We start from the raw sequence: 144,179 nt of genomic DNA on the forward strand, positions 1-144,179 counted from the left end.
TGATTATTCATCCTCTTGCAAGATAACTTGCATAAGGACCTGCCAACCTCATTGCGAGAATTTGGCCATTCTCTTGTGATCCAATCACAAGATCATATGACTCTGCACTTGCTGCGCAAGTGTCGCATCGAACTATGAGACTTATTCTACTCATTGAATGGAGTCATGAAACAATCAGTCCCTGATTACATTAGTCTGATGTCATTAGACCTAGGGTTTCCAAGTTCCATCTTGCAAGAATCTTAGGGACAACCATAGCTCACTTTCCAAATATGTTTCACTGTCCCTACATTTTGGTGAAAGTGGGCAAGTATTTAGGTATAGGAGTTTCAATACGTAACAATTAGGTTACGTATTAATTCCTAGTGAATTTCTTGGAATTTAACTCATTCTAAACGAGTATTCCGCAGTTTAGGTGTTTTAGGTTTATGCCAATTTGTTTAACTCTATAAGATCATTACGTGATCATTTTCACATGACTCGTTGTCTATGCATAAATTGATTTTTCAACCCTAACTTGTCGATTTAAGGTCAGGCATAGGTTAGGTTAATTCCAACTAATCTTCCTATAACTGCGAACAAAATTCATGCTAAACAAGCAACCTTTTTCTTGATAATTTATGCACTTGACAAACGATAATTTCCTAGAGTTATGCATTGTAAGAATCATTTCATGCCTTGCACTTTCCATGATGATTCATTGCGAAGAGGATATGGGTTAATAGTGCGAGATGTAGTTTATACTTCTAGGCTTAAACAAAGTATACTATTTTAATGGGCATTAATCTAATTTTTAATTCATTTCAATGCATAAAGCTATTTGCTAGAAATGCATTTATGCTTCCTTTATTTTTGCTTGTTTTATTGAAAGTATTAATGACTAAGTTCCTCCGTTGTGAGCATTTAGGACAAAAATATATCCTATTTCCAACAATTAACCTTGCATGATTGAATTGCAACAATACCAAATAAAAACTAGGAAGGAAAACCTGGGCTTGGGGTGAGATGTCCACGTGGATGCTAGGAGACGACCCTCCCGCGACTGTGCCTTGGACTTTCTTAGGAGGCATCGCAATTGTAGTCTTTCCGTCATGGAAGCAGCTTTACAACTCATTTTTGAAATTCCACCGTGGCTTCCTTTTGCAATATCTTGCACCGTCCGTCGAAAGCAGTTTAAGAAGGCTTCCTCCTTGAAGTAGGGAATTCGGAAGGGGGTGATTCAAAATCTTTCACGACTAAGACCCATTGAAGCCATGGGGAAGGCTTAATGGCCTTTGTAAAGACTCACACGAACCGAAAATAGAAAGGTGTGGAATCCCTTACGAGGGCTTTTGAGTGGGAAAGGAAGGTGTCAAACGACCCTCAACATTCTCCTTTCTTTTACGTGTGGGGAAAGAAAAACAAAGTATGGGAGAGCTAGATGGGTTATTTTTGCATGGCCTAAGGGGGATTTTTAAAAAACACGGGAGGGGGGGGGGAGGGGGGGAGAAAGGCCGTTTTGGGGTAACCTTTTATGGGGGAAAAAGGCCCTAAGGGAGCCTTAGAGAGGAATTTTGAAGGGAATAAACAAGAGGGTATAGGTGTTGAGATATCGAGCTCCACTCATGATATGCCAGGGTGACCGTTGTGCATTTATGTCACCGACTTGTCAATTTGCAGATGCGGTTGGTACACTGCCCATGAATAATAGCTAGATGACAGCTATCCTTATCTACTCTAGTTCGTGGCTCAGTTAGTATGCCACCTTAGTTATTTGAGTTTGGTTTGAGACCCATATATAGGGTTCTTCTAGTTCTTTGTATGAGAGTTCTTTTTGGCTTACACAACTAAGAAGAGGAAAACTGTTTTCAGCCTCCACCCTTATGTGTATTCCCCCATTGTGTAAGCAAGAAAGCTACAAGTGAGACTCCTTCCTTCTCTCCCACAAACTTGACATGGTATCAGAGCCTTGTTTGTGGTAAGGAGCTCAAGAAAGCAAGCCAAGCTCGCGGTGTTTTGGTAAGAGGAGCAGTGTTGCTTTCATTTTCTGTTTTGGGAGCAGATCTCTGCAGGTAGCACAGCCGGAAATTGCAAGAGTGCATTGTCTCAGGTTGAGACGCCCTTCGCGGTGAAGCAAGAGGGCAGTATATGCTGCGCGAGAGGCCTTTAGCCCTTGGCGATCCTATTTTTTTGATTTGAGGCCATTTCGCGGCCTGTTTTGGAGGCGGAAGTTTTCTGCACGCACTCAGGAAAAAGCCCTGTTTTATGCTGTGCGACCACTATTCTACAAGTCAGTGAAAAGTTACCACAGAAATTGCATCGTATGCTTGTGTGCAGAGACATTGGGAGTTACAGAATCATCCTTGGTTCTTGTTTATGCAAAATCATCACTAGGAAGTGACTGTGTGGTCAAATACCACTTTCGCCAGTTTTGCAGATTTGCCCTTGTGAGGGTGAAGCTGAGTTTTTTACAGTGACAGAATTTTTTGCAGTGTTCTGTAATGGCGTCTGATTCTCTTTCACAGATTGTAACTGAAAAGCTTGACAAGAACAACTTCCAAGCATGGAAGTTTAGAATGACGAATTTCCTTATGGGAAAAGGATATTGGGAATTTGTTGCAGGAAATGAAGAAGAACTAGTTCTTCATGATGTTCCCAATCAACAGCAAATGCAGGCATTTAAAGCATGGCATGAGAGAGCCATGAAAGTTATGTACTGGCTGTCTATCAGTATTTCAGACTCTATGATTGTGCATATTCAGGATGCAAGTACGCCAAAGGAGGCATGGGATACTTTGTCAAAAATGTATAGCACAAATACTCAAGCTAGGAAAATGCAGCTCAAGCAAGAGTTGCATAATGTGCAAAGAGAAAATATGAGCATCAATGACTATCACATGAAGGTGAAGAAGATTGCAGATGCACTTGCTTCCATTGGGTCGCCAGTGAAAGATGATGATTTAGTTTCTGTGACCTTGAATGGTCTAGGAAAGGATTATGCACAGTTTCGAACATCCATTTCCATCCGTGAAAGATTTTCTGATTTTGAGGAGTTGATTGCTCTTCTAATTTCTGAGAAGCAGAGAAATGGTGGTGCATCTTCTTCAGGAGAAACTTCAAAAGAAGCTGTCTTCTACTCAAATGCTGGAAGAGGTAGAGGCAGAGGTAGAGGAGGCCGATCTGGAGGCCGTGGTAGAAATCAGAATATGCAGCAAACGCAAGAAAACCAGTCCTATGGACGAGGACGTGGTAACTCTAGAGGCAGGGGGAGCCAAAGAGGTCGTGGTGGATGGCAAAGAGGGAAAAATGCAAACATCAATGTTGAATGCTACTACTGTGGTAAAATGGGTCATATGGCTAAAGTCTACAATAAAAAGCAGAATGACATCATGAATGGAAAACTGCAACAAGGAAATTATGCATCTTCTAGTAGACAGGGTGATGACAGAAATGAGCATTTGTTTATGGTGCAGCACATGAACAATTCTGTGACAAGTGTAGAAGAAAGAAACGATGTATGGTATGTTGACTCAGGTGCATCAAACCACATGACAGGTCATGCAGAATGGATGGAGGATGCAAGGAAAATGGAAAAACGAGGATTTGTGGAGACTGGTGATGATACTGCACATCCTATTGTGCAGATTGGAAAAATTCCCTTGTCTATGCAGGATGGGAAAAAGAAATACCTGTCCGATGTATTTCATGTCCCGAATATCACCAAGAATCTGGTTTTTGTTGGTCAAATGGTTGAGCAGGTCTTGCAGGTCAGATTTAATCCTCATGGATGCTTTGTTGAGGATATGAAAAATAAAGGTCGCTTGATAGCAAAAGGAAAGAAGAAGGGCAGAATGTTTACATTGAATGCAGACATGTCTGAATTGAGTGCAGCAATGTTTGCACATGGGACCGGTGTAGTTGCAGATATTGATATCTGGCATAAACGCATTGGTCATGTTAATGTACAGCGACTTAAATCAATGCAGGCCCAAAATATTGTTGCAGGATTGCCTAGATTCAAGGTTGCAGAAATGCATAAGGTATGTGAAGCCTGTCAGTTTGGAAAACAGGCAAGGAAACCATTTCCTAGACATGTTCAAGAGAGTAACAAGCCATTGGAATTAATCCACTCTGATGTGTGGACTGCTAAAGCTACATCTCTTGGAGGCTGTCATTATTTTGTCACTTTTATTGATGACTATAGCAGAAAAATTTGGGTGTATTTTATGAAAAAGAAAAGTGAAGTTTTTGGGCATTTCAAAACTCTTAAAGCTATGGTTGAAAAAGAAACAGGCCTGCAAATAAAATGCCTAAGGTCAGATGGAGGGGGAGAGTACCTCTCAAATGAGTTTGCAAGGTTCTTGCAGGAGCATGGCATAAAGCAGCAATATTCATGTAGTCATACCCCACAACAAAATGGAATTGCAGAAAGGAAAAACAGGCATATTGGAGAGGTATCTCGTGCCATGCTCAATGAAAAAGACCTGCCAGATTTTTATTGGGCTGAGGCAGTTGCTACAGCAGTCTACATAATGAACAGGACTCCCACTGCAGCAATACATGGGATGACTCCAGAGGAGAGGTATACTGGTAGGAAACCAGATATTTCTCATTTAAAAATTTTTGGTTGCATTGCCTATGTACATGTGCCAGATGAGTTGAGATCCAAGTTGGATCCAAAAGCTGAGAAGTGCATCTTTATTGGTTACTCTCTGCAGCAAAAAGGGTATAGATGCTATAACCCTTGTACTCGTAAGTTTACAGTGAGCAGAGATGTTGCTTTTGATGAGATGAGTAGCTAGTATAAACCAGTAAATGTGATTGATGATGTAGATGCACAAAATGGTAATGCTGCACAGAATTCACAGCAGCAGTCACAAAATATTAGTGGACCTGGAGCGTCCTCTAGCAGTGGTTCACATTCTTCGCCATGGACAGGCAGATTGAGATTAGGAGAATCTTCTCAAAGCAATGCAGATAGTGGTATGCAGGTATCACGAAAAGGAAAAGAGAAGGTTGATCAGCCCATGTTTGATATGAATGCAGGTCACTCTTATGTGGATGGTGAATCCAACGGCTCAGAACAGAGCATTGATGATGAGTTGGGTATTCCTTCTATTGTTACACCTGGAGTAAGGAAGACCAGGGATGTTTTGAGAGCACCTGGGAGTGAATCTATTTTGCGCAGGTCTACGAGAGCTAGGTATCCTGTGGATAGGCTGAAATATGATGGATTTACAGCCATTCACTATGCATATATGGTCAAAGTGATACAGGAACCAGAACCCACTTCTTTTGAGCAAGCCATGGGAAAAGAAAAATGGGAGAAAGCCATGGATGAAGAAATGGATGCCTTGGAAGCAAATGCTACATGGGAATTGGTACCTTTGCCTAAAGGTAAGAATGCAATTGGCTCTAAGTGGGTTTATAAGGTGAAGCACAATGCAGATGGTTCTGTGAACAGATACAAGACAAGATTAGTAGTCAAGGGGTATGCACAAACATATGGCATTGACTATGAAGAAACATTCAGTCCGGTTGCAAGGATGGCAACCGTAAGAGCAGTCATTGCTATGGCTGCATCAAAGGGATGGTCTTTACATCAGATGGATGTAAAGAATGCCTTCTTGCATGGTGATTTGCAAGAAGAGATCTATATGGAGCAGCCACTAGGTTATGTGCATGCTGTTCATCCTGAGTTTGTTTGCAGGTTGAAGAAAGCTTTGTATGGCTTGAAGCAAGCACCTAGAGCATGGTCTGACAAGATAGGAAAATATCTTGTCACTATTGGCTTTCAGATTTCCAAGGCAGATTTCTCACTTTATGTGAGAAAAACAGAGAAAGGTATTATGCTACTTGTCATTTATGTTGATGATTTGATTATGACAGGTGACAGTGATGAAGATATCCTTCATGTGAAAATGCTATTGAAGCAGAAGTTTGAGATGAAGGATTTGGGAGAGCTGCGTTATTTCTTGGGCATTGAGGTGATTAGATCACCAAGTGGGATACAGCTCTTGCAGAGGCAGTATGGATTGGACATGCTGTCCAAATATGGGATGACAGGCTGTAAGCCTATTTCAGTTCCTTTGGAGCAGAATGTGAAGCTGAGCGCAGATGCAGGTGAGCTTCTGGAAGACCCTACTATGTACAGACGCATAGTAGGAAGCTTGATTTATATGACTATTACCAAGCCAGATTTGAGCTATGCTGTTGGACTGGTAAGTCAGTTTATGCAGGCTCCAAGGAAACCGCATTCGGATGCGGCTAGACGCATACTCAGGTATGTGAAGTCCACATTGCAGTATGGACTATTTTATGAGACTGGGGTTCAGATACAGTTGCATGGATACACTGATGCTGATTGGGCTGGTAGTATTTCTGATAGACGATCTACCAGTGGATATGTGTTTTCTTTTGGGAGTGCTGCAGTCACTTGGAGCAGCAAGAAACAGCCTACAGTTGCCTTGTCGAGCACAGAAGCTGAGTACAGGGGCGCAGTAATGGCTGCATGTGAGGTAGCCTGGTTGCATAAGCTACTTTATGATATGCATCAGCCTACAGATGGGCCAGTTGTCATTTATTGTGACAACATGAGTAGTATACACTTGGCAAATAACCTAGTCTATCATGCTAGAACAAAGCATATTGAGGTGCATTATCACTATGTGCGGGAGAGGGTTTTACTAGGTCTTATTGATCTAGTTTATGTCAGCACAGAGGATCAGGTAGCTGACATATTTACGAAGGCATTGGGCGCAGAGAAGCTGCGCAAGTTCAGAGACCTGCTTGGTGTGCAGGAATTGGGATTGAGCTCGAGGGGGAGTGTTGAGATATCGAGCTCCACTCGTGATATGCCAGGGTGACCGTTGTGCATTTATGTCACCGACTTGTCAGTTGCAGATGCGGTTGGTACACCGCCCATGAATAATAGCTAGATGACAACTATACTTATCTACTCTAGTTCATGGCTCAGTTAGTATGCCACCTTAGTTATTTGAGTTTGGTTTGAGACCCATATATAGGGTTCTTCTATTTCTTTGTATGAGAGTTCTTTTTGGCTTACACAACTAAGAAGAGGAAAATTGTTTTCAGCCTCCACCCTTGTGTGTATTCCCCTATTGTGCAAGCAAGAAAGCTACAAGTGAGACTCCTTCCTTCTCTCCCACAATCTTAACAATAGGTAGGGCCTAAAAAAACCCTAAGGGGGAAACTCCAAGGGGGGAAAAAAGTAGCCTTAAAGGCTATAAAAACGGGGCCTAAGGCCCTTAGGGAAGAAATTGGGGGGGAAAAGTAATCCCAAGCCCACAGGAAGGGGCTTAAGAGAGGTTTTTTTAAGACACGGGGGAAAGTAAGTAAGACCTTTAATGTCAACTTTTATTGGGGGGGAAAGGGGGATTATGAAGCCTAAGGGGGGGATTTTAGGGGGTACTTTTGAGGCCACGGGAAGGGGGCTTAAGAGCCACCCTTGGAATCTTCCAAGGCTTCAAAGGCCTCACGACGGCCACGTGGGAGGGGGGGAAAGGGATGACTTCCCAGGCGTGAGATGGCCGCCAAGCAGCTTCGCCTGGGGCTTCAGCCACGACACATCGAGATGACTGGCAGCGAACCCTTACGGTTCTCCCGGCGGCAACTAGCTTGACCTCTCTCCCTCTCTGCAGTGTGATGGCGCACAGCGTCTCTACCCAACCTCTCACCCTCCCTTTCAGCTTGCGGCCCCTCAATTATATAGGGGAGGGGATAAGATTCTCCCTCCCCCATGCATCGAGCTGCATGTTCAAAGCATGAGCAAGCTCTAGCAAGGAGCTTGCTCTACATTCTATTCCCCTCTTCCTCCAGCTCGACTGTTGGCTAGAGGAGAGGGGAATTTTTTTTATCTTTATTTAATTAAAAAAATTATCCCAATTTCATATTAGAAGTAGTTCACATTAGAACGTTACATTTCTCCCCCCTTGGAGGAATCGAGATGTCCTTATCTTGAGATAAACTAGGGATATTGATGGTTGAGAGTGCCTTCATCTATCCAAGTGGCATCCTTTTCGGGATAATCTTTCCACTGGATGAGGCATTCTCTCAAGGATCTGGATCTCAATTGTCTCTTCCTAACATCTAAGATCCTATCAGGCCTTAGTTCAAGGACTCCTTGACTAGGCATTACAACTTGTTGGTCATCAAGTACATGGTTAGGATTAGGTACATACTTCTTCAATAGGCTGATATGGAATACATTATGAACCTTTAGGTTCTCAGGGAGTTGCAGTTTATAAGCATTAGGTCCTAGGCATTTGAGGATTTTGTATGATCTACAATATCTTGGACTTAGCTTCTTGCAATCTCCTAAGGATAGGGAACTCTTCTTAGGGCGTACGCGAATGAAGATCATGTCTCCTTCTTCGAAGATTCTATCTTGACGCTTCAAATCCGCGTATGCCTTCTGTCTATCCTTGGCCGCTTGGATGTCCTGTCTTATTGACTTTATTTGGTCATCCATCTCTTCCAACATCTGCCTTGAAGCTTCAACTCTTAAGGTTGGATCTGAGAAGTTTAGGGGACTTCTGCAGGCAGTCATGACCATACAATGCTTGGAAAGGGGTCATTTGAATGCTTTGTTGTTAAGAAGCATTGTAGGAAAATTCAACCAAATGCAAGTATTGAATCCACCTCTTTGGCTCCCGACAGCAGTATGCTCTTAGTATATCCTTCATGACTTGATTTACTCGCTCTGTTTGGCCATCCATTTGGGGATGGTAAGCGGTGCTAAAACAGAGTTGAGTCCCAATAGCTTCAAAGATAGCTCTCCAGAAGTGTGACATGAAGAGAGAATCACGATCACTAATGATTCTTCTGGGTAAACCATGTAGCTTGAATATCTCCTTGATAAATAATATTACAATGTCTGAGGCTTTATAGTTTGTCTTTACTGGAATAAGGTGTGCAACCTTAGTAAGCATGTCAACCACAACCATGATGGAGTTGTATCCTCCCTGAACTTGGGGTAGGCCTAAAATAAAATCCATACTGATGAATTCCCATTTCATTTGGGGAATTTCAAGCGGTTGCAGCTTCCCTGGTATCTTGACATGTTCGGCTTTGATATGTTCACAAGACAAACACTCGGTGACATATTTGAGAACATCACCTTTAAGCCTCTCCCAATGGTAGCTCTTCCTAACTGTATTGAGAGTCTTGGCATAGCCAGGATGTCCTGAGAAAGGGGAATCATGAGCTTCCCACAATATCTTCTGCTTAAGTGACTGGCTTGCTAGTATACACAGCCTTGTTCTATAGTAGACAAGTCCACTATTAATAGAAAATTCATGATACTTAGTCTAAAACTTTTGGTTCTGATCCTTGATAGAGATCTCCCTTAGCATTGTTTGGTAGGCCGGGTCATGGCATGCATCCTCTCTAGCTAACTCAAGTATTGGATTGTTTGGCATAGATACTTTTGTAGCTAGAGATCTAGCTGTTGATGGATTCTACAGGATTAGAGAATTAAGGAATGCCTTGCGACTGAGTGCATCGGCAACTAGATTCTCTTTTCCTGGTTGGTACTTAATTTCAAAGTCATACTCCTCCGGTACTTCTATCCACCGACGTTGTCTCATGTTGAGCTCGTTCTGGGTAAAGATCCATTTGAGACTCTTATGGTCAGTTACTAGCGTAAACTTGTTACCCAATAGGTAGTGTCTCCAAAGCTTTAGAGCATGGATGACACCTAGCAATTCCAGATCATGGGTAGCATAATTCTTCTCATGACTCTTCAATTTCCTTGAAGAGTATGCTACAGGATGACCTTCTTTGCATGAGCACACATCCCAAGGCAAGTGTACTAGCATCAGTTACTACCTCGAACTCTTTATTGAGGTTTGGAAGTTTTAGAATAGGTGCTGATACCAAACTTTACTTCAATCTGTCGAAGCTATTTTGTTCGGAAGTTGACCATGCAATGGAAGTTTGCTTCTTCAGTAAGTCCGTCAGAGGTGCTGCAATCAAAGCATAGTTTTTGATGAAGACCCTATACCATCCTGTCAATCCAAGAAAGTTGCATATGTCTTTGATAGATGTTGGTATGGGCCATTCTAGCACATCTTTGACCTTGGATGGGTCCACTGAGATTCCATCCATTGATACTATGAATCCCAGATATTCAATCTAACGCTGGAAAAATGCACACTTCTTCATCTTAGCATATAGCTTATGCGCCCTCATTGTCTTAAGGACAATTCGAAGTTGGGGTTCATGATCTTCTTCCTGTTTAGAATAGACTAAAGTGTCGTCGAAGAAGACAAGTACGAAATCATCAAGATATCACCTAAACATATCCTGCATTGACCTGTTGAAGGTGGCAGGTGCATTCGTAAGTCCGAATGACATAACTAGGAACTCAAAGTGCCCATATCTTGTATTGAAGGCCGTCTTAGGGATATCTTCTTCCTTGATCCTTATCTGATAGTAACCTGACCTGAGATCAATCTTGGAGAAGATCTTTGCACTTGAAGGCGATCAAGAAGCTCATCTATTCTAGGAATAGGATACTTATTCTTGATCGTTGATTGATTCAATCCTTAGTAATCAATACATAGCCGAAGCGTTCCATCTTTCTTTTTCTGGAATAGTACTGAAGCTCCCTATGGTGAACTGCTAGGCCAAATGTAGCCCTGATCTAGAAATTGCTTGAGTTGTTTCTTCAGCTCAATTGCTTATGGTATGGACATTCTATAAGGTCTCTTTGCAATTTGTTGAGATGACAAGCTCAACACATGCAGACATTGATGGACCGCCTGGTTAGATGGGTTCACACGTCTACACTTAGCATGTCGGTGGTCATTATGACTCTCACATGGCCACTGACTCATTACTAATTATATTCAGGTTGTTACACCTTTTTACAGCTGGCATAGTTATAGTGCCAGTCGACTAGTGTAGTCGGTTATGCATTGTTTGACTTAGTAGGCCACTTTCCTTTATGTTGTATCTTATCTATACTTTGTGTACATTGTAAAGAGTGTGGAAGAAGAAGAAGAAACTAGCAAGAAAACGTTTTGGCCTCCATCTCTCTTCTTGTCTCTTGAGTGAGCTTCTCCTTGTGCATTTTGTGTGTGTTCGGCGCAGTATCTTAAGCAAGTCCCCCCACCACACGATTCTTGACACAATTGGTGCAGCTCTCCTGGTACTAATTTAATCTCATGATCCACTTCCCTTTGAGGCGGGAGCTCTGTCAACTCTTCAGGGAATATGTCCACGTATTCCTTTAGCCAAGAAGGTCCTTCACTAGACTCTTGCTTCAGATCTAACTTGTTGAGATTAATTAAGTAGACAGGTAATCCTTTTCTGACTCTTTTTATGATCCGAGATACTTTAGCCAATTGGATTCTCGGCACTCCATCCTCACCTTGAGTTGTGACTAATTCCCTTTCAGAGTTTCGAAAGGAAACTTGGCCCTTTCCACAATGAATGTGGGCGTCATTAGGCTTAAGCCAATCCATTCCGAGTAGACACTTATGGATACCTAAATTCATGACTCTGAATTTGACTGAAGTCTTCTTTCCTCCCAGAAAGAATTCCACCTTAGCAGTTTGCATGGTACAAGTAACCTCACGACCATTTGCCAATTCCACAAGCAAGGTAGGTGCTTCTACTGTGGCTATTCCTAATCTTTTTGCACATGCTGGTGAGATAAAGGAATGTGTATTGCCACAATCAATCAAGGTCTTGAAACTTTTATCTTGATAGTCCAATGGTGTCTGAATCACCGAGAACTCGCGATTCGGCCCTTTCTTGTGTAGAGCGGCATGGGCTGTCGCCCTTTCAAATTCTGCTTCCATGGTCGGATCTTCTTCTTCTTCTTCTTCGCACATTTTCCTATTGGCAATGCAGGCGGTTCTTCCTCTGCCTTGGGTAGTGGCTCCTTGACCACGGCCCGTTTCTTGGAAAGGTGCTTGGCGATGTCCTCCACCAAGCTTGGGACATTGCCTCTTGAAGTGACCGGTTTCGTTGTAGTGGAAACAACGGAGGTTTCGGCCATTGCTTTGAGTAGGAACGAAGTTGTTGACGTTATTAGTCCTGGCTTTCTTTCTTTGTCCCTAATTATGACCTTGAACTCTCTTCATCTGAGGTCTGAATGCTCCTTTGTTCGGGTCATTATAAGAGCAAGTTTTGTTACCCCTTGGTCTAGCCTGCACCTCCTGAATTATAGGCGCAGCTTGAATGAGTGCATCCTAAAGATCTGATGGACGCATAGATTCGAGATGGGTATTTACTGGTGGATTTAAACTAGCACAAAATTTGGACACCTGCTGTGTCATGTCCATTTGTGGCGCATACTTAAGAAGTGAGACAATTTTGGAATAGTATGCGTCAAGAGTGAGTCCCAGCTATTTTGTTCAAAGAGTAGAGAGAGAGAAAGGGAAAGACTCCATATCCATGAGCCTTCAGGCTCTCAAGCTCATTCCTTCATTTCCACACACTATACTGAAAAGCACACACACTACAAGATAAAGTGACCTAGTGTAAACGTAGACTAGACTGACTAACTCTAGTCAGGTCACTGACTGACTACTAACCCGACTTATTTAATGTAGTCACATGTAGACAGCTATACACACTAGCTGTCATAGATGTCGGTCATAGATGAAGACACACTGACGGTGAGCTTGATTTCTAACATGTTTTAGCTCATAGAACTCATTCATTTTCTTTGTGTGATATGCAGGTGGTAAGTATCTTCCCTACATAGCTTTCTTTAGCTTCTCCCAGGTAACGGATCCCTCTGCGATCCCTTGATCCTTGCACCATTGCTTCCACCAAAGCCTGGCTTTGCTCGTGAGCTTTACCTTGGCGAGCATAGCCTGATTGGCGGGTGCAACACTTGCTGCTTCGAAGTAATCCTCCATGGATTCAATCCAAATTTCAGCATCTGCTTGGACGAACCTGCCTCTCCTGTCAAACTTGGCGGCTTAATCTGCTTGAGAAGAAACTTCTTCTCCTGGATTATAGCAGTACTTGATGTAGGAGGCGAACTAGGAGCCTGTACCTGGGGTTGTGCCTAGATAAAGGTTTCTTAACGTCATTATACGATAAACGTTATTGATTTATATTACATCTTCAATTCTGCTATCACCCAAGCAATCTAACCACTTAACTTTTTATCATTTCTAATGCACAATCAGACATTGATAAAAAGAAGTCTTATTTGTATTTATATGGGCATAGCCCTTTCGGAATACAGCATTTCTTTCGATGATAAGCCAACTGTTACATTTAGTTTGGGGAGAACAACATTGTATTACATTTATCTACATGAACTGTATAATAGTATGGTTTTGGGTCATGGATCTTCAGGAATCGGTAAGTCATTGGAAGTTCAGGGTATCCTTTCCTTTGGAATCCATTCTTCTCATGGCGCCCCAACACTTTAATCCTGATTACACAGGTTACTTCCTCATACACATATGAGTTCATCTCAACCCTCTGACCTCGAATATGTAAAGTTGAGTTTACGTGAGCTTCCACAAAAATGAACAGCTTCACGACTTTCAGGTCTTCCAACCACTTGATCCTCTTTAGGTTGGTTTGTAGATAAGCAAACTGGTGGGCGGCTATATATTAGATTCCTGAAGCACCCGTCCATATTCATTCCATGTACAAAGGTGATGGATTATAGATTTGCTCTAGGATGTTCATCATCTCAACCCTTTGTTGATAATGCGATGAATGCATTGCAGTCATAAACATGATTCAAAATACTAAGAACTTGTTCCACGCTTCGTAATTCTGCAAGACAGTATTGAAGGTAAGGAAATGTTTGAAACATCAACATTTGCTTTACTTCTTCTTATTAAGATTTCATAAAAACAATTCTGTTGTTGGTTTGCTCTGATATACCAACTAAAACGTGTCCACTTGTATCTTCAGGACACGTATTAGCAGTCCATCGGAAAGGATGTCTAGAAAGCTCCGCCCGACACTCCCATGGAATGTTACGGGGTTTGCGATCTAGGGCTTTTCGCATCTACCACGTAGCGGAAGTATTCTGGCCATTCCCACTTAGGATCGACCTGAATTAGGGTTTTCCTTATTGGTCATTTCCTAACGGCAACTAGCGTTTGACCCAAGCGAACTACTTTACGCAGAAACACTAGGTCCGAAGCGGATTCACGCTGCACTTGGTTCGAGGAGAATGGGAAACGAGAGGGATGTAAAGCTCAATCTCTCTACCATAAGGCATAGTCCCATTCCGTTCCCCTAAAACAGCGTAAATCAGGATCAATCATAACTCTAGGTCAATGCTTTTGTTGTTCGTGTTCTTTGACGATCTTCCTGCTATCCATCGTGATTTGAGAAAAGTTCCTGGCCAACCTGGACCACCCATCCGTAGGACGAATCTATGGCCACATCCACCGTACTTTCCTCGGGTTGTTTTAGTTATTTAATTACCTGGCACATTTAGTTGGACATGTAACAATCAGCTTCTTTAATTAGCCCGTTAGGCTCTGGTTCTTTCATGTAATCATATCACTTGACATAGAAAAACAATGTCAAACAAGTTCCTTATTAACATGTTATCATATTTATCTTTGAAATACAAAAAGTCCACCCGTAGTCCGCCCAAAGGCTATCCAGCAATCCACAAGGATCACTAATCCAAGTTTCTGCCTGTAGACTAGTATGCGGGCCTCGAGATCTAATCCCGAGTCACGTTAGCCTCTTGTGCAATGCCTGGAAGGTGAGGAATTTACGGCCAGAGCCCCCCCTAGCACCCAAGCATCCTCCTGCTCCAAGTAGCGCTACAGAGAGACCTCTCGCGGCGGGTTCGGTCCACTTTCCCGGTGCGGTTAACAACCCCCTTGGTTAGGGTCAGGCAGGCAATTGGGGGTAGCTGAAGCTGCCTCTCCCTTCAGGTCTTCAACCTGAAATATAGATATCCATTTATCTTTTAATTCATTGGTTAAAATAAAATCAAACAGTGCTCTAAAATCTGTAGCAAGCACAAACATTTTCATTGGTCATTTTTGTTTGCAAACTGCTAAGGAATGAATCCTTCCTTTCGAATGCATCCCGCGCTCGATCCGGGATGACTTGCAACTTGGTAAGATCCTCTATATCCTGGGTTAGGGTGTACCCTATTAACCCGACTTGGTCAAACCTTAAGTTCATTGGTTATTTCAATTTATCGGTTGGTCTATTGCATCCAAGCAGTCTTCTTTACTCCAGAAAGATACTTAATTAGGATGATTATTCATCCTCTTGCAAGATAACTTGCGTAAGGACCCACCAACCTCATTGCAAGAATTTGGCCATTCTCTTGTGATCCAATCACAAGATCATATGACTCCACACTTGCTGCGCAAGTGTCGCATCGAACTATGAGACTTATTCTACTCATTGAACGGAGTCACGAAACAATCAGTCCCTGATTACATTAGTCTGACATCGTTAGACCTAGGGTTTCCAAGTTCCATCTTGTAAGAATCTGAGGGACAACCCTAGCTCACTTTCCAAATATGTTTCACTGTCCCTATATTTTGTTGAAAGTGGGCAAGTATTTAGGTATAGGAGTTTAAATACATAACAATTAGGTTACGTATTAATTCCTGGTGAATTTCTTGGAATTTAACTCATTCTAAATGAGTACTCCACAGTTTAGGTGTTTTAGGTTTATGCCAATTTGTTTAACTCTAGAAGATCATTATGCGATCATTTTCACATGACTCGTTGTCTATGCATAAATTGATTTTTCAACCCTAACTTGTCGATTTAAGGTCAGGCATAGGTTAGGTTAATTCCAACTAATCTTCCTATAATTGCGAACAAAATTCATGCTAAATAAGAAATCTTTTTCTTGATAATTTATGCAGTTGACAAATGATAATTTCCTAGAGTTATGCATTGTAAGAATCATTTCATGCCTTGCACTTTCCATGATGATTCATTGCGAAGAGGATATGGGTTAATAGTGCGAGATGCAGTTTATACTTCTAGGCTTAAACGAAGTATACCATTGTAATGGGCATTAATCTAATTTTTAATTCATTTCAATGCAAAAACTATTTGCTAGAAATGCATTTATGCTTCCTTTATTTTTGCTTGTTTTATTGAAAGTATTAATGACTAAGTTCCTCCGTTGTGAGCATTTAGGACAAAAATATATCCTATTTCCAACAATTAACCTTGCATGATTGAATTGCAACAATACCAAATAAAAACTAGGAAGGAAAACCTGGGCTTGGGGTGAGATGTCCACGTGGATGCTAGGAGACGACCCTCCCGCGACTGTGCCTTGGACTTTCTTAGGAGGCATCGCAATTGTAGTCTTTCCGTCATGGAAGCAGCTTTACAACTCATTTTTGAAATTCCACCGTGGCTTCCTTTTGCAATATCTTGCACTGTCCGTCGAAAGCAGTTTAAGAAGGCTTCCTCCTTGAAGTAGGGAATTCGGAAGGGGGTGATTCAAAATCTTTCACGACTAAGACCCATTGAAGCCATGGGGAAGGCTTAATGGCCTTTGTAAAGACTCACACGAACCGAAAATAGAAAGGTGTGGAATCCCTTACGAGGGCTTTTGAGTGGGAAAGGAAGGTGTCAAACGACCCTCAACATTCTCCTTTCTTTTACGTGTGGGGAAAGAAAAACAAAGTATGGGAGAGCTAGATGGGTTATTTTTGCATGGCCTAAGGGGGATTTTTAAAAAACACGGGAGGGGGGGGGGGGGGGGGGGGAGAAAGGCCGTTTTGGGGTAACCTTTTATGTGGGAAAAAGGCCCTAAGGGAGCCTTAGAGAGGAATTTTGAAGGGGGTAAACAAGAGGGTATAGGTAGGGCCTAAAGAAAACCCCAAGGGGGAAACTCCAAGGGGGGGAAAAAGTAGCCTTAAAGGCAGGGGGAAAAGTAATCCCAAGCCCACAAGAAGGGGCTTAGGAGAGGTTTTTTTAAGACACGGGGGAATGTAAGTAAAACCTTTAAGGTCAACTTTTATTGGGGGAGGAAAGGGGGCTCATGAAGCCTAAGGGGGGAATTTTAGGGGGTACTTTCGAGGCCACGGGAAGGGGGCTTAAGAGCCACCCTTGGAATCTTCCAAGGCTTCAGAGGCCTCCCGACGGCCACGTGGGGGGGGGAGGAAGGGGATGACTTCCCCAGGTGTGAGATGACCGCCAGGCAGCTTAGCCTGGGGCTTCAGCCGACACACCGAGACGACTGGCAGCGAACCCTTACGGTTCTCCCAGCAGCGACCAGCTTGACCTCTCTCCCTCTCTGTAGTGTGACGGCACACAACGTCTCTACCCGACCTCTCGCCCTCCCTTTCAGCCTACGGCCCCTCAATTATATAGGGGAGGGGATAAGATTCTCCCTCCTCCACGCGTCGAGCTGCATGTTCAAAGCGTGAGCAAGCTCCAGCAAGGAGCTTGCTCTACATTCTATTCCCCTCTTCCTCCAGCTCGACTGTCGGCTGGAGGAGAGGGGAAATTTTTTTATATTTATTTAATTAAAAAAAATTATCCCAATTTCATATTAGAAGTAGTTCACATTAGAACATTACACATGGGTTGAAGTCATCCTCCTAAAACCTAACTTGGTTGAATTCAAGAGTCTCATCAGATGCAGTTTCCCCGTCTCCCTCTTCAAAAAACTATTTCTTAGCACATTAAATAAGTTAATAAGTTGAAATTGCATCCTCACGTATTTCTATTCTACTAGTGCATGTTACTATTGCTTAGATTGTGTCCTTAGTGTGTGAATTCTCCTAGGTATCTCACCTATTGATTTGATGACACAATGTCTTCAAAGGCATCAAGACTCTACTTGTAGGATGATCAGTGTGTAAAATGAGTAAAAGATTTACTCACAAGATGATCAATCTATAGAATAACAACAAGTATAAGAAGAAATCAGCAAATGCGATTGCATGAAAAACACATGTTGGGATAAGGGCCAAATAATATGATATCAATTGAGATAGTAAACCCTTTTCCTAATATGTTATTAGTTGATGCATAAACTACAATGTATGCCACTCTTGGTCTTCAAGCATTCAATGATGGTGAGCATCATTGTAATGTTCCTAGTGGCATTTAGCTTTTCTTCTTCTTCTTGTGTTTGTGCTAAGTTGTATGAAGCAACAAGCAAGTCTACCAACATACTAGAATGTGCATGAGGAAGGGGAGCGAAAGTGGCCTACACATTATCTCCATTTATAGAATTTTGTGAATCAATTTTCCTACCAAATTCCTCAAGCATCACATTTTAACCAAACGACAGAAATATCATTTTGGGGTTGTACCAAAGCTAAAGAAAACAACTAGTAATATGAGATTAACTTAGCCTAAGATCTTAGGTAGCTAAAGTAACATACTCACAAGGACAACTAGATAGGCATCTACAAGGATAGTAACATATGCAAAAGCTAGGTTAGAGTGTTAAGCTGACATGACAAATCTAGGGGCCTTGCTAGGCTTTTCCTACTTGTGATGTAGATTTAGCCAATCTTAATCTACAATAAACAAAAGAGTTCAAGAAGTGCATATGTGACAAAAATTTGAAAACAAGAGTCTACACTTTAGTGGTATTCCCCCTCTCTAGCTCATGCTTTACTTTATCCTTCCTTTATAAACCAACCAAATAGAATTCAAAGTAATAATTTCCCATTGTAAAAAAATCAGCTTTACATATGGCGACATGATTTTTTGATATCAACAAATTGACACTTCGTGTAGGTATCAAAATCTTTGGGAAAATCACATTTTTGGATCACAAAACAGTTTGAGATACCTTGCCACTTAGCCATGCTCCATGATACATTTAGAATTTGCAGTTTTTCTTCTCTATCTGCCTAGTAAGCTATGTAGATACATATTGTTCATCCTGATAAATAGTGTTCTTATTCAATGTTTCCAAGCGTAGAAAAGTGTTCATCACCAGAAAGGCGCTTTGGCATTTGATTACTCCAACCTATGGACTATGTAGCCCCTCTTGCTCATTGCGATGCAATGTAGGGCTTTCCATATTTATAGCCAAAAGTAATATACCTGCACTGATAGCACAATTATCTATAGTTTGACATTGGATCTCTTCCTTGTAGGCATGTACTAAGAATGTGCAAAGTTTAGCTTCACTTCTAGCCTCTTTTAGATCTAGAAGTTATCTCACTTTAAGTATGCCCTTTAACATGTACTTTCATTGACCAAATGTATTGCAACCATGATAGGCAATTGACTACATAGCTCCACCTCACATGCTATTTTCTTCCCCATGACACTTCAATTGGATTACTCTTTTTACCAAATTTTTACCAAATCCACAAGGGCCAAGATTAGCATTCCACTATGTTCAAGTCCAAATCTCGTGTTGTTTGATCATATTGCTCCAACTAACAATACTAGTGTACAATGTATATTTTTTTCTTGTCCACTCATCTAGCATTTTCAATCAATGCCTTATGTTATTTCTTTCTAGCATAGGACAATAAGCATAAAGCCAACATATGCACAAGATCTTCAACCTCTTTGATGTTGATATTAGCATGGGGTCACTGTTGATACAAAAAACTACTATGCTAGTAATAAGCTTGCCTTCATTCACTAGAGTTGGGTTCAATGGCTACAACTATAGTAGTATCTAGTGTTACTCATACTAGTAGTACTTAGTTGATATAAGGTGCATGCTATCTATTACATTTTTCAATGCATATAGTATAATATGTTGACTTGTTATCCAAATTGGGGATTTAAAGATATGGTACACAACTAATTTAGGCCACCTCTTGGATGATGTATATTGGTGTTAAGTATGCACAAACGTGTTGGGCTTATAAACTTGAATGTTTCATCCATACAATGGCCACCATTGACAAAATATATTGCTTTGGCATTGCACTCTCCTTTGCTACCTTGCACTACTCCTTTTTAGTGACATCATATCAGTTGATGCATGAATTGCTGTGTGACTATGATTATAATCACCTTTCATTCAAGATGGTTGGCTTCAATTAGAGTAACTGTAGCAAGGTATGTGCTACACCTCATATTAATATTACTCTACATTGATTATGACTTGTTTTTTGGGTGGTAATACAATATTTCTACTAGTTGTAATAATACACTATTAGAAAAAAATTATGAGTAAGTAACCATGCCTTCACAAACTATTGATACATAAACTGTTGGTTATGAACTTGCTAGTAATAAGCTTGTGTACATTCACTATAGCTATATACAATTACTACTAGGACAAACATGTTCATACCCTACAAGCGGCTAATAATAGGACCCTAATACAAAATCACTTCCAGAAAACTTGCTTTTCCCTCTATATGATGGTCTTCATCTATGTATTTTGTGAAAATTCAAAATTCAATTAATAACCAAGGAGAGACCAATTAACTAGACATTTTGCAAAGATATTGGGAGTTATTGCTTCAATATGTGAAACAACTAAGAACTTGTCAGAACCATGATCCCAATCTCAAAACTTAATCATGGCAAGATCAAAGAAACTTGGTACTAAATGAAATTTTTTGTTGATTAACCATAGTACAATGGTGGATGGTTACATGGTCCATAAGAGCTTCATGCATCCATAAAGTCTCAAATGTGGAGAAAAATACAAATCAACATCCTTAGTAGCTCCACAAAAGGGTTTTCACCAAGTGGATCATTGAGATAATACGTCCTCTCTGCTTTTCCTCCTCCTCATCATGTTTTAACAACATGTTATGGAGAATGCAAAAAGTGTGAATTAACTTTGGCTGAAAATTATTATTAATTTATCTAAATTTTTTAACCTAGGTGCAACCAATTCCTTTTCAATCTACCATAAGCTCTCTTGCCACTCTGTGTGTGGATGATAATTTGAAATTATAATAATTTCCTTCTAGAAATGTAAGCTCATTTCTTTGAAATGAAATCGTAACCCATGGTAACAAAGCGAACCTCCATCTCGGATCATGTACTCTCTTATTTGAAGTTCAAAAAACTGAAAAGGAGGACTTGTCAATCTAGCAATCGAGGTTGTATGCACCACATGATTGGCTCTACTAGTGAATAGTTATAGAGTAGCTTCCAATTATGTGTTATGTGAGCTACAACCCACACAAATAGCTTGAAGGACATGAGAAGTTATGTCTCATCTTCCTCTTCCTCTATGCTTTGCATGAGAGTGAAACTACATAATTCTTGGATTTTTCTTACAATTTTGAGCAAGGCAAACAAATATTGTAGCTACGGGAAAAGAATAGAATCTTCATGAGTGAAGTGTATGGAAGAAGTATACTCATTTTCCATGCATACATTGGTTTGGTAGATTGGAATGGTGTTTTTAATGCTTTGGCAACTATTGTGAGATATTTAAAGACATAAAGGGAAGGCACTATGCAAGTAGAATGAAGTTGAAAGGTTGTGAAAATAGTATCGTATTGTTTCAATGAGAAAGATTCCTTAGAGGTTTTCTTTTCCCAAGAAGCAAACTGAGCGAACAAGGGAAGGAACTAAGAAGAAAAACAAAATTTGCTTCCAAAAGTAGACACCAAATTGTGAGCAAAGAAAACCATTTTTTTCTCTACAGTTTTTTTTGGGGTTTTTTGATGCAATAAAAATAGATGGGTGAATGTGCACATCCTTGTGATGCAAGCACATGAGCTTGTTTACCGATTGTATTTGGCACCATTACGAAGTCATATATCGAGTGCATTGTCCCCCGAAAAAAGTGCTACTAGCCAAATTAGTAGCATAGATCATGACTTTAATGAGCTACTCTCACCTTCAACCACCACCTCACTTCAATTACGCTTGTGTAAATGTACAATACACTATTAGGACCAATGAAGTCACCATTATTGTCGAGTCCTCTCCTTCCACTATAAGCTCGTTCTCATATTGAGTTTTGGACATGGCTACATAAGCTAAGGCCAACATAGACAACCTCATTTAATCATATAAGCATGATGTGTGAGATATACATAGTGTTATTGAAGATTACTTTATGAAAATAAATGCAATAGCCTATCTTGTAGTTCAAAATCTGATTAATCCACTATGTGTGTTCTATAAAGGAGTTGTAGAAATAGAGAATTATCTTTTCTAGGAATGCCCCCACAATATACAATATGGAGAGAGATTGGGTCATGTCTAAAGGTAGCCAGTCTTAGATATGACTTTGGCATGATTGTGGCTTTTTTTTGTGATCAAGCCTCGTTGGATGATAGCAGATAGTAGCTAGTTTCTATAGTTAGTGCAACAACTCCTAGATCCATTTGGATTACAAGAGTTGATTTTGCCTTTGGTAAAGCTATTGACAAACTTCCTATAGAATGTACTAGGCTTCTACAAACTTATCTTCTTGCTATGTTTAAGTTTTTGAGGAAAATGCATTCGATCTTTAAGTATTTTTCCAAAAAGCTATCCAATGGGCTCTAATTGAGAGATCTACATCAATTGATGTTGTAATTAACTTTACTTCACTTATTCAATACAAGTCCAAATTATTTAAAAAATGCTTCGTTGTCTATTTTTTTTGTGCTCCACCTAAACTCTCTAGGTTTTTAATTTGAATCTAGCCTTTGAAGGATTTTCCATATTCACATCTATTTTGGAGTATGTACATTCAAAAATTAGATTAGATGTGCTACCTTTTGGATGTCATATCATTCCTAAGTTGAATATTCACTAGTGACATCGTCTCAAGCTAGGATTAATCTTTCCACACATTTTTGAGAAGTAACTATATCAATGAATGATAACCGAATGAATGGTCTTTGGCACTATAACACCTATTATCACAAGGAGCTTTAAACATTTTCCCATATAATTAAAAAAGAGATATTTTCTAGATCATTATCAAACTATCTAGAAAAAAATTCAACTAGTAAAAGTGGAACACTTTACAAGTTAGTGATATAGTAAAATATTTCTATATAGGAAAATTTTAAAATTCTAGTTGATGATCTCGTAAAATATTCGTAGATGAGAAAACTAGTTGGAACCATAGATATAGTAAAATTTTCCTATACAAGAAAACTAGTTAGAACCATTAATAGGACAAAATACCCTTATATAGCACTAATAGTTTCAACAAAACTATAATACAAGTAAATAAGTAACATAAATATGATAATTTTTACTAATGCATGGACTATTTTACCAATGGGACAATTGGATAAGATCCTTTTGATGTTCCATTGTGTACTTATACGAAAAAATGCGGGCCAAAACCCGAGCGTGTTATTTTGCATGAACAAACCAAAGAGAGAGCGAAAGGGAGAGCGAACTTCATCTTGCATTTGAGAGGGAGAGGGAGAGAAAGAGAGAAAGAGGGAGAAGGAAAGCTTCGTGACTGCCGCCGTTGCCGTTTGCGAAGAAGAGGAGGAGTGTACACAGAGCGAAGAGGAGCTCTCGTCGCGAAGAGGAGCCGTTGAATCCATCCTCGGGCCGTTGTAGTAGTGTATTGTTCCCTCTTGCTTTGTTTTTGTTTTTTCTCGTTTTTTTAAACTTGTTTTTATTAAAAATTATGTGTATTGAGAGAGAAAGAGAGGAAATGAGAGAGGGAGAGGAAATGAGAGAGAGAGAGAGAGGAAGAGAGACAAGGAAATAAGAAACGAGAGAGAGAGGGAGAAAACATTAAACATAATAGGGAAAGAGAGAAAGAGAGGGAGAGGGAGGAAGGGAGGGAGAGAGAGAGGAAGGGAGAGGTTTTTGTTATTTTTGTTGTTTTATTTCTTCTTTTCTTTTTTTCTTGTTTGTTGTTGTTGTGATAGTCGTAGTCATAGTCGTAGTAGTAGCGGTAGCGGTAGCGGTAGGAGTAGTAGTAGCGATAGTGGTAGTGGTAGCGGTAGCGGTAGTTTTTGTTGTTTAAGTTCTTATTTTCTTATTTGTTGTTGTTGTGGTAGTCATAGTAGTAGTAGTTGTAGTGGTAGTGATAATAGTAGTAGTTTTTGTTTAATTTCTTCTTTTCTTGTTTGGTGTTGTTGTGGTAGCTGTAGTCGTGGTCGTAGTCGTGTTCGTAGTAGTAGTACTAGTGGTAGTAATAGTAGTTTTCTTGTTTGTTGTGGTAGTAGTAGTAGTTTTTTTTTCTTGTTTATTATTGTTTAGTCTTCTTGTTTATTGTTATTGTTGTTGTTGTTGTTGTTATTGTAGTAGTAGTTTTTTCTTCTTTTCTTGTTTGTAGTAGTAGTAGTTGTTGTTGTTGTTTTTCCTTCTTTTCTTGTTTATTGTAGTGGTAGTGGTAGTGGTTTGTTGTTGTGCTAGTCGTAGTTGTAGTCATCGTAGTCGTGGTTGTAGTGGTGGTAGTGGTAGTGGTAGTGGTAGTGGTAGTGGTAGTGGTAGTGGTAGTGGTAGTGGTAGTGGTAGTGGTAGTGGTAGTGGTAGTGATAGTGGTAGTGGTAGTGGTTGTGGTAGTGGTTGTGGTTGTTGTTGTTGTTGTTGTTGTTGTTATTGTTGTTGTTGTTTTTTTTTTTCTTCTTCTTCTTCTTTTCTTGTTTATCGTTATTTAGTTTTCTTGTTTATTGTTGTTGTTGTAGTAGTGGTAGTAGTAGTATTTTTTCTTATTTTCTTGTTTATTATAGTAGTAGTAGTTGTAGTAGTTGTAGTAGTAGTTGTTGTTGTTGTTGTTTCTTCTTTTCTTATTTATTGTAGTAGTAGTGGTAGTGGCAGTGGTAGTAGTAGAGAGAGAGAGATGTTTTGTTAAAGGAAATGAGAGAGGGAGAGGAAGAGAAAAAGGAAGAAGGAACAAGAGAGAGGGAATAAACATACAACATAATAAAGAAAGAGAAAAAGAGAGAGAGATGGAAAGAGAGAAGAGAATCAATAGATAAAAAATAAAGAGAGAGTAGTAGCGAGGTCCAGTGAGGCCCGGTGCAATACCACGAGACAGAAAACACTCTGACATACGTTGATTTGTGTGTGGGTGGAGACTTTACATACGTTAATTTTGTTAAGTTACAAGAGAAGAAATCCCTTCTCAAACAATTTAAGAAAGAAAAAAAGAATGATAACAAAAACAAATTGTTTGTCGTAACGGAGACCAAATGGAAAACGATGAAGGTCGTGATGTTCAAGATCGCGAGGCGTATCTTAATCAGCATGTCCCATGTCCTTGCTCTCAATGTAAGCTGGCAATTAGACAAAAACGTCACTTGTCTATAGAACACGTACGACGCTTTGTTAAGTTTCAATCTGAGATCATTGATGTTGAGAGTGGAAAAAGACTGAATTTTTGACTAATTTTTGTTGTTTTTGAGGACTGAATGCTTGATTTTTTATGGATTTAGAGTGATGTATGGTTGATAATGGAAGTGTTTGAGAGTGTTTTGGATGATATTCATTATGTTTTGGAAGTTCATGATTATTTTTAGTAGATATATGAAGCTATGTAATGATCTGATAGGTTTTTTTGAGGTTCTAATTGGTTATGTATACCTTCTGTATAGCTTCTATTTTGTTCTGATTATCTTCTGTATGAAGCATGAATTGATGATTGATGAAGATTGAGGTCTTTTGAAAGCTTACTAAATAGTTTTTGATAGTTTGGAATGGTTTGAGTATGAGTTATGAGGTTTTGATGACCTTCTATAACCCTCTGTAAACCTTCTATAGAGCCTCTGTCTCTGCTCTGTAACTGTTATGTATCTGCTCTGGTACTGTACTCTACTATTCTATAGACCTTCTGTAAGTGTTCTGTAGAATGTATGTGTGACTTTGGGAAATTTTTCTAACTTTTGAAAAGGATGAATCTAAGTTCAAAAGAGCTAAAACAAATGGAAGAAGCAACTACTGAAGACTGAAGAAAAGACTGAGTGACAGTGACAGTAGTGAGCTGTGAAGAGACACTGTAGTGGCTCTGGTGACTCTTCATATCAGACATACCTCTTGGGAGGTGCATCCACAACCTAAGAAGGATTATTAAGAGTTATTATGAGAGTAATGTAGTGAGGAGATGATGTACTATTGATAGAGAGAGAGAGAGAGAGAGAGAGAGAGCTAGAGATAACCAATTTTATCAAAATAGTGTAACTGTATATGAGAGATTGAGAGAGAGAACTATGAAGACATTGAAGATGAATACTATGTGATTGATTTCCATTCAAAGATGGTGTATTACTTTATGTTCTTTGTTCTATTGATGGATTCTATGAATATGTTGAAGATTATGGTTGATTCTATCAAATCCATGGGAGATATCTACTATGATGCTGCGTGAAGATTTGTTGTTTTCTTTGTTTTGATGATCAAAAGAATGAAATAAAATCTTGTTGATGTTACAAGATAGATTTTCTTGCAGTAGAATCCCCTTTTCCTTGGTGTTTCTCTTGGGGCTCCATGTTTTTGGTGAACAGCCGGGGAAACTTGCCATCAACAAGCATCAGAAGAGGCTGAAAATGAAGGAAATGGCATTGCCAAGAAGAGGAGAATTCAATGGATGTTTGCAAAGTTCTTTCTTCCACTGAAGAGTTAAAGATTCTCATTATCAAAGCCACTTTCCACAATAATTTCATTCCACAATGGCGAAAGCATATCACCATCATGATGCATGCTCCATGTGGTGGACTGTTTCCTCTTCATGTTGAAGCAGCAGAAACTTGCATCTTGGTGGCAAACTGTTTGGGAACAAACTGAAGAGTAGAAACAGAGAGAATGACCATCCATGGAAGATTTGGCATTCATTGAGAAGTTTCCAGACATCATCAAGTGGGAGATTGTGAAGAAGCTTCAGGAGTCGTGGTCTGTGGAGGTTCATGAAAACAAGGAAAAGAGTTGGAATTTGTTCGTGGATACTTAATAACAGGATAAGTGGGATGCTTGGTGCACTACAATCTTCTGTTTGTCCAATTAGCAACCCAGTGGAAGTTGGTAGACAGAGTGTTTTTCACAACATATACTGTTGAAACCCTCAGAAGTTGACATTATTATAATGACACAACAACGATCCTAAGAAGAATGAGTTTTGATACTTTCAGAATGGAATATTTTCCCCTCTATAGTGGTTTGAAAGCTGAATTCAGAGATGTTGAAAAGAAGGAAGTAGAAGAGATGTTGGCCAGAGAATCCCTCAGAGACTGAAGCCCTCTCTTATACTATCCTGTTGATTACAAACTAACTGGTTGGAGCCAACCCCCTGATGAATGACATAATAAAGAGGCAAGCATTAGAATGAGTCCAGAGGTACGTAAGAAGAGAGAAGGCAAAAATCAAAGCTGAGAACGAGCTCACAGCAGAAGCCTCCTTTGACGCCCTAAAAGCACTCTTTACAGAAGTCCCCATGGCAACCCAAGGTCCCCTTCCTAGTCAAATTCGTCCTGGAAATATTGATGACAAGCCAGCAAATATAGTCCCATTGCCAGTTTTTAAGGGAGAGTACAATGAAGGACCCATGTAGCAAAATTTATGGTAGCATGTGTGGCTAACAATGCCAAAACCCGTGAGCATTGGTTAGCAATATTTCCTGCCACTTTCAAGGGCGCATCATTTCAGTGGTATGAGAGACAACCAGTAGGAACTTTTGGGTATCAATGACTCCAGGAAGAGGAGTCTTACCTCCTCCTATGCCAGGAATGGTATACCCACCAAATGCAGTCCCAGGGAGACAGTTCCCTACTATCCCCAGATGAAAACAGTGCCACAGTATAATGCAGTTAACCCATTGTGGTCACCGCAGACGACAATGCCTCAAATGATGGTTCAACCACAACAACAGTGGCCTCAAACAGTTCCTCCAATGGCGACTCAACAACAGTGGAATCCTACCAACTGGAATCAACAACCCCAAGTCTCAGCAGGGGCTCTGACTTAGAGCCAAAACACAGGACCTTCTGGATCGACCCAACCAGTGTATGCAGTAATTACAGAAGCTTTCCAAAATCCTACTACAAGCACTTCAGGAAGATAAAAATTTGAAGGACTACTTATCCAACTCAGTTGTTGCAAGTATCAAGAAAGAGCTTCTAGATGTGATTATAGAGCAGCTATAGATGCTGAAGGTGAATACCACCAATATAACCACTCCTATGGGAGCTGGAAGAGATGTGATGCGCTCTAATACATGGTGCGGAAAGTCTCATCAAGAGAGACATTTAGCCACTGAATGTACCCAAAAACTAACCATTCCTGGGGCTTTCTGTTCCTACTGTTTGCGAAAGAGCCATACACAGGATATTTGCTCTCTAAAAGAGATGCATGAACGAAGACAGAAGGATGAAAATGTAAGATTCAACTTGCTGGAATCCAAAATGACAACACAGGATATTGGACCAAAGCCTAGAGAATTTGGTCCTAATTTTGGGCCAAGGAGGTGTCTCTCTCAAAGTTACGGAGCACGATAGTCTGGTGATGGTCAGAGATCAGAGGTGAAATATTATAGGTGTGGAGAAAAGGGTCATATTTTTCCAAATTTTCCAAACCCTAGACGAGATGTGGATTATAAACCTTTATGCAGCCGACGCAAAGGAGAAGGCCACACTACAAAGGACTGTCCAAGCCCAGCCCCTGTAAAGGCCAATGGCACTGATAGCCAACAGAAGGTACAAGATCTTGCCTCCAATTTGTTAGAGTTGGAAGTTGCTACCGTTACGTGCACCAAAAAAAAGAAATTAGTTGTTCAAAACGAAAATAACTCTCCTGCCAAGACTGTGAAGTTTAACCTGCCAACAGAGGGACAGAGCAGTACAGAACAAAACAGTGCAGTACATAGCACTGTAGTGCCACAAAGAGTTACAGAGACAGTCCCATAGATAGGACCAGAGGTCCAGGAGATAGATGATATAGAAGCACCTCCAGAAACAGAAGAAGTGCCGATGCTGCAATTACTAGAAGAAAAAGGAAAGATGAAAATGGGTGTAGCCCCATTCCCTAGCTGGTTGGAGAAGCCTGTGGATCCTATCAAAGATTATGACTTGGTCAAAGACCTAGACACTTTTAAACCAAGTCTAACATTCTTACAGTTACTGATGTTGTCTCCCAGCTGCCGAAAGAAATTCAAAAGCATCTTGACAAGAAGACGTGGACTCAGAATCGCTCCTTCAACAGCGACCAAGACCAATAAGGCCTCGGAGCTTGTAAAAGAAGTAGATGTGGCTAATGCCTTCCTAGATCCTAGAACCCGAGAGATTAGTGTATGGATAGAAGGATACTTCATCTCACATGCGTTGATTGATGGAGGCTCATCAGTAAACATAATTACGGATGTGACAATGAAGGACTTAGGGCTGCAAGGAATTCAACCTACATGGTGGCTTATCAGATTGGCAGACCAAAGCAAAATTAAATCGTTGGGCATCCTCCCATATGTAAAAACAACCCTTGCAGGAAGAGACTATTGTCTGACATATCTAGTGGTCAAACCAAATTCTTATAGGACCTCATACCCCCTGCTGTTGGGAAGACCTTATCTTTTTGAAGCAAGAGCCAGGACGGACTGGTTCAAAGGAACCCTAACCCTAGGCAAAGGACCCAAAAAAGTGGTATTAAATCTGTATGGATCGCAAAAAGGAAATGGAATCACATCCATTGAAGTCATAACTGACTCCTCCAACGAGATATCAGATGGTACTTCAGGAGACGAAGAGGTGTTAAATAGATCTTTCCTAAGAAAACAGAGGCACAATCCCTAACAGTGGACATTGTAAGCCAACTGCCAAGGGAAGCAAAATCCTTGTCCATGGGACAATACCTCCTACCTCAACTAGAAATAACTTCTAAAATCACCTCTGACAGTGAAATAGAAGTATGAATGTATTGTTCTCCCTGTTACATGACAGTCCTAGAGACAGAGCAGAGACAGAGCAAATACAGAGTAATAGCAGATACTGAGACAGAGCAGAGGCAGAACAGAGACAGAGCGGATACATAGATAGTCACAGAGACAGTAACAAACACAGAGCCAGAGCCAGAAGTAGAGTTAGAAGCTATGACAAAAGCAGAAGCAGATGCAGATGTAGAAGATCTGTTCTTCTCCTACAGAGCCTCTACAGAAGTAGAGACAGAGCTTTTAGAGGAAGAGGATGAAAATGATGAGGAAGAAAATGAAGTAGGTTATGAAAGTGTAGATGAAGAATTTTCTCTGATAGCAGATGATCTTGTTCATGTCCCTACAGAGGCCTCAGAGGCCGAAGATCTCACGGTGTTGGATGGAATGACCATGGTTCCATTTGAGTTGGCCAATGGACCACAAAGTATGCTGAATCTATATAAGCAATGGATTAAAAACATAAAAATTAAGTTCACTAGTGGCTCCTGTCGCCCTGACCGTTTAGCCCAGAGAAAAGATGATGATGATTCCCCTTGCCAACAGAAGCCAGAGCTATCAAAGCCTCGGTCTCTAGAAGGTCCGTGCTATGTGACATTCCTGGACACATCCTCTGAAGATGAATATCTAAGTCGAAGGAATCACCACTCACACAAAAGCAAACAAAGCTCTGATACCCTTTCAGCAACCTCAATAGACAAATGATTCATCTGTTCAAAAGGAGGACACTGGTTCTAGCGGAACATCACACGAGGATACTACTCTCTTGAAAGAATCAAACCTCTATCCAGAAGCAATCCATGGGACATTCATCCGCGAAATGGAAGGTGAAAGACAAGTGAAGTTCTTGGATACTGATGGTACTGAACGTCACCTAAAAGTGGGTCTCAATCTTCCAGAAGAAGAACTAGTGGTCCTGTGAGACTTATTAAAGGAGAACTTAGATGTGTTTGCTTGGTCATATAAAGACCTAAAGGGGATTGATCCCACAGTATGTCAACATTACATTGACCTAGAGCCTGATACCAAACCTGTAAGGCAAAGACAAAGGCATATGAATCTTAATTACTCTACTCTGGTTAAGGCTGAATTATTGAAACTTCTTGAAGCAGAGTTCATTTATTCCATGGCTAACAATGAATGGGTTTCGCCCATTGTGGTTGTACCCAAGAAGAACGGGAAACTTTGAATATGTGTGGACTTTCGAAAGCTCAATTCGAAGACGAAGAAGAATCATTTCCCTATCCCTTTTACAAACCAACTGTTGGGTACAGTGGCGGGCCATGAGCTCTATTCCCTCTTGATGGATTCAGCGGATATAACCAAGTCCAAATCGCAGAAGAGGACCAATCCAAAACAACCTTTACCACAGAATGGGGGACCTATGCCTATAGAGTGATGCCATTTGGGCTTTGTAATGCTCCTGCCACCTTCCAACGAGTAATGATGGCTGCCTTCCAGAATCATTTGCATGATTTCATTGAGGTGTATCTTGATGACTTTTGTATCTATAGTTTGATCCAAGAGCACTCGGGACATCTAGAGCAATGTTTTGACAAATGCCGAGAGTGTGGGATTTCTCTTAACCCCGACAAATGTTTCTTTGGTGTCTCAAGAGGAGTTCTTTTGGGCCATATTGTCTCGGCACAAGGGATTGCAACAGACCCAACAAAGATTGAAAAGATTGAGGTCTTAATAGTGCCAACAAACCTCAAGCAATTGAGAGGATTTCTTGGCCATGTGGGCTACTACAGAAGATTTATTGCACATTTTGCAACCAAGGCATCCCCTCTACATAAGATCCTAAGGAAAGAAGCTGATTTCCTTTGGACTGATAGTGCCTTATCCAAGCACCTATTTTACAACCTCTTGACTGAACGAAGGAGTTCCATGTGCACACAGATGCATCGGTTCAAGGGCTAGGTGCTGTCCTACGTCAAAAGGGCACTTCTAAATTAGATCAACCAATTTATTATGCAATCTGAAAGGTCACTGATAGAGAATGGAACTACACAGTGATAGAACTTGAGTGCTTGGCAATGGTGTTTGCACTAGAGAAGTTTCGATACTATCTGTTGTCAATGCATTTCAAGTTCTATGTGGATCATGAAGCCCTGTCTTTCCTGATGAGCAAAGCAGATGTTAAAGGATGACTGATGACATGGTTGCTCCTATTCCAAGAGTTCGATTTTGAAGTGGTCACTAAGCCTGGCCGTTCCCATGTCCTAGCCGATCATCTATCACGGATCCCTCAAACAGAACCAGAGGAACAGGATGATCCAGACCTTCCTGATGCTTCTTTGTTTCTAGTTGAAATTGTTACTCCCTGGTATGCAAACATATCCAACCTCCTGGCAACTCAACAATATCCTCCTGGTACCTCAAGCCGTGAGAAGAAGAAGCTTGTGTTAGAATCAGCCCCCTATACTTTGCTAGGTGGTGCACTGTACAAGAGAGGCAAAGATGAAGTATTGCGAAGATGTGTTGCAGGGGATGAAATCGACATCGTACTGAAAGCATGCCATGATGAACCCTGTGGTCTACACTTCGAAGGAGAAGCGATAGCCAGAAAGGCTTTGTTAGCAGGATACTGGTGGCCGATCCTCCACAAGGATGCATACGACTAATGCAAGAGATGCGATGCTTGTCAGCGAATGGGGAAACCCACCAAAACAAGTGCCATGCCATTGCAACCCATTCTTCCCCTGAACCCGTTCGAGAAGTGGGGGATTGATTTTGTGGGTCCCATTGATCCACCCACCAGTTGGAAGCAAAACAGGTACATCCTAGTATGTATGGATTATGTCACAAAGTGGGGTGAAGCTAAAGCTCTGAAGCGAGACGATGGTAACAGCGTAGCCATGTTCATGTATGAGAATATTATCACCCGTTTTGGCAATCCCCTTGAGCTTGTAAGTGACAGAGGTACTCATTTCCTTAACAAAATAATGGAGGAGCTGACAAAGCTGTATAAGATCCGCCATTGCAAGTCCACTCCCTACTACCCCAGAGCCAATGGCCAAGTTGAAGTCACCAATCGTATCCTTTGCTCAATCCTAATAAGAACGATTACCGCACATCGTCATGACTAGGATGATTGACTTACAGAGGCCCTCTGGGCATACAGAACTTCTCATAAGGCAGCTACAGGACAGACCCCTTTCCAGCTAGTGTATGGTACAGAAGCCATCTTCCCTGTTGAACTAGAATTGCCCTCTTTGCAAGTGGCAATTAAAGAACGCTTGGGAGATAATGAGTCACTTCAACGCCGTCTCCTGCACTTGGAATGCTTAGATGAGATACAACAGATGGCCCTACAGTGCATGGAAACCACTCAGGTGCGACGTAAGGCCTATCATGACAGTTTCATCAAGCACAAGGAGTTCAAAGAAGGTGATCTTGTCATGACATATGATTCGAGGTTTGGCAAGTTTCCTGCAAGCTTCAACAACAGTGGATGGGCCCATACAATGTACTTGCTGTTAATCCTAACGGTTCTGTCCAGGTGCAGACCGTTGACACCTCTGATGATCCTTTCCTGATCAATGGCTATCGCCTGAAGATGTGCTTCCCTCCCTGGGGATCTTGACAATCACAGTCGACCTACCCTTCCTCTTTTGGGTGTCACACTGTCCTTCTCATCGTGCTTTTGATAGCCCTTATGATTTTCCTCATGAGATGGTCTCGTTTTGCTAGCCCCTCGCAGATACATCTCAACCTGACCTTGTTCTCTTCTCGTTTGATCCAACGACGGTGGCGAGGTTAGTCCTCACACATGGTATTTCTACACATGCCAACACAGGGTGGGATGCATAGTTGCACCATAAAAGCGCACAAGGCATACAACCTCTGCACAAGTGACGGTAAGAATTACATCAATGGGTTTCAGGAATGGGTTGCCCTCTATATCTTTCAACAGAGCGCGAGACAGAGGGTGGGTTGAGTGTGACTGGAGTTTCTTCAATCAATTATTGAGAGGTGGGGATTGAGGGACGTTACGACAATTGGAGTCAGGTACGTTTCTGTTTCCCTATGCACCCATGGGCTAGGTCTCTGCCATCAACATAGGACACGTCACTCTGTTTTGTACACTGCACTGCAAGGCTCCCTGGCCTTCCTCCTTGCACCTATGCCAGATGTGCGGGACACACTAATGCACCATCAATTGTGCACCCTGGCATACTCTTTCTACACCACCCCCTTGTCGATTCCTAAACCGAGTGTGAGCTTTGGGTTTCATTATTATTTCCTCGAGTGATGTTAGTCATGGGGCGAGTGACTGTTCTGTCATTCCATTTAAGTTATCCTGAGTTGAGTGAAATATCCCTTGTCATCGACGAATTTCCTACGATTCCTTCAACCAGCTACCTCCCTGAGAGCTGTCGCGTGGTCCCTACCACGAAGGACGTGTACTGTGAAGAAATCTTGTTACCTCCTGCAGAGCTGACAACGATACAAGACGCAATCTCGATAGTCGACATTCCTCCTCGACAATATGGGCCAAGTTTTTTTAACCCTACACCTTCTGTTTCTTAGTGACAGTCATGTCTTAAGTGTGGGGATGTTCATAGTTGGTCTGAGGTGTGGTACTAGGTCCTTGTTGTTCAGTTTACCCTTCATGCTAAGGTTTTAAGTGTGGGGACGCGTCCCTGCGCGTCTATGATGCATACACCCTGCTATGATCATATTTCTATGCCATGACTTCATTTTATCCTGATGGGGTCCCTTCCCACTCTTCTGTTCTCTTTCACCCTATCCTTGAGGTTGTTTCTTGAGTGTTTGTCTTTATCCTTTGTTTTGTGATTTTTCCATGCAAACGCATCCTATGTTCACTGAGAATCCCAATCCAACCTTCCAGCCCTTTTTGTCCCTTTGAACTGCCTATTTTTCCTTTTTGCCAACCCCTGTTCCGATAGATGGTTTTCAAGTTATTAATTTTTGAAGTAATTCTCGTAAATTGGATTATTTTTCCATGTGAACGTGACCTTATTGCTTCGGAACCCTAATCTGATGTACCAGTCCTGTCCTACCCCTTCCCCCTGACATTTTTCCTTTGTACTCCGTGTCATTTCGATGTACGGTTTATTCGTTATTAATTTTTGCGGGTTTTCAGGGCCCTTTCGTGTCTATTTTTCACATTTTTCCATGTGAACCTGCCCTCTTTTCATCAAAACTCCTGTTTGATTTGACAGCAATGTCTTGCAAGCCTTTCCCCCACTTTTTTTTTTTCTCCCCCTCTTTCGACTGTCGAATTTTTAGTTATTAAATTTTTTGAGTATTTTTGGGTGCGTTTTTGTGTTTTTTCCATGAGAACCCCTCCTAGTTTCCTCCACACTAAATTTTGATGAGCCACCCCTGTGAATCCCTTTCTTTTGGACATTTTTCCTTTTTATTGTCCTCTATTCCGGTGCACGGTTCTTCCCATATTAATTTCCAAATCCATTTTCGGATCCGTTTTTTGGATTTTTCCCAGGTGAACATGTCCTATCTTGCTCGGAACTGTGTTTTGCCGTGATAGACTTGTTGGACACATTGTTATGCATAATTTTCCTTCTTTCCGCACTTCATTCCAACGCGCGGATTTTCCAATATTAATACACGTATGTGTTTTCGGGCTTGTTTTTTGTGTTTTTCCCATGTGAACACCCTGATTTTGCTCGGAAGCCCATGTTGCATGTTTCCATCATTTTTCCCTCATCTTTGGGCATATTTTCCTTTTTACGGATTTTCGATCCGAAGAACGGTTTGGATTTTATTAATTTTTATTCTTTTTTGCCGTGTGACCGAGTTTCTTGTGTCGCCCGTGAACGCACCTGTTTTTGGTTTTACGCCTCGGGACGCCCTCGTGACGTCTGTGATTCGCACATTCTCGTCCCTTCCTCGTTGATCCTGTCATTGAAAAATTTTTTACCCCCGCCCGTGAATGCACGCGAGAGGGGGGGTGCGTTCTTTTGCACACCCACATTTAATTTCTTTTTATTTAAAAAAACAACAACAACAACAAAACCAAAAAAAATAAAAAAATAAAAGAATCAAACACACAACAAACCACATACACAAAATCGATAATATTTATTTAAAAAAACAAAACAAAAACACACAAAAAAACTAACCAACAAAACCACAAAAGAAAGAAAAAAAAACAAAGCACAAAAAAAAAACAAACAAACAAACAGAATTACATTTCACCATTTCAAAAAACAATAAATTAAGAAGCACACAAAAAACAAAAATCACACACACATAATTTTTAACAACAAAAAAAAACCAAGTCAATAATTAATTTTTTTTAAAAAAAAATAGCGAAACGACAGAACAAAAAAAAAACAAACAATTACCTAATTTGCCGTTATCGTCCCCACATCCCGCCCGCCTTCATCTTCTCCCCTCTCCGACCTCCCTCCCCTGTCGCCGCTATTGACACCCTCCCTCCCCCTGTCGGCACCGTGGACGCCCTCCCTCCCCCGCCGCCGCCGTGGATGCCCCCGCCACCGTCCTCTAACATTCCTCCCCTGCCGCCGCCATCCTCTGACGCTCCTCCCCTGCCGCTTCCTCCCATCCTCCTCACTCCATTCTCTGCCAACCCACCGGTCCTCCTCCTCCTCCTCCGTGTGTGGCCCACCGCCCCTCTCTCCACCCTAACTACCTTGGTTAGTTACACTAACCATGGGTCATTCAACTAACCCTAGTTAATTAAACTACACCCTAGTTAATTAACTAACCCCTAGTTAATTCACTAACTCCACCTTGGTTAAACTAACTCACCCTTGGTTAAAGTACCTAACCCCTGTTAGACTAACCTATCCTAGTTAGATCTAACTAACCCTAGTTAGCCTTAACTAAGCTTACTTACATAGACTAACCACAGCTTAACCAGACTAACATTACTTAACAGACTACCCTCACTAACATTACTTAAACAGATTAAAAAGACTTAACAGACTACCCTCACTAACATTACTTAACAAACTAACCTCACCTAACTAACTTACTTGATTTAACACACTCAACAAACTTACTTGATTTTCTCAGACTAAGCTAACCTAATTAACTTAATCTACTCAGTCAGCCCCCATTCCTACCCTTCCTCCTCCGTTGTCTTCTCGCTGTGTACGGGTGTGCTAGCAAGCATTCACGCGCAAGGACACGCTTTCGATTCGTTTGTGCGGTGGAGTATTGCAGTCAGCTGTTCACACGCAGTCATCCTTCGCTATTCACACGCAGCTCAGATACCGCCTTTTATTTTCCAACCCACAAAATACATAAAAATACACATAAAACACATCAAAACTCCAAAAATTCATTAAAATTCATTTAAACTTCAAAAAATTTACAAGAAAATTTCTAAAAAATTTCCAATATTGCTGAAATCATTTGGAATATTAGATAAAGTGGAAATTTAAGAAAATAAATTGCAAAAAATTTAAAACTTCAAAATTACTTCAAAAATACATGTAAAATGTGTAAAACTCATTAAAAATTAGTAAAAATTTAGAAATAAATAAAAATCCAAAAAATTCCACAAATCCCCTTGCCCCTTTTGCCACTGATTTCTCAATTGAAAATGCTTCCATAAAAGGCCAATATATTATTTGAAGCCAAAAACTCTAAATTTAATACTTTTCCTCATGAACATTCATTTTAAATTCCAAAAATCAGTTGAAAAATCATGGATAAATTACAACACATTTTTGACACTTGCTGGATTGCTAAAATTCCATCCTTACAGTTTACAACATATTCATGTGTCCTATATCCCGTTTTAATCATTATTTTTTTAAAAAAAATATCACAAAGAAAAAAGAAATCAACATACTATACACCATACAAACACACCTAAAATTCAAAGATGAAAAAAAACCATAAACAAACAATAAAATAAAAATAAAAATCCAACAAAAACACTAAGGTGCTTTATTTTTTCCAATCAGTGGTGTTTGATTGTTTTTAACTGGATTCCTTGCATTTGGAGACTACTCAGTACGCGTTCCATCTATTGCATACACACCCCTACCAGGTATTTATTTTGTGAGCTTTATTCATTTTTAATATCCCTTAACCACAATTAATTGCTAAAATGAACTACATTCACACACTTTTCCATGCACATTCGCGCTAAACACACCGTTTCTAATAATTAAAAAATAAACCAGCCGTTCACTTTGCACGCGCTACGTGCGCTTAAGAGGCACATTAATTTTTAATAAAAATGAACCAACCGTCACAAAAAAGCACATGCTGGCAAAAAAGCGCTCCACATCACCATTAATTTTTAATTAATGAATTTTCATTTAGAGACCCCAGTTTGGGAATCGTAGTCCGGGTTTCGATAAAGCACCATTTCACCCTAATAAATTGTAATTAAAATTTTAAGAAGAAACTATCGTTTTTTTATTAAGGTTTATCACTTAATAAAATGTCACCCATTATTAATAATTTCTTAAAATGAACCCTTTATTAAAATAATTTTCCCTCACTACACTTTTTTTCCCCTTTTAATAAACACGCTTCGTGGGATGGGCGTGTAAAGTCCTCTAAGTTGAAATTGTTGGTCACAGTTATGGTCAGGTCCTGATTTAGATTTTTATGGTATTATGGTATTTTTATGTGTTACGATTACGGGTACGGTTTGTAGATTCTTTTTCCCTTTCTTGCCTGATATGGGGATTTGGGTGCTTGCTTGTTGTATCGCATGAAGTTTTCGGTCGCATATGTGTAGAGGTCATGTCAAAATTTTTCTAGGATGTGGGTTGTTTGGGGTGGTAAATTGGTTAGTTACGTCTGTGGTGTGTGTCCTTTTTTATTGATTTCTTTTTTATAGCTATTTTGGTTGTTTTGCAGGCATTCTTTGTGATTGTCTGTGTTTGTGGTGTGTGTGTTTTCCATCTGAATGGCGCCTCACGCTCCTCCTCCTATCCAGTATGTCTCGTTGATCAGTAGGGATTATTCTTCCCTACTAGCTTTTGAGCCTATAGCGAAAGTAGGACTTGCGACTTTCGTGGCTGCTTCATTCCCATTGATTCCAAATGATCCATCCCTATGTGATGAGTTCCTTGCATCATACAGCAAGAAGTCGGGTCTGGTTCATGGTGCTTCCATGGTATTGACACCCCAAGGGTTAGGAAAGGCTTTGTCACTTCCCTACAAAGAAGAGCCCTTTGTTACAGCTAGACAATTGTTCTTCAATGATGAGATTCTCAAGCTGTACATAAGCAACCAAAGAGATTCTGGATGTCAAGAAAGTGATAAACACTTCAGGAATATCTTTTTCCATGATCACTGATCCTCTTTGGAAGTTAGTTTGCCAATTTCTCCAAGACAGGTTTATGCCTGCCAAAACACCATCCTATTATTTGTCCAAAGAACTCTTCACAACTTCCAGGATGGTGTTAAAAGGGGTGGCTATTGATTGGAGTACTTACCTTCTTACAAAGATAGACCAACATTTTGTCAAAGTAACCTGAGGAAATGTCACGAATGTCACTTATGGTTCCTACCTATATGCTTTCTTAATGTACTCAAGCCTAAAGAAGGGTGTGCTACCACCTCCTCCATCTGATCCAGTTCCTCCCCCTCCACCTTCAGAAGAGTCAAAACGTATTGACATAGAGGATCTTGATTTCCCTCCTCCACTGGTCATTCAACGAAAGCGCTTGAAGCGTATGGCAGATAAAACTCCTTCAGTTATTCCTTCAGTCACAATTCCTACTACTTCTGGCGTGACCTCCCTGCTTACCTCACATGTAACAATTTGTTCAGGGCACATAAAGAAGGTTCTTTGGAGATATAAGTCCCTTCATTGAACAGTTTAGTATTAGGAGATGCTATTCCATTCCTTTGTAATGACATCCAGAGTTCGATTGAACTTTTCGTGACAGCTTGTGTTCAACAGCTGTATGCTTCTTTCTATGAAGAACTTATGCAGTCCAAAGACCAATTGCATAAGGCAACCTCAGAGTTAGCCTCTAGTAAAGACATACTTGCAGATCTATTTAAGCAGATGGAGCAGCAAACCCAAATGATTGAGACCCAGAGAGAAGAAATATCTTCTTTGAAGGTTCAATTAGTAGAAGCTCAGTCAGAGGTCACTAAAATCTCAAAGGAGAAAGAGAGAATGTCTAAAGAACCTCAAGAGTTTCAGACTCTTTTAGATGCAAAATTGTCAACCTTATAGATTGCTCATAATACAGTGGAATCACAAGCTTTTCAAATTAAGCAGTTTCAGGACCAACTGGCACAATCACGGTCCATTCCTCAAAGCCCCAATGTTCCTGTTATTCCTTCTATCTCTAAGCAGGACTTGGCAGTTCTCCAGAGACAGGCCACCTTGTGTCCACTTTTTCAAGATAAAGTGGAAAGATTGCAATCCGGGATGAATTTGTTATGGTCTACATTTGAGCACTTTCAGGAGTATGTTCCTCCGGACCATTCTTTATTTGTCCACTATCAGTTGTAGAAGTTGGCCTTCTATATGAAGCTTTCAACGATGGATCTTCCTCTTCTAGAGGATGGTTGGAGTGGGGCTTGGTCTCTTGAGTTGCTGACAGAAGTGGTCCGTATGGTGTTTGAAGATTCTGTGATGACGGATACCATGTTGTTGTCTTACATGTATCTACGAGGTGATCTGTTGATTTCAGATGAAGTAGATCTGGCCTGGTATGTGGGATATGTGGTTTTGCAAGCTATTTTGTATGTCAACTATTTGGAGTTGCAGATAGATGACATGTTCCAGTGTTATTCCTCAAAAGTGGCTACTTGCCCTGACAATTCATGGCACTCAATGGTTGATTTTGTGGTCCTGAATCAACGTCAGAATACGGCTTCTACCTATGTGCAGAGTACTAACCAACTGAGGGTGGATCTCCTAGCTCATCTTTCCAAAAGCCATCCATTTGATTCAACCTTTTTTTATGCCTATCAGAGACTATTTGTCTTAGGTCCCTCTCTTCCTAGCCTATTATACTATCAACAAATGGCTCATCGCTATGATACCTATCTTTTCCTTTATCAAACCAATTCAGCAGCAATCTTACCTCTTCTTTTCCAACCTCAAGGTTTTCCTCAAATTCCTATATTTACCTATTGTTCTTTTATCGAAGATCGAGTTTTTTTCCCTTCTCCACCATGTCCTTCACCATCTATCCATATACCTTCTACTTTTTCTATTTATCAATTGACACCTTTCCTAATTGATTCACATAAATTTTCAGCTACTCCTTTATTTTATTCCTCCTTTTATGATTTTGCCTACCCATCTCTTCATCCTCCTTTACTTATTCCACTTCCATCTCCTACCACTTCTATTTCTCAACCCCCTCAGTTGGTTAGTGAGTATGAAGGATTTGATCACCAGATTCCAAGAAGAAGAGGATGGAGCTCGATTGATTCTCTTACGAGACCCCAAATGAACTGGCCAATAATTCCAGGAGACTGGACAACTGTCAGTCAAGTATACCAAAATTACCTTCATTTTGCTCACCAATATTCACAATCTCTAGAACCTTTAGTGAGATTGACAGCTCATTTTGCTTGGTATCTAGCATACATGCATAGGCATTCCCATACCGATCAAAAGGCCATTCCAAAGCTTTGTATGAATGTCAATGTGAACATTGATTCTCAGTAGTTGGATGTCCTCTATTTTCATGCCCTATGTCTACCTAGTAGATACCTTGTTTTGCTAGAAAGAATGTGCTGCTTGGAGTTCTTTCAAAATCCTCCAAAGACATTTATGAATGAGTCATTTTCCATGGATCGTTTTCAAAACCACCAAGCCTTCAAAAGGAATCACCTTCATTGATGCCTTTGCAATGTATTTTGGATGATTCTTAATGATATATATCTCTTTTTGGAGGTTCATTCAAATGGTTGTGTTAGCGTTTGTATATGTGTTGTAATAATTGTATGTGATGAGTTCGTGCTTACTGAGAATAATTTATTCAAGAGCTCTTTTCAAACTGTTGATGATGGATCGAACGCCTATGGTGCAAAGCTGAAGAAGAACCTCTTATATCCTTTATAAATTTGTTATGGCTTTTAAATGATTATCAAATGAGTTAATGAATAACGAAGTTTTCCTTTAGAAGTTTTTTTAAAAGATGCAGGTGATAAGTTGGGGTCGTGGTTTGACGAGATTATTGAAGATCTTGAATTAGATTAAAATTGAGCTTTTTAATGAACTTATATTCTTCTTTTCCTTAGGTCGCGAGGACGCTTCCTTTCAAAGTATGGAGATATGTTGAGAGTGGAAAAAAGTTGAATTTTTGACTAATTTTGTTGTTTTTGAGGACAGAATGATTGATTTTTGATGGATTTAGAGTGATGTATGGTTGATAATGGAAGTGTTTGAGAGTGTTTTGGATGATATTGATTATGTTTTGAAAATTCATGATGATTTTTAGTAGAGATATGAAGCCCTGCCTAAACACCTCGAAATTTAATTTTGATTGAATAGCCTTGTCAAACTATTGAGAGTGGAAAAAGACTGAATTTTTGACGGATTTTTGTTGTTTTTGAGGTGTGAATGATTGATTTTTGATGGATTTAGAGTAATGTATGGTTGTTAATGGAAGTGTTTAAGAGTGTTTTGGATGATATTGATTATGTTTTGGAAGTTCATGATGATTCTCAGTGGAGATATGAAGCTCTATGAGGTTCTGTTGAGGTTCTGATTGGTTACGTATACCTTCTGTATAGCTTCCGTTTTGTTCTGATTGTCTTCTGTATGAAGCATGGATTGATGATTGATGAAGATTGAGATCTTTTGGAAGCCTATTGAATAGTTTTTGATAGTTTGGAATGGTTTGAGTATGAGTTATGAGGTTATGATGACCTTCTGTAACCCTCTGTAGACCTTCTGTAAAGCCTCTGTCTCTGCTCTGTCTCTGTACTGTAACTGTACTGTAGCTGCTCTGGTACTGTATTGTAACTGTTCTGTAGACCTTCTGTAAGTGTTCTTTAGAATGTATTTGTGACTTTGGGAAAGTTTTCTAAATTTTGGAAAGGATGAATCTAAGTTCAAAAGAGCTAAAACAAGTGGAAGAAGCAGCTGTTGAAGACTGAAGAGAAGACAGAGTAACAGTGACAGTAGTGAGCTGTGAAAAGACACTATAGTGGCTCTGGTGACTCTTCATATCAGACATACCTCTTGGGAGGTGCATCCACGAACTAAGAAGGATTATTGAGAGTTATTATGAGAGTATTGTAGTGAGGATATGATGTACTATTGATGGAGAGAGAGAGAGAAAGCCAGAGATAGTCAATTCTATCAAAACAGTGTAACTATATATGAGAGATTGAGAGAGAGAACTATGAAGACATTGAAGATGAATACTATGTGATTGATTTCCATTCAAAAATGGTGTATTCCTTTGTGTTCTTTGTTCTATTGATGGATTTATGAAGATATTGAAGATTATGGCTAATTCTATCAAATCCGTAGGAGATATTTACTATGATCTTACGAGAAGATTTGTTGTTTCCTTTGTTTTGATGATCAAAAGAATGAAATAAAATCTTGTTGATGTTACAAGATAGATTTTCTTGTAGTAGAATCCCCTTTTCCTTGGTGTTCCTCTTGGGGTTCTATGTTTTTGGTGCACAGCCGGGGAAACTTGCCATCAACAAGCATTAGAAGAGGCTGAAAATGAAGGAAATGGCATTGCCAAGAAGAGAAGAATCCAATGGATGTTTGCAAAGTTCCTTATTCCACTGAAGAGTTGGAGATTCTTATTATCAAAGCCACTTTCCACAAGAATTTCATCCCACAATGGCAGAAACATAACACCATCATGATGCATGCTCCATGTGGTGGACTGTTTCCTCTTCATGTTGAAGCAGCAAAAACTTGCATCTTGGTGGCAAGCTGTTTGGGAACAAACTGAAGAGCAGAAACAAAGAGAATGACCATCCATGGAAGATTTGGCATTTATTGAGAAGTTTCCAGACATCATCAAGTGGGAGATTGTGAAGAAGCTTCAAGAGTCATGGTCTCTGGAGGTTCACAAAAACAAGAAGGAAAAGAGTTGGAATTTGTTCGTGGATGCTCAACAGCAAGATACGTGGGATGCTTGGTGTACTGACAATCTTTTATTTATCCAATTAGCAACCCAGTGGAAGTTGGTAGACAGAGTGTTTTTCACAACATACACTATTGAAACCCTTAGAAGCTAGCATTATTATAATGACACAACAACAATCCAAAGAAGAATGAGTTTTGATACTTTCAGAATGGAATATCTCCCCCTCTGTAGTGGTTTGAAAGCCAAATTCAAAGATGTTGAAAAGCAAGAAGTAGAGGAGATGTTGGCTAGAGAATCCTCTAGATACTGAAGCCCCCTCTAATACTATCCTGTTGAGTACAGACCAACTGGTTGGAGCCAATCCCTTGATGAATGACGCAATAAAGAGGCAAGTGTTAGAATGAGTCCAAAGGTACGTGAGAAGAGAGAAGGCAAAAATCAAAGCTGAGAACGAGCTTTCAGCAGAAGCCTCCTTTGATGCCGTAAAAGCACTCTTTACAGAAGTCCCCATGGCGACTCAAGGTCCCCTTCCTAGTCAGATTCGTCCTAGAAATATTGATGGCAGGCCAGCAAAGGTAGTCCCATTGCCAGTTTTTAAAGGAGAGTACAATGAAGACCCTGATCTTCATGTAGTAGAGTTCATGGTAGCAAGTGTGGCTAACAATGCCAGAACCCCTGAGCATTGGTTAGCAATAATCCCTGCCACTTTCAAGGGCGCGGCGTTTCAATGGTATGAGAGACAAGTAGCAGGAACTTTTGGCACTTGGGACTGTCTGAAGTTGGCCTTCCTCACTAAATTCAGGCGTGAAGGTTTTGAAGAGCAGATGCGAGAGGAGTTCATGAACCTAAGTTAGTCCTCTGGAGAAAGAGTAGAAGCTTATGTTTCGCGAATGGAATCCATCCTGAAGAGATGGACTAACCATCATTTGGATGAAGGCATCCAGAAAAGAGTGTTTCTCAAGGGCCTACAACTAGAAGTTTGCAAGTTTGTGGAATTGAGAAGACCAATCAATTTGCAAGCTACAGTGGAAGGTGCAAGATTGTATGACGAAGTTGAAGCAAGGTTGTCAATGACTCCAGGAAGAGGAGTCTTACCTCCTCCCATGCCTGGAATGGTATACCCACCAAATGCAGTCCCAGGGATAGTCCCCTACCCCTATCCCTAGATGCAAACAGTGCCACAGTATAATGCACCTAATCCACTGTGGTCACCACAGGCGACAGTGCCTCAAATGATGGTTCAACCACAGCAACAGTGGTCTCAAACAATTCCTCCAATGGTGACTCAATAACAGTGGAATCCTACCAATTGGAATCAACAACCCCAAGTCTCAGCAAGAGCTCTGAATTAGAGCCAGAATAGAGGACCTTCTGGATCGACCCAACCAGTGTATGTTGTAATTATAGAAGCTTCCCAAAACCCTACTACAAGTACTTCAGGAAGTGAAAATCTCAAGGACTACTTATCCAACTCAGTTGCAAGTATCAAGAAAGAGCTTCTGGATGTGATTACAGAGCAGGTACAGACACGCTGAAGGTGAATACCACCAATATATCCACTCCTGTGGGAGCTCGAAGAGATGTGATGCACTCTAATACATGGTGCGGAAAGTGTCATCAAGTGGGACATTTAGCCAGTGAATGTACCCGAAGACCAACCATTCCTGGAGCCTTCTGTTCCTACTGTTTGCGGAAGAACCATACAGAGGATATTTGCTCTCTGAAAGAGATGCATGAACAAAGACAGAAGGATGAAAATGCAAGATTCAACTTGCTAGAATCCAAAATGACAACACAAGATATTGGACCAAAGCCTAGGGAATTTGGTCCCAATTTCGGTGCAAGGAGGTTTCCCTCTCAAAGCTACAAAGGACGACAGTCTGGTGGTGGTCAGAGATCAGAGGTGGAATGTTATACGTGTGGAGAAAAGGGACATATCTCCCGAAATGGTCCAAACCCTAGAAGATCTATGGATTACAAGCCCTTATGTAGCCGATCCAAAGGAGAAAACCACACTGTAAAGGACTGTCCAAGCCCAGCCCCTGTAAAGGCCAATGCCACTGACTGCCAATAGAAGGTACAAGAGCTTGCCTCCAATTTGGTAGAGTTGTAAGTTGCTACCGTTACGCGCACCAAAAAAAAGGAATCAGTTGTTCAAAACGAAAATAACTCTCCTACCAAGACTGTCAAGTTCAACCTGCCAACAGAGGGACAGAGTAGTACAGAACAAAACAGTGCAGTACATAGCACTATAGTGCCACAAAGAGTTACAAAGACAGTCCCATAGACAGGACCAGAGGTCCATGAGATAGATGATATAGAAGCACCTCCAGAAACAGAAGAAGTGCCGATGCTGCAATTACTAGAAGAAAAAGGAAAGATGAAAATGGATATAGCCCCATTCCCTAGCCGGTTGGAGAAGCCTGTGGATCCTATCAAAGATTATGACTTGGTCAAAGACCTAAACACTTTTAAACCAAATCTAACATTCTGACAGTTACTGATGTTGTCTCCCAGTGTCGAAAGAAATTCAAAAGCATCTTGACAAGAAGACGTGGACTCATAATCGCTCCTTCAACAGCAACCAAGACCAATAAGGCCTCGGAGCCTGTAAAAGAAGTAGATGTGGCTAATGCCTTCCTAGATCCTAGAACCCGAGAGATTAGTGTATGGATAGAAGGATGCTTCATCTCAAATGCAATGATTGATGGAGGCTCATCAGTAAACATAATGACGGATGTGACAATGAAAGACTTAGGGTTGCAAGGAATTCAACCTACACAGTGGCTTATCAGATTGGCAGACCAAAGCAGAATTAAATCGTTGGGCATCCTTCCATATGTAAAAACAACCCTTACAGGAAGAGACTATTGGCTGACATATCTGGTGATCAAACCAAATTCTTATGGGACCTCATACCCTCTACTGTTGGGAAGACCTTGGCTTTTTGAAGCAAGAGCCAGGACGGATTGGTTCAAAGGAACCCTAACCCTAGGCAGAGGACCCAACAAAGTGGTGTTAATGCTGTATGGATCACAAAAAGGCAATGGAATCACATCCATTGAAGTCATAACTAACTCCTCCAACGAGGTATCAAATGGTACTTCAGGAGATGAAGAGGGTGTTAAACAGATCTTTCCTAAGAAAACAGAGGCACAGTCCCTAATAGTGGACATTGTAAGCCAATTGCCAAGGGAAGCAAAATCCTTGTCCATGGGAGAATACCTCCTACCTCAACTAGAATTAACTTTTGAAATCACCTCTGACAGTGAAATAGAAGCATGGATGTATTGTTCTCCCTGTTACATGACAATCGCAGAGACAGAGCAGAGATAGAACAGATATAGAGTAGTAGCAAATACAGAGACAGAGCAGAGGCAGAACAGAGACAGAGCGGATACAGAGATAGTCACAGAGACAGTAATAGACACAGAGCCAGAGCCATGGCCAGAGGCAGAAGCAGAGTCAGAAGCTATGACAGAAGCAAAAGCAGATGCAGATGCAGAAGATCTGTTCTTCTCCTACAGAGCCTCTACAGAAGCAAAGATAGAGCCTCCAGAGAAAGAGGATGAAAATGATGAGGAAGAAAATGAAGCAGGTTATGAAAGTGCAGATAAAGAATTTTCTCTGATAGCAGATGATCTTGTTCATGTCCCTACAGAGGCCTCAGATGCCGAAGATCTCACGGTGTTGGATGGAATGACCATGGTTCCATTTGAGTTGGCCAATGGACCACAAAGTATGCTGAATCTATATAAGCAATGGATTAAAAGCATAAAAATTAAGTTCACCAGTGGCTCCTATCGCCCTGACCGTTCAGCCCAGAGAAAAGATGATGATGATGCCCCCTGCCAACAGAAGCCAGAGCTATCAAAGCCTCGGTCTCTAGAAGGTCCGTGCTATGTGACGTTCCTGGACACATCCTCTGAAGATGAATACCTAAGTCTAGAAGAAATCACCACTCGCACAGAAGCAAAAAAAGCTCTGATACCCTTTCAGCAACCTCAACAGACAAATGAGTCATCTGTTCAGAAGGAGGACACTGGTTCTAGCGGAACATCAGACGAGGATACTACTCGCTTGAAAGAGTTAGACCTCTATCCAGAAGCAATCTGTGGGACATTCATCTGCGAAGTGGAAGGTGAAAGACAAGTGAAGTTCTTGAATACTGATGGTACTAAACATCACCTGAAAGTGGGTCTCAATCTTCCAGAAGAAGAACTAGTGGTCCTATGAGACTTATTAAAGGAGAACTTAGATGTGTTTGCTTGGTCGTACAAAGACATAAATGGGATTGATCCCATAGTATGTCAATATCACATTGACCTAGGCCTGATACCAAACCTGTAAGGCAAAGACAAAGGCGTATGAATCCTAATTACTCTGCTCTGGTGAAGGCTAAATTATTGAAACTTCTTGAAGTGGAGTTCATTTATCCCGTGGCTAACAGTGAATGGGTTTCGCCCATTGTGGTAGTACCAAAGAAGAACGGGAAACTTTGAATATGTGTAGACTTTCGGAAGCTGAACTCGAAGACAAAGAAGGATCATTTCCCTATCCCTTTTGCTGACCAACTGTTGGACATTGTGGCAGGCCATGAGCTATATTCCCTCGTGGATGGATTCAACGGATATAACCAAGTCCAAATTGCAGAAGAAGACCAATCCAAAACAACCTTCACCATAGAATGGGGGACCTATGCCTATAGAGTGATGCCATTTGGGCTCTGTAATGATCCTGCCACCTTCCAACGAGTAATAATGGCTGCCTTCCAGAATCATTTACATGATTTCATTGAGATGTATCTTGATGATTTTTGTGTCTATAGCTTAATCCGCGAGCATTGGGGACACCTCAAGCAATGTTTTGACAGATGCCGCAAGTATGGGATTTCTCTCAACCCTTACAAATATGTCTTTGGGGTCTCATCAGGAGTTCTTTTGGGCCATATTGTCTCCGCACAAGGGATTGCAACAGACCTGGCGAAGATTGAAAAGATTGCCGCTTTAACAGCACCAACAAACCTCAAGCAATTGAGAGGATTTCTTGGCCATGTGCGCTACTACAGAAGATTTATTGCACATTTTGCAACTAAGGCAGCCCCTCTACACAAGCTCCTAAGGAAAGATGCAGATTTCCTTTGGACTGATGACTGTGAAGAAGCCTTTAATACCCTAAAACAGTGCCTAATCCAAGCACCTATTTTACAACCTCCTGACTGGACGAAGGAGTTCCATGTGCACACAGATGCATCAATCGAAGGGTTAGGTGCTGTCCTATGTCAAAAGGGCCCCTCTAAATTAGATCAACTGATATATTATGCAAGCCGAAAGGTCACTAATAAGGAATGGAACTACAGAGTGACAAAGCTTCAGTGCTTGGCAATGGTTTTTGCACTGGAGAAGTTTCGATACTATTTATTGTCAACACATTTCAAGTTCTATGTGGATCATGAAGCCCTATCCTTCTTGATGAATAAAGCAGATGTTAAAGGATGACTGATGAGATGGTTACTCCTATTCCAAGAGTTCGATTTTGAAGTGGTCACTAAGCCTGGCCGTTCCCATGTCCTAGCTGATCATCTATCACAGATCCCTCAACCAGAAGAAGAGGAACAGGATGATCCAGACCTTCCTGATGCTTCCTTGTTTCTAGTTGAAACAGTTACTCCCTAGTATGCAGACATAGCCAACCTCTGGCAACTTAACAATATCCTCCTGGCATTTCAAGCCATGAGAATAAGAAGCTTCTGTTAGAATCAGCCCCCTACACTTTGCAAGGTGGTGGACTGTACAAAAGAGGCAAAGATGAAGTGCTGCGAAGATGTGTAGTAGGGGATGAAATTGGCATAGGATTGAAAGCATGCCATGACGAACCCTGTGGTGGACACATTGCAGGAGAAGCGACAGCCATGAAGGCTCTACTAGGAGGATACTAGTGGCCGACCCTCCACAAGGATGCATATGATTACTGTAAGAGATGTGATGCTTGTCAGTGAATGGGAAAACCCACCAAAACAAGTGCCATGCCATTGCAACCCATTCTTCCCCTAAAGCCGTTCGAGAAGTGGGGGATTGATTTGTGGGTCCCATTGATCCACCCACCAGGCGGAAGCAGAACAGATACATCCTAGTATGTACGGATTATGTCACAAAGTGCTGTGAAGCTAAAGCACTGAAGCGGGACAAAGGTAACAGTGTAGCCCTATTCATGTACGAGAATATTATCACCTATTTTGGTAGTCCCCTTGAGCTCGTGAGTGACAGAGACACTCATTTCCTTAACAAAATCATGGAGGCGCTGACAGAGCTATATAAGATCCGCCATCGTAAGTCTACTCCCTATTACTCCAGAGCCAATGGCCAAGTTGAAGTCACCAATCTCATTCTCTGCTTGATTCTAACAAGAACGATTGCCGCACATCGTCGCGACTGGGACGATTGACTTACAGAGGCCCTCTGGGAATACAAAACCTCTCATAAGGTAGCTACAGGACAGACCCTTTAGTGTATGTTACCGAAGCCATCTTCCTTGTTGAACTGGAATTGCCCTCTTTGCGAGTGGCAATTAAAGAACGCTTGGAAGATAGTGAGTCACTACAACGCCACCTCTTGCACTTGGAATGCTTGGATGAGATACGGCGGATGGCCCTAAAGTACATGGAAACCACTCAAGCATGACCCAAGGCCTATCATGACAGTTTCATCAAGCACAAGGAGTTCAAAGAAGGTGATATTGTTCTAGGCTATGATTCAAGATTTGGCAAGTTTCCTGGCAAGATTCAACAATGGTGGATGGGCCCGTACAAGGTACTTGCTATCAATTCTAATGGCTCTGTTCAGGTACAGACTGTTGATGCCTCTAATGATCCTTTCTTGATCAATGGCTATCGCCTGAAGATGTACTTTTCTCCTTGGGGATCTTGACAATCACAGTTGACCTATCCTTTCCCTTTTGGGTGCTGCACTGTCCTTCTTGTCGTGCTTCTAATAGCCCTTATGATTCTCCTCATGAGGCGGTCTCATTCTGCTAACCCCTTGCAGAAACATCTCAACCCGACCTTGTTCTCTTCTCGTCTAATCCAACAACGGTGGCGAGGTTGGTCTTGACATATGGTTTTTCTACCATTCTCTTTTTCACCGAAAAAAAAGAAAAAAAAAGAAAAAAAGAGAGAGAAAAAAAACACAAAAACAAAAAGAAAAAAATAAACAAAACTGTTATGGGAGAAAAGGAAGAAATTCCTTGTCATAACAGGCCTCGTTCCAAGAAAAGATGGAAACACCCTTGGGCGGGAAGCTGATTGTGGAAAAGGTGTAACACCCCGCAGTTCAGGATAGCTGAGTCATTACCAGCAAAACCTTTCCAAAAAGTAATTTGAAGCCACCTCCCTTGGTGCACTATCTCTGTAATATCAGTCCGTCTGCCCTTCTTAACATACGACCTTTATTACAAATCATTGAAGTATGAGACTTGTTGGTTGCCTCCCTGGGTACGCCTCGTCTTCAAGATCCTGATGACAACAACAACCACCATGATCTTCATCACCAACCCCTTGAGTGATGCAAGCTTTCATCCTAACAGGATGGGAACATGAGTTTGGGTTGCCCTGTGTATCTATCAAAGCGTGAGACAGAGGGTGGGGTGAGTGACTAGTTTTTCCCTTCAAATCAAATGAGAGGTGAGATGTGTGAACGGAGTGTTGCACCCACAGGATCCTCTCAATGCACAAAGCATGATCTGTTCATGTGCACTGCACCATAAAGCTCCCTGGCCTTCCTTCTTGCACTGTATGCCAACACAGGGTGGGATGCACAGTTGCACCATCACTTGTGCACAAGGCATACAACCTCTGCACAAGTGACGGTGAGGATTATATCAATGGCTTTTAGGAATGGGTTTCCCTCTATATATATCAACAGAGCGTGAGACAGAGGGTGGGATGAGTGTGACTGATGTTTCTTCAATCAATTATCGAGAGGTGAGGATTGAGGGACGTTACAATTGGAGTCAGGTACGTTTCTATTCCCCTATGCACCCACGAGATGGGTTTCTGCCATCAGCACAAGACATGTCATTCTGTTTTGTACACTGCACTACAAGGCTCCCTGGTCTTCCTACTTGCACATATGCCAGATGGACAGGTTGCACTAATGCACCATCAATTGTGCACTTTGGCATACTCCCTCTGCACCATTTCCTTGTCGATTTCTAAACCGGGTGTGAGCTATGGGTTTTATAATTATTTCCTCAAGTGATGTTAGTAATGGGGTGAGTGACTGCTCTTTCATTCCATTGGAGTAATCGTGAGTTGAGTGCAATATCCCTCGTCATCAATGAATTTCCTATGATTCCTTCAACTAGCTACCTCCCTGGGAGCTACCGCATGGTCCCTGCCACAAAGGATGAAGGACTGAGCTGTGAAGACACATGGGTACCTCCTGTAGAGCTGACAATGACACCAGACACAACCTCGATAGTCGACATTCCTCCTCGGAAATATGGTCCAAGTTTTTCTAACCCTACACCTTCTGCTTCTCAGTGACGGTTATGTCTTAAGTGTGGGGATGGTCATGGTTGGTTTGATGTGTGGTACCAAGTTCTTGATGTTTGGTTTACCCTTCTTGCTAAGTTTTTAAGTGTGAGGACGCTTCCCTGTGCGTCTATGTTGTATACCCCCATGCATATACCCTGTTCTGATCATGCATCTATGCGTTGACTTCATTTTACCCTGATAGGGCCCCTTCCCCACTCTTCCGTTCTATTTCACCCTGTCCCTGGGGTTGTTTCTTGATCGTTTGCCCTTATTTTTTGTTTTGTGATTTGTCCATGCAAACGCACCCTATGTTTGCTGGAATCCCAATCCAACCTTATAGTCCTATTTGTCCCTTTGAACTGCCTATTTTTCCTTTTTATCGACCCTTGTTCCGATAGACGGTTCTCAAGTTATTAATTTTTGAAGCAATTCCCATAAAATGGATGGTTTTCCATGTAAACGCATCTTTATTGCTTTAGAACCATGGTTTGATGCACCAGCCCTATCCTACCCCTTCCCCCTGACATTTTTCCTTCTTACTCCCTGTCATTCCGATGCACGGTTGATTCGTTATTAATTTTTACGGGCTTTCGGGCATTTTTGTGCTTATTTTTCACATTTTTCCATGTGAATCTGCCCTATTTTAACCGGAATTCCAGTTTGATTTGACACCCGTGTCCTGCCAGCCTTTCTCCCACTTTTTCCTTTTTCCTTCCCCCTCTTCCAACTGCCGGATTTTTAGTTATTAATTTTTCCGAGTGTTTTTGGGTGTGATTTTTGTGTTTTTCCTATATGAACCCCTCCTAATTCCCTTCCAACTGAGTTTTGAGACATTTTTCCTTTTTATTGTCCTCTATTCCAGTGCATGTTTCTTTCCGTATTCATTTTCGAGTCTATTTTCAGGCCCATTTTTGGGGTTTTTTCCATGTGAATGCGTCCTATCTCGATCGAAACTGTGTTTTATCATGATAGGCTTGTTGGACAGCTTGTTCTACACAATTTACCTCCTTTCTGCACTTCCTTCCGATGCGCAGATTTTTCGATCTTAATACCAAGTCTGGCAGCCTCTATCCTCTTGTTGTATCTGGGTCCTCAGTTGACCATGTTTTGGCAGTGGGTTCTATCCCACATGTATCACTTTGGCATGCCCGTTTGGGGCATATGTCTTTGAAGGGAATGAAAATGTTATCTGGTTTGCAGTATCTTCCGCCTTTGGACTATGCATGTTTTGACTCGTGTGATCATTGTCTTTATGGTAAGCAGAATAGGTCTACGCATAAGAAATCGGGTAGGCCACGCATGAGTGAGCCCTTAGCATTGGTGCATTCCGATGTTTGTGGGCCTATGCCTTGCATGTCTATGGGTGGCGCGAAGTACTTTGTTATCTTCATTGATGATTTTTCTAGGAAAGTGTGGGCTTATCCCATAAAGCAAAAGTCTGATGTCTTAGCAGTCTTTCAGCGTTGGCTTGCTCTTGTTGAGAACCAGACTGGGTATAGGCTGAAATGCCTTAGGACTGACAATGGGGGAGAATATGTCTCACGTGCTTTTGAGCAGTTTTGTGATGACAGGGGTATTAAGCGTCAGTTGACCACCCCTTACACCCCCGCCCAGAATGGTTTGGCTGAGCGCATGAACAGGACTATTCAGGAGCGTGTCCGCTCTATCCTTAGCCATGCAGGCCTACCACAGAGTTTTTGGGCTGAGGCAGTTAGTACGGCAGTGCATGTCATAAACCGATCGCCTTCCAGTGGATTGGATTTCCAGGTTGCAGAGGAAGTTTGGGCTGGTAAGCCACCCTCTTATGCGCATCTCCGTGTCTTTGGATGTGAGGCATTCTGCCATGTGCCCAAGGACAAGAGGAGTAAATTGGATCCAAAGAGCATTAAATGCATATTCCGTGTGAAACTCATGCAAAGGTTAATTTCAGCATCGGAGTTGCCAGCAGTGCAATCTATAAACCGTACTGAGGAATCATGACCTCTCCATTGGCAAATCGGGACCAAAGTTAAAAACCTGCATAACCGCAGGTGAACTCCCTCTTGGGAGGAGGTCAAGAGGATAATAATAGGTTTATTGTAATTTTTTTAAATTACCTTCCCCCAGCCGAAGCGTGGTTGAGGGAAGGGGATGGGCTATAATGGGAAACTGAGAGGTGGAGGGGAAGACGCCATGCGAGGGGCCACGTAGGGGGGAGGTCCTCTCTCCCCCCATACTATAAATACCCCCCCTAAGGGGGTGGAAGGTAGCCGTGAGAGAAGGAGGCTGCGCCAGACTGTGGAGACTATGCTTGAGTGAGTGGAGAAAGGAGTAATAGGAGAGGGAGCCGCCAGTGGAGTTGAACACCACCGCTACCATCGCCAGAAGCCACCATCTAGCCTCCAAGACGCCAGTGACACGCCACTGCCAGCTGCCAAACCGAATTGCTGCTACCATTCCACCTCCTGCCCGCCATCAAGGCCTCCAAAATCCTCCTCGTCCACATAGTCCTTGATTCCCTTTTTCTTCCACGTCGCCGTCACACACCTCCAAGAGCTTCTTAGAAGCTTCTTGGAAGCTTCTAAGGGGGCTTCTCTAAGCCCCCTTCCCATTGCAACTCCCACAACTCCATATTAACCTCGATTTTTAAAGCCCCCCCTTCCTGTGGAGTCCCTATAAAGCCCATTGTACCTCGGGATTTAAGCCCCTTTCCCTTTGGATCCCACACAAACCACTCCCTAGGCGGGTTTTAAAGCCTTCCCTTTAGATTCTCAATAAGTCCATCCCGGCTTTGAAGCAAAGGAAGCTACTAAGGCCCTAGCCCCGGTTCTTGTAAGAAGAAGAGGGGTTTCTCTAAACCCTTCCCACTCGATTCCCCCATAAACCCATCTCTAATTTTTCCCCCACACTCCCTCTCCACAAAGATCTTTATCCCCGAAACTTCTATGAAAGGAAGGAGAAGTTCATAAGTCCCCATTTCTGCAAAGCCCATAAAACCATTCCTAGCCAGAATTTCAAGGAGAAGAATCTCAAAGCCTTCGTTTCTACAAGGCTTTCGCAAGAACCCTCTCACGAATCCCTCTTTTCCGAAAGAAAGAAGGCCAAGCTCCGAACCTTAAGGCCTTCCAAAGCCTAATTCCGCAAGTTGGTACTTGGGTCAAGGAAGCCGTATCTCAAAGGGAATTGCGCGTACGAGGGAGACAGGCCAAGATCATAAGATTGCGGCCAAGGCAAAAAGTTTGAATCCACAAAGGCAAACCAGAGGTCGAATTCACGATGGCCCCTAAAAAGGCACAAGGCGCAACCGCAGGAGAATCATCTTCTAATATTCATGTGGATATTTCACCAAACCCACAAGTCGAGGTTTTCTTCCTATTTCTTGATTTACGTTGAAGTATTGCAATTATGCATGGTTAATTCATGGAATTAGGATGCACTTATTCTTGTCAAATCCACCTAGTTGGATGAGAATGAATTACATTGGCTATTTTTTTAAAAGAAATAACTCACGATTGAGGATTAGTCATTTGTATTTTCCAATGGAAAGAACGAAAGATGTCTATGGAATTTTAGAAAGTTGCTTCTGTGCATTGCAAAGTAACGAATCTAGAACAACTAATGACTATCATTACAAAGTCGAGATTATTGTAGTACACCTTTGATTATACATGCAAAGATTAAATTGCATGTCGCATTATTAAACAAATCTTTCTTCGTAATGATTCATTAAGAAAGTTGCTAGCAACTGTAGGAATTTGCAAGGCATGGAAATGGTTCTAGGGCTGCATGAAGTAGGTTAACTCTAGTCAATTGGCATAAATCTCATTCAACTACGTAGTAGTTAGGAAAGGTTGTGTAATGCTCAATAAACATACGAATATTTCATTTAGAAATGAAGTTAGGGAAAGGCTGTATGGTTTGTTTAACATAAAACCTTAAAAGCTTAGTGGCATGAGTCTTGAATGCATGTCCTAGTAGGATCAATGGAAGTTATGCGAATTTTAACATGTGCTTAGTCTTAACAAGAAAAGATAGGGATTGTGAATCTAGAGGAAATGAATCGTATGCTTACATGAATTATGATGTAATGCAACTAGTTTTTCCGGTAACGTGTCCACTAGTATCATCCAGGACACGTCTTAGCAGTCCATCGGAAAGGATGTCTAGAAAGCTCCGCCCAGCACTCCCATGGAATGTTACGGGGTTTGCGATCTAGAGCTTTTCGCATCTGCCACGTAGTGGAAGTATTCTGGCCGTTCCCACTTAGGATCGACCGAAATTAGGGTTTCCTGATTGGTCATTTCCTAACAGCAACTAGCGTCGGACCCAAGCGAACTACTTTACGCAGAAATGCCACGTCCGAAGCGGATTCACGCTGCACTTGGTTCAAGGAGAATGGAAAATGAGAGGGATGCAAAGTTCAACCTCTCTGCCATAAGGCATAGTCCCATTACGTTCCCCTAAAACAGCGTAAATCTGGTAAGACATAACTCTAGATCAACGCTTTGTTCGTATCCTTTGATGATCATCCTGCTGTTCTTCGAGATTTGAGAAAAGTTCCCGGCCAACCGAGACCACCCAACCATAATACAGATCCATGGCCCATCCTCCGCACTTTCCTCGGTTTGTTTTAGTTGAGTAATTATCTAACACATTAGTTAGACATGTAACAACCAGCTTCTTTAATTAATCCGTTAAGCACTGGTTCCTTCACATAATCTTATCACGTGACATAGAAAACAATAGCAGACAAGTTCTTTATTAACATATCATCATATTTATCTTTGAAATATAAGGAGATCTGCCCGTAGGCTTGTCCATAATCCGCCCGAAGGCTATCCAGCAATCCACAGGGATCACTATTCCAAGCTTCTGCCCGTAGACTAGTATGCGGGCCTCGAGATCCAATCCCGAGTCACATTTAGCCTCTTGTGCATGACCCGGAAGGCGAGGGATTTATGGCCAGAGCCCCCCCTGGCACCCAAGCATCCTCTTGCTCCAAGTAGTGCTCAATGGAGAGACCTCTCGCGGCGGGTCCGGTCCACATTCCCAGCGCGGTCAACAACCCCCTTGGTTAGGGTCAGGCAGACAGTCGGGGGTAACTGAAGCTGCCTCTCCCTTCAAGCCTTCAACTTGAAGTATAGATATTCATTTAATTTGTAATTCCTAAATTAAACAGTGCTCTAAAATCTCTAGCAAGCACAAACATTTCCATTAATCGATCTTGTTGATGGCAAACTGCTAAGGAAGGAATCTTTCCTTTTGAATGCATCTAGTACTCCATCCGGGGTACCTTGCAACTTGGCAAGATCCTTTATATTCTGGGTTAGGGCGTACCCTATTAACCCAACTTGGTCAACCCTAAAGTTCATTGGATACTTTAGTTTCCGGTTTTTAACATTCCTTACTTAGAAGGATATCAAAGAATACATCCTTTTCCAAGATAACTTGCGTAAGGATCCGCCATCCTTGTTGAGGATATTTCACCTTTCTTCTTGTGAATCAATCACAAGACCATATGACTTCATACTTGCTGCGCAAGTCCTGCCTCATAATATGCGATGAAACAATTCGTTTCAGTTTCTTTAAGCTGACGTTTGTTAGACCTAGGGTCTCCTTTTATTATTTTCTTTAAGAACCTCAGGGACAAACCCTAGTTCGTTTACGTTTACGATTTATTGACCCTACAATCAAGGAAGGTGGGCAAGTATTTAAGGTATAAACGTTCTTGGATTTTTAAATCATTCTCAATGCATATTTTGCAGCATAGGTATTTCTAAGTTTATATTAGTTCGGTTAACTTTTAGAAGGTAATATCGAAATCACCTCGGCACGATTTGTTATCTATGTGACAATTGATTTTTCAGTCCTAAACTTTATTGCTTTGAGGTTAGGTAAATTCAATTAATCTTTCTGTTTCCTTGCGAACAAAACTCATGCCAAATAAACAATCTTTTCCTTGCTAAGATATGCAGTTAGCAATGATAACTTCCTAGAGTTTAAGCAACCTAAGAAACCTTTCATGAATTTCACCTTCTATGATGATTCGTTGTAAAAAGAATAGGGGTTAATGGTGCAAGATGCAGAATTATACCTTCTAAACTTAACCGAAGTATACTACTTTAGTGGGTAAATAATCTTGCTCATAATTCGTTTCAATGCATAATACTTTTTGAAGGAAAACTATGTTTATACTTTATTTATTTTGCATGTTTTAATTAAACTAAATTCCTTTATCATAAATAACTAGGAAAAAATATATATCTTATCCCTAATAATTCATCTTGCATGATTGAATTAAAACCAATATAAAATTAAGAAGGAAAAACCTGGTTTTGGGGTGAGATATCCACATGGATACCGGGAGATGACCCTCCCGCAGCTACTCCTTGGACTTTCTTAGGCGGCATCGGAGCTGTAGTCCTTCGACATGGAAGCAGCTTACACTTCTTTTCGGAATTCCACCGTCGCTTCAATACTCTTCTTCTCTTTATCGAGGCAAGGAATCGTTAAGGGATCAACCACGAGAAGGGGGTAGTAAGACCTTTAAGGCCTTAATTCATTTGAGAGGGAAAGGCTGACAAGGCCTAAAGAAAAGGGTCTATAGGGTATATTCACGGTGAAAAGGATGTGTGTGAGTGTGGTTTCACAAATGGGCACGGGGGTAAGTTCCAAACCAAGGGGAAAGGTGAAGGGTGAAAGGGCTTATGGCACGGGGGAAAAAGGTGATAATGGTTCCAAGGGAATGGGAACGGGGTTTAAGCACGAGTATAAAAGGGGCTTTTTAAAGGTCAAACACGGGGGTGAGAGGGGGAAATTTTAACACCAGGGGATAAAAGATGTGTAAAAAGAAAAGGGCACGAGGGGGGGTGAAACAGGGGGTTTCAAAAAAACACAAGAAGGGGCTTATAAATTTAAGCACGAGGGGGGGGGGGGGGAAGGTAATAAGGCTTGTCAAGCCTTAGTTCTTTTCAGGGGGGGTCCATCCATGGAAAGGAGCCTTAAGGGCTTAAAATCGGGGGGTTAGTGGTTTTTGAGGCCATAGGGAGTGGAGCTAAGGTGGCTTAAGCACGGGGTGGGGGGTTTAGTCGCTCCACGGGAAGGGGGCTTAGAGGAGCCCCCCTTAGAAGCTTCAAGAAGCTTCTTGAAGCTTCTATGGCTCGAAGGGCCATGTGGGGAGAGAGGATGGAGGCAGCAGATGATGGCGGCAGTGGCAACAGCAGCATTGTAGGTGGTGGCGCACTCAGCCCAGCGACGACTCCACGACGGCTCCCTCCCCTCCTCTTCGTTAGTCGCCGGCAGTATGGTGGCTTCCACGGTCACCTTCCCTTCAGCCTTCCCCCTCATGGCAGCTTGGCGACGTTGCCTCACGGCAACCCTTCCACGGACATTCTCACCTTCCTCCCAGTAGCCTGCGACCCTCCCTAATTATATAGGGGAGGGGAGGGAATCCTCCCCCTCAAACGTGTCCATTCGCATGGCCGTGAAGCCGAGCAAGCTCCATCGAGGAGCTTGCTGGCTCTTCTATTCCCTTCCCCCCTTCCAACTCGACTGTCGCGGAGAGGAGGATAGGATAAAAAAATAAAAATAAAAAATTTCCCTTTAACCTTAATAGGAGTGAAATTGATATATTACATTTCCCCTCTTTGATCAAGACAATATCTTTAGGAATAGTTCATCCTTGTCGTAAGACAAGTAAATTGGATTACCCAAAACACCTAAACCACAAAGGATTCACTTAGGAATGGTTAAATCGATACAATATACTCCAAGTGCTAACTAGGGTTTAGCACGTTATGGACTTGACCTAGTCGCACTTATTGCCAAGTTGCCAAGTCAAAACTCTCATACCCTAAAGTCCTGCTCACATTCACGGAATGTAGGGACAATAGGATGTACTTGCAAGAAATGATCTAGGGTTCTACCCTAAGGATCGCTCGTTAAAAAGATGAAACTCGGATTGAGTTGGAACCCTAGGACCGACGATGTCGGCCTAGTGCAATTAGGATTGGATTGGATTGGATATGAAGACACCCTAAACCATGTTTCATATCTAATCATGATTCTGTGATTAGAAGACATCGTTCGATGGGTAAAATAGTCCCATGGATTAGAGGCGACACTTGTGCAACAAGTTGCAATGTCGCATGATCTTGTGGTTTGATCACAAGAGAATGGCCAATTCCTCGGAATGAGATTGGCAGATTCTTGTGCAAGTTTATCTTGCAAGAGAATGGGTAGTTATCCTGATATAGCACATTTCTTGGGAAAAGTGACCAAGATAAGGGGATTAGATATTTGATTAGAAGCAAAGGACCAATCAATAATTTGGAGCAACATATTTACTGTTAATAGAACTTAAGGTATTGGTTAAGTTGGGTTAATAGGGTACGGCCCTAACCCAAGGACATAAGGGTTAACAAACATGTTCAAATTCAAAGAGGCAGATAGATGTCAGACAGAGTGAAGCAGCTAGCTTCCTCTCTCACACTCTATTATTCATACCACACTCAATAGTGAAAATACAACCTAAGGTCATAAGACCATTCACACCAAAGGCACCGACTTATTTAATGTATCTAACTACTATGGCTAGACTAGCTGTGTCCAGCTCATGTCGGTCAACACACACAAAATGAGCTTGATATTCTAACACTCCCCCTCAAGCTCAAGACAGCATATGTATTCCAAGTAGCTGTCTAAAACCACAGAACTTATCTTTACCCAGAGACTTGGTAAAGATATCTGCTACCTGCTCATCAGTCCTCACATGCATTAGATCAACCTTTCCTGCAAGGACCATCTCACGAATAAAGTGGTAGTGTACCTCTATGTGTTTTGTCCTGGCATGGTAAACTGGATTCATGGCCAGGAGTACACTACTCAGATTATCACATAACAGTTTCACTGGAGCATCAACCTGAATATCCAAGTCAGCCATAAGCTTGAGCAGCCAAGCAATCTCACATGCTGCCAATGCAGCCCCCTGTACTCTGCCTCAGTACTAGATAAAGCAACCGTAGGCTGTTTCTTGCTGCTCCAACTGATCATGCGGCTACCAAATCCAAAGGCATAGCCACTCGTAGATCGTCTGTCAGTTGAGCATCCTGCCCAATCTGCATCTGTGTATCCAATCAGTGTCAAGGGCTTATCTCTGACATAGAACAGCCCATAGTCTACAGTGGACTTAACATACCTCATGATGCGTCTAATTGCATCCAAGTGCGGCTTTCTCGGCTTCTGCATAAACTGGCTTATCAGCCCTACTGCATAGCTCAAGTCAGGCCTAGTGATGGTCAAGTAAATCAGACTGCCGACCATCTGCCTGTACATAGTCACATCTTCTACTTCAGTCCCAGTGTTCATGTCTAGCTTTACATTCTGGTCCAGAGGTGTATCCAGTGGTTTGCATTCAGCCATGCCATACTTCTTAAGAATTTCCATGGCATAGTGCTTCTGCATCAGCCATAAGCCATTTTCAGTTAGTACAACCTCAATACCCAAGAAATACTTCAGATCTCCCAGATCTTTCATGTCAAATTCAGATTTCAGCATCTTCATAGCATGCTGAATTCCCATATCATCATCTCCAGTGATTATCAGGTCATCAACATATATGACCAGCACTACCAAGCCACTGTCAGTCTTCTTTGTAAACAGGCTGTGATCAGCCCTGCCAACAACAAATCCAAGACTCTGCAAGTAACTGTTGATCCTAGCATGCCAGGCTCTCGGAGCTTGTTTCAGCCCGTATAATGCCTTTTTCAGCCTGCATACATAATGCTGAAAATCAGGGTGCTCATACCCTTCCGGCTGAACCATGTATACATCCTCTGCTAAATCACCGTTGAGGAATGCATTCTTAACATCCATCTGCTGCAATTTCCAGCCTTTTGCAGCAGCCAAGGCAATAACAGTTCGTATGGTTGCCATTTTTGCAACCGGGCTGAATGTTTCATCATAATCCAAGCCATACTGCTGAGCATATCCTTTAGCGACCAGCCTTGCTTTGTACCTTTCCACACTGCCATCAGACTTACATTTGATTTTATAAACCCATTTGTAGCCAACAGGCTTTTTCCCTTCAGGCAGTGGTACCAAATCCCAAGTCTGATTTTCAGCCAAGGCTTTCATCTCTTCGTCCATAGCCATGCACCAATTTTCATCCTTTGCTGCTTCAGCATAAGTACGTCAACCTGTCAACAGGGTATCTGACCCTCTATGATCGTCTAGGCTGTGGTGCACTGCTCGATTCACCTCTCTCATGAGGCGGAATGTACCTGTTCTGCCTTGTACCAGGCGTATAGACAGTCGGAATACCAAGTTCGCTATCTAAAGTATCACTAAACTCATAGCCCGAAGTCATTCTACCAGGTATCATCATACCAGATGCATCCTCAATAACTTTCTCTTTTCCTTTGCTATCCAAGACATCATTTCTCCCCCTCACTGACATACCCGTGTCAGTGGACGGTGAGCTCATCAATCTCCCTGTCCATGGGGATACTGTCTGACTGATAGGTCTTGTCATAGCAGTGCTCTGCTGCAAATCAACTGTAGAGACATGAGTGGAAGGCATATCGGATGGCACTGCAACTGGTGATACATACCATGAGCCCAACTCATCAAAGATGACATCCCTGCTTACCAAAGTCTCCCTGGTAGAGGGATCGTAACATTTGTATGCCTTCTTCTCCTGCGAGTATCCAATGAACACACTCTTATGCGCTTTGGGATCCAATTTTTTCATTTTCTCATCTGGAATGTGCACATAAGCAAGACAGCCAAAGACCTTCATGTGTCTTACATCCGGTTTATAGCCATACAACTTCTCAAACGGTGTCATATCATGAATGCCTGCAGTGGGAGTCCTGTTTAGAATATATGTGGCTGTCACAACAGCCTCTGCCCAATAGTAAAGCGGCATATGCTTCTCATTCATCATGGTCCTAGCAGCTTCCATCAGAACCCTGTTCTTCCTTTCAGCTACTCCGTTTTGCTGCGGAGTGTAGCTGCAGGTTAGCTGCCTACGAATGCCATTTTCAGCCAAAAAATCAGCAAATTCATTGGAGACATACTCCCCACCGCTATCAGATCTCAAGCAAGAGATGTAACACTCAAATTCCTTCTCAACCTGTGCTTTAAATTTCTGAAAAACAGCAAAGACCTCATCTTTTGTTTTCAATATGTAAAGCCAGGTATATTGACTGTAGTCATCAATGAAAGATACATAGTATCTGGAACCCCCCATAGATGCATTATGAGCTGGTCCACAAACATCAGAGTGCACTAACTGCAGTGGTCGTGTAGTCTGTCTTACATGTCTGACAAACGGCAATCGTGACTGCTTACCAAACTGGCAAGCCTCGCATACATGACCAATATCTGAATATTGGAATCTAGGTAACCCTGTTACCAGCTGCTTCTTCTGCATGGTCTGCAACCTCAGTAAATTTACATGCCCCACTCTCTTGTGCCAAATCTCTAAGTCCCTGATAGTGCCAGAACCCTGGGCAAACATAGCGGAGTTCAGCTCTGGCAGTGTAGCATCAAGAGTGAACATTCTTCCATTTCTGTGGCCTTTTGTGATCAACTTGCATCCATTGCCAAACTCTTCAATAAAGCAGCCATGCTTATTGAAGCGAACCTGCAAGTTCTGCTCTGTCATTTGGCCCACATACAATAGGTTCTTCGTAATCGAAGGGACATGCAAAACATCATGAAGATTCTTCTTCCTGCCATCATGTACAACCAGAGGCACCTTGCCTTTATGCTCAATGCTATGCTGCGTGTCATCACCTATGCATACATAGACATGCTTTTCAGCCACCATATCCGTGAACCAATCACCATGAGGGGTCATGTGATTCGATGCCCCCGAGTCAATGTACCACACTGCATCATCAGATGATTTTTCAGCAGCCTTGTCTTTGACATATTGCATGGCAAACAGTCTATCACCAGAGTCATCTGCCTGACTGGATGTAGCATAATGTCCATGCTGCTTGCCCTTCTAATTTCCCTGCTTCTTCCAGCAATCCTTTGCAATATGCCCATACTTTCCGCAGTAGTGACAATCCTTGTCCTTATTTGGATTGTCTGACTGACCCTGCTGCTGCCATGAGCCTCTACCACGGGAGTTAGATCTCCCCCTGCCTCGAAAGTTGCCACTACCTCTTGCATTTGATGACTGCTGATTGTTATTACTATAGGATGCATTCTGCTGGCCTCCTCTGCCAGATCCATAGCCTCTACTACGGCTACCACGACCACGCTGATTCGAATAAAAAACTCCATCCTTATTCTTTGAGCTGCTTGACCCTGTAGCTAAGCCAAGCTTCACCTCTTCATGAATCAATAATGCAACCAGCTCATTAAAATCAGGCATCTCAGCCCGCACAGATACTGAAGTGTCAAAAGACTTGTACTCCGGACCCAAGCCATTTAAGGTCACTGCAACCATATCCTCATCTTCTACCTGTGAGCCAACAGATGCGAGCTGATCTGCTAAGGTTTTAATCTCCGTGACATAGTCCTGTATGGATCTGTTCTTCCTCTCTATGTTGTTGAATTTTTGCTTCAGTTGTATCTTCCTGGCACTCGTAGTTGTGCCATAGTACTTGACCAATATGTTCCATGCATCTGCTGGGGATTTACAGTTCATGATCTGCATCACCATAGCATCTGAGATACATAATGACAGCCAATGTAACACTCTGCGAGCTCTTTCCGTCCAGGCTCGATGCGCTCGTCTTTGATTAGCTGTAGGATTCCTATCTGGAACTTCAGGTTCAGCCTCAACACCTGTCACTAAGTCCCAGTATCCTTTGCCTATCAGAAAGTTCTCCATGCGGAACTTCCATATTGCATAATTGTTGCTATCAAGCTTTTCTCCCACAATCTGGGTTACATTATCAGTTCTATCAGCATTTGCCATGTTGCAGACCTTGCCTGGCTACCTGCAAACCAAGATCTTCTTAACAGTTCAACTTCAGCCCGGAACTGTTTATGACAGTTTTTTGCAATTAATTGCAGAAAAAAACCAGTAAATTTCAGTCAAATATCAGCCCAAACAAAGTCACAATCGGTTGATCCAACTCATAAAGACAACTACCAATACATATGCCTGATGTTCGGTTCAGATTTAACTCCTGCAGATCCACTGCCAGGGTCCAAAATGCAGTCCAAACCTGTAAACTGCAATTACAGCAGCCTTTTCAAAGTCAAACTCCACCTGGATACACGTAATGCATGTTTCAAAATTGCTTAGTTGACTGCTGGTACATGTGTCAAGCCATGCATAGGCATAGAACCTCAAAACAGTATATAACCAGCATATATGAATACTGTAAATAAATTTCCAGATTTCAAATAGCCAATGCACTGGCAACAGGGATTAATTTCAGTCCCAAAAATCCATAAACCATTTGCATTACTTCCGTTTCCAATGCTCAAGCATTCAACAGTCATAGACTAAGTCTTCAAGTACCTATGGAACAAACCCAGCCAACTAATTCTTCAGAAATAACCAATTTTATGTCTGCAAATTTTTTCAGTTTTTCAGCCTATCATAGGCTCTCAGATCAGGCCATTTCAAGCTCCAAGTTTATGTCAAAAATACCCAAGAAGTATGACATGTCTTCTACCAAGCATCAAGTGCTACATCCAAGTTCAATGTACATGCCAAAGAGCATCCAAATATGCAGACTTCCCAAGTGTACAATGTCACTGTAAGTTCACTGACAGTTCAGCCTTGTGTATTCAGATCTGTACACCTCTATTACAGCTCCCACATGAGCTCCCACAAGAGCAATAGTAAGGTATACCCTCCAAGAACCTTCCTTGGTATGCATCCAAGCTCTATGCCACTTGACAAGTGCTATACTCCTTGAATCTCAGCCAATGAGAGCAGCCTGTTCATAGGCACAGTCCACACAGACTGTTCAGAGTATATTTAGATCAGATTTGCCCACTTGTTGATGCTCAACGGAGCTTTGGTGAATCTCCAGACAAGCCACACTCCTGGTGATGCTCAATAGAGCCTTGGTAAGCAGTCCATGTGCTGAATCTCAGCCATGGAGTTCAGCCTGAAAATAGGCGCAAACACGCTGGCTGGGCAGATCTGTGCTGCTGCACATCTTGCTCATTACTGTAGTAATAATGCACTCACTGGTGCTCAATCAGTCCTTGGAAGACTCCTCAGCAAGCCACAACTCCTGCTTCAAGCAACGAAACTCCAATGCTTCACAGTACATACTTCTGTGTGACCATTGATGGAAATGACAGTCAGTTCTCTTCTTTTTCCAGCTCTTCAGTTCACTTTTCAAGTCTTCTTCTTGAGTGCATTCCACCAGTGAGCCCATTCATGGCTCTGATACCATGTTCAAATTCAAAGAGGCAGACAGAGTGAAGCAGCTAGCTTCCTCTCTCACACTCTATTATTCATACCACACTCAATAGTGAAAATACAACCTAAGGTCATAAGACCATTCACACCAAAGGCATCGACTTATTTAATGTATCTAACTACTATGGCTAGACTAGCTGTGTCCAGCTCATGTCCGTCAACACACACAAAATGAGCTTGATATTCTAACAAAACAAACCCTTGGGGATCTTGTCAAGTCGCAACCCGGATCGAATGCTGGATGCATTTGGAGAGAAGGATTCACTCCTTAGCAGTTGGCCAAATAACGACCACTGGATATGATTGTGCTTGTAACAGTTTAGAGAGCACTGTTTGATTTGTTTGCACAAGGAACTAAAGGATGAAAAGATATCTAATGCTTTAGGTTGAAGGCTTGAAGGGAGTGGCAGCCTCAGTTATCCCTGACTGTCTGCCTAACCCTAACCAAGGGGGTTGTTAGCTGCGCTGGGAAGTTGGACCGAACCCGTTGCGTGAGGTCTCTCCGTTTAGCACTACTTGGAGTAGGAGGATGCTTGGGTGCCAAGGGGGCTCTAGCTGTAAATCCCTCACCTTTCGGGCCCTGCACAAGTGGCCAATGTGACTCGAGATTGGATCTCGAGGCCCGCATACAAGTCTACGGGCAGAATCTTGGATTAGTAATCCCTGTGGATTGTTGGTGGATAGCCTTCGGGCGGATTATGGATAAGCGGTTTTCTATGTCAAGTGCTAAGATTATGTGAAGGAATCACTGTCTAACGGGCTAATTAAGGAAGCTGCTTGATGCATGTCCAACTAAATGTGGTAGGTAATTAGACAACTGAAACAACCTGAGGAAAGTGCGGTGGATGTGGCCATGGGTCCGTCCTACGGATGGGTGGCCCTGATTGGCTGGGAGCTTTTCTCAAGGATAGCAAGGAGATCTTCTCAAAGGAAATGAATAGCAAGGGTGCTGACCTAGAGTCTAGATTATAATAATCCCGGTTTACGCTGTTTTAGGGGAACGGAATGGGACTATGCCTTACGACAGAGAGGTCAAGCCTTGCATCCCTCTCATTTTCCATTCTCCTTGAACCAAGTGCAGCGTGAATCCACTTCGGCCCTAGCGTTTCTGCGTAAAGTAGTTTGTTTGGGGTTCGACTCTAGTTGTCGTTTAGGAAATGACCATTAGGGGAAATCTTGATTCAGGTCAGTCCTAAGTGGGAATGACCAGAATACTTCCATTACATGGCAGATGCGGAAAGTCCTAGATCGCAAACCCCGTGGCATTCCATGGGAGTGCCAGGCGGAGCTTTCTAGACCTCCTTTCCGATGGACTGCTGAGACGTGTCCTGAAGGGAACAGATGGACACGTTACACTTCTCCCTCGTACGTAAGAGATTCCTTCACCAAAATGTGGATCCTTGAAAATACTAGGGCTTGTGGGATTTGGGCTTATGGGAGGGCATGTGGGGTTGGAGCTTTGCTTGTGGGAATGGGGCTTTTACGAAAAGGCTTGTGGAAATGGGGGCTTTTACGATCAGGCTTGTGGGATTTGGGGCTTTTACGAGTAGGCTTGTGGGAAGGAGCTTTATGAGATCAGGTTTAAACCCGAGAAGGCATGCAAGAACAAGGCCTATGGCCTTATCCTTTAGAAGCTTTTGAGGACCAGCAGGGACGTCAAGGAAGGGCTAATGATTGGCAAGTAGAAGACATTGAAGACAGGGGGGAGGGACTTGATGATGATGGTGGAGATGGGCGGCGATCACGGTGGCGGCATACAGCAGGCTGCGGCAGCAGTGACGTTCTCCTTCTTTCCTCAATCCTGCAGCACGGCGCCGTTTCTTTGCTACCCTCTCATCCCCCACTAAGGGATGTTCTTATATATGCTTAAGGGGGGGAGAGAGAAGCTACCATGTAGCTGGTGCATGGCTCTCCACCCATACACCCTTCACCACATCACCTCCTTCTCCCATTCCCTTCCCTCCAGCCATGCATCGGTTGGGGGAATTAATTTAAAAAAATTACATTATTTTGATCATAATCCATTTTTCCCCCTTCAAAAAGGGTGTTTCCCCGCGGTTATGCAATCCTGAACCCCTGGGCTCGATTTCCCAATGCGGAGGCCTCGTTTTTGCGCGTGCAAGGTATGGATTAAATTGCCAGTAATTACAATGCAGGAGATAACCTTGCACAGGTTTTACGTGGTGTGTGGGGAGTCAGGTTTAGTAATATTTTCGAGCGGGAATATTACACTTCTTGAAAAGCTTCCTAGAAGCTTCCAAAAAAAAAGAGCTTCCTAGGGGGTGTTTCACTCGTAGACCACGGAAGGATGCAACTCGTCCGGGAAGGGAGTCCCCTTGCGGGAGGGAAGGACTGCCAGTTTGCAAAGAATTTCAGCACACCCTTCACCTGCCCCGACTTATTCCCAAGTCCCAATTGGGATGGCCCCAAAGGCACATGTAGGAGTCCCCACCCGAAGCGTGAGAGCCAATAATACCCCTCCTGTGGAAGTTCAGGTTTCATCAAATTCACCATTTTCGTTTCCGCATGATATGGGTGCATTAAGTATAAATTCGCATAGGGAAAAACTTAATTGCATTATTAGAACGCTTTGTTTTAAAAAGATCTTAGGAATGCTCGAAAAAGTTTTAAGCTGCATGACAAGGTACTTATATTTCTCGCACCATCATGATGAAAGGTTGTTGCATTCTGGAATATATGGTTCGTGTGTTAAATGATGCACTCATGGAATAATGTCCTAGTTGCATTGTGCACATAGGTTAAATATATATTGCGATGCTCATGTGCATTGGAAGGTTTGCATTGGGTAACTTACGTTGGCAAGAATGAGTTATGTTGTACACAACGCATTTGTGGAATAAAAAAATCCCTTGTGACGACCGTAAATAGATTGATTCGTAGAAGGATGTGTAATTAAAGAATAGGTAGTTGCTATGGAGAGGAATAAAAGGGTTATGATTTCGCATAAGCAACTGCATTCTATTTCACATGACTTGCATGGAAAAGGAAAAGATTATGTTTTTATTTCAATATCACTGTAATTGTACATAGCATAACCTGCATGCATAAGCATTTTTCATGCATAAGTAAATGTATAAAAAGGAAAATGGTTATATTTCAGTTTTGGTGAAAAGCATATAGGATGCAACACGCATGAAGTGATAGTTACAATCAATATGAAAAGATAGGCGCTTGCAGAGTTAATCCAATGATCTCACACTTAGATCATTCCATGTTGCGAGTAATGAGAGGGTACCAGGACTTAGGATACGAATACTAGTAATATCGACAAAGGGATGTAATTCCTCAAGATAGGCACTGCTACCTATCTCCAGCAACTAGTCTGCAAGGTCAGATACTATTGAAACTAAACCATAAGATACTACTACTACATATTTGGCCAAGGGAGGCGAGATCTAATTACAAATAAGAAGTCGAGTAGTCACCCTATGTAATGTGTCCACCTATTATCTTCAGGACATGTCTTAGCAGTCCATCGAAAAGGATGTCTAGAAAGCCCCGCTCGGCACTCCCATGGAATGTCACGGGGTTTGTGATCTAGGACTTTCCGTGTCTGCCACGTAGCAGAAGTATTCCGACCGTTCCCACTTAGGACCGACCTGAATTAGGGCTTTCCCTATTGGTCATTTCCTAATGACAACTAGCGCTGAACCCGAGCAAACTACTTTATGCAGAAATGCCAGGTTTGAAGCGGATTCATGCTGCACTTGTTTCAAGGAGAATGGGAAACGAGAGGGATGCGAAGCTCAACCTCTCTACCATAAGACATAGTCCCATTCCGTTCCCCTAAAACAGCGTAAATCAGGATCATCTGTATCTTAGACTCTAGGTCAATGCTCTTTCTGTTCGTATTCTCTGAAAGATTTTCTGGCTGTCCATCATGATTGAGAAAAGTTCCCGACCAACCAGGACCACCCATCCATCAGACCTATGGCCACATCCACCGCACTTTCCTCAGGTTGTTTTAGTTATTTAATTACTTAACACATTTGGTTGGACATGTATCAATCAGCTTCCTTAATTAGCCTGTTAGGCACTGGTTCCTTTACGTAAACATATCACTTGACATAGAAAAGTAATGTCAAACAAGTTCCTTTTTAACAGGTTATCATATTTATCTTTGAAATACATAAAGTCCAGCCCGTAGTCTTATCCACAATCCACTCGAAGGCTATCTAGCAATCCACAGGGACCACTAATCCAAGTTTTCACCCGTAGACTAGTATTTAATTACTTAACACATTTGGTTGGACATGTATCAATCAGCTTCCTTAATTAGCCTGTTAGGCACTGGTTCCTTCACGTAAACATATCACTTGACATAGAAAAGTAATGTCAAACAAGTTCCTTTTTAACAGGTTATCATATTTATCTTTGAAATACATAAAGTCCAGCCCGTAGTCTTATCCACAATCCACTCGAAGGCTATCTAGCAATCCACAGGGACCACTAATCCAAGTTTTCACCCGTAGACTAGTATGCGAGCCTCGAGATCCAATCCCGAGTCATGTTAGCCTCTTGTGCAGGGCCCGAAAGGCAAGGGGTTTACCGCCAGAGCCCCCTGGCACCCAAGCGTCCTCCTGCTCCAAGTAGCGCTTAATGGAGAGACCTCTCGCGGCAGGTTCGGTCCACCTTTCTGGCGCGGTTAACAACCCGCTTGGTTAGGGTCAGGCAGGCAGTCTCAGAGGTAACTGAAGTTGCCTCTCCCTTCAGGCCTTCAACCTGAAGCATTAGATATCCATTTATCCTTTAATTCTTTGATCAAACAAAGCTAAACAGTGCTCTTAAATCTATAACAAGCACAAACATTTCCATTGGTCGTTATTGTTGGCCAATTGCTAAGGAGCGAATCCTTCTTCTCGAATACATCCAGCACTCGATCCGGGATCAATTGCGGCTTGGCAAGATCCCCTAACCTGGGTTAGGGCCGTACCCTATTAACCCTATTCGATCAATACCTTAAGTTCAAATGTTATTTCAATTTATTGGCTGGTCTTTTGCTTTCAAGCAATTATCTTTTACCCAAGGAAAATACTATATTAGGACGATTATTCATCCTCTTGTAAGATAACTTGTGCAAAAATTTGCCAATCTCATTCCGAGGAATTGGCCATTCCCTTGTGATCAAATCACAAGATCATGCGACTCTACCACTTGTTGCACAAGTGTCGCATCAAATATGCGACTATTTACCCATCGAATGGAGTCACGAAATAGTGTGTTCCTGATGGCATTAGGCCAAATTGTCAGTCCTAGGGTTTCGAGTTTCATCTTTTTAGCGAGAGATTCTTAGGAAAACCCTAGATCACTTCTCGCAAGTATGCCCTACTACTGTCCCTACATGCCATGAATGTGGGCAAGTATTTAGGGTATAGGGTTTCAGTTTTGGCAATACGTGCGACTAGGTAAATATCTTTACCGTTCTAACCCTAGTCAGTTCCTTGGGATACGTTGCATTGAATTAACCCTTTTCTAAACGAGTACTCCGCGGTTTTAGGTGTTTAGGTTTATGTCAAATTAACCTATCTATTCTTGATGATAATTACGCTATCATTTCCATAACCACATGACTCATTGTCTACGTGTAAGTTGATTTTCAAACCCTAACTTTTCGGTTTAAGATCAAGCATAGGTTAGGTTATAGCCTAATTTCGATCAATCATCCTATAACTTGCGAACAAGGTTCATGCTAGAACATGTAGCCTTTTCTAATAATTATGTAGTTGAAAAAATGATGTTTATACCAATTTATGCAACTTAGGAATCATTTCATGCCTTGCAATTTCCTATGGATTATTAGCACTTTCCATAATGACTCATTGCGAAGAAGATATGTCCTCATAATGTGACATGCAATTTATACTCCCATGCCTAAACGGAGTGCACTATCTTAATTCCGTTTTGTAAATATGGACGTTAATCTAAGTTAAATTCATTGAAATGCACAAAAACTACTTGCTAGAAATGCATACCAATTTCTGCTCACTTTATTTGTTTGTTTTATTGAAAATACTAATGACCGAAGTTGTGTGTCGTAAGCTAATTCTTTTAAATTAACCAAAGTATTTAAGACGAAAATGCAGCCTATCTCCAAAAATTATCTATGCACGATTGAATTATAACAATGAAAAATAAAAATTAGGAAGGAGAACTTGGACTTGTGGTGAGATGTCCACGTGGATGTTAGGAGATGATCCTCCTGCGGCGGCGCCGGGTGCTTTCTTAGGAGCCATTTTGAATTTATCCTTTTCGCCTTGGACGCAGAGTTATGATCTTGTCCGTCTCCTTCTTACGTGAACTCCCTTTGTGAATTGGCTTTAGAAGGCCTTAAAACCGGCTAGGGGAGGGAAAAAAATCCACAAGAAGGCTTTGAGGACTTGTGGGAAACCTTATGGTAAGGGTATTAGGTGGAATTTGCACGGAATTGGATGGAAAAATCCCAGAGGGAAGGGGGTATAAGAACAATGATAGGGCTTTTACAAGAAAGGATTTAAGGGCTTTGGATATAGGGGATTGTGTGTGGGAGGACAAGGGGATAAAAGAGCCCTTAGGAGGGATCTCGCCTGTGGGGGGGAAAAAATTTTAAAAGAGACACATGAAGACCCTTCAAGTCAAATTTGGGGAGAAAAGGTCTTTACCATGCCCACATGAACAAGGGCCTACAAGAGTGATTTATGGAGGGGGAAAGGTGTAATATAAAGGCTTAAATAGGCCACATGAAGTCCCTTCAAGTCAAATGTGGGGGGGGGGGGGGAAAGGGGGCTTACAGAGGGGTCTTTTCTTTTTGTGTGGGGGGAAAACAAAGGTATAAAAAGGGCTAAGAAGGAATTTTTCATTGGGGGGGGAAAGGGGCCTAAGGACCACATGAAGGGGGGCTTAGGAAGCCCACCCTTGGAAGCTTCCAAAAGCTTCTGGGGGGTTCAGACTCCCAAGTGGAAGGAGGTTGAGTGGGACTTGCTTGGGTGTGGCGGCCATGTGCTGCTCTACTAGCGAGCCTGTAGAACCTTGTTGAGAATCAGCAATCACACTCACTAAACAGCCTCTTTGTATGGAGCTTCAGGGTCAAGGACATGCAGGCTAACCTATCCCATATGCACAATGGTGCCTACTGCAGTTTCCTACTTTCCTATAAAGCATTGTACTTGCTTCCTTTTCTTAATGCAATGATAGTACTCTTTTCTTTTTAGTGAAGTGTCAATGTCATTGTCCACATACACAAGATTGTGTTTATGAGTCCAAGTCTCAATCTTGGAACCTAATTCACTTGTGTAACAAACAATGTCTTTATCTTCTTCATCATGAGTCCACACTTCTCCTTTCATCCACCATAACTCACTGCCATGCTCTAGATCCCACATTTCTCACATGGTATCAGAGCCCAGTCGGGCATGGCTCAGCTCGGCTTAGCTCTCCTCTGCTCTCTCTCAGCTGATGATAATCTCTGGTCATCTTAGTTCCATCCCATGACTTCATCTCCCAACTCTACCCTCACTGAAGCTTCCATGGCAGCCATAGCCAGCAGCACCCTATCAGATTGAGCTGCTTATATCTCACTCCACAGGTCAAATCTCTTGGAGCTTCCTTCTGGAAAAATATTTCCCAACTCACAAAGCTTCCCTGTATCACATCAATCCATGACATTTGGCTATCTGAAGCTCAGCATTGTGAAAATTCTCAATCTCTGCTCTGTGTCTGCCGTAGCCAGACAGGACCTACCTCACTTGGAGCTTCCATAACTTCTCAATCAGGCCACTTCAGCTCCTGGTTCCTTCTAGGGGATTGTTCTCCTACTCAAGGCGCTTCACCCTGGCACATCAATCGACCACATTACTGCGCCCTGACCCTGGCATTACGGAAATTCATCATCGCTGTCCTGAATCGCGCCGTGTCTGATCGAGCTATCTGTGCGTGCCGTACTGCCTGCAATCTAATCGATTATCATGGGGCTTTGGTAGTCCATGAAGTAAGCTTCCTAGACATGTAAATTTTTTTGAAAATGATCAAGTATAGCTCCTGCAATCTGAGAAAAACCAGGGCCCTGTCTCAGAAACCCTAATTCCACCATAGCCAAAATCTCCCAAAACTCATTTTTCTTTCATTTTCTCTCTCCTAACACTCAACCCAAGCGTCTTCACTCTAATCCATTGATCCAGCATCAAATCAAGGAGGGGAAGGACCTGAGAAGATTGAAGAACGACCAAACGATCCCGAACAAGAAGAATCAAGCTCAACATCAACACTGACATAGTGTGTTTTCACACTGTCACTAACTGTGTCTCTTGACACACTGCATTCTACTCTTCTACTGATAAAATCTCAGAATTCTGGTGTTGATTTGCTGCTGATCTTGCAACCTCAACATGGGAAAAGACTCTCCAAATGCTCGATTCAAAGGAGTCGGGTTTCACACCTGGCAAACCCGCATCAAGCTGATCTTGATGAAAAAGGGTCTCTGGGCCATCACAAATGGCAAAGAGAAGAAACCTCGGGACGCGGACCTTGCAACTACTTGGCAAAAGAATGATGACAGAGCCCAAGCCATTATCAAACTGGAGCTAGACGACAGTTATATCCACCATGTGGATAACTGTGAGACCTCACAGGATACATGGAAAAGACTTGACACCTTGTTCGGTGCACAATCTAAATCATCAAAGTATGGTCTCCTGATTGAGTTCTTTAGGCTTGAAATGAAGTCCAGCACATCACTTGCCACACATCTCAATTACATGGAAGGACTCCTAACCCAACTTGCAGGAATCAACATTAAAATGGATGAAGATGTTTGCATCGATGTTCTACTTAAGAGTTTGCCTCCTGAATATAATAATGTATCAACAACTTTAATCAACATGCCAAATCCTGAACTTGTTGATATCCAGGCATCACTATTAGAAGAGGAAAAGAAGCTAAAAACTAAGGAAGAACCAAGTATCTCTAGAGATGAGCATGCATTATATGTTGGCAATAGGTACAAAGGCAAGAAGGATCAGCTCTTCTGTGACTTCTGCAAAAGGACGGAACACACCGAGAAGTTCTTCCACGTAAGAAAGAGATCCCAAAAGGCCTATCTAGTCGCAGTCAAAGAAGAAGAAGAAAATGGAGCAAAGGAAGAAGAAGATGAAGATGAAGACCACCAGGATCGGAAGGACAAGACTCATCAGTCCTTCTACTCTCATAACTCTGATACACTGTTTTAAAAGCCTTGTATTTCCTTGCCCTAATGCTTCCTGCCATAAGCTTTGTAAACTCCTTATGTAACTTGGCATTACAGTCCCTGTACACTTTGTGAGGCTCCTGTTACAGCCTCTGGATGTCCATCATGTTTTGGTGCCCACACTTAGCCTTTTCTGCAACAGCCTCTGGTGTCTACCATGTTTGTGGTGTGCCCACACTTTGCAGGTGGTTCTCACTACAGCCTCTACACACTTTGTGCCTTTCTAGTTGTGATTGAGGAGGGGTGTTGAGAATCAGCAATCACACTCACTAAACAGCCTCTTTGTATGGAGCTTCAGGGTCAAGGACATGCAGGCTAACCTATCCCATATGCACAATGGTGCCTACTACAGTTTCCTACTTTCCTATAAAGCATTGTACTTGCTTCCTTTTCTTAATGCAATGATAGTACTCTTTTCTTTTCAGTGAAGTGTCAATGTCATTGTCCACATACACAAGATTGTGTTTATGAGTCCAAGTCTCAATCTTGGAACCTAATTCACTTGTGTAACAAACAGTGTCTTTATCTTCTTCATCATGAGTCCACACTTCTCCTTTCATCCACCATAACTCACTGCCATGCTCTAGATCCCGCATTTCTCACAAACCTCGATGCCCTCCTCTCTCCTCTCGACGTAGCGGGTGGCTCCTCCTCTAGCCCTAGACAGTAGCCAAGTGTCTCTCTCTCTCCCTGCGGTGCCTCACTTCCTGCTCCATGGCAGCCACCTCATGCTCTATGGCAGCGGCGACAGCCAACTCATGCTTTTCCCCCTCACGCTCAGCGGAGACGGCCTCAAGATGCATAGGTGGGCAAGGCAATCACATCATCCTTATTGTAGGGCGGATGAGCATGCGGCGACCTCCTCTCTGCTCTCACGACCCTCAATTTAAATGGGTGAGGGGAGGGGGATCCTCCCTCCCCTGCATGGCATCTCGCATGCCCTCTTCTCTCCTGCAAGCTTCATCGAGGAGCTTGATCAAACCTTCTATTCCCCTCCCCCTCTAGCATGACATTCGGCTGGGGGCGATAAGGGGAATAATAAAAGAATTTGTCATTATCCTAACATTAGAGAGCATTCATATGCAAAATGTGTAGTTAGATTGAAGAATATTACACCCTACTACAACTCTCTCTCTTGGGACCGAATTGTCAAACTTAGGGAAATTGTGAATTGCCAAGAAGAAAATTGACCAACCAAGGATGACAGGGTTGTCCAAGATTTGTTTGACTATAGTACAAGGAGACCTAAGGTAATGAAAATTGGGGTTGGTAGCGTATAAACCCTAACCCAAAGGAAAAGGGAAAAGAAGCAACCTAGCTTGCCAAGCCCTTGGAATCTCGCCAAGTTGCGAACGATCCAGGAGCGAATGCTGGGAGTATTCAGAAAGAAGGAATCGCACCTTAGCAGTTGGTCGTATGAACGACCACAGAAATGATCGTGATTGTACACTTAGGTACATTGTTTGAACTTCTTTGCTCAAGCAACTAATTCAAGGCCAAACACTTAATGCTTCAGGTTAATAGCCTGGAGGGAGAGGTAGGTTTAGTTACCTTCGAGTGCCTGCCTAGCCCTATCCAAGGGATTTGTTAGCCGCGCTGGGTACATGGACCAAACCCGCCGTGAGAGGTCTCTCCGTGGGTGCTGCTTGGAGCGGGAGGATGCTTGGGTGAGAGTGGAGGCTCTGGCTGTAAATACCTTGCCTCCGGATACTGCATAAGAGGCCGATGTGACTCATGATGGGATCTCGAGACCCGTATACTAGTCTACGGGCGAAACTTGGAGCAGTAATCGTGTTGATTGCTGGGATATCCTTTGGGCATAATACTTGATGTATTCCAAGACTATGATAAATAAAGGTCAAATATTTGGAAAAGGAACTTGCTTGACATTGTTTTTTTAAATGTCAGTGTCCAAGTTATGTGAAGCAACCTGTGTTTAAATTTATTAATTAAGGAAGCTGCCTTTGCATGTCAAACATAATGTGGTAGGTAATTAGATAACTAAGCAACCCGAGGAAAGTGTGGTGGATGCAACTTGGGTCCGTCCTATATATGAAAAGTTTCAAGAATACGTATTAAACTACAATTAAGCAAGATATATTTTATGCATTTGCATCCATTTACTTAGTTGAAATAATAGAAAATCCTATTACATCTCACAAAACATAGATTGAATTTGTGATAGAATACGTAAGGTTTCTAGGAAGTCCAAACAATTTCAAACCCTAAAGTGTTAGAATTTGAAAGGATTCTTCTCAAGGCCCATCTTGCTTGAAGCTAAAAGGAATTCAAAGTCCTTAGGTAACTATAAGAATTACACGACAAACCCTAATTTAAATGAATACATAGGGTTTCCTTGTAGGGAAGCCAATGTTCCAAATTGCAATTAACATTGCAAGGATAATCCTTCGTTCAAAAGAATGAGGAAATCAAATTAGGTTATCTCTAGAAATCTTGGATAATAATGTGGATAAAGCCAAGACTAGATACTATTGCATCAAATCAAAATTTCCTTTGGCAGAGAAAACAAAAAATTGTCTCATACATATTGTGCACTTCTGCTTGTGTTTGCACTTAGGAACACTTGTTTGGAAAAGAAGTCATCCAACAAAGGAATTGATAAGAAGAAAATCTTTGAAATTGGATTTAGGTTGAAACACTTGGGAGAGGCATGTTGAGCACCCCCAGCTAGCCACCAACTGTATCCAAGGGGATTTTTGATAGCCATGTTAAAATTTCAACGGAGATGCAAATCGCGTCCATACAACAATTCCTGTAATCTGTAAGGATGCATCTTATTTTACTCCAAGTTTTCACTCTTGCACTAGTAACAGGGCCTCCATATTTCTTCACGAGTCATGTAGACCATCTAAGTAGGACCCGGAGACAAGGGATTTACAGTGAGAGCCCCCTAGCACCCGTGTGAGGGATTTACAGCGAGAAATGTTGCGAGAGCCCATGATGGGAGAACATTCTCAACCTTCACTCCCAATTTCTTGTATCCAATTTTGAGACAGAGTCAATTCTCAAAATTTTCAGGAAGATAAAAGAAATTTGAAATAAGATTCCTTTATATCCATCATACTTCCTAATTGGCTTGTGTTGAACCATGTGTCTCTCACACTGTTAGAATAAACTATTTGCATGATCAAATTGACCTCCTATGAATCTTAGGTCTATCCTAGCTAGCATACCTTCATTTGAATTATTTTTCTCCTTCAATCTCAAATAGAGGAAGACATTTATTGCATCATGCCTTCTTGTTGCTAGAAAAAAATTAGATTTATTGAATTGTGTAAAATCTTTGATACATAATAGGATTTCAACCCTCCCTATGTAGGTCAAGCTCCCCTTAAAATTGCAACTCCTAGTGCTGCTCATGCGGCCACACATAACAAAAGAATAGCTAGCCCACATTCAAGTTGATTGATGTCTCTTGCATGGGCTTTTGTAAGTTTTCTCTCCGTTTACATTTTTTTCTTCCCCTCATTCTACAACTCGAGTAGCATGACATAAACATTTAGATTTTTGTTTTTCAATTGTATAGCCATGAATAAATAGTCGTGCGTTTTTAATTTTCCCTTCATATCTCTAAGCCTTGAGTGTGGCCATATGCCTAACATTCTTAAAAATTCTTGAGTATGCCTCTATAGAATTTTTTCTTATCATCGATGATGATTTAGGAGCACAACAAATTAAATTGGCACCATTCACTATCACCAAAACAAATTGCATGGCATTGAAGCTAGTAGCTACACTTGAGCATGACATCCTTTGAGAATCTATTATGATAATGGATGTCAATAACCAAAATAGTGAAAGGTGCCTAGGACTCCCTTTCATGGGGCTAGGATGTTCTATTGGTAGGGACTGAGTTTAGAATAAAGGAATTGACCATTTTAAACACACTATTGAAAAGTTGGTGGGCATCTCTCAAGGAATTTAGGTGGATTGAAGAGGTAGACTAGAGAGGAGATTCCTCCCTCTCCCAAAAAATTTGGCTCTCACCAGTTGCCTTCAAGGAGAATATAGCTCCAATAGATAAAGTTAATAAGAAGTTCAAAGTAGTGGAGAAGAAAGGTCTGAGAAGATGGTTAGAAATGTTAAACTCATAGCAAGGGGAACTCATGGACAATGATGAAATTAAACACAAGTTCCATCTCAATATTAAGGAAATGGACTAGCTTAGAGCTGTGTTAGTTGAGAGGAAAGAAGAGTGGCCCACCTCCAGGGTCTATAAGAACAAACACCTCATCAAGTTCCTAGTCAAAACTAGAGGTAAGAAGGTGGTTCAAGCTAAATTCCGGAAAGATTGGGAATTAAGAAAGAATGATGTCTTTCTCAAGTAGCAAATGGAGTGGAGACCCATCTCTCCTAGGGACCATTAGACAACATGGTAGAAACGCTCTAGAAAGGTGTGTTCTAGTACTCCATCTAACAAATTAAATACCCTTCTATGGAAGGTGTGCATGAAGAAGCTAAGCACGGAGAGGCTCAATAAGTTTATGAAGATCCAAGCATAGTGTATCATGTGCCATCAAGCTTGGGAGTCAATCCACCATGTTCTCTGGCATCGCCCTATGATGCCATCAAGTTCTTTGAAAGAAGATGATGGGGTGGATTGCGAGTGTAGGGCTTAATGTAGAGGTTAAGATGAAGTTGGCATTGTTCGAGGAAAAAGGCATATTGGACGAAGAGATACTAGAACTATGGAATTGTCATTGGGGCATTACCATCAGGGCCATTTGAGCCAATAAGAATGCCAACATATGATGTAGTGTTTGGGCAGGTTGTAAGAGAAGTGCTTGTGATGTGTAGAAAGATGAGGAGAAGAGAGCATGTCTTCAAAGTGTTAGCTATATATAGTATGTCGCACTGTTCAACATTCAACACAAAGTGGGGTAAAAGCTCCTTAGGATGACAATTGTTTGAAGCCTATGGGAAACTTTTTGAAGCCTAGTAGTATCTTTGTGGATAAACCTCAAGATAATTTGTGATACAAATATCAAACTAAACCTTCGCATTAAAAAAAAGATAGAGAAAGAGCATTATGTTTCCATTTTGGCAAGGGCATGGCTATGCATGCAGATATTCATATTGTGTACAATCGAGGGTTGACAATGGGACAGGGGTCACAGTGTTGCTATGTGGGATGACACACATGAACTAGATGAAGTCCATTATCACATCCATTGACCTTGCAAATAGGTCTAGTGCTAGTTGTTGCTTAAACAACATGGGGGAATTTCATGACATAAAGAGGGCTCACGTTAAGGTAGAGTGTGGCACACACACAAGGAGATTGAAAACCAATAGATATACATATACAATTCACTATTCATTACAATATTCCAAGTAACATATCAAAGGTAGCTTTTGAGCCTATGTAGTGGCTTTTGATAGTATATACAGTGTGTAGCTCTTGAGCCTCTCTACACATCAACACACAAAATATGGATTGTTATCTAGGGATTAGAATAGGGATGGTAGGGCTGCAAGTTTTAGTGATGACGTAGATATCGAAAGCCTTGCAATAGAGTCTAAACGGGAATTTATTGTTTGGCAAGTCCATGGGGCAGATGTTATGATTGAAGAAGAGAACTGTATTTTCTTCTTGTCCCATTCTCCTTGAGCAGAGGTCAGAAATGTATAGTCTTCCTTTTCATGAAAGAAATACATTGGTATGGAGCTTGTGCTGATCACTATGAACCACTAGTTGCATATCTTGCTCCAACAATTTGACTTGAAAAGGTAGAGGTTGCATTATAACTGGAGAAATTTTCCTTTTGCAATTGCAGTCTTTACCAGATACTATGTCAAGAACATCATATATTTGTAACTTGTACAATAGGATTGGATCCTTCACTTATATGTGTAACTACTTATCTACATTGGATCCATGATGTAGCATTGCAAGAACCATTCAATTTTGCACACAATATGAATCCTTGTGCTCCTGCCAATGGTTGAGCTCAACAATGTTCGGTACTTTGATAGTGGTGCTTCTAAGAACATTATCTCTCATATTGTATTGTTTATCTCTACATGCGATGGAAGGACAAAATTGGTATGGATAGTCCTAGACAATATAAGAACTATTAGAGTATGAAAACATGGCAAGTGACTTTTGAGGATGTGAGCAATTAGAGCGATCAAGGTTGCCCAAATAGAGGGATGGCTTGAGTTTTGACACTTAACTCAACATCCAGTATCTAAGGACTAAGATGGTTACGACAAAACAATTACAATAGGTTTAAAGTAGTAGTGGGTTAGTACCTTAAACATCTTCTTAATTCCCTGAACTAGCACACAATAGCTTGAAATTAAGACATCATCTCTAGTAGTAGATTACAGTAGTAGTAGCAACTGTTAATCTCAATTTGAGATGGCAAAAATATAAATTAAAGATCATAAAAAGGATAGAAAAAGAGCAAAGACGGCCCCTAAAGCTAAGCTGAGGCAAAAAGCATAATTTTAAATGGAAGGCACCTCTAAAAACTCTAAAAACTCCTATAAGAGAGCGCGAGGCTCCTACCTGTGGCATTTTCAAAAGAATAGACGGGTTTCGGCTTAATACATGAGGCAAGAAGAGGGAAATAGGAAAAAGGACCTTTCCACAACAACCAATCATGTAAAAAGGGGTGGGTGCCCATGGGATATTAGGGCTTGTATATAAAGTTCAAAAAGTGATTGGAAGCTCTTTCTTTGGTGTGTGGCTAACAAGAGTCCTCTCTTATTCTCTTCTTCTCTTCACCTTGCTTGTGTGGTGCTCTTGCGAGAGGGAGTGTGAGAGTGTGAGGGAGTGAGTGTGTGGGAGTAAGGGCTCAAGAGGGTGAAACTCTTCTCCATCTCCTCTTCTCTTTTCTCTTCTCGAACATGCGTGGCTATGGTTGATGGAGCTTGATGGAGGAGTCTTGAGGATGCTTGCTTGAGCTAGCATCTAGGATCGTGGAGCTATCGATGTGTGCGAAGGAGGAGGCAACTCATTTCAGCATCGAGGTAAGCTCGCTACAGTAGTAGGTTCGAAGGCACATCGGCTAGGTGAGAGATAGCCATTAGATCTCGCTTGAAATGCTTAAAACAATAAGCAGTCCATGGGTCTTAGCAGTTGAGTGTGAGCTCCCTCCACATTTTGGTTCTGTTGTGCTAGGACCAACATATTCAAGCTTGAGCACTTGCGTGCCTCATATCGAGCATCGAAGTAAGGGATTCATCCCCAAAATGGAGCTTGAGGTAGGTAGGAAGTTTGGGTTTTTTGATCTTGGATACAAGTAAGTATTTTGGTTATTTTGGTTGTTTGATGATTGGAAAAAAAGGGGAAATCATTTCAGTTATTTACGTTTGATTCTTGTTGCATTTAGCCTAGGTTAGGATTAGGAATTCAGATTGGAAAATGTAGGGTTTACTACAATAAAATAGGGCAAAACATGGCACAAATAGTGGCAAACGAGGACAAAAGAGTGTTTGAAATTATTAATGTTGGCAAGTGAGTGATTGGGGATAGCAAGTCCTTGCTCGGAAAGGGGTTTAAGGGCTAGGAGACCATAGAAGAGCTCAATTTTCACCCTACCATTGAGAGAGAGAGAGAGAGAGAGAGAGAGAGAGAGAGAGAGAGCTTCCACTGATGGTTCAATTCGATCTTGCCATTGGGGAGTTCTCTACATGTGTCATGTATATCAAACCCTTTCCCCTATGTCCTTGTTGTGATCTAGAAATTTGTGTGTCTTGTGATTGCTTGGATCACTAGATTTAACGAAATCATTCTCACCACTACCGTCATTGCACACAACTTGGCCTGTCGGAGTGGCTTAGTTCTAGGCCAAGTCCCACAATCCGCTCTCGGCCCTCTTAAAAATGGCCAATTCGACCCATCCAAATAGACAACTCGACCACCACCTTTAAATTTGGCCCTCAGTCCTCGCGTCTCGGCCCATTTGAATGTACCGTTTGGCCCTGTTTTGATGCCAACTTGATTCGGCCCAAACCAACGTTGTCATTTCCGCTCGGCCCTTTTATACTTGGCCACGTCCATTCAGTCGCTACAAATTTGGCCAATGTTCCTATTGGGCCCTCGGCCTGTCTATCTTCTGAATCCACCATTAGGCCCATGCAATTCGAGCGAGTTGGGCCAAGTCATATTTTTGAAAATTTTTTGAAAAAATATCACCAAACATAATTATATTTCAACTGCACAAACCTTTGTGAGCCTTCGTGACGCCTTAAACTCAATTTTGGCACAAGGAATAGGCACATTTGCAAGTCGCAACCGCTTAGCAACTTGAGTGGGTTGTTGAAAGAGTCACCACCTTAACAATAGCCAGTTGAGTCATAAACCCTGAAATGAACCTAAAATGAGTAAAACGATGCAACACAAAACCCTAAAACCTATCAAGATGGCCAAGAACTGATCGAACACGTTTATCAAGTCTAAGATGAAACAAGAGTGTGTATGCCACTTAGACACTTGTTCTTTGCACTCACCTTGATCGGAAAAAAACACACACACGCTGAGTGGAGGTAATTTGAGGATTGTATGCAATGATTAAGGAACTCACTTAGATAAAAAGACTTGAAGGAACCCACAAATAGGAGAAGATCCCAAGACATAGATGGGCAATCAGAGCCCAATGTAGGACCAAGCAAACAATGATAGAGACGTGGATCTACTGGACCTTCTTAACCTTATCGACAGCTTGGTGGACCATGAGAATGCAACCATGTGAGAAGAAAGCTCAGACTGCATGCAGAACGAGGAACTCAGCTTGGGAGTTTGACCAAAAGTGATCCAGCAGTTGGTGAAGAGCTATGATTCTCACGCTCTGTATAAGCACCGTGGTAGAATGACAGAAGCCATCATAGCTTACCTAGAGGAGAAAAGGAAGCTAGCCCACAAATTACTACAAGGCATAGTGAAATACAACCAAGATGAGCAAACTAGGAGCCTGAGGCGGAACACAGAGGTGCGAGAGATACAACGAGTACTGAACCTAGCAAGTAGGAATGAAACTGGCCATGAGAGAGCACTAGAAGGAGACTTAACATTGAGTGAGCTGCTCATGAAGCGATTGCTAGACAACATAGTAGTAGAGCAGAGCGCTGCAACGTTAGCAACGTCACTAATAGTAGGGTTAGGGGTAAACCAAGGCTCCAAGAGCCAGTCTAACATACCAGTTGTCACTAAGCAGCTCGATAAGTACCAGCCCCACGAAGATCCATACAGCTTCATAGAGCAATTCAAGCAGGTTTGCAAGGCCAACGGTCTCACCGACTTGACTCAATGCTCTCAAGCATTTGGGCTTTTCTTAGGCGACAAGGGTTGGACTTGGTACACGAGCCTTGATGCTGCAAAGTGAGCGAACTTCAATGGCCTTAAAAACCTCTTCATTAAAAGATTTTCTAAGCCTGGATACTCTGACAACCTGCAAGTACGACTTATGAATGTCTAGCAGAAAGAAAAAGAGGACGTCTGTGACTATGTGACCCACCTCAGGAGTCTCTTAAAGAGAATCCCGATGGTTGAATGACCGGACTAAAAGAGTAGTGTTGACGGTATTCATCACTGGAATAAAAAATGAGGAGCTTTATAAAGCCTTTGCAAGCAACTCGATCTTGCAACAAGATGCACTAGCTAGGGTGTTTGAAGAAGCCATTCGATTAGATGACCAGCTAAAGGAGAGGAGCTCCAAGAACTCAAACCAAGAAGATACCAACTCTAGAAGTTCAGAGAGAGCTTCAACATCCAATGAGTGATCAAGCACAAGCACCCAAGATAAGGGAAAGGCCACGGACACCAACCAGGGATTGGCTGACATGAAAATGGAAATAACCAAGATGTAGGAGATGCTAACACGACCAATGCGCCCACACATCCAATGTGTGTATTGTGGTGGAAACCACTTGATAGCCGAGTGTCAAGACCTTAGATCACAACCCTGTACTAATTGCGGTAGGTTTGATCACAATGTTGCGCATTGTAGATTTCTTAGAAGACTTCCGTACTCACAACTATACCTAGTGAATAGACTGCAACAATTCTTCAAGAAGGGGATTCCCATTGGCCCTTCTTGTGCCAAATGACGTTAAGCTGGCTATTCCTAGAATGGACATAAATCCTACTGGAATACCTAGACCACTGGGCCTCTATGAGACCCATTCACCGAATCCACTATGTGGAAGAGCCAAATGAGGAAGAGACTTATGCATACCCTTATGTCTTGCACAATGATGAGGGCAATGCACTCCTTATGGACTATCAAATAGTACTAGTGATTTTGTTAGGTAGGGACCTAGGAGGGCAGACCCAAGAACTAATCATATATTGGACTTGTGGTCACCTAGGACATGTCTCATCACACTGTCCTAAAAGGGAGCAACAAAATAGAGACAAGACTAACCTAAGGTGCCCTAAGTGTAGAATCACTCATCTCTTTGTTGACTATCCAAAGAAAAAACCATGCTTAAGTTTGGCTCACATGCCATCCATCCCATTGAGGCTGTTTGGTATCGAGAATCTCAATGGGAAGGCTACACCTATCCCATTGCATGTCATGACCCATGAACAAACAATGCAGGCCGGCATAATAATAATAATAATACTACTACTACTACTACTACTACTACTACTACTACTACTACTACTACTACTACTACTACTACTACTACTACTACTACTACTACTACTACTACTACTACTACTACTACTACTACTACTACTACTACTACTACTACTACTACTACTACTACTACTACTACTACTACTACTACTACTACTACTACTACTACTACTACAAGCAATAAAAGAACAAGTTAAAGAACAAGATCTTACCCTCTCTTTGTTTTTTGTCCATTCATTCTCTTCTCTCCCTCCATCTCTCTCTCTTTCTCTCTTTCTTTATTATGTTGTATGTTTATTCCCTCTCTCTTGTTCCTTCTTTCTTTTTCTCTTCCTCTCCCTCTCTCATTTCCTTTAACAAAACATCTCTCTCTCTACTACCACTATTTCTTAGAAGACTTCCATACTCACAACCATACCTAGAGAATAGACTGCAACAATTCTTCAACCATACCTAGAGAATATACTCACAACCATACCTAGAGAATATATTATACTACTACTACTACTACTACTACTACTACTACTACTACTACTACTACTACTACTACTACTACTACTACTACTACTACTACTACTACTACTACTACTACTACTACTACTACTACTACTACTACTACTACTACTACTACTACTACTCACAACCATACCTAGAGAATATACTACTACTACTACTACTATACCTAGAGAATATACTATCCATACTCACAACCATACCTAGAGAATATACTACTACTACTACTACTACTACTACTACTACTACTACAAGCAATAAAGGAAGAAGTTAAAGAACAAGATCTTACCCTCTCTTTGTTTTTTGTCCATTCATTCTCTTCTCTCCCTCCATCTCTCTCTTTCTCTCTTTCTTTATTATGTTGTATGTTTATTCCCTCTCTCTTGTTCCTTCTTTCTTTTTCTCTTCCTCTCCCTCTCTCATTTCCTTTAACAAAACATCTCTCTCTCTACTACCACTATTTCTTAGAAGACTTCCATACTCACAACCATACCTAGAGAATAGACTGCAACAATTCTTCAAGAAGGGGATTCCCTTTGGCCCTTCTTGTGCCAAATGACATTAAGCCGGCTATTCCTAGAATGGACATAAATCCTACTGGAATACCTAGACCGCCCGGTCTCTATGAGACCCTTTCACTAATCATATATTGGACTTGTGGTCACCTAGGACATGCCTCATCAGACTATCCTAAAAGGGAGCAACAAAATAGAGACAAGACTAACCTAAGGTGCCCTAAGTGTAGAATCACTCATCTCTTCGTTGACTATACAAATAAAAAACCATGCTCAAGTTTGGCTCACATGCCATCCATCCCATTGGGGCTGTTTGGTATTGAGAATCTCAATGGGAAGGCTACACCTATCCCATTGCATGTCATGACCCATGCACAAAGAATGTAGGCCAGCATATCACAACCAGGTCCTAGCAATCTTGATGCAGCCTTGATAGAAAAGAAGAGCCATAGGTGAAGGAAGAAGAAACCCGAAGCTAAAAACACGCTCAAAACTGAGAGTGCCACAACACTATCTACTGTTGGAAAGAAAGTCACTGATGGTGAGGCAGTGACATCAGTTCTAAAGAGGACTGAAAAGGGAAGTGCTAAGGTGGGAAGTACCCCAACCTAAAGCGCCAACATAGGCCATTGAGAAGATGAAGGAGTGGGTAAAGGAGACCCAAGAACACTTGAAAGATGCTGAGCCTTTCTTAGAGGATGAGATCAAGGATCTCTCTAGCATAAGCATAACAGTCTCACCCCCTACATACGCATGAAGATCTCCTACAGCTCCTCGTCACTCATCCCTTGACTCATCCTAATGATCTAAATATCCACAAAGGTCACCTGCACATACAAAAAATGATGTTAGCATAATCAATATAAATCAAACACAATATTAGTGAGTTTGGGAATCTCCCAATTCCCATTTTTTGAATACTAAAAAGGTGGCACATGGATAACATGTCCATAAGTATCTCAAAACTAGATTGTGTGACCTATCATTGGAAAGCGCTTGAAAAATGGAATCTATTGAGCTATAGAGCACTCAATTTGGAATTATAGTGTTCAAGTTATGACAAATCCAAAGATTTGACCACGTGTCCCAAAATTATGGGAAATTCCCATATTTTCCAATATGGTGTTATCATACAAAGCACACTAATATAAATCTTAAAAAAATGATCTTACTTAAAATGCATATCTTATGTACCATTATAAGCGATTCGTCAACGAATTGACTAAGTGGATGCTCCAAGTATGAAGTACTCTATGGTCCCATGTCAATCGCCTGACACAACTCCGCATACCCTGGAAGGTTGATAGACACGTTACCAAAAAAGGATGAGTCCACCCCGTTCTCAAAGAATTCTTGGACTCCTCTATTTTCATCATTGTTACCCGATGCTAGCTTCTCTACATGCTCCAAGCTTTCGGTGGCCTCCACCCCTTGTAATGTCGATCTCTCTATTTGCATATTGTCCTCATCTACACTTGGAACATTACTTTGATCATTTAATCTCACACTTGAGGGAGTTGAAGGTATAACATACCACCATCGAGGTTGTTGGGGATTTGGATAGAAAATTGCCTGTTCAAAATCACGTACAAGAGAGATTTAACTTTTGTGACATGTGCCATGTCATAATAAAATTAAGAAAAATATGAGTTCATGCACCTGTTCAAAATGGGCGGGCAATACAAATGTGTTGCGCAAATCCATCCATCTTTTTTTGGAATCTATTTCAAGAAATCCAAATGGACCTCGTTAAATTGTTGCTCCAGCTCCTTCAAGTACCATTTTGAACCATTCCACATCGAATAGGATCATGGAGAAGCTACAGTAATCCACCATGATAATACTTTGCAAGTTCTCAAAATACTCCATCTCATCTATAACCATGTTTGGATCTATTGCTTGTCGTCGGCTCTCTTGCTCAAACTTTGCCATGATACCACAATCTGTTGTGGAGTGCATTTTGTTGATACGCTCCACGTAAAAATGTAGTCTGCATGACCACGCCGCATTATATATTTTGTACTGTACATTGAAACAGTCAATTAGTCGTCACATATAAAATATAGATACGACAAACCCTAAACATGTCATCACATTTGGACTACATCCCCTTGAGAATTTTCACTCCTCGATTAAGACCTTCGTCCCGTCGTGAGACGTTGTAGTCAAAGCTCCATGCAACCATCGCGTTGAAATAAACTGCGACATCTCCTCCATGCCCTTGGGATATCGAATCGTTCGATGGCATATACTGTGTTGAAATTCAGATTGTGCTTCTTCTCAATCTTTCCTAGCTTGCTCGTACCTATTAAGCCACGTGTCCATGGAAGCATGATGCAGCATACAAAAGGGATTCACTTTCTCTCCCATTGTAGCATCCATTCTTTTTTCTACCCCATTTTCAACCACCACATCTCCGGTCAGTCTATCATCATCCTTCAGCGAACTCCAAATAGCAAAATATGCAGGCTACTTACAATCCATTCATAGTAGAAACCTAACATATATTATGCCAATCATGGGATTTTAGCCTTGATAATCGGTCATCTTTAGAAAATGCGAATATGAGAGAATGCATCATATCTGTCGGAGTGCAAATAGACTTCACTATTTGCTTCACAATGCGCTCTTCTTTAGTGGACAAAACCCAAGGAGTGTGAGGTAGCTACAAGCGACCATCAGCACTCGACTGCGGCTAAAGCGTCTCCATCTTGCCTACCTCCTTCAAATCCATTCATGCCTCTACAATGTCTCTCTTTTCTGTGATGTGGTCCCATAGTAAGCTACCCATATTCTTGAAAATATGCATGGGATCTAACAAGTGGTTGATTTCTAAGTGGGTCCAATATGGCAACTCATAGAAAACTGAGAATCGTTGCATTCCGTTTGGATGTGACTCCGTGTGGACAGTTTTCAGCTCGTACCAATTTTGGGCATTAATACGTGCTGGAGGTCATTCAAGAAAACCTTCCCTAAGTTCATGACCCTTTGGCAAGAAAGCGGCGTTTCCTTGATATATCATCTTCTTCATGGTTCGTGACCTTTGGGAGTCTAACTGTGGCCCACATAATGGACATGCATAATAATGTGAGATAACCAGACCTATCCCAACACCTCTATCCAATGAATACAAACTTGAATAAGCTATGATAGATATTACCAATAAGAACTAAAGCCTACTTACATGAGCACTCTCCAAATCTCGGAAATTAATACATGGTCCACATGAGAATGTCTCGAATATTGGCGGACAGTCGACCATCACACTTGCTCATATCTTTCACGGTGACCCCCTCCTCCTACAAAATCTTAAGCTCATCGACTAATGGACGAAGATACATGTCCATATTTTTGACTTTGTAGTGGTTGGGAATGAGCAAACTAAGGAGGAGATGTTCTTTCTTTGTAGAAAGCAATGGAGGGATATTGTAGTTGACAAGGACTATAGGCCACACACTGTAAGAAGTTGAGCACAAACCGAATGGGTTCATTCCATCCATAGCAAGACCGAGTCAAAAATTCATTTGCTCTCACGCAAAGCCTAGAAAGGTAGAGTCAATGTGGCTCCATGTGCGTGAATCCACTGATATTCATTGAACTCTATTTGTGGATCTATTCTGCGTATGTCACATTGTCAAGTTTGCCATGCCGGACATACAAAACATGTGGTTTATGCTAGGGATAAGAAAAAAGTGTCTAAGAACATTTTGAGGGATGGTTTGCCCTTGCAAGTCCTATCGATACCTGTGAGCATCATACTTTGGACATGTCTCAATAGTCTCGTATTCTCCTCAAAACAGTATGCAATCATTGATACATGCATGGATGCTATTGTAGTCCATGCCAAGCTTTTCTAAAACATGTCGCACATCATCATGAGACTCATGTATGGTATTTGTAGTGGCAATATATGATACTTTAGTAACCAGAAAAAAATCATACAACACCTTGAAAAAGTACTAATCTTTTTTATGATAGTACCAAAAATAAATCAAAGAAGTATATGTACAAGGTACCTGAACAACTCGATCACACTCACATCGCTCCACCCATATTTTGCTTGCACACTTAGGAGTGCAAGCAGTGTCTTCAGGCAAGATACTCAACACCCATCATATAATGGTATGGATGCTTCCTCTCTAAGCAGATCAGATGTCTCGACATCCATGGGCATCAATGCATCGATCATTGTGTTGAGATATCGAGCTCCACTCGTGATACGCCAGGGTGACCGTTGAGTACTTATGTCACAGACTTGTCAGTTGCAGACGCGGTTGGTACACCGCCGATGAATAATAGCTACATGATAGCTATCCTTATCCACTCTAGTTCGTGGCTCAGTTAGTATGCCACCTTAGTTAGTTGAGTTTGGTTTTGAGACCCATATAGGGTTCTTCTATTTCTTTGTAAGAGAGTTCTTTTGGCTTACACAACTAAGAAGAGGAAAACTGTTTTCAGCCTCCACCCTTGTGTGTCTTCCCCCATTGTGCAAGCAAGAAAGCTACAAGTGAGACTCCTTCCTTCTCTCCCACAATCTTGACATGGTATCAGAGCCTTGTTCGTGGTAAGGAGCTCAAGAAAGCAAGCCAAGCTCGCGGTGGTCTAGTAAGAGGAGCAGTGTTGCTTTCATTTTCTGTTTTGGGAGCAGATCTCTGCACAGGTGGAGACGCCCTTCGCGGTGAAGCAAGAGGGCAGTATATGCTGCGGGTAAGGGCTTTAGCCCTTGGCGACCCTGTTTTTTTTATTTGAGGCCATTTCGGGGCCTGTTTTGGAGGCGGAAGTTTTCTGCACGCACTCAGGAAAAGGCCCAGTTTTATGCTGTGCAGCCACTGTTCTACAGGTCGGTGAAAAGTTTCTGTAGAAATTGCATCGTATGCTTGTGCGCAGAGACATTGGGAGTTACAGAATCATCCCTGTTGCCTGTTGATGCAAAATCGTCACTAGGAAGTGACTGTGTGGTCAAATACCACTTTCACCAGTTTTGCAGATTTGCCCTTGTGAGGCTGAAGCTGTGTTCTTTGCAGTGACAGAACTTTTTGGAGTATTCTGTAATGGCGTCTGATTCTCTCTCACAGATTGTCACTGAAAAGCTTGACAAGAACAACTTCCAAGCATGGAAGTTTAGAATGACGAATTTCCTTATGGGAAAAGGATATTGGGAGTTTGTTGCAGGAAATGAAGAAGAACCAGTTCTTCCTGATGTCCCCAATCAACAGCAGATGCAGGCATTCAAAGCATGGCATGAGAGAGCCAGGAAAGTTATGTACTGGCTGTCTATCAGTATTTCAGACTCTACGATTGTGCATATTCAGGATGCAAGTACGCCAAAGGAGGCATGGGATACTTTGTCAAAAATGTATAGCACAAATATGCAAGCTAGGAAAATGCAGCTCAAGCAAGAGTTGCATAATGTGCAAAGAGAAAATATGAGCATCAATGACTACCACATGAAGGTAAAGAAGATTGTAGATGCACTTGCTTCCGTTGGGTCGCCAGTGGAAGATGATGATTTAGTTTTCGTGACCTTGAATGGTCTAGGAAAGGATTATGCACAGTTTCGAACATCCATTTCCGTTCGTGAAAGATTTCCTGACTTTGAGGAGTTGATTGCTCTTCTAATTTCTGAGGAGCAGAGAAATGGTGGTGCATCTTCTTCAGGAGGAACTTCAAAAGAAGCTGTCTTCTACTCAAATGCTGGAAGAGGTAGAGGCAGAGGTAGAGGAGGCCGATTTGGAGGCCGTGGTAGAAATCAGAATATGCAGCAAACTCAAGAAAACCAGTCCTATGGAGGAGGACGTGGTAACTCTAGAGGCAGGGGGAGCCAAAGAGGTCATGGTGGATGGCAAAGAGGTCAAAATGCAAACAGTAATGTTGAATGCTACTACTGTGGTAAAATGGGTCATATGGCTAAAGACTGCTATAAAAAGCAGAATGACATCATGAATGGAAAACTGCAACAAAGGAATTATGCATCTTCTAGTAGACAGGGTGATGACAGAAATGAGCATTTGTTTATGGTGCAGCACATGAACAATTCTGTGACAAGTGCAGAAGAAAGCAATGATGTATGGTATGTTGACTCAGGTGCATCAAACCACATAACAGGTCATGCAGAATGGATGGAGGATGCAAGGAAAATGGAAAAACCAGGATTTGTGGAGACTGGTGATGATACTGCACATCCTATTGTGCAGATTGGAAAAATTCCCTTGTCTATGCAGGATGGGAAAAAGAAATACCTGTCCGATGTATTTCATGTCCCGAATATCACCAAGAATCTGGTTTTTGTTGGTCAAATGGTTGAGCAGGGCTTGCAGGTCAGATTTAATCCTCATGGATGCTTTGTTGAGGATATGAAAAATAAAGGTCGCTTGATAGCAAAAGGAAAGAAGAAGGGCAGAATGTTTACATTGGATGCAGACATGTCTGAATTGAGTGCAGCAATGTTTGCACATGGGACCGGTGTAGTTGCAGATATTGATATCTGGCATAAACGCATTGGTCATGTTAATGTACAGCGACTTAAATCAATGCAGGCCCAAAATATTGTTGCAGGATTGCCAAAATTCAAGGTTGCAGAAATGCATAAGGTATGTGAAGCCTGTCAGTTTGGAAAACAGGCAAGGAAACCATTTCCTAGACATGTTCAAGAGAGTAAGAAGCCATTGGAATTAATCCACTCTGATGTGTGGACTACTAAAGCTGTGTCTCTTGGAGGCTGTCATTATTTTGTCAGTTTTATTGATGACTATAGCAGAAAAGTTTGGATGTATTTTATGAAGAAGAAAAGTGAAGTGTTTGGGCATTTCAAAACTCTTAAAGCTATGGTTGAAAAAGAAACAGGTCTGCAAATAAAATGCCTAAGGTCAGATGGAGGGGGAGAGTACCTCTCAAATGAGTTTGCAAGGTTCTTGCAGGAGCATGGCATAAAGCAGCAATATTCATGCAGTCATACCCCACAGCAAAATGGAATTGCAAAAAGAAAAAACAGACATATTGGAGAGGTGTCTCGTGCCATGCTCAATGAAAAAGACCTGCCAGATTTTTATTGGGCTGAAGCAGTTGCTACAGCAGTCTACATAATGAACAGGACTCCCACTGCAGCAATACATGGAATGACTCCAGAGGAGAGGTATACTGGTAGGAAACCAGATATTTCTCATTTGAAAATTTTTGGTTGCATTGCCTATGTACATGTGCTAGATGAGTTGAGATCCAAGTTGGATCCAAAAGCTGAGAAGTGCATCTTTATTGGTTACTCTCTGCAGCAAAAAGGGTATAGATGCTATAACCCTTCTACTCGTAAGTTTACAGTGAGCAGAGATGTTGTTTTTGATGAGATGAGTAGCTGGTATAAACCACTAAATGTGATTGATGATGTAGATGCACAAAATGGTAATGCTGCACAGAATTCACAGCAGCAGTCACAAAATATTAGTGGACCTGGAGCGTCCTCTAGCAGTGGTTCACATTCTTCGCCATGGACAGGCAGATTGAGATTAGGAGAATCTTCTCAAAGTAATGCAGATAGTGGTATGCAGGTATCACGAAAAGGAAAAGAGAAGGTTGATCAGCCCATGTTTGATGTGAATGCAGGTCACTCTTATGTGGATGGTGAATCCAGTGGCTCAGAACAGAGCATTGATGATGAGTTGGGTATTCCTTCTATTGTTACACCTGGAGTAAGAAAGACGAGGGATGTTTTGAGAGCACCTGGGAGTGAACCTACTTTGCGCAGGTCTACGAGAGCTAGGTATCCTGTGGATAGGCTGAAATATGATGGATTTACAGCCATTCACTATGCATATATGGTCAAAGTGATACATGAACCAGAACCCACTTCTTTTGAGCAAGCCATGGGAAAAGAAAAATGGGAGAAAGCCATGGATGAAGAAATGGATGCCTTGGAAGAAAATGCTACATGGGAATTGGTACCTTTGCCTAAAGGTAAGAATGCAATTGGCTGTAAGTGGGTTTATAAAGTGAAGCACAATGCAGATGGTTCTGTGAACAGATACAAGGCAAGATTAGTAGTCAAGGGGTATGCACAAACATATGGCATTGACTATGAAGAAACATTCAGTCCGGTTGCAAGGATGGCAACTGTAAGAGCAGTCATTGCTATGGCTGCATCAAAGGAATGGTCTTTACATCAAATGGATGTAAAGAATGCCTTCTTGCATGGTGACTTGTAAGAAGAGGTCTATATGGAGCAGCCACCAGGTTATGTGCATGATGTTCATTCTGAGTTTGTTTGCAGGTTGAAGAAAGCCTTGTATGGCTTGAAGCAAGCACCTAGAGCATGGTCTGACAAGATAGGACAGTATCTTGTCACTATTGGCTTTCAGATTTCCAAGGCAGATTTCTCACTTTATGTGAGAAAAACAGAGAAAGGTATTATGCTACTTGTCATTTATGTTGATGATTTGATTATGACAGGTGACAGTGATGAAGATATCCTTCATGTGAAAATGCTATTGAAGCAGAAGTTTGAGATGAAGGATTTGGGAGAGCTGCGTTATTTCTTGGGCATTCAGATGATTAGTTCACCAAGTGGGATACAGCTCTTGCAGAGGCAGTATGGATTGGACATGCTGTCCAAATATGGGATGACAGGCTGTAAGCCTATTTCAGTTCCTTTGGAGTAGAATGTGAAGCTGAGCGCAGATGCAGGTGAGCTTCTGGAAGACCCTACTATGTACAGACGCATATAGGAAGTTTGATTTATATGACTATTACCAGGCCAGATTTGAGCTATGCTGTTGGATTGGTAAGTCAGTTTATGCAGGCTCCAAGGAAACCGCATTTGGATGCGGTTAGTCGCATACTCAGGTATGTGAAGTCCACATTGCAGTATGGACTATTTTATGAGACTGGGGTTCACATACAGTTGCATGGATACACTGATGCTGATTGGACTGGTAGCATTTCTGATAGACGATCTACCAGTGGATATGTGTTCTCTTTTGGGAGTGCTGCAGTCACTTGGAGCAGCAAGAAACAGCCTACAGTTGCCTTGTCGAGCACAGAGGCCGAGTACAGGGGTGCACCAATGGCTGCATGTGAGGTAGCTTGGTTGCATAAGCTACTTTATGATATGCATCAGCCTACAGATGGGCCGGTTGTCATTTATTGTGACAACATGAGCAGTATACATTTGGCAAATAACCCAGTCTATCATGCTAGAACAAAGCACATTGAGGTGCATTATCACTATGTGTGGGAGAGGGTTTTACTAGGTCTTATTGATCTAGTTTATGTCAGCACAGAGGATCAGGTAGCTGACATATTCACGAAGGCATTGGGCGCAGAGAAGCTGCGCAAGTTCAGAGACCTGCTTGGTGTGCAGGAATTGGGATTGAGCTCAAGGGGGAGTGTTGAGATATCGAGCTCCACTCGTGATACGCCAGGGTGACCGTTGAGTACTTATGTCACCGACTTGTCAGTTGCAGACGCGGTTGGTACACCGCCGATGAATAATAGCTACATGATAGCTATCCTTATCCACTCTAGTTCGTGGCTCAGTTAGTATGCCACCTTAGTTAGTTGAGTTTGGTTTTGAGACCCATATAGGGTTCTTCTATTTCTTTGTAAGAGAGTTCTTTTGGCTTACACAACTAAGAAGAGGAAAACTGTTTTCAGCCTCCACCCTTGTGTGTCTTCCCCCATTGTGCAAGCAAGAAAGCTACAAGTGAGACTCCTTCCTTCTCTCCCACAATCTTGACACATTGCCTCCATCTCAGGCTCCAAGATTGTAGGAAAGTCTAAAAGGCTTCATGCCTTCTTTGGTATTGACGGTATAGATTGGGTAGTACCTTCCAAGTGGTGGATTGGCTCAAGCACTCCATCCATCACACGCCCATGAACTCTTCTAACTGGCCACAAGGGGTGCACTCCTCCTTGGGACAATATGCCACCTCCCCAGATAGAAAATTTGCCATCCACACCCAATGTTTTTGTATATGATATTCAATTAGTTTACGAATACAATGCATGATTGATATACACTTTTCTTACCGTTTGCTCAAAATTTGAGATCGCTTGATCAATGATCTCTGATTGAAACTCACCAAAGCATCGTACGTGTTCTATAGACAATCGATGTTTTTGTCTAATTGCCAGCTTACATTGAGAGCAAGAATATGGAACATGCTGACTAAGATACACCTTGCGATCTTGAACATCACGACCTGCATCGTTTTCCATTTGGTCTACATTATGACAAAAAATTTGTTTTTGTTATCATTCTTTTTTTCTTTCTAAAATTATTTGAGAGGGGATTTCTTCTCTTGTAACTCAACAAAATTAACGTACGTAAAGTCTCCACCCACCCAAAAATTAACGTATGTATGAGTGTTTCCCGTCTCATAGTATTGCACCACACCTCACCGGACCTTGCCACCACCACCACCACCACCACCACCACCACTACCACTACCACTACCACTACCACTACCACTACCACTACCACTACCACTACCACTACCACTACTACTACTACTACTACTACTACTACTACTACTACTACTACTACTACTAAAAACAATAAAGGAAGAAGTTAAAGAACAAAATCTTACCCTCTCTTTGTTTTTTGTCCATTCATTCTCTTCTCTCCCTCCATCTCTCTCTCTTTCTCTCTTTCTTTATTTTGTTGTATGTTTATTCCCTCTCTCTTGTTCCTTCTTTCTTTTTCTCTTCCTCTCCCTCTCTCATTTCCTTTAACAAAACATCTCTCTCTCTACTACCACTACCACTACCACCACTACTACAATAACAATAAATAAGAAGAGAATAAAAACAACAACAACAACTACTACTACTATAACAACAACAACAATAAACAAGAAAAGAAGAAAAAACTACTACTACAATAACAACAACAACAACAACAAATAAGAAAACTAAACAACAACAAACAAAAAAAGAAAAAAACTACTACTACTACTACTACTACTACTACCACCACGACCACGACCACGACCATGACAACTATGACCACGACCACAACTAGAACTACGACAACTACGACCACGACTATGACTACCACAATAAAAACAAACAAGAAAAGAAGAAATTAAATAACAACAACAACTACAACTACTACCACTACCACTACTACTACTACTACTACTACTACGACTAGCACAATAACAATAAACAAGAAAATAAAAAATTAAACAACAACTACCACTACCACTACTACCACAATAATAAACAATAAAAAAAGAAAAGAAGAAATAAAACGACAATGACAACAATAACAACAACTACTACTACCACTACTACTAAAAAAAACAAAAAAAGAATAAATTAAAGAACTACTACTACTACCACTACTACTGCTACAAATAAGAAAATAAGAAATTAAAGAACTACTACTACTACCACCACTACTAATACTACCACTACAAAGAAGAAAAGAAGAAATTAAAGAACTACTACTACTACTACTACTACTACTACTACTACTACTACTACTACTACAAACAAGAAAAGAAGAAATTAAAGAACATGATCTTACCCTCTCTTTGTTTTTTATTCATTCATTCTTCTCTCTCCCTCCCTCTCTCTCTCTTTCTCTTTTTCTCTATTATATTTAATGTTTTTTTCCTCTCTCTCTCGTTTCTTCTTTCTTTTTCTCTCTTCCTCTCCCTCTCTCATTTCCTCTCCCTCTCTCATTTCCTCTCTTTCTCTCTCAATACACATGATTTTTAACAAAAACAAGCAAAAGAAAAGGAAAAAAACAAAAAAAAGCAAGAGGGAGCAATGCACTCACCACAAAGGCCCAAGAATGGATTCGTCGTCTCCTCTTCGTCCTCCGTACACTTCCTCCTCTTCTTCGCAAACGGCAGCAGCGACGGTGATAAGCTCTCCTTCTCCCTCTTTCTCTCTTTCTCTCTCTCTCTCTCTCAAACACAAGATGCAGTTCACTCTCCCTTTCATTCCCTCTTTCCTTTATTCGTGCAAAATAACACACTCATGTTTCGCACTATAACAAAAAGGCATCATAGACGCACATTTAGACGCGATTTTTGAATATAGAGAAATTCTTACGGGCGCGTCTATTCGCCCGTCTATTTGCGCGTCTACCATTTCGCGTCTATAATCGCATGTATCAACGAATTTACACACACAAATAGACGTACAATAGACGCCCATATACATGCGCATATAGACATGCTGGTAGACGCGCTTTTACAAGCACTGATAGACGCGAACGGAAAACAAAAAATGTCCTTTAAAAAAAAGATATTTAATTTCTTTTTTTAATTTGAATTATGAAGCGCGTGTATAAGCGTGTCTAGTCTACATTATAGACGCGCGAATAAACACGAATTATCTACAATTTAGACGTGCTGATAGACACGCAAAATAGAACTGGAAAAAAAAACCAGAGAGCATGTGGTTGCAAAGCGACCATATGCTCTCTGGTTTTTTCTTTCCCCCTCCCATACATCAGATTGTGTATTTGGGAAAAAGACAATGTATCTTACGGGCACGAGAATTGAAAATAAAAGTCCATGTATTCATTATATATCAAAGCATTTACAAGGGAAGTTTAAGTAATTGTGACCTAAAGCGTGGCCGCAAGCAGTAGGCTCAAAGAGATATCATACATATACAAGAAAAGAAGGCCTCATGAGGAGGTATGGTGCTCCTCTACGAATCTGAAGAGGAAACATCCTCGCTAGTACCACCATGGCTACTAGCATCGCTATCCCCCTCCTCGCTATGCTCCACATCCGGGTTCGCCTACACACACAAAAGATCATGGTTGCTTACATAGACAAGGTGGAGAAAAAGTTATAATTAGTTATACTTTTAATAGGAAAGTAAGAAAAACATACCTCCTCTGGCTGTCGAATCCTCATGGCCCGGTTGTATTGGTCCTCAGTGATGAGACCCTCCTCATAAAAGTGAAGCCATGTTGTTGCGCGGTTATGGCCTCGATGGTAACCTACCTCTCTAGGAGTAGATGTCCTACCAACGATGGTAGTCTGCAAAACATTTAGAGATATACAAACAATTATGAGTCACAATATATTAGACTAAAATATATAAAGAATTGAAAGAAATATAAATTTAAAAAATTTAGAAATCAAAATATACTTACAAACTCTGCCTCCCACGACTCTCTGTTGCCCAATCCGTAATGCGACGATCCCATTGTTTCCATTTGGATCCGTCGCGCCTCTGCGTGCTGGCAACTCTTCACTTTCTCAGCTACTTTCTTATTGGATTTCTTCCACTCTATGCGGTGGCACATAGGTGGTTGGCTATAGGCTCCACAGCCCTCCTCCAGCCTCTGCAATGAGTCCCTGGCCTGTGTCATGAGATGGAATCTTTTGTTGTGAAGCATATCCCTCACTTTTGTACGTCCCCAATCATCTGAGAATCGCTGACCCTCAGGATTTGGGTACCTCCTATGGACTGCCCTCAACACCTCCTGCCACAAGCCGCTTTTCTGATTTTTGAAGGCAATGAAACAATCTTTATATGTCGCATGCACGACGCTCCTCATGTACGCCATTACATCCCTTCCCTCATCATCATGAAAGATACCACCAGCATCTATAACTCTGTAGTACTGGCGTACAACCTCCTCTACGTAATCTATTGGTGAGGGTGATCGCTCGCCACCTCCTAGGCAAACCCCACACAAGCCTCGTCCTCCCCCTCGACTCTCCCTCCTCCCTCTCTGTCAACTGCCTTCTACCTTGCTGGACGCACGAGCTTCTGCAGATGTATGTGCTTCTGCAGATGCTTGTGCTTCAGCCAATACACGTGGAGCACGTCGAGTACCTGCAAATGGAGTACCTGCATATGGAGTACCTGCATATGGAGTACCTGTATGTGGAGTACCTGCATGTGGAGTCTGGGAAGTAGTACCAGGCAAAGACGCCAGAGGCGTCCCAGACATGACACTGAACATCTCGTCCGCTGTGGGAGAGCGGCCAATGTGTCTGGTCATCTCTCCCATGAAGTCTTCCCCACTAGGAAAACCTCCAAAAAATGCATTGACCCCCCTGCCAAAGGAGGCCAATGTATCATTCATGCGATCCACATTTGGGTCATTGCTAGATGAACTAGGATATGACATCTACAAAAAAAACACAGGAAAAAGACAAATTTATTTGCATACAAAAAATCATATATTACCTACAATTTTCAAAGAGCTTTCTTTAGACATTGAGCATAACACTTAAGTGCTTATGCTTCTCTTAAACAAGAAAACTAATAAACACAAACATGGGATTGGTCACATTCATCATTGCAAAAATATATTGTTTACTATCAGAACTAGGAGACCTGGCGTGTGTATCCCCGCTTCTACATTGTAGGTTAGACGCACCCTCAGACGCGCTCCAGAGTGAACCTTCTGTCCAGCGCGTCTATCTGTGCATCTAATATGCAGCATAGACGCACTGTCAGACGTGCATCCTAGGTCAATGCGTGTGTATAATCACGTGTAGACTGCAGGTCAACCTTCTGTGCAGCGCGTGTATGATCGCGTGTACACTGCAGAGCACACGCACCAGCACATGCGCTCTAAGATGCGCCCTCAGACGCTCTGAGAGGAAACATTTTTCGCGTCTATGTCTACGTCTACACTGAGATGTAGATGCGCTATCAGATGCACTTGGTCGGCCGATTTTAGGCCGACGACCGCCATTGACGATTTACAAAATGCAATACATAATGGAATTACAAATCCTAAATACACAGACAGAGCAGAGAGAGGAAGAGAGAAACACAGAGAGAGAGAGAGAGAGAGAGAGAGAGAGAGAGAGAGAGAGAGAGACTCACCTTGGGTGTTTGGTGTGGCGGGTGGCGGCACTTCTTCCTTCTCCTTCTTCCTCTCCTTGGTAAGTTACCCTCCCTTGATGCTTGCTTGCTTGCTTGCTGCTTCTTCTTGTTCTCTCTTTCTTGTTCTCTCTTTCTTCCTCTCCTTGGCTTTCCTTTTTCCCTTCTTGTGTGTTTGAAATGACAGAAGAGGTGAGTCATGAGGAGGTGAGGCATGAAGAGACTGCATGTCGGCTAAACTCAAGCTTCAGAACTGCAAAAAACGCAGGAAAGGAAAGGCGCAGTTTTAAAAGAAATGATTTAAGTATGGTTTGAATTTTGACGTGTGCATCTATTTTCACGTGTATATGTGCATCTATTGTTCAGATAGACACGAGTATAGACATGAATATAGACACGTAGTTAAACGCGGATATAGACGCACATTTGGGATTTATCATAATTTTTTATTTTTAAGATAAGTTTTGATAGTGAATTCGTATCATAAGTTTTAATGTATTTATTATTATTTTTGTGTATTTAAAATTAAGATCTTATGTAAACATATGAATGACAAATAATTTGATGTTGTCATGAATTAGGTTTAATCATGTCGACGTCATCATCACCTAGTGCGGTGCAAGCTATGAGTCAATGAGCACATCCTCAAGTGAGGATGAAACATTGCATCTTCATAATCGAGATGCATGGCTACGACAAAAAATTAAATGCATGTGTGATTGTTGTCGAGGGTGTATTTTTTTAGCACGTCAAATTGCAATGTCACACCTCAGCTTGTATGGAGAATGGGACCGAGAAAAATCACCGGTATTCATTGTTTTTTTGTACCACTAAGATTGCATGTCTATGTTACAGGAATTATATCTCAACGTACATGAAACTCCCTTTTGTGGTTGAGCAGCAGGATGCAGTGCCACATCCTCAGATGCTCCCTCCCGGGCGTCGAGAGGCTGCAAAACGTCGACGCGAGGAGGCAGAGTCTTCAAGAAGAGTAGAGACTGATGACCATGATAGTAGCCCTCATGAAATGCCCCATCAAGTTGTAGAGGATGAGATTTTGGACAACATGGTACACCATCTATTTTCGCAACCGGTTCAGGGAGAAGGTCACTCTATGAAGCCAGATAATCCACTATATGTAGCATCATCTACTCCATTGTATGAAGGTTGTACGTACTCCGTTCTTCGTGCGTCCCTCGAGATACTTAACTTGCAAACAATTTATGGATGGAGTAATGTCAGTTTGGATGCGTTATTGAAGTAGGTATCAATTCAATTTGGCTTATATATGAATCATAATATTAATTATTAATTCTATTTTGAAATCAGACAGAAATATATGTTGGTGGTTTTTTAACTCACTTTTAAAAATATATGTAGGTTATTATCACAAATGCTTTCAAAAGGAAGCAAATAGCCAACTAAGAGAGAGCAAGCAAGACATTACTTGACATCTCTGGGAGGCCTCGATTATGTCAAGATCCATGCATGCGTCAATGATTGTGTCTTATTTCATGGGATTCATGAGTTCGCACGAGAGTGTCTTGTTTGTGGCGAATCAAGATACGAAGTGGAGATGAAGTCAATGGATGTGCCTCGTAAGGTTTTGCAACATTTTCTGATTGTTCCACGTATAAAACTTATGTTCAAGTGTAAATCTATTGGAAAGCTCATGTCATGGCATGCTAGTCATCGTTCAAGTGATGGAAAATGGAGGATCCCTGCAGACACACCCGCATGGCAACATATAGATAATTTGTGGCCCGTTTTCAAAGAAGAGCCAAGAAATTTGAGATTTGGTTTAGGTATGGATGGAATCAATCCATTTGGCATCAAAAGCACATCATACAGTGTATGGCCAGTGGTATTGGTGAACTATAATATTCCTCCATCTATGGCAATTAAAAAGGGACATGTGATGTTGTCCCTTCTGATTCCTGGAAAGCAGAAGGTAAAAAACATGGACATTTACTTAGAGCCTTTGATTGAAGAGTTAGAAATGTTATGGGAAGGTATTGAGGTGCAAGATACAAGTGCATCTGCATCCTCTAGAGATTTCACATTCAAGGCCATGTTGTTGTGGACCATGCACGACTTTCCAAGATACGAAGAGTGTTCAGATACATGTATATAACTCTATATTTGAAATTCAAGACTTGAATCAATTGCATTTTATTAATTCACTTATTTTTTCAGGTTTAACCACGTCAGGATATCATGCATGTCCTATTTGCGGTCCCTCTCTAGTTTCCTCTAGATCGCACTTTGTGGGGCAGTTCATGTAAGGTGGATGTTTTTTCTTGAGCGCTTCATGAAAACCTTGAAAGATTTTGTGAGGCAAAAAGCACGGCCTGAGGGAAGCATGGCTGAGGGTTGGTTAGTGCAATCATCCCTTGTTTATATCTCTGAATATCTTGCTGAAGTGGATCCCTCTCAACCACGACTATGGAAAGATGATGAAGACTTGAGGATGACCTCTATAGTATCTCAAGGAAAAGGAATGAGTAAAGTGCTAACAAAAGAAGAACTTCGTAAGTTAAATAGTTTTTGTGTGCTCAATAGTGATGTAATGAGCAAATGGGTGACACTATATAATGAAGCAAGGGCAAGAAGAAAAAGCGAAAGACAAGAATTTCACACTAGATATGGACGTAATGTCTCATTTCCAAATCATCTAAATGCTCTCCCACCTCATATTGATATAGATTGGTTACATGAGGAAATGGAGAGAATGGAAAAAGAGGAGGAAATTAATATATCTCAAGAAGAGTGAGAATATGCACGAGGTTGCTTATCAAAGGTGAGACATACTATCAATTAATTTGTTTCTATAAGTTTTATTTTATATAAATAATTGACATGTTTGATCTTTTATCTTTTACTACTAGTGCACATTATTCAATGCACTTTGGTGTGAGGGTAAACATCTTCGAACTCAATGTATAGATGAAAAGAGAAATACCCAAGATTGTGGTGTCCTTGCTCACTTCGAGGCTGCCAATGGTACCATGGAAGGTTATTGTGGCTTGATCCAAGATATTCTGAAGCTTGACTTCAGACGATTCTTTATATATGTACTAGATGTGACGTGGTTTAAAGAAGTGGTAACAAATGGTAAGCATTGCACAATCAGACGTCATCCAAGTGGTTTTGTAATCATTGACTCTACAAAATTTCACCAAAACAAGAATGACACATTAGTACTACCTCAACAATGCGAGAAGGTATATATGCAAAGGCTAATTTTTTTATATGTATACATGTGATACATATATACAATATAATAAGTACTTAAGTTTTTTGCTTTTGTTTTTCAAATACAGGTTGTGTATCATCCAATGGTAAACAATAACCGATGGTGGTATGTCATCCCTATATCTAATCGTTCAAAACCAATATATGGTAATATTACCGACATGGAGATAGCGGATGACAATCCAACAATTAATGATGATGTGCATGATGACACCATAATGGATGATATGCGTGATATAGTACAAGATGAACCTTGCGAGGATGTTCAAGGAAACACAGAAGAAGAAAATAATGTGATTGTCGATGATATTGATGAAGTTATTGAGCAATATAGCAACACATCTGATAGTGGGATAGGCTTATTTGTTTCGTTACCTCTTGGTAACATAGACCTAGAAGTAGATAGTTTAGCAAGGGCTGATCTCATTGAAGATGAGATGGATCATTCACTGTAACATACTTCATTTGCTTATTGATTCAATGTGTATTCCTAATTCTATGCTTTTTATCATGCGCACACGTGCACACTCAAGAATCAATAGTCAATTTTAAAGCTAAATTGAATTTTCCATAATAAAAAGGAAGTATCTTTTATCATCTTCAAGTACGTAGAGAAATTATGAGATACATATTGCAATGCTTGCTACTAATTGTAAGGTTTCTGTCGCTTGCTGCTAATTACTTATATCAGGCTTGTCAACTGGAGGAACTGCCATTCATTAGAGAGCAATGAAAAAGTAATTATTAACTCTATTTTTTTAATTCAATGATTCAATGTGTATTCTTAATTCTATGGTTTTTATCATGTGCACATGTGCATGCTCAAGAATCAATTTCAGGTGGTTAAATAATTATTAACTTTGGTTTTTTAATTATGTGAATTGCTAATTTTAGGTGGTTAAATAATTGTGTGTCTGCTGGCGCGTCTATATTAGCATCTATTTGTGCGGATATATAGACGCAAAATTCGCGTCTATTTACACATACGTTTACACGCACTTATAGACGATGTGATAGACGCGCCCAACTTTGCGCGTCTAACATGCGCGTCTATGCCTCGTTTCTGTTGTAGTGTCGGCCCACTTTTTTTCGCCTGAGTTCCATTGCTATTTGCGTCACATTTGCGACGCCAATAGCAACGCCACTAATTTGTGTTAGAAATGGCCGTCACTATACTCCTCTATCCTTGTAGTGAGTGCTAAAAATTATGCGAACAAACCTTGTTCTCTAAAAGGATTAATTAAGGAAGCTAATTTTAAATGTCACACACAATTGTTGTAGGATCTAATTAGATAACTAAAGAACACATATTGAGGGAAGCAGGTAGGCGAAACCCCAGACGAGTCCACCTTATGGCAGGGTGGTCCCAAAGAGCTCAAAGGCTTCTCACAAGGTTTTAACGACATCTCACCCTTAGAAATTGTAAGGCTAGAAGCCCCGATTCATGTCATTTTAGAGGACCGGAATGGGACTATGCCATATGGGTAGATAGATTGAGCGGCACATTCCTCTCATTTCCTCTCTTTGAACCAAGTGTAGCATGGATCTGCTTTGGCTTGGGTATGTCTGTGTAAAGCAGGATGTCTAGGAAGAACCAATGCTAGAATGCTATTAGGAGACCTTGACCATTAGGGACTCAAATTTCAAGTTGATCCCAGTGGGTTTTGCTATGAACTTCCTGTTGCAAGGGGGACTTAAGAAACCCTAGGTTACAAACCCCGTAACATTCCATGGGAGTGTTGGGTAGCAATGCTTAGATTTGTTTCTTGATGGATAGCTAAAAACATGCTTCGACAGCAGGCACGTTACATTTACAACCCTTTTATATTCAATCTCTAAAAAACCCCTTTATATTACATCCTTCTATATGTAAAAAATATATTTAAAAATGTATTTTAAGAATATCTTATCTTGAACCCACATGATGTACACATATATTCATGAGTAACTTACTCGAGACAATATCACAAGGTCATGCACTTAGTTGGTACCAACACAATGAAAAATATAAATAATATAAATGACGACACTCAAGAGAAACCACAATGCACTTTGTAGAGTAGAACGGATATTTCATGCACCCCATGTTGATACTTAATAAATGCTATAGTAACAAGAAATTGGTGCTAGAACCATGAATGCTTGAGTCTCATAGGTAGACCAGATGTGCCTCAAAGACAACACAATGAAGACTCATCAATTATGAAGCACAAGATAAGAAAACAACTCCCTATGTGTGGTAGCTCACCAAAGTCCAACAGTTTTTGAAAGCTCCAAAAAGACCATTCAATAGTTATAGCATTTGGAAGGCCACATAATGTCGAAGAAGATTCAATCATCGAGCTATTGATCATAGCACTGCCTAGACTCACAAATTATCCTCTTTTTTCTAAACCCTGAGCATTTTTTCCACTTGGCAAAAGAAGGGGAGTTAGTAAATAGTTTTATATGTATAAAAAGAGAGGTGAAATATAAAAAAGTGGGTTTTTAGAGGGTCTTTCAGTTTGCAAAAAAGAGAAAAATATGTGAGAATATTATTAGCTTTTTTGACAAGTTACAAAGAGAGGGAAACCTATATGGTTAAAAGTTTTGTGACATTGGAGCTTGATAGAAATGCACATGGAGATAAAGCCTTGGAATTGGGTTTGCTTCTATAATTTCTACTTTTTTCTAGTAAAGTAGTAGGATATTTATTGTATTTTGAGTTGTAGATGATGCATTCTAGATGTTTGAGGGTTCTAGATTAGTAAGAAAATGAAAATAAAGAGTTTTGAGAATTGCAAGCCTATTATCCTTCATTGATTGCATACTATTGGTTAATGACTAAATAGAGAATTCAAGATATGAAAAACATGAGGTGTTTACAATAGCGATAGTTATAATTTTTTAATTTCTTTAAATGAGAAAAGTCTTTCTCCAATGCCCAATCCCAAATATTTATGTCTACTATTTTGTAGACATCTTGTCAAAGAATAGATTGCTAAAATATGTACAACTCTATGCAAAAGTAGAATATTGAGTTCAAGAATAATCTAGTTCCTATAAACATATAAAACATGCCTTGCTTTATATCATTGAAGCAAAGAAAGAAATAAGAATTATTGGTTTAAAACAAAAAGAGATTCATGCATGATCTCTATCCAACTTCCATTGGCTTTCCAAAAAAGGCTACTCAATGTGCTTTGCCTACCCAGTGTACTAAGTGTAATACTTCCACGCAATTAAAAATTAGTTGGTTAGTTCAAAATTTTGTTAGTCAATTAATAAGTTAGTAAGGTTACTAACTAAAGACTAACTAAAGTAAAAACTAACTAACATTAATAACTAAAAAACTGTATTTAATTAATTATATTTAAAAAAACGGAGAGTTGTAATGATTGACAAGGACTATAGCCACCCTTCACGGAAGTTACAATATGAAAGAGAGTTATGAGCCATATTAATCACTAGTGTTAATGTGTATAGTATGGATGCTCCAAACATATTAGAATTTTAGGAAAAACTAGCATATTTTAGATATTTTAGATATTACTTATTCTAAATATCCTAACAAGCTATGGAGATTTCTAGAATAGGATGTCATGTAAAAAAAACAAGTAGTTTTTTCAACTTATTTTGGAGATTTAATACAAAAGGAATAAGGATTGGTGAAATCGTGTGCGTCACGATCGCAGTTTATAGGCAGTAAACAACACTTCAAATAGGGAAAAGAAGGAGTGATTTGGAAGATTTCCAATCAAGTGTCTTGGGGTTTTATCCCCCTTTTGGAGCCAATAGAACCATCAAAATTGTGATTTCAGTATCAGATTGTTGATTTTTCCAAGATCCCCTCCACAAAGAGCTTTTCTTCTTAGCCACAACCCTTCTTCTCTTGCTTAGCTATAAATATGAGGCATGAAGAGTAGCTAGAGAGCACAAGGAGATCTTGAGAGGCTAGGAAAGAGAGGTAGAGAGAGGGAGGTAGAAGGATACTGCTCCAAGAGTTTGCGAGAAGAAGCTTGAGAGAGAGAGAGATAGAGAGAGAGAGAGAGAGAGAGAGAGAGAGAGGGAGAGGAGTTGCCCCGTGAGGCTACGAGGGAGAGAGTTAGTTCAATTCTCCCTATCTCATTCTTCGACTAAGCCATCTTCTCTTACGCTCTCCCATCTCAAATCCATTATTCCTTCTTTATCTCTTAAATTCACTCATAGACAATGGCCCCCAAGCAAAAGATCTCTCCAAACATTAAAACTCCCACCACAACCAACGAGACCGCGAACCAAGGGACCGCAACTACAGGAAATGCATCTTTTATGAATCAGGTGTAGCTCATTATATTAGGAGAAATAAATTGGGAGAAAAGAATATTTACAGTAATTATCACAACTTAATTGAGCATGTTTTGAGCTAATGTGCATAATATGAAAATTTTGTTCATCACATTCATCTTAGATGATCAATTAAAATTGCACTTAGAAGCCATTAAATTGCACATAAATTGCATGGAAATTTCATGCTAATATATATATGAAATGTTTCAAGAATATGCATTAAACTACAATTAAGCCAAATAGATTTTATGCATCCGCATCCGTTTGCTTGGTTGAAATAATAGGAAATCCTATTACATCTCGCAAAACATAGATTGAACTTGTGATAGAATACGTAAGGTTCCTAGGAAGTCGAAATAATTTTAAACCCTAAAGTGTTTGAAGTTGGAAGGATTTTTCTCAAGGCCCATCTTGCTTGAAACTAAAAGGAATTCAAAGTCCTTAAGTAACTATATGAATTACGCGATAGACCCTAGTTCAAATGAAAACGTAGGGTTTCGTTGTAGGGAAGCCAATGTCCCAAATTACAATCAACATTGCAAGGATACTCCTTCATTCAAAAGAATGAGGAAATTAAATTAGAATATCTCTGAAAATCTCATACGATAACGAGGATAAAATCGAGACTAGATGCTATCGCATCAAATCTGAATTTCATTCGGCAAAGAGAACAAAGAATTGTCTTGTACATAGTGTGCAGTTTTGCTTGTGTTTGTACTTAGGAATATATGTTTGGAAATGGAGTCATCTAACAAAGGAATTATTAAGAAGAAAATATTTCAAATTGGACATGGGAAAGGTGTGTTAAGCACCCCCAGATAGTCACCAACCCTACCCAAGGGGCTTTTTGATAGCCATGCCGGAAATGTGGACCGAACCCATCGTGAGAGGTCTCTTCGTAGAAATTTTTATTCGTAGGAGGATGATCGGGTGCTAGGGAGGCTCTAGCTGTAAATCCCCTGTCTCCAAGTCCTACATGGATGGTCTATGTGACTCAAGAAAGAATCTCGAGGCCCTGTTACTAGTGCAAAGGTGAAAACTTGGAGGAAAATAAGACACATCCTTACAGATTGTGGGAATTGTCCTATGGATGGGATTTGTATCTTAGTTGAAATTTTAATATAAAGTTTACTTTCAAGGAATTTGTCTAACCTATTTTCGCGTCAATGTATAAAATTACATAAAGGAACATGTAACTGGCGGATTAATTAAGGAAGCTGCTTTGTAACCACTAATGTGCCCTTAGGTAAGTACTCGGGTAAGTTACTCATGAATATATGTGTGCATCACATGTGGGTTGAACATAAGGTATTTTTAAAATACCATTTTTATACATTTTTTACATATAGAAGGGTGTAAAATAAGGGGGTTGTTTACAGATTGAATAGAAAAGGGTTATGTTTTATTCAGGAAAAATTCAGAGATAAGGATATTTATAAATAGGTCTTGAATGCATGTGATGTAGAGGATATACATATAGTAACTTCCTCGAGGGTAAGTAGGAAACTAAAGCTATCAAGGGAAGCGGGTGGGCAGAATCCCGACGGGTTTGTCCTATGGTAGGGTGGTCCTAGAGAACTTGGAGACTTCTCAACATTCAAATTGCAATGACGTATTGACCTTAGATAATGTAGGGTACAACCTTGGCTCATATCGTTTTAGGGGACCAAAATGGGACTTTACCCTACGGGTAGAGAGGTCAAGTGATGCATCCATCTCGTTTCCCATTCTCTTTGAAACAACTCCGATATGAGTCCACCTTGGTTTAGATGCTCTACACAAAATAGATTGTCTAAAGATCTCATTTGAAGACCAACGCTAGGAGGCTATAGAATGACTTGACCATTAGAAACCTAGGAAGATTCACGTCGATCCTAACAGGGTTGGCCAACATGTTTTATTGCGGAGTAGACTCAGAAGTCACTAATCAAAAAATCCTCTAACATTCCGTGGGAGTGCCAGGTGGCATCCTTTAGATCAGACTGTTGATGGACTACTAAAATGTGCCACATTGACCTAAGCACATTATAGTTGGTACAGAGCTTGAAAAGATGAAAGTACATGCGCCTCTCCATAAAAAGGGACCGAATCGCCAATTCTCGGTGATCCAAACCCCTTCACACTACCAAGGTAAGAATTTCAAAACCTTGATTGACTATGGAAGTACACATTCTTTTATTTTTTGTACTTTTGTAAGAAAGCTAGAAATAACCACAGTAGTTGCACCCACTTTACTTGTGAAATTAGCAAATGGGCATGAAATCACTTGCACTAAACCAACTGCCAAAGTAATATTCCTACTTGGTGGAAATCCAACAATTGTAAAATTCAAAGTAATGAAATTAGGGGCTCATGAATGCTTACTTGGCATGGATTGGTTAATACCCAATGATGCCCACATTCACTGTGGAAGGAGCCAAATTTCCTTCTGAAGTTCTAAAGGGGAACTAGTCATAACTCAAGGAGAGGATGGTAAACCCAAAATCCAATTAGCGAAGGCATCATGGATAGTTAAGGGAATGCAGAAGGGTTCTACTTGATCAAGGTGAATAAGCTAGAGTAAAGAAAAGAGTGTGAAGAAGAACCTTCATGGATGAAGGAGTACACAAATGTATTTCCCGAAGGCTTGACAAAGCTATCGCCCCCAAGAGAGATTGATCATGAGATCAAACTCATACCAAGCACCGCTCTAGTTGCAAAAAGACCTTTAAAAATGTCTATTCCTAAAGCTATCAAATTGTAATATTTCCGCCCCAAAAATATTATAGAACTTGACCCCTGCACGCCCGCATAAAAGCTGTGCAAAGTCATCTCCCGTGTCGATTAATGACGCTGGCTAAGTGGTTACCCTGCGCACATGATAAAAATCCCCATCAACGATGTGCAATTAAGTCCGGGGCACGAAGACCGCAAACCACGCAAGAACACCCTTCTTGGATAAAGGGAAAATGGATAATGGTGAAAATATAGGCAATTTTTTTACTAATTATCCCTTCCCCCAGCCGATGCATGGCTGGAGGACAGGGAGTGTGGGGAGGAGTGACCTAAGGTGGAGTGTGTGGGTTGCATGAGGGGGGAGGCATGCACCAGCCACGTATGTGGCCACCTCTCCCCCCCCTTAGCACTATATAACCTCCCCCTTAGGCATTGGGGGGAGGCATGATCAGAGAGAGAAGGAAAGAGGTTGCCGGCGGCTGCACGATCGTGGAGACAGGAGGAGGGATTGTTGTCGCCACCGTGAGATAACGCCGCCGCCTACAGCACCTACTGCTGCTACCGCCATTTTCCCCCTACCATCGTCATCAATAAACTCCTCCCCTTCGTCGTCATTCCCTATCCACCAATCATTACCCCCTTCACATTTTCAGGATAAGACAGAAGCTTCTTGAGAAGCTTCTAGGGGTGGACTCCCATAAGCTCCATTCCTACAAGCCTCCCCGGGTTTTAAAAAAAAACCGCGTTTTGGCATAGGATTTTCCTGCACACGGGGGGAGAGGGTAGATCTTGAGTGAGAGCGGAGTTTTGATACCGAGAAGTGCTTAAAACTAGCTAAAAATTACGAATATCAAGGGAAAAATATTCAATGTCGAAGGCGGTTTAAGCGTCAAAGTGCTTTAAAGGCGCCCGAGCGACACTTGGAGATTTTTGATAATTTTTCAGACTGCTGTGCGAGTTGTCAAGAGTTACCGGCCAATGCGGGATGTCAAGCTAGACGCCCAAGATTTTTCAGAGCTCAATTCGGAGTCCGGACGAGGAAGGAGCCAAGAAATGGGCAAGATTTGAAAAGGTGGACTTGGCCAAATGAGTGGTGACCTTTGGGCATTGGACAACTTATGCCACATGAAATGTGGCATGAAATCGTGGAGAGAGAGGGAAGGAAGAAATTGTGGACAGAAGGTGCCGAAATTTGCGCCTAGATCTTGGAGATGCCATCCTCTGCCTGTGAACAACCACCCCAATTGACATTGGCCCTTGCTTCCCCTCTGTCTGCTGGTCATTTTGCCGTGCTTCACTCGCGCAATGGCGGTCCCTATGGAAATCTCTGATTTCAGTCTTTCTCTCTCCTCCCTCTCTCTCTTCTAGAGGCAGATTCATGTGGGAAGAAGAAGGCTTGTCCAACCGAGATGGGATTGCTCCGTGATGTAAGAGGAGGGTAGATTGCTGATTCCGGACTGTCATGGACATTAATGGTTGCTGGAAATCAATCTCGAAACATGGCAAATAAAAACCCGCAACCCGCAAAGAATGGTAATTTCATTTTTACAAAGGGAATTGATGTTTTATGCAATTTGCTTCATGAATATTTGTTCCCATGGGCTGATTATGCATCATAATGTTGTTTGCTATGAGTTTGATCAGTTTATGCTCAGAAAATCAGAAAATCATAAGTGTTATGATTGAAATTAATGGTATAAAACTCGTAAAACACGCACTTAAGAGGCAAAATGGGGGTTTTTTGCAAAATAAAGGGGAAACATGAAATATAACATCAATAAAACCTGAAAATTTGTTATCAAAGAACCTAAGGGCCACAGCCCATAACCAATCTCAATTTCTAGTCATTTTTTATTGAAAATAATAAAGGAAAAATACCTAAAAATGGTGAAAAATGAGTTTTAAATGGGAGAAAATTAGGAAACGATAAAAAGAAAATTCCAAAAAATTACATAAGTGTTTGTGCAATGTATAATGAAGGTAGAGCACGAGGTTAGCCTCAGTTTACCCTCATTTCTATGTTTTGTCTGTATTTATTGCTTTCTCTACAAAGAAATACACATAAAATGACTCTTACACCTATCAACGATTGCAAAACATTAAATGGTAGGGTGAGAGGAGAGTTTGAGCGTCAAAGTACACTCTTAAATCTGATTTATGTGTTGCATCATGGTTATAGGATGTTGTTTTAAAATAAAGGAAAAGGCAGCATGAGCATAAGGCTCGGTGTCTCTTCTCGTTTCAATACATAAACGTTAGCATGGAAATCATGGAAAGATTGGTTGCGCACGATACACAATGCTGATTTTCTATTGTTTGTGCACTAAACCATTCACATTATGCACTATGCATGGTTCATGGTATCGAAGGAAAATCTCCTAGATTGCATAGCAATTGTTTTCTTAGGACTTTGACCCACGATTGAGAGTGCGAGGTTATCCCTTGTCGTAGGGTAGAGGGTCGGTTTCCTAAGGGACTGTGAAGTGAGGAAGCATGGTATATCTCCTGGAAATATGAGAAATATAAAAGAGAGGAGTTTGTGCTCGTTTGTGTTATATGTTTAGCAGCGCATCAAAGGGCCAATCCCTGCGATATAGGAGAGCTGCAGTGGGGCTTCGGCTATTAGTCGGTGGAGTGCCTCCTATATGTGTGACGAGGCATTATGCGTAAGTACTTTGGGATCTCCCTCTGAGGAGTTTTAGGGAAACGTTGGACTATAAACTATAAACTCATGAATTACGCTTTAGGGCAGTTTGTCCTTCAGCCTTAGATTGATGCTCCTGGTCCGCGAGGCCGTGAGGGTGTTTGTGTGTCATGAGCATGAGGTCCAGCTAGTGCTATAGCCAATGCCGGCCCGTTTTAGGTCCCATCAGTGGTGCATCTGCTAGGAGTCACTTATAAGTGGTGATTTTCGGATCTAGGGTTTCTAGGGACCAAAAGAAAGTTGGTTTATGTCCTCTGACAAGGACCGTCAAGCTGAAATCTAGAAAGCAGAACGTGCTAAGGGGGACTGGACGGCGGTTAGAGATTGTAAGCCGTTATTCTCCTCAAAGGAGTAGCCCAGTACGTATACGAAGCAGTGGTCTTAGTCATTTGACTACTCCACCTATTCCATTAGGTGTAGGAGGAAGTGAAAGATCTTCTTCTCCTCCATAAAGTCTACCCACTTCAAGTGGTTGTGTGAATCCGTCATTTCAAGCTCCTACTGCTAATCTAATTATCACCATGGCATAGCCTATTGTGATTCCTGCAGGGATGCCGGATTTACCAGCCTTAGGAGTTTCCTTGCCCATTTTTAATGGGTTAGCGGAAGAGTATGCAAAATTTTACATTTGTGAATTTCAGAGATTGATGTTCAATTATCGCATCCAAGACGAGGGACATCTCATGATGTTCTTCAATATGGCGCTAAAAGGAAGGGCTGCGGTATGGTATCACAGCATAGAGTCTGGAACCATAACCACCATTGATCAATTATATACAGCTTTCCGAGCAGAATATGCCCCTGAAAGAGGTGGCCAATATTGGTTGCGGGTCTTGAATGTAACACGTCAAGATTCTCACGAGAATGTGAAAGCATATGCTAAGAAGTTGAAGGAAGTATTCCGTAAGTTGCAAACTTACATTCCCATTCCATCAGCTGCCCAATTGCAATACTTTTTATATGGGTTAGATTTTAATATCCAAGTACAATTGAGCAGTGTGGCCTTAGCAGACATAGACACCGCTATTACACGGGCAGAGGGAGTAGAATCACGATTACAAATGGCCTACTCCTCTCGAATGAATGTTAATGGGGGGTTTAGTACCTAGCGGCAATCCATCATTGACGAATGGAAGTCAAGGGATGCCTATGACTAACCCTAATGGGAGAGGGAGTGTGGTTTCGAATGTACCTTTATTACCGACTCCTCCCAGTATGACTATGCCTATGGCAAATCAGTTGGCTCCATCAAATGTTGGAGGCCAAGTTTCAAATTCTAACGTTGTTCCTGTGGGTCAACAGCCAATGTCAAATCAGATGGTTAGGCCAACGGAACGCCGAGCTAAGATCGAGGTTACGAGTCAAGTGCATCTAATGTCCTTGGCAAAGTTAAGGACATGATGAAGCATTATACCGATATGATTTCCAAACAATATCGACAAATAGCCGTCGACGTTAATTTCTTGAAGAAGCAACAAAATTTGATAGGGAGTCGACGCCCTGAAGAGGTGGACCCTCTAGATTCAGTTGTAAATGGTGTGGTGGACAGCACTTTCCCAGAAACTATCCAAATGTGAAATGTGACATTTGTGGGAAGTCAGGCCATCTAGCTGCTACTTGTTGGAGTAAGATTAGTTCTCTCCAACAAGGGAGTAAACAGCCAGGCCCAGTGAATCATAGAGCGCAAGGAAATAACTTGCAGCAGAATGATGCACCTAGACAAATATTGCAGGGGGGAAAAACAAATATAGAAGAGTTGCCACAAGGCAACGGAGTCAGCCTTATTGAGGCTGTACGAGTCAATGATGCTAAAACCTCTAACTTAAGAGCCGTGACAAGAGGCCAAAAGGCTAAAGAGGTTGACAAAGATAAAGCAAAGCTGGTTGAGGGAAACCCTAAACAAGGGGATAAGGGGACGCAAGTCCAGAATCCTAACATAGAAGGGGGACCGCTAAGACCAGTTTACAAGAAAGTTGACCCTAAAAAGGATGACCAAGTGCCAAGAAAGAAAGAAAGAGCTAAGAAAGAAGCACCGAAACCGGTCCAAAGACCAAGAGAGAGGATGGTTTGGCGAGAAAAGAGAGCTTTTGCTACTTATCATGACTTTGATTTAGCAAGTTCTCTTTGCGAAGTTAAACCAGATGTGAACCTCTTACAATTGATCAAATTATCTCCAGGAGTACACAAGGAATTTAAGAAGATCGTGCGTATCGGGTATATTGTGGAACCTCTAGGCATAGCACGAGTAGGGGAAGATTGGTTTGACCATGCTGAAAAGAACTGCCCTAGGGTTTCAGCTTATGTAGATGGAATATTAGTAGAACATGCCATTGTAGACACTGGATCCTCCGTCAACATCATGAGTTCAGAATTGATGGAGAGCCTGGGTCTAGGCATCCAGAAAGACAGCTCCACCCTTCTGAGAATGGCTGATGATAGTCTAAGACAACCAGAAGGTTGCGTTACTAAGGTCCATGTTACAGTTGCAAGTGTAGAATGTTTCTTGGACTTTAGGGTGATCAGATTTGCAGGACGTCCTAGCTATTGGGTTTTGCTAAGAAGGCCTTGGATCTTATGAATAGACTATCAAGTCGATATACCCGCCGGTCGAGTGGTTCTAGGTCGAGGTGCTAATCGAGTAATAGTTGATGCTTATCCTGGGTCTCCTCAAAGTGTGAGAGCTCCTTTATCTTCTACGGAATTAGAGATAGCAGAGGATCCATCTGGTAGTGAGACATCATCTAGTGATGAATCTAAAGAGGGGCCCACTACAGAGGATATATATCAAATAACTCTAAATGAGCCGATAGAGCCGCAAGATAGGATAAGAGACGCGGATGTGATTGAGTTAGACCTTGGCACGCCAAATGATTCGCGGCCAATTAAATTAGGTTCCATGCTCAGCTCAACAGAAAGGGAGGACTATGTGTCCTTGATCCAAGAATTCCGCAATATCTTTGCTTGGAGTTATGATGAGCTAAGAGGCATTCCTCCTAGCCTGGCTGTTCATACTATTCCTGTAAAAGAAGGTAGTCATCCTGTGCGTCAGAAGGTAAGGCATATGCCTTTTGAATTGAGGGACGGGCTATTTGAGGAGTTACAGAAGCTAAGGAAAGCTGGGTTAATCTTCCCTGTACAACAGACAGAATGGTGTTCACCCATTGTGAGATCAGGAAGAAGAAAAATAACCAAATCCGATTATGTGTGGATTTTAGGGAGCTGAATAAGCAGACGGTTAAGGATTACTACCCGTTGTCATTTATTGACTAGATTTTGGATCAATTAGCGGGTAGGGAGATATATTCATTTATGGATTGCTTTGCATGATATAACCAGATGGAAATTGCAGAAGAGGACAAGTTGAAAATAACTTTTATTATTGTCTTTGGTACTTTTCGTACCATGTGATGGCCTTTGTTTATGCAATGCCCCTGGATCATGGCAAGGAACAGCAGACAAGACCTTTGGTGACATCTCCCCAGATGAGCTGAAAGTATTTATTGATGACCACTGTAAGGGAAAGGATGTTGATTATTTTGAGAAAGTGCTTTGAGCGCTGCAGACAATTTTGTATCGCTCTTAACCCATGTAAGTGTGTTTTTGGAGTACCTTATGGGCTATTGTTGGGCCATGTGGTCAGTTCAGTAGGAATCGCAACTGACCCTGAAAAGATCAAGGTTATAGTTGCTATGAGTCCACACGCACTCCGAAAGAGGTTCATAGCTTTCTGTCATCGATAGGGTACTATCAAAGGTTTATAAATGCCTTGGCAGAAAGAACATTGCCATTAACGAATTTATTATCCTTTAGCTGTTCATTTGAATGGAGCGACCCTTGTAAGGTAGCTTTTGAGGATGTGAAATAGGACCTAGTAAAAGCACCCGCTTTAAAAGCACCTAAAAGAGGCGAGGTGTTCTATATATTTTTAGCAGCCACTATGTATAGTATAAGCTGCTGTTTAGCCTAAATCTGGGAGGGAAAGTGGTATCATCCGATAGCTTTTGCTAGTCGAAAATTGGGCCTTTCAGAGATTAACTATACCTACATGGAGAAGTTGTGTCTTGCGATGGTCTTTGGGACTAAGAAATTCAGGCACTACATCCTCTATGAAAAGGTAGTGTTTTATACGAAGGCGGAAGGACTTAGACTGCTTATGAACAAGCTACAGCCGCCTGATCGTTTGGCAAAGTGGTTAATCACTTTGCAAGAGTTTGATTATGATATCAAGAGTAAGCCACCGAGGTTGTAGGGTATTGTGGAATGCCTTGTGGATTTCGGGGAGCCGAAAGAGATTTTGGCTGAAGGAAGCGATATTGAGAAAATGTTTAAAATCGATACAGCTTCTATCTTATCTTGGTATGCGGCTATTACGCATTATCTATCAACGGGAGAGACGGGAGCTGGTTTATCAAAGTCTGAAAAGAGGAAAATCAAACAACAGGCATTGAAGTTTTCCTTGATCGTAGGGACGCTATATCGGCAGGGTGTTGATGATATCTATCGCCGATGTGTGATGCTTGACGAGGTTCCTTTTATCTTGGAGGAGTGCCATGACTCTGCATGTGGAGGGCACTTCACAGAACGGTTGACGGCGCAGAAAGCATTAAGAGCCGGGTATTGGTGGCCGTCTATCTTCCAAGATTTTTTTGAGTATGCTAAGAGATGTGACACCTGTCAAAGGCATGACAGTAGAGAGAATAGGAAACACCCACTTACACCCATCATGGCTATCCTTCCATTTGAGAAGTGGGGCATTGATTTCGTGGGTCCTATCACCCCGTCGTTTACTACCCAGAAGAGGTACATTATAGTAGCCACTGATTATTTTACAAAATGGTCAAACGCACGGGCGACGAGGCAGGACAATGCAAAAGAGACTGCAAGTTTCCTGTTAGAGCATATTATTTTCCGTTTCGGTACACAGAAAGAATTAGTGTCGGATCGTGGAACCCATTTTCTGAATAAGGTGATCAAAAGCTTGACTGAGGCTTGGCAAATCAAGCACAATAAAACGACTCCTTATAATCCGCAAGCAAACGGACAAGTTGAAAGTACTAATAAACAGCTTGTGGGTATCTTGTCTAAAATAGTATTCGAGAAGAAACGAGACTGGGACAAGAAGCTGTATGTGGCAGTATGGGCATATAATACCACGTTCAAGCGAGCTACCGGCCATACTCCATTCAAATTGGTTTATGGGGAAGAGTGTGTGTTACCCCTCGAGATTGAGTTGCCAACCATACGGTTTGCAATTAACCATTCTTTGGGAGATAAGGATTCCCTTTTTGAACGTTTCATGACTATAGCCCACCTGGATGAGCTGAAGTTGCAGAGCTTATTACACCAGGAGGTAGCCAAGCGTTGGATGAAGCGGTTGCATGACCTTAGAGCAAAGAGATATACCTTTAAAAAAGGGCAATTAGTCCTCTATTATGATGCGCGAAGGAAGTTGTTTCCAAGGAAGTTAGAACCTAAATGGGATGGCCCCTACAAGATTGTTAGGTTAGGGAAAAATAGGTCTACGACCCTATTAGTTGATCTACAGGGAGTAGAGTTTAAAAATAAGGTTAATCTTAATAAGATTAAACCTTATTATTTCCAAGTATGCTAATATAGAGAAACACATTGTAGGTCCATGCTGTGGATGATTTGAGACCTGCGAAAGAGCTTAAAGTCAGTTGATGGGGCGGTTAATCCCTTATTTGGAGCACCCATATCTGGAACAGAGATACCATCAGGGGAAACTTATCTGGTGGAGCAAAGGATACAAAGTGATTGAGCAAGAAGACGGAACCTTTGTGTGGGAGATTAAAGTCTTTTGCTATCACTGCTTATGACTATTGATAAGTATCCCTGTTGAGTTCAATGAAGAAGGTGGGATGGAGCCGTCAGTTCATCCTCTCAATATGCTAAACTTTGATTACCATAACTACGAATAGAGGAGTTCCTGATGGCGGGCTGTGTAAACCCATTGTGGACATACACGTTATATTTTGATGGAGCGTCCAGGGGCCCTAATAAAAAAGGGAGTGTTGGAGTAGTAATCCGAGATCCCCGACGTAGAGTTATGATGAAGTTAGCTGCTTATCTCGGGGTAACACCATATTAGAGATTTTGGGAATTTCCCAAGTCCCACTTTGAATGAATGCCTTACTTTTGTGAATGAAAGAGAGCACTATGTTTATGTTTATCTTTAAAGGGCACTTTGTATGTTACAAATATGAGATCACACATCTTGAGAGCTTAAATGATGAATGTAAGCTATGTGGCTGTTACGAGATTTGGATTTCACCTCTATCTTTTCTAGCATACTAACAAAATATGATGTTGTATGGTGGTGGAAACATCAAGGAGGCTTAACTAGTATATACCTAGGAAATTTCCAAGTTTAATGTAAGAATACAAAGGTTTGATGGAGTGGAGAGAGAATTTAGAATACAAGAGCCTTAAACATTGTATGAAAATATATTATCATGGCCAAAATTTATAATGCTATGGATTTGAGGATATTATAATACGATTTTTTTCTTTTAGATATAGCATCATTTAAAGTGACATGTATAAGTTTCATGAACTAGGACCTTAAAAGAGTCACCACTAACTAGGTGTGGTTTAACAACTTGATCTAATACCATATCGTAATAAGTTTGGATAACTTATGATGTGATGGTTCTTTTTTTGTGTAAACCAATAGACACAAGTATGTCAAATAATTGCTCATTCCATTTACATTTTTTGTATGTATATGCATGATATATAAATATCTTTTATTCAAGATTTCTATCTATCTTGACAATATATGGATAAGATGGATATTGACTTTGGCCAACCGCTTTGACCACTTGTGGGACATGTCTTAGCAGCCCATCGGGAGGGGAGTTTAGAAAGCGTCACCTGGCACTCGTAAGGAATTTCACAGGGTTTGCGATCTAGGTCTTCCCGAGTCTGCCCCGAAGCGGAAGTATCCGGCCATTCCCACTTAGGACCGACCTGAAGTCAGGGTTTCTCCCCTATCAGCCAAGTCTCTAGGAAGTAGCTAGCGTCGAGCTCCAGATGAACCACTTAGCATAGGAACAACAGAGTCAAAGCGGATTTATGCTACACTTGATTCATGGAGAATGGGAAATGACAGGGATGTGAAGCTCAACCTTTCTACCCATAAGGCATAGTCCCATTCCGCTCCCCTAAAACAACATAAATCAGGATTCTAACTCTATTGACTCTAGGTCTTCATAGTTTCGTTATCACCTCTTTTGAGAAAAGTTCCCAGCTAACCGGGGCCATCCTTCCATAGGACGGACCCAAGTCGCATCCACCACACTTTCCTTGGGCTGCTTAGTTATCTAATTACCTACCACATTATGTTTGACATGCAAAGGCAGCTTCCTTAATTAATCAATTTAAACACAGGTTCCTTCACATAACTTAGACACTGACATTAAAAAAAGACAATGTCAAGCAAGTTCCTTTCCCAAATATGAGAAATGAGAGGGATGCGAAGCTCAACCTTTCTACCCACAAGGCATAGTCCCATTCCGCTCCCCTAAAACAACATAAATCAGGATTCTAACTCTACTATGCAAAATTTACTTAAGTCTATTTTAGATCTTATTTCAATTAAACTCTTATATGTGTTGTGTTATGATCTTGTCATGTTAGTTTTGGTTAGATTTGTCCACATTGTCAAATCTCTTATCTCTTATAGCCTCTTTTACTACATCACTAGTGTATTTCTATGCATGTACCTTAGAATAAAAAAGCCAACAATATATTCCACACCCCAAAAAGATTCATTGCACCTCCCAAAGGAGTTTTACCTTAGTTATAAATATTGCAACAAATATTTCTCTCCAATGTATCTTTTGAGATGTGTATATAAAATATTAAGGTAAAATTCTTGTTACAATTCGTGAGTTTAAATATCTATGGGATATAACTAGTTCAAAAATAGAATGGTTAGTCCTTAAGAAGAAACTATGAAAACTTATTCAAATAGAGTATAACTTATCTCAATTAAATTGTCATGTGTCACTTATATGTGGCACAGTTTTGGTCACATGGTCAAAAGTATCATGTTTAAATTTTCTTTTAATAATTAGGACTAATAAACATCTTCTTTGTACATGCCATTTTGAAGGCCTTTTTAAAAATTGAGTATGTTAAATATTATAATGATAATATAATTTGTGCAACTAATTACAAGAATCTATTGTTAGTATCTCAAGTATACTTATAACTAGCGATAAAAAGTAGGTATGGAAAAATGACTTTATTAGAACAGATTTTACTTCAAAAAATGTCATATATATTTTTTTCACCTCATGATATTAATTTTGATTAGATTTGACCACATGGTCAACTGTCTCTTTTCTTAAGACATCATTTTTTAAGTAAATTGCTTTAGTGTTGTATGCCAGTTTATAGCTCAAACATTAGGTAGAATGATGAGGAAGTAAATGAATCTAATATGCTTCTTTTTCTTCTTTGTAACTTCAACTAAGACATCTATGGTTGGATATCTAGCAGATTCAACAACAATAGAGCACGATGATGTGATTGATGTTTCCTTGATAAGAAATCAACACAATTATGTGTAATACTTGATCTCAATGGTCTTCTTTTACAACGATGCTTTGCTAAGTCTAAAAGGTTTCAAAGCTTTCAAATGGGAAAGCAATGGCTTGTTCTTCGACCAGGATGTATGGAGTTTCTTGAAGCCTTATTTGCAAGATTCCAAGTGGGAGTTTGGTCAACAGCTTTACATAAGAATGTCATGGCAGTTATTAAGTGCTTGGAGATCCATGCAAAAAGGAATTATCCTTTCTTCATGATTTGGGGACAAGAACAATGTCATAGACATCGACTTAAAATCATATATAGGCCAGATAAGATGGGAGTAGAAGCAATGTTCAAGCCTTTGAAGTATGCATGGGATCAATATGGAGATGTTTGTCAGCATACCAAGACTATTCTCATAGATGATAGTCCTTACAAAGAATGTCCAAATCCTGTTGAGAATTGCATTTATCCAAAAACATTTGATATTGATCGTGAAGACTCTATCTTGATCAAAGAACTTCTACCATACTTGACTCGCTTAAGCAAATACCATGATGCACGTGAAGTCATCAAGTTTGATCGATATGGACAAGATCCAGTTCAATATGGACATGAATTTTATGCTCAATTCAAGGTTGTCATTGATGAATGGACTAGAATAGAGAATGATGGTATTTCATCTTCATCATCAGCACCGCACGAGACCATGATTGATAAAGATAGTATATATGTTCAATCTTCAATTACTTCTTGCTTCAAGAGACCATCTATTATACAAACATCCTCAACAAATGCCTTACATCATCTGTCTCTTACATTGAACAGCTCACAATTATCCATGTTGAAGCAAACTCCTTTAGTCTCTATTTTGAAAGATATGGAAGCAATGCAACTTGCTCATGAGTTAGGATATTACAAACATTTCATAAATGGTAGTGCAGCTAAACGTTTTACACAAAATCTACAAAATTTGTATTTTTCCAATATACATGATGTAACAAGAAGGCGCTGACTCTATATGGACTAATTTTGACTTTCATAATAGATATATCCCTTACATTAAAGGCTTTTGCATGGCTATGAAATATATGCTTGTTAGAAATTTAAAGTGTTTTATGTAATTACCTTGGTGTTTCTAAACACCACCAATATCAATGAGAGAATCTACTTGATGTTTTTTATTATTTCAATAACATTAATTAATTGTGTTGAAATTTCTTATAAAGTGGTTTAAATTCTATTTTGTACTTTATGATAGTCTACTATACAAACATACTCAACAAATGCCTCGCATCGTCTATCACTTACATTGAACAACTCACAATTATCCATGTTGAAATAAACTCCTTTAGTCTCTACTTTGAAAGATATGGAAGCAATGCAACTTGCTCATGAGTTAGGATATTACAAGCATTTCATAAATGGTAGTGTAGCTAAATGTTTTATACAAAATCTACAAAATTTGTATTTTTCCAATATACATGATGTAACAAGAAGGCGCTGACTCTATATCGACTAATTTTGACTTTCATAATAAATATATCCCTTACATTAAAGGATTTTGTATGGCTATGAAATATATGCTTGTTAGAAAACTGAAGTGTTTTATGTACTTACCTTTGTGTTTCTAAACATCACCAATATCAATGAGAGATCTACTTGATGTTTTTTATTCTTTCAATAACATTAGTTAATTGTGTTGAAATTTCTTATAAAGTGGTTTAAATCCTATTTTGTACTTTATAACCATCTACTATACAAGCATACTCAACAAATGCCTCACATCGTCTATCACTTACATTGAACAACTCACAATTATCCATGTTGAAGCAGACTCCTTTAGTCTCTACTTTGAAAGATATGGAAGCAATGCAACTTGCTCATGAGTTAGGATATCACAAACATTTCATAAATGGTAGTGCAGCTATCTACAAAAGTTGTATTTTTCCAATATACATGATGCAACAAGACAGTGACTCTATATGGACTAATTTTGACTTCCATAGTAAATATATCCCTTACATTAAGGGCTTTTGCATGGCTATAAATATATGCTTGTTAAAAATTTAAAGTGTTTTGTGTAGTTACCTTGGTGTTTTTAAACGCCACCAATATCAATGAGAGAATCTACTTAATGTTTTTTATTCTTTCAATAACATTATTTAATTGTGTTGAAATTTCTTATAAAGTGGTTTAAGTCCATCTTAGCTAACAAATAAGTCTTGATTGATAATAAAATTTATGTCTATTTCTTTGGAAACACAAATCATTGGTCAAAGGTTAAATCTTTAGTTTTCATTATGATAAGTATTCTTACACACTAGATTACAATTGAATAGTTATCCTTACAAAAGATGATAAATTTTAGTGAGCTCTTTAATACTGATTTGGTAAAATATTTACTTAAATAGATTTTTTAAACCAAACATGCTTGGTACCTTTTATAAAAAATTAAAAAACCAAAGACATAGTTTCTTTAATTAATATCATCAAAGAAAGAAAATATTGTAAATGCTAATGGAAGTAACTTCTCAAGAAAAAAATCAAAATTACATCAATGTGTCTTCCTTGAGGAAAGGAGAAGGAACTGAGTTTAAACACCTGAAGTAGCCCTTAATTTCTCTTTCATAATTAGACTTGCTATATCTTGGCTTGATTCTTCTATGCCCTCGGGTGGTACTTCAAGAACTTGAACTTCAGTAGGAGGAACCTCTTGGTAGTTTGAATTTTGTTTGGCACTCTCATGGACCCTCCACAATTGTGCTTCAACCTCTCTTTGCTCTTGAGTGTTGCAAACCACTACAATAGTCTTCATATGATTTATCAATGCCACCTTAGATGCAAGTCCACTTGCATATACATCAAATACAACCTCATGAGCATCATTGAATGCTTTGATTGTAGTTTCCATAACTTTCATTTTCTTTCTCAAAACGGCCTTTGCAATCCTTTGTTCTTCTTCAAGATCTTCATCATTGCACTCCTTGTCCAAGCCTTCAAAGTCCAAAATGGAAGGCTTGTTGACATTGTTTATATATCGCTCAAAATCTATGAAGCTTTTCTCCATAGTCACTAATGTCAAAACCACAAAAGAATCTATATATCCAAAAGCAAATGTTCTATCCATTGGTAGGAAGTCAACACTACCAACTAGCATGCGATACTTGCAAGAAATGCTTTCAAGAGCATTTTCCAAAGCTGCCATTTGCTTTCGATCAAGAAATGATAACAACATGAATTGTTTAGGTTCACATGTCATTTGTAGTAGAGTAGATACAACCTTTCCAAACTTTATAGAGTCCCATTTCATTCCCTCAACCCCATGTGCTGCATCTAGAACAACAACCCCAATGGTAATTGGATCTCTATAAACATTATGTATAAGATCAAAGGTTTCTAGATTGCATCCGACAACATATACACGCCAAGGGGAAGTAGTGGAGGATTGAAGAGGATTTTGCTTTTTTCCAATTAGGAAGTTCACAATATCTTTTGCTCCATTTGGTAGGGACCCTGCATTAGCTCCATGTGTGAGCTTCTTTGATACCCAATCATTGCAAATGCCTAAAATATTTGTGTAGACTTCATCATTGATATCATAATCATCAACAAGCTCTTCCCAAGTCTTCATCACAGCGCTACTTTCTGGAACTGAAGCATTGAAAAGAGTGACTAATTCCTCCTTTGAGACCCTATCTTGCTTGATTTGCTTAGCCCTTGTTTCCATGTCAATCATATCTTCCTTATCCCATTTGTTTCTAAGAAAAAGGATATGACCTTCATTGATCTCCTCTTGTAGTGTAAGGATATCTCCATCCTTTAAACCCATAAGGCAACGAAATGCAGCAGGAGAAGGTTGCCTTCTCTTTTTTCTCAAACTCTCCTCTTGGGATATAAGCTCACCTCTAGAGTATCTCTTCATGATTCTGATCCAACTATCAAATATTTCTTGGGAGCTAACAATCATATGGCAATCTCTAGATGCACAATTTTCTCCAATGTATGCCGCAAATATCTGCAAAAAAAAGATCAAAATAGTGAGCATAGAACAAAAGAAAGAGCATCACACTAATCTTCACAAAAAAAGAAGGTAAGCTTATATGTGATTACCTGCCATGGTACTCTTTGAGAGCTTGTCTTAGAAAGCCCTTGTTGGGGTTTTGGTGGAGAACCAAATGCTAGCCACCACTGATCTCTTAATTGTTGAAGTTGCTCAACATAAGGTGCATTCTTCATAACATTATGTGATTCCATATTTGTCATTCGTGAAAGCTCAATGTACATTTCCGTAGGACAATCAACTAATATTCTAGCATTTCTTGTGGTGTATAAATGCTTGGTTGCTAGACAACGTGTAGTATTACTTTGAATATATATCTTTGCTGCATGAATTGAGTGAAGCCCTGATATAATCCAATAACTATAAGTGTCCAACTTATTAGCATCCACCTCATCATGATGCATGGGTATCTTCTCATTGTTGTCTTGTACAAAAGGCATAATATATGCTGCTGTTGCTGGGTTCATGGGAGTCTTTATGAAAGATGTGGTTAGCTTCTCTACATAATCCCAACACAGTGACCTATAAGCATACAAAGGAGGTGCCTCATAACACCTATCAATGAGAATAGGAAATTGTGTTGTTGGACCAAATGGAAAGAATTTTTCAAACATGTGAAATCCTGATTCTTCCTTCTTTCCCTTCTTCTTAACTATTTCAGGAAAATCGAATGTTCTTTCTACTCCCTTGACCTCAAGAGAAATTATTGGCTTTGCAGGTGTAACTTCTAACATGGAAGGTAAAGTGGCATCATTCTTAGTAGTGTTAGCAGCCATACTAACAACAAGATCTTGTGACAAGGAACTTTGTTGAGGTGATTTTGACTTTGAGCTTATGGGATTCCATGAATTATTTTCTTCTTGAGGAGAAGGTGAAGATCTCAAGTCTATTTGTTTATCTTGGAGCTTCATTCTTAAATCCAGATATACAATAATAGGCTCCCTCCCAAGGAGGAAAAACAGGCTCGTAGCCCTAAACTAAATGCATAAGGTTATGACCCATCCCTCCTACATAGATAGCAAGAGGCGTATGCATAACATGTTGTCTAATTAACCTATGGGTCTAGGATAATAACGGTAGATTGGTCTCGACTACTCTTTGCATCACCCATATCAACCATCATCTGCCATATTTTGCATGCTCTGATAACATTCCCCACAAGCGACCGGGTCCTGTTTCATCATTGATCACAATATCCAAACTAGGACCACAATTAAAGAAGAGGTCTTCCTCATAAGCAAGATTTGCCAATGAATCCACAAAATGATTCCAGTAACGTGGAATTAGCTGAAAAGACACTCTCTCAAACTCCTCAAGTAGGGTCATAGCAGTCCGATAATACATACAAAGAATGGGATTCCGCACTGTGTATGTCCCATCTAGCTGATTCAGGATCAACTCGGAATCCCCTTTTACTAACAATCGACGAATACCACCTTGTTTGGCAATGTGCAATCCCATAATCAAGGCTTTATACTCCACCATATTGTTAGTGAATCCTACACAACTCCATATTCAGGATTTTGGGAATTTCCCATCAATATGGGAAAACCAAATCAAAATGGATTTCATGAATTTTGGGAATTTCATTAATTTGGAACTTGGTGCAATTAAACATATTACTGCTTATGGTTGTTTCCAAGAGATTGAAAAAAACTCAAAAATGTGGTGTTAATAAACACCTTAGTTTTAATATCCTTGAAATATTCAAGGAAAATCTTCAGTCGATGGATTCATGTAGACTTTCTTTAGCCTTCAATACAACCTTTGGGGGAATTTTGATTTTTTTGGGAGATTTTGTACCTTTCTTCATCCAAGAGAAGACAATGCTATCTATTCTTTCCCATCATTTAGGATCTTTTTTGTTGCACATCCAATATTTATCCCAACAATTAAAATACACCTCTGTATCTGTAGCATTTTGACGACTACAAACTGGTGCCCAATATTGTATACGTACCTTGTTGAAGTTTTTGGAATGTCTATTTGTATCAACCTCACTTTGTGCAACACCAAGCCATATTGGATATATTGGATCTGAAGGTCTAACAAGCACAAAATCATCTTTCTTAACATCAAGCATTGGTTCAAATGCATGTTTGGGTCGTTTGCTCAGAGGACCACAACAGTGATCATTCAACTCTTCCAATCCAATGAAGTCATCTGCATTATCTACATCTATATTGGTTACATCACTTTGTGTTCTTGGCCAAAAATCTATGAAAAATAAATCTTCTTGGACATTTGGAGTTTGAAGAGCGTAGATCATATGTTTCCAATAATCAATCACTGGTGTTATAAACTTTGTGAACTCTGCTTCAGGTCCTTGTACATTTGACCATCTTTCCCAATACTTCAAATAATCTTTAACTCCACTTACTACTTCTTGATGATCCTTAACGTACTCAAACATGGGCAGCAACATTGGAACACCCTTTGGAAGAGTAGGCTTTCCTGCAAGGTCTCTCTTCCATAATTCAATGCCACCTTCTCTTGGTAACCAGTCTGGGGACTTTGGATACAGCTTGTATTGCATGACAGGTGTATCTCCTTGCATATAAAACCGAAATTGAAGAGGTTTTGAGTGACCAACAAGTGTATCTTTCGAATCACACAAGTATCCCTCAATGTATCTCTTAAAATCAGGCACATGTGTTAATAAGAAGGGTGTAGGACTAGTCATCTGGCATGATTGAAAATGTTGCATAAGATGAGGAAAAGTGAAGGTCATGCTCGTCCTTAGCTTCTCTGAAAATTTGCTGAACATTGCATCGATGTCTTCATGTGTATGACCCACCATGAGAAACCCAAGCTGGATCATCTTGAATGTTCCTTGTGCAACAAGCAATGATAGATATGCAAAGAGATAGCGATTTTTGTTTTCTGACCCACAATTATCAAGTTGAAGAAGTAAGTTCTCTGGTAATCGTTTGAAATGATGATGGTCATCCTGTGGTGTATTATCTTCCATGCATGATTTATTTTGTGCAACACCTTGATGGTGGTCTAGTGCTTTTTTCGAGTTGAGGGCATTTAATAGCATAGAGGTTGATCTTGGCATTCCATCTACTTGTAGATCACCATTTGCATGCCTATGTAGTCGCTCCAAGTTCCTAAAGCACAATGATAATGAGGCAATTGTGAAGTTAGGATCATGAGGCCATAGATCGAGTGAGAAATGTCCATATCTACCTTCTCCATGTCCATGTGTAATCATGCCTATTAAAGAAATTGGTAGTTGAGTAGATCTTTCAGTCTCTTTTGATCGAAGCCTTAACCTAGGGATATCTGTCTTTTGCTGGTCCATTTTATCATGTATGATGCACAAGTTTTTATCTGGATCTAATACTAAGGCCAAGCGCCAACTGTAGTATATGTTCCAGCAACTTTGTTGTTGTAGCATGTGACATTGACGCTTCTTTAGAAGCACATTTCGCTCTTGAAGACACTTTGAAGGATGTCTAGGTGCTACTATATTTTATCTCGTTAGGCCAAGAGGGCTCGAGGTTTTGAGTGTTTTATTTCGTTAGGCCAAGAGGGCCGATCAAGTTTTGTAGCGAAGCGTTTTATTTCATTAGGCCAAGAGGGCCAGTTGTCTGTTTAATGCAGGTGCGGTTAATGGTTTCTTGTTTTAGTTTTGTGCTAGACAAGTTTGAAGAAGAGCTTAGAAGGAGCCTTTTGTTGCGCGGAAGCTTCTCGTGGCCCTACCCAAGTGATATCTTTCCTTTATGAGTACTGTGGTTGTTATGTTATATGTGTTTGTGTGCTTGTAAAGGATTTTTCTTTTATTGATGGGGACGGGCGTCCAAGGCATGAAGTCCCAAGTTTTTGGTTTAGTATGTCTGGAGGGAGGTCTGAGTAGTCGTTGCCTCCTGTAAAGACATTGTTAAGCATCAAAGGACCTGTTTTAGAAGGGAGTCCTAGTGACCCTATTTTGCTAGCTTGCTAGGCGGCCGTTCTAGGAACTCTTGTTAGTTGTGAGGCAGTTAGAGAAGCCTGCCAGAAGAAAAATAAAGATGATAAAGGAAAAGAAATCCTGAGTATCTTAAAGAAAAAAAAAATATATATATACAAAGGTGTGTAAAAAGGGGTTCTAACCCCTATAAAAACAGAAGAAGAAAAGAAAGGAAAATTTATACGCAGTTGATCATTGCCTAGCAAAGGCTTGGTAGGTTCCTGGGGATGAGTCAAACCCGGGGCCGCTGCCTTGTCTTCCTAGGGGTGGCATCTTGCTGGAAAAGAAGAAACTAAGGAAGGTTGGAGCGAAAATAAAAGTGAGTATCAGAAAAGGATTAAGTGTCGCCTTGCGAGGGCTTGGTAGGTCTTGGGTACCGAGACAGGACCTGAGGCTGATGTCCTGTTCTCCTTGGGTCACTATGCTCAGCTCCCTCCTTTTAACATGCCCGAGTATGCCAATAAAATAAAAAATCCTAAATGAAGAAATGTGCTACAAGAAAATACTTCTTGATCAGGCTATAGGAGTCCTCGCCTAATAGGAGCTCCTAGTTGTGTTGTCCTTAGTTAGGTAGGTAGTTCAGACCACCACTTAGGGCAACCTCTTTGATAGTTCTTTTTAGTTTGGCCGTGTTGCAGCAGTTGGTTAGTGACTAGCTTTGGATCTTCTATCAGATTATGCTAGGCCTACTCCTTGTGGATGTCATGCCTTGATTCTGTCAGGGGGTAGGGTGAGCATTGTGCTGTGTTTAGTATGTATCTATTTTGTATCAGCTTGATGCTTCCTTTGGTTGTTTTGTGCAGATCTACTGTGGGATTCAACAGGCTGAGTTGCCCTATCCCGTGGTCGCCAATGAGAGCGGAGTTTTGATATCGAGAAGTGCTTAAAAATAGCTAAAAATTACGAATATCAAGGGAAAAATATTCAACGTCGAAGGTGGCGGCTCGACCTAGGACGATTTTAAGCGTCAAAGTGCTTTAAAGGCGCCCGAGAGACACTTGGAGATTTTTGATAATTTTTTAGACTGCCGTGCAGATTGTCAAGAATTACCGGCCAATGCGGGATGTCAAGCCGGACGCCTAGGATTTTTCAGAGCTCAATTCGGAGTCGGGACGGGAAAGGAGCCAGGAAATGGGCAAGATTTGAAAAGGTGGACCAAAGTTTGGCCAAATGAGTGGTGACCTTTGGGCATTGGACAACTTATGCCACATGAAATGTGGCATGAAATCGTGGAGAGAGAGGAAAGGAAGAAATCGTGGATAGCAGGTGCCGAAATTTGCGCCTAGATCTTGGAGATGCCATCCCCTGCCTGTGAACAACCACCCCAATTGACATTGGCCCTTGCTTCCCCTCTGTCTGCTGGTCATTTTGCCGTGCTTCGCTCGTGCAACGGTGGTCTCTATGGAAATCTCTGATTTCAGTCTTTCTCTCTCCTCCCTCTCTCTCTTCTAGAGGCAGATTCATGTGGGAAGAAGAAGGATGCTTGCCCAACCGAGATGTGATTGCTCCGTGATGTAAGAGGAGGGTAGGTTGCTGATTCCGGACTGTCATAGACATTAATGGCTGCTAGAAATCAGTCTTGAAACATGGCAAATAAAAACCCGCAACCCGCAAAGAACGGTAATTTCATTTTTACAAAGGGAATTGATGTTTTATGCAATTTGCTTCATGAATATTTGTTCCCATGGGCTGATTATGCATCATAATGTTGTTTGCTATGAGTTTGATCAGTTTATGCTTAGAAAATCAGAAAATCATAAGTGTTATGAACTGAAATTAATGGTATAAAACCCGTAAAACACGCGCTTAAGAGGGAAAATGGGGGTTTTTTGCAAAATAAAGGGGAAACATGAAATATAACATCAATAAAACCTGAAAATTTGCTGTCAAAGAACCTAAGGGCCACAGCCCATAATCAATCTCAATTTCTAGTCATTTTTTATTGAAAATAATAATGGAAAAATGCCTAAGAATGGTAAAAAATGGGTTTTAAATTGAAGAAAATTAGGAAACGATAAAAAGAAAATTCCAAAAAATTACATAAGTGTTTGTGCAATGTATAATGAAGGTAGAGCATGAGGTTAGCCTCGGTTTATCCTCATTTCTATGTTTTGTCCGTATTTATTGCTTTCTCTACAAAGAAATACACATAAAATGACTCTTAAACCTATCAACGATTGCAAAACATTAAACGGTAGGGTGAGAGGAGAGTTTGAGCATCAAAGTACACTCTTAAATCTGATTTATGTATTGCATCATGATTATAGGACGTTGTTTTAAAATAATGGAAAAGGCAGCATGAGCGTAAGGCTCGGTGTCTCTCCTCGTTTCAATACATAAACGTTAGCATGGAAATCATGGAAAGATTGGTTGCGCACGATACACAATGCTGATTTTCTATTGTTTGTGCACTAAACCATTCACAATATGCACTATGCATGGTTCATGGTATCGAAGAAAAATCTCCTGGACTGCATAGCAATTGTTTTCTTAGGACTTTGACCCATGATTGAGAGTGTGAGGTTATCCCTTGCCATAGGGTAGAGGGTCGGTTTCCTAAGGGACTGTGAAGTGAGGAAGCATGGTATATCTCTTGGAAATACGAGAAATATAAAAGAGAGGAGTTTGTGCTCGTTTGTGTTATATGTTTAGCAGCGCATCAAAGGGCCAATCCCTGCGATGTAGGAGAGCTGTAGCGGGGCTCCGGCTATAAGTCGGTGGAGTGCCTCCTATATGTGTGTGACGAGGCATTATGCCTAAGTACTTTGGGATCTCCCTCTCAGGAGTTTTAGGGAAACGTTGGACTATAAACTATAAACGCATGAATTACGCTTTAGGACAGTTTATCCTTCACCCTTAGATTGACGCTCTTGGTCCGCGAGGCCGTGAGGGTGTTTGTGTGTCATGAGCATGAGGTTCGGCTAGTGCTATAGCCAGTGCCGGCCCGTTTTAGGTCCCATCATTGAGGCTGCTTACCAAGCTTGGAGGGAATTCGCAGATCGCGTAAGGGCGAAGGCAAATCCAGAGTCCAAACACACTAGGTCTACGATGGCTCCAAAGTCCAAGTCGCAAGGCGCACTTGTGGAAGATTGGAGCCCAAGTTTACACGTGGACATCCCCACGGTTCCACAAACCCAGGTTCTTGAAGGTTTAATTCCACGTTGGGCATGTTTAAAATTCATAGGGAAGCTATGAATATAAATTGCTTATTCATCTTATGAGTGTAGTCGCATGTTGCCATTTTGGTGCATTTCCAAAGTAATGAGCCTAAACACATATTGCTTAGGGTAAAAAATAAAATTGTTGAGTGCATTTTTGATTGGCCATGGAAAGAATAAGCGTATGTTGCATTTAGAAAATAACTTCCTTATCGTGATTCACATGGGAAAAAAAAAATCGTTAACATCTGCTAGATGTTGTCCAAATAAATTGCATAGGATGGAAATAGGACCATAGACTTGCACATTGCATGCGAAGATGTTTGTCGAACGGATTGAAGGTTGCATGTCACATGAACTTCATTAACAATGTTGTATCTAGAAAAGGGTTGCATGTTACATATTCATCAAGAGTTGCATTTAGGAAAGGTTGCATGGCTTATCAAAGCATGAAATTCAAATTCTTAGACAAAAGGTTGTAGGCATAGTTCCTTGATGTAAATCCTAGTAGGTCCTATGTAAGTTATTCTCCAAATTGTTGTTCGTCAGGACTTTAGCAAGGAAAGAGAAGGGTTATTGCAATCCTTATAGTTGCATAGAAGTAATGAATCGCATGTTTACATGTATTGTGATGTCTTGCAACTATTTACATCTTTAGAACAAGGTTAGCATCTCTAGGAAAGGATCGTCCTTGTTGCAAGACAAGTAGATCAATCTAGCTAAATCACTTGTAATATTATAACCATTAGGGATTCGTATAGGCATAACTAGTCGATATGATAAACACCTCAAGTACTAGCTAGGGCTTCGCATGCTAGAAATGCAACCTAGTATCGTACTTGGACGCCAAGTCGAAACCCTCAAACCCAAAGGTCCTACCCACATTCACGGAATGTTTGGGTCAATCGGACGCCCATGCAAACAATGATCTAGGGTTTCTACCCTAAGGATTGACCGACCTAATGTTAAAACTTGGATTGAGTTTGGAAACCCTAGGACCAAATGTTATCGGCCTAATACAATTAGGGTTGGGTTGGGTAAGAAGACACCCTAAACCTTGCATCTTGTCTAAACAAAATTCCTTGACCAGGAAACCCCATTCAACGGGTGAAATGATCCCATGAGTAAGGCACGACACTTGTGCAACAAGTTGCAATGTCGCATGGCTTTGTGGTTTAATCACAAGAGAGATTTGCCACTCCTTGGAAATGAGGATGGCAGGTTCTAGCGCAAGTCTAACTTGCAAGAGGATGAGTAGACATCCTGTTACATCACTTTTCCTGGGTTGACTTGCTAAGTTAAGGGAACTTATGTTTTGCCTAGTAAGCAAAGGATCAAACAAGTTAGAGCAACATGGTCGCCAGGATTCACTGTCTTAACTTAAGAAACCTAAGGTGTTGGTTTTTGGGTTGACAGGCCGGTATGATCCTACCCAAGGACAAAAGGGTAAACAAACAAACCCTTAGAATCTTGCCAACTCGAAATTGATCCCAGATCAAATGCTGGATGCATTCGGAGAGAAGGATTCACTCCTTAGCAGTTGGCCAATTAAACGATCACTGGATTGATTGTGTTTGTAACAGTTTAGGAGCACTGTTTGCAATGTTTGCTCAAGGAACTAAAGATGGAAAGATAATTAATGCTTTAGGTTGAAGGCCTGAAGGGAGAGGCAATATCAGTTACCCCCGACTATCTGCCTGACCCTAACCAAGGGGGTTGTTAGCCGCGTTGGGAATGTGGACCCAACCCGCTACGAGAGGTCTCTCCGTTGGGCACTACTTGGACCAGGAGGACGCTTGGGTGCCAGGGGGCTCTGGCCGTAAATCCCTTGCCTTCCCAGCCCTGCACAAGAGGCTGACATGACCCAGGATTGGATCTCGAGGTCGGCATACTAGTCTACGGGTGGAATCTTGGATTAGTGATCCCTGTGGATTGCTAGATAGCCTTCGGGCAGATTATGGATTGCCTTCGGGCGGATTATGGATTGCCTTCGGGCGGATTATGGATTAGCCTTCGGGCTGGATGTATTCCAAAGATAAATAAGGTCAATTTATGTAAAGAAACTTGTTTGAAACTGTTTTTCTATGTCAAGTGCTAAGATTACGTGGAGGAACCGGTGACTAATTTGCTAATTAAGGAAGCTATTTTTGCATGTCCAACTAAATGTCGTAGGTAATTAGACAACTAAGGCAACCTTGAGGAAAGTGCGGTGGATGTGGCCATGGGTCCGTCCTATAGATGGGTGGACCCGGTTGGCTGGGAACTTTTCTCAAACAAAATTGACAGCACGGAATTTTTCGCGAAGGAAATGAACAGCAAGGAATGTTGACCTAGAGTCTAGGATACTAGAACCTTGATTTATGCAGTTTTAGGGGAACGGAATGGGACTATGCCTTATGGGCAGAGAGGTTGAGCTCTGCATCCCTCTCGTTTCCCATTCTCCTTGATCCAAGTGTAGTATGAATCCACTTCGACCCTGACGTTTCTGCGTAAAGTAGTTCGCCTGGGGTTTGACGCTAGCTACTCTCTAGGAACTTGACCATTAGGGAAACCCTGATCAGTTTGGTCCTAAGTGGGAACAACCAGAATACTTCCGTAGGTGGCATACTTGGAAAGATCTAGATCGCAAACCTCATAACATTCCATGGGAGTGCTGTGCGGAGCCTTCTAGACCCTCTTCCTGATGGGTTGTTATGACGTGTCCTGCAAGAGAACAGGTGGACGTGTTACAGTTGGTATCAAAGTGAACAAACGAAGGATCTGTCTTTATAAGAAAACTTAATAAGAAGAAGTAAAGCAAATGCTGTTGTTAAGAATATTTTCTAACTGAAGAAGATGCTACATGGATAAATGAGAATGCTCTTTATTAACAATACCCACGGTTTCTCTCCAGATGAGGACATTTGAATTTCTTAAAGGAGAGGAGGATGTAATACTTCCATGAAATTAAAAATTAGTTGGTTAGTTTGAAAGTTAGTTAGTAAATTAATAATTTAGTAAGGTTACTAACTAAAGACTAACTAAAGTAAAAACTAACTAACATAAATAACTAACAATTTTTATTTAATTAAAAAGTTAAAAAGTCGAGATGCGTAATCTAATATTTTTTTCGGATTGACAAGGACTATAGCCACCCTTCACGGAAGTTACAATGTAACATGTCCACTTGTTATCTTCAGGACATGTCTAGGTAGTCCATCAAAAAGGATGTCTAGAAAGCTCCGCCCGGCACTCCCATGGAATGTTATGAGGTTTGCGATCTAGGACTTTCCACGTTTGCCACGTAGCGGAAGTATTCTGGCCGTTCCCACTTAGGACTGACCTGAATCAGGGTTTCCCTAATGGTCATTTTCTAAATGGCAACTAGCATTGAACCCGAGCGAACTACTTTATGTAGAAACGCCAGGTCCGAAGCGGATTCATGCTGCACTTGGTTCAAGGAGAATGGGAAACGAGAGGGATGCAAGGTTCGACCTAACTGCCATAAGGCATAGTCCCATTCCGTTCCCCTAAAACAACGTAAATCGGGATTATCATAACTTAGACTCCAGGTCAGCGCCCTTGCTGTTCGTGTCCCGTGAAACAATCTTCTTGCTGTCCATCATGATTGAGAAAAGTTCCCGACCAACCGGGACCACCCATCTGTAGGACGGACCTATGACCACATCCTCTGCACTTTCCTCAGGTTGTTTTAGTTATTTAATTACCTAACACATTTAGTTGGACATGTATCAATAAGCTTTCTTAATTAGCCCATTAGGCACTGGTTCCTTCGCATAATCATGGCACTTGACATAGAAAAGCAATGTTAAACAAGTTCCTTTTGAATAGGTTATCATATTTATCTTTGAAATACATAAAGTCTAGCCCATAGGCTTATCCATAATCTGCCCGAAGGCTATCCAGCAATCCACAGGGATGACTAATCCAAGATTCCGTTCGTAGACTAGTATGCAGGCCTCGAGATCCAATCCCGAGTCACGTTGGCCTCTTGTGCAGGGCCCGGAAGGCGAGGGATTTATGGCCAGAGCCCCCTCTAGCACCCAAGCGTCCTCCTGCTTCAAGTAGCGCTCAACAGAGAGACCTCACACGGCGGGTTTGGTCCACCTTCCTGGCTTGGTTATCAACCCCCTTGGTTAGGGTCAGGCAGGTAGTCGGGGGAAACTGAAGTTGCGTCTCCCTTCAGGCCTTCAACTTGAAGCATTAGATATATTTTCATCCTTTAATTCCTTGAGCAAACAAAGCAAAACAGTGCTCTCTAAACTGTTACAAGCACAATCATTTCCAATGGTCGTTATTTTGGCCAACTGCTAAGGAGTGAATCCTTCTTTCTGAATGCATCTAGTGATCCGGGATCAATTGCGACTTGGCAAGATCCCCAAGGGTTTGTTTGTTAACCCTATATCCTTGGGTTAGGGCTGTACCCTATTAACCCGACTTAATCAATACCTTAATTTCAAATAGCAGTACATATGTTATTCCAATTTACTGATTGGTCTTTTGCTTCCAAGAAAATATCTAGTCCCTGTATCTTGGTCACTTGACCCAAGAAAGGTACTATATCAGGATGACTATTCATCTTCTTGCAAGATAATTTGCGTAAGAATCTGCCAATCTCATTTCGAGGAATTGGCCATTCCCTTGTGATTAAATCACAAGATCATGCGAATCTGCAACTTGTTGCAGAAGTGTCGCATCAAATCTATGGGACTATTTACCCATCGAATGGAGTCTTATAATCATGAAATCATGATTAGATATAACGATCCATTCCTGATTGCATTAGGCCGACATTGTCGGTCCTAGGGTTCCAAGTTCAAACCGAGTTTCATCTTTTTAGCGAGAGATTCTTAGGGTAAAAACCCTAGATCAATTCGTGCAAGTATGTCCTACTGTCCCTACATTCCGTGAATGTGGGCAAGTATTTAGGATATAGGAGTTTCAGCTTTGGCAATAACAGCGGCTAGGTCACATCCTCAACATGTTAAATCCTAGTTAGCTCTTTGGGATATGTTGCATTGAATTAACCCTTTCTAAATGAGTCCCTCACGGTTTTTAGGTGTTTAGGCTTGTCTATTCTTGAAGATAATTATGCTACCATTTCCATAACCACATGATTCATTGCCTACATATAAGTTGATTTACAAGCCCTAACTTTTCGAGTTAAGATCAAAGCATAGGTTAAGTTATAGCATAATTCTAATTGATCCTCTTATAACATGCAAACAAGATTCATGCTACTAAGCTTTAGGATTTTATGTTTAAACATGCAGCCTTTTTCTAGTTTCATTTCTGAATGAATTAGTTGTATGCTGAACTTACACAACCTTTTGTTGATTTGAGTTTTAAGGCCACTTGCCTAAAGTTAAATCTTCTTCATGCAGCCCTAGCAATTTCCTATGGTTGCTAGCAACTTTCTTTAAGAATCATTTCGAAGAAAAGATGTTCAATAAATCGATATGCAGTTTATTCCTTACGTGCTTAATCGAAGTGTACTATCATAATTTCGTTTTGTAAATATGGGCATTAATTGATCTAATTTCATTACTTTGCAATGTATAAAAACCACTTGCTAGAAATGCATAGAAATCTTATGCTCACTTTATTTTGTTCGTTTTATTGAAAAATACTAATGACCAAATCCCTCAATTATGAGCTATTAGCCAAAGTATTTTCAATTAAAAAAACATGCATCCTCATTCCTCAAATGATCCATGCATAATTGAAATATTACGACGTTAATCAATTTTAGAAAGAAAAACCTGGACTTGTGGTGAAATGTCCACATGGATGCTAGGAGATGATCCTCCTGGGTTTGTGCCTTGTGCCTTCTTAGGAGACATCGCAAATTTTGTCTTTTCATCTTGGACGCAGATTTATGATCTTGGCCAATCTTCTTCGCACGCAAAACTCCCTTTGTGATTCCACCGTCCTTCAGAATCGAACCTTAGAAATGGAACTTATGAATTTTTTCTTCCTTTCATAGAAGCTCCGGGGGTGCAAATTGTCTACATGAAAAGGGGGGAAAAGAAAATAGATTTGTGGTATGAAAAAGGAAGAAAAGGTAGCTTAGAAATCCGAGTTATAAAGACCCCTTTGGAAAGGGTTTATAAAAGTCCCATGGAAGGGATTTTAAGATGACGTGTGAGGGGGGAAAATCCACTGGAATAGCTAAAATGGCTATTTGTGTGGGGAGGATTTAAAAGAAACCTGGGTTAAATAGCCTTAGCGGAATGCTATGAAAGGCCTTAAAACCAGCTAGGGGAGGAAAAATCCATGAGAATTGATTTGAGGACTTGTGTGGAAACCTCACGGAAAGGGGGTTACGTGGAATTCACAAGGGAATGGATGAAAAAATCCCGGGGGCTAGGGGGTATAAGAATCACAATAGGGGGCTTTCGATTCCAGAGGGGGGGTTATTAAACCCACTTGAAAAGCCCTTCAAGGAAGCCCACAAGAAGGAACTTTGTGGGATTGAAATATGAAAGGAGGCTTAGGGAGCCCCCTTGGAAGCTTCAAGAAGCTTCCAGAAAGCTTCTGCCAACGTGGAGAGCCCACATGGAGAAAGGGAAAGGCGGCAGATGGCGAACCATGGCGAAATGGTGGCATGTTGGCGACAGATGGCGGCAACCTGCGGCAGCTGGCGGCTTGCTCCTTCTCGACTCCCCTCAAAGTGGCGACGTTCCGTCCTCTCTCAGAGCCTTCCTCCTTCTCTACAGCAGCGTCAACAGTGTGACAGCCCCTCTAGCTCTCCCATGGCACATGCTTAAATAGGTGAGGGGAGGGGATCCTCCCTTCCCCACGTGGCTCAATGCATGGGATTCACCCCCCTCTGGCATCCAGCAAGGATGCTCAATCATCCTTGCTATATCCCTCTCCTCTAGCACGACTGTCGGCTGGGGGAGAGAGGGATAATTCAAAAAAAACTTGTCTTATTTCTAAAAAAATTATCCTTTTGGCCTCCTAAGAGGCGGTTCGTATGAAGAGCACGGGTTTTCAATAATCCATAGTTCTAAGTCTCAATTTGGCCTGTGGAGACCGTGTGAGTATCATGGGATTTAGAAATATTATCGCGAAAATATTACATTCTCTCCCCCTTGGAGGAATCAATATGTCCTCATCTCGAGGTAAACTGGGGATATTGATGGTTGAGAGTGCCCTCATCTACCCAAGTGGCATCCTCCTCGGGATAATCTTTCCACTGGACAAGGCATTCTCTCAAGTTTATGGATCTCAGTTGTCTCTCCCTAACATCTAAGATCCTGTCAGGCCTTAGTTCAAGGACTCCTTAACTAGGCATTACAACTTGTTGGTCATTAAGTACATGGTTAGGATTAGGTACATACTTCTTCAATAGGCTGATATGGAATACATTATGAACCTTTAGGTTCTCCGGGAGTTGCAGTCTATAAGCATTAGGTCCTAGGCACTTGAGTATCTTGTATGGTCCACAATACCTTGGACTTAGCTTCTTGCAATCTCCTAAGGATAGAGAACTCTTCTTTGGACGTACGTGAATGAAGATCATGTCTCCTTCCTCGAAGATTCTATCTTGATGTGTCAAATCCGCGTATGCCTTCTGTCTATCCTTGGTGGCTTGGATGTCCTATCTTATTGACTTTATTTGGTCATCCATCTCTTCCAACATCTGCCTTGAAGCTTCAACCCTCAAGGTTGGATCTGAGAAGTTTAGGGGGACTTCGACAGTCATGACCATATAATGCTTGAAAAGGGGTCATGAGCATATATTCAAGCTACATGGGCTACATGGGCTTTGTTGGTAAGAAGCATTGTAGGCAAATTCAACCAAAGGCAAGTATTGAATCCACCTTTTTGGCTCACGACAGCAATATGCCCTAAGCATATCCTCGATTACTTGATTGATTCGCTCCGTTTGATCATCAATTTGGGGATGGTAAGCTATGCTAAAATAGAGTTGAGTCCCAATAGCTTCAAAGATAGCTCTCCAGAAGTGTGATGTGAAGAGAGAATCACGATCACTAATGATTCTTCTGTGTAGCTTGAATATCTCCTTGATAAACAATCTTGCAATGTCTAAGGCTTTATATTTTGTCTTTACTGGAATAAGGTGTGCAACCTTAGTCAGCATGTCAACCACAACCATAATGGAGTTGTATCCTCCCTGAACTTGGGGTAGGAAAACAACAAAGTCCATACTGATGAATTTCCATTTCATTTGGGGAATGCCAAGTGATTGCAACTTCCCTGGCATCTTGACATGTTTGACTTTGATATGTTGACAAGATAAACACTTAGTGACATATTTGAGAACATCACCTTTAAGCCTCTCCCAATGGTAGCTCTTTCTAACTGCATTGAGAGTTTTGGCATAGCCAAGATGTCTTGAGAAAGGGGAATCATGAGCTTCCCACAATATCTTCTGCTGAAGTGACTGGCTTGCCGGTATACACAACCTCGTTCTATAGTAGCCAAGTCCACTATTGATAGAGAATTCATGATACTTAGCTTGTAGCTTTTGGTCCTGGCCCTTGATAGAGATCTCCCTTAGCATCTTTTGGTAGGATGGATCATGGCATGCTTCTTCTCTAGCCATCTCAGGTATTGGATTGTTTGGCATAGATACCTTTGTAGCTAGAGATCTAGGTGTTGATGGGTTTTGCAAGATTAGAGAACTAAGGAATGCCTTGCGACTGAGTGCATCGGCAACTACATTCTCCTTTCCAGGTCGGTACTTGATTTCAAAGTCATACTCCTCGAGCACTTCAATCCACCGATGTTGCCTCATGTTGAGCTCATTCTTTTGGGTAAAGATCCACTTGAGACTTTTATGATCAGTCACTAGAGTAAACTTGTTACCCAACAGATAGTGTCTCCAAAGCTTTAGAGCATGGATGAGAACTAACAATTCTAGATCATGGGTAGCATAATTCTTCTCATGACTCTTTAGCTTCCTTGAAGAGTATGCTACAGGATGACCTTCCTGCATGAGCACACATCCTAAGGCAAGCGTGCTAGCATTAGTTACTACCTCGAACTCCTTACTGAGGTCTCGAAGTTTTAGGATAGGTGCTGATACCAAACTTTGCTTCAATCTATCAAAGCTGGTTTGTTCGGGAGTTGACCATGCAATGGATGTTTGCCTCTTAAGTAAGTCC

The sequence above is a fragment of the Lygodium microphyllum genome, chromosome 15, assembly GCF_053477565.2.
Source record: "Lygodium microphyllum isolate KBCC chromosome 15, Lygodium_microphyllum_v1.1.10, whole genome shotgun sequence".
NCBI lineage: Eukaryota > Viridiplantae > Streptophyta > Polypodiopsida > Schizaeales > Lygodiaceae > Lygodium > Lygodium microphyllum.